Source organism: Schistocerca piceifrons, chromosome 3, assembly GCF_021461385.2.
Source record: "Schistocerca piceifrons isolate TAMUIC-IGC-003096 chromosome 3, iqSchPice1.1, whole genome shotgun sequence".
Taxonomy (NCBI): Eukaryota; Metazoa; Arthropoda; class Insecta; order Orthoptera; family Acrididae; genus Schistocerca; species Schistocerca piceifrons.
This window is the reverse complement of record NC_060140.1, coordinates 112782953-112927131: the sequence shown is the minus strand read 5'-3', so window position 1 is coordinate 112927131 and position 144179 is coordinate 112782953. Positions and strand designations below refer to the sequence as shown.

The following is a 144179-nucleotide window of genomic DNA, read 5'->3' as shown; positions in this document are numbered from 1 at the left end:
ATCAAGAAGGGACGTCGAACAGATGTGCAGAACTATAGACCTACTGTATATCTCTAACGTCGATCGGTCGTAGAATTTTGAAACACGTATTATGTTCGAGTATAATGACTTTTCTGGAGACTAGACATCTACTCTGTGGGAATCAGCATGGGTTTCGAAAAAGACGATCGTGTGACACCCAGCTCGCGCTATTCGTTCACGAGACTCAGATGGCCATAGCCACGGGTTTCCAGGTGGATGCCGTGTTTCTTGACTTCCGAAAGGCGTTTGATACAGTTCCCCACAGTCGTTTAATGAACAAAGTAAGAGCATATGGACTATCAGACCAAATGTGTGATTGGACTGAAGAGATATCCTAGATAACAGAACGCAGCATGTCATTCTCAACGGAGAGAAGTCTTCTGAAGTAAGAGTGATTTCAGGTGTGCCGCACGGGAGTATCGTAGGACCGTTGCTGTTCACAATATACATGAATGACCTTGTGGATGACATCGGAAGTTCACTGAGGCTTTTAGCAGATGATGCTGTAGTATATCTAGAGGTGGTAACAATGGAAAACTGTACTGAAATGCAGGAGGATCTGCAACGAATTGACGCATGCTGCAGGGAATGGCAACTGAATCTGAATGTAGGCAAGTGTAATGTGCTGCGAATACTTAGAAAGAAAGATCCTTTATCTTTTAGCTACAGTATAGCAGGTCAGCAACTGGAAGCAGTTAATTCCATAAATTATCTGGGAGAAGGCATTAGGAGTGATTTAAAATGGAATGACCATATAAAATTAATCGTCGGTAAAGCAGATGCCAGAATGAGATTCATTGGAAGAATCCTAAGGAACTTCTATCCGAAAACAAAGGAAGTAGGTTACAGTACACTTGTTCGCCCACTGCTTGAATACTGCTCACCGGTGTGGGATCCATACCAGATAGGGTTGATAGAAGAAATAGAGAAGATCCAACGAAGAGCAGCGCGCTTCGTTACAGGATCAGTTAGTAATCGCGAAATCGTTACGGAGATGATAGATAAACTCCAGTGGAAGACTCTGCAAGAGAGACGCTCAGTAGCTCGGTATGGGCTTTTTCGAGAACATGCCTTCACCGAGGAGTCAAGCAGTATATTGCTCCCCCCTACGTATATCTCGCAAAGAGACCATGAGGATAAAATCAGAGAGATTGGAGCCCACGCAGGGGCATACTGACCATCTTTCTTTCCACGAACAATACGAGACTGGAATAGAAAGGAGAACCGATAGAGGTAGTCAAGGTACCCTCCGCCACACACCGTCAGGTGGCTTGCGGAGTATAGATGTAGATGTAGATGTATGTAGAGAGGCATCGTCTTCGGCATGAAGACCACAACAACAACTACGACGACAAGGAGAACAACAACAACAGCAACAACAACGAAAATCGCGGACTATGGATCGACTCTTTGTTCGAAAGCCAAACGAAGCCGTGGCTGGAACCAACAATCGATATCACTCTTGTGCCTGCAGTCATCGATGAAGCACTCTCTAGGCTAAATGATCATGGTATCGTGACCACTCGCAGGTGGCGTTCCTAATAGTTTTCAATTTCAGAATGGTAGGAGGTTAGCAAGAAATCAGTGACAATATGCATTATAGTTAAAAGCTTCTGCGGTGATAGGCCGCAACATATTTCTTGTGCACGATCGATGTTTCGACCCCACTGCTGGGACCTTCATCAGGATCTTGTAGTGTCCACTGTTGATTGAACACTGGTCAGAGACCAGCGTCCTCTTCTCTTATAAAGGGGAGTTTTCCAACGCTTGGGCTGGAAAAGAGAGATTATTGCGTAAATTTCTTGTGGCTACCATTGGTGGGCCATCATCATGGGATAGTAAGTAAAGTATTCCTCCGATAATGCCGTAGAGGGGGGTTATTTGCTTATCTGTTGTGGCTATCATTGGTGAGCCATCGTCATTAGTTAGAAAGGGATTTTTGCGCACTTGTGCTGCAGAAAGGTTATTGGTTAAAATTCTTCCTGCCGCTGTTGGTAGACTATCATCGTTGGCTAGAGCAAGAAAGGGGAAATGTTTATCCAGATTATCTATTGTCCGCAGAGGTGGCTTCCAGAACGTCGCTTGTATTGCTCGCACCCCGCGGCCAAGTATTCACTTCATTGATGGCGAGGATCCACAATGCCGGTAATCTACAGCCGATCTCTCTATTGAAATTACATGGGTTCTTAGAGCAATGCGTGCGGCGTTCGAGCAATACAAACGTCTTGGAAGCCACGTCTGCGGACAATAAGATTTTGGATAAACGTTCCCCCTCTCTTGCTCAGCCCGTTTCGCTTCTAGCCAACAATGATGGTCCAGCAGTAGCAGCAAAAAGAGTTTTAACCAATAACCTTTCTCCAACACAAGTGCGCAAAAATCCCTTTCCAACCAATGACGTTGGCTCACCAGTGATAGCCACAACAGATTAGCCAATAACCCCCTTCTTCGACATTAGCGAGGGAATACTTCACATACTATCCAATGACAATGGCCCAACAGTGGTAGCCACAAGAAATTTAGCCAACAACCCCCTTCTTCGGTATCAGCGCGGGAACACTTCACTTACTATCCAGTGACTGTGGCTCATCATTGGTATCCATAAGAATTTTACCCAATAATTCCGCTTCTCCAGTACAAGTACGGGAAAACTCCCCTTTATAAGAGAACGCGACACTCGTCTCTGACAATGTTCTATCAGCAAAGGATACCACAAGATCCTGAAGAAGATCCCAGCAGAGGGGCCGAAACGTTAGTCGGCTATAAGAAATATGACTTGGCCCAACAACCCAGAAGATTTTCAGTTCAGTGACAATGCTCAAGGAAGCCTGCAGACTTTGTATGTGAGTTAAGGTGTCCTTAAGTAACGTACCTGATACTGACGCAGATCAAGAGCTGTAAAATAAAATACTGAAGTTTGATTTGTGATCAATAATTACATCGGTTGGGAAGCAACAAGTTGTGACCCTTAATTCAACATATTACGTAGGCGTCTCTAATTCAGTTACTGCCGAGAATAAGTGAGAAAGAAGTTATTGGAAATGTAAGGACACAGCACAGTACTGAGTTGAAATGGAAACGAAGTTGGGCGTTGGTTGCTCATTGTGGTCTGGATTTCTTGTAGTTGCCACTGCACTTAGCAGCTAGCGTGATAGAACACGACGGAAAGAGGCACTTGCTATAACAAGCATAATTCTCCCATAATGCCGCACCATACATTAACCCGCCAAGGTCGCTGATGCTCCACTCGTCGCAGCCATCGTGGATTTTCCGTTGCCCAATAGTGCATATCATGCCGGTTTACCTTACCGCTGTTGGTGAATGACGCTTCGTCGCTAAATAGGACGCGTGCAAAAAAATCTGTCATCGTCCCGTAATTTCTCTTGTGCCCAGTGGCAGAACTGTACACGACGTTCAAAGTCGTCGCCATGCAATTCCTGGTGCACAGAAATATGGTACGGGTGAAATCGATGTTGATGTAACATTCTCAACACCAACGTTTTTGAGATTCCCGATTCTCGCGCAATTTGTCTACTACTGATGTGCGAAATCAGCTAAAACACCTATTTGGGCATCATCACTTGTTGCAGGTCGTGGTTGACGTTTCACATGTGGCTGAACACTTCCTGTTTCCTTAAATAACGTAACTATCCGGCGAACGATCCGGACACTTGGATGATGTCGTCCAGGATACCGAGCAGCATACACGGCACACGCCCGTTGGGCATTTTGATTACACTAGCCATATATCAACACGAACGACCTTTTCCGCAGTTGGTAAACGGTCCATTTTAACACGGGTAATGTAAACAAATACCATCCGCACTGGTGGAATGTTACGTGATACCACGTACTTATACGTTAGTGACTATTGCAGCACCATCTATCAAAAAGCGAAAAAAGTGGTCTAACTAAAACATTCATATTTCTTTACATACTACACGAATATGTAATAAAAAATGGCGGTTCCTATTTTAAAACAACGCAGTTGATATCCTTTTGACCTATGGCAGTGTCATCTAGCGGGCCAACCATAGCGCCGTCTGGTTTCCCCCTTCAAGCTAGACGAGTTTCGTTCTTTGTAGTTGCTTATTTCGTGAGATTTTGGCCCGGTCACTATCACTGGACCACACTGTATACAGGGTGTCCCAGGAGTGTTGCGACGAACTTCTAGGGGAAGTGGGTCACATCATAAAGCCTGAAAGTTGCAGAGCAACACATGGACGTAAAGGTCGTGGTACGCTGCTAGGTGGTGTTGTTCACGACGGTGCTGGAATGGAACGTGAAGATTTCCTCATTCGAGCGGCAGCCGGCATACGAGGAGCATGGGTCGGTGTACAAACGGAGAGCCTGCAGACATACACTTAGCTGAGTGGAGTGGACGAACCACTGGACGCATTTATCGAGAGTTAGTTAGTTAGTTGGTTGCGTGTTCCATTGATCAATCGCACGGTACGGTAGCCATTATGATGTGGAACGTGTCAAGTGCACAAGAAATGCACATATGAAACAAAAACTTTGAATATATATATATATATATATATATATATATATATATATATATATATATATATATATTACAATACAGAGTTAAAGATTAATATTTCTATTATTTATCCCATTCCCTTAAATGGCACAAAATGCATATACTATATTTATAGGTTTATTTATTCATATTCAAGAATTCATGTATGGTACAGAAGGAGTTGTCAAGGAGATATGATTTCAATTTATTTTTGAAGCTATTACTGCTGCCTGTCAGACACCTTATTTCATCTGGTAATTTGTCAAGAAATTTTATAGCATTATATTTTACCCCTTTCTGTGCCAAAGATAGGTTGAGTAAAGAATAGTGTAAGTCTTTCTTTTTTCTGGTATTATAATCATGAATATCACTGTTGTTTCTAACTGGCCCATGTTGTTGAGAACAAATTTCATTAGTGAGTAGATGTATTGTGAGGCTGTTGTAAGAATTCCCAATCTTTTAAAAAGATGCCTACAAGATGTGCGACTATAGACCCCACACATTATTTTAACCACTTTCTTTTGAGCAGTGAATACTTTTTGTCTAAATGTTGAGTTACCCCAAAATATTATTCCGTATGACATTAGAGAGTGAAAGTATGCAAAGCATGTTGGCTTACTAATTTCTATATCCTCAAAATTGGCAATTATTCTGATCGCAAAAGTTGATGAACCTATTCGCATTACGAGATCCAAAATATGAATTTTCCAATTAAGATTCTCATCTATCTGTACACCCAAAAACTTAGTATGCTCTACCTGTCTACTGACTTCTGTTGATATATTTATTGAAGGAACTGTACTTTTTGCAGCAGAAAATTGGATGTACTGTGTTTTTTCAAAGTTTAAAACAAGCCCATTTGCAGAAAACCAATTAATGACTTTTCCAAAGACCTTATTTGCATCATTTTCAATTGGACTTTCTTTTACTGGATTAATAATGATGCTTGTATCATCAGCAAGCAGTGTCAGTTCAGCTACCTGTTTCAGATAGGAAGGGAGGTCATTCACATATATCAAGAACAGAAGGGGACCAATGACTGAACCCTGTGGAACACCTAATGTAATTTCACCCCAGTTAGATGATGTGGCAAACTTATTTAAATCACTTGACCCATATAAGGAAACTAAGAACGCTTCCCAGACAGACATCAACCATGTCACAGTTTGTTTGCACTTCTGCACCGAAATTTGTGCAAGTGCGGGTCATTAAGAGTTGGCAGGGTTAGTGAGAGGATGTCGCGATCTGAGCGAACAGTCGTCGGGGAAGAAAGTGTGTTGGATGCCGTGGAGACTAATCCAAGCTCCAATATATGTGCTGTTGCCTCGGACTTAGGAATGTCTCTTAGCAGCATACCATTTGTTTTGAACGCCGAGACCTTACACGCCTTTCACCTCCAAAGAGTGCAGCTGTTGGACCCCAGTGACCATCCTGTACGTGTGCATTGTGCATAGTGGTTTCTACAACAAAGTAGCCGAGACGTGCATTTCCCAGCTTATGTGTTGTTCACTGATGAGACCTCATTCACTAGTGATGACGTATTCAGTCATCATAATGAGCATTTATGGGCACCAGAAAGCCCTCATGGTGTGTGGCATCACACGGCACAGCATCGAATCACAGTTAATGTGTGGACAGGTTTGGTCAGCGACTGCTTAGTGCCACGTGCCTTTTACCCTCCCACTTGACCGCCGCGCATTATCAGACCTTTGTGGAACAGGTTCTTCCTGGCTTGCTTGAAGATCTTGCAGTATATGTGGGGTGCAGCATGTGGTTCCAGCATGATGGGTCGCCGGTTCATTTTGAACTGGCAGTCCGTTGGCATTTGGACAGATCATTTCCACTGTGCGGCTGGTCCTGGAGGAGGTTCGAGTCCTCCCTCGGGCATGGGTGTGAGTGTTTGTCCTTAGGATAATTTAGGTTAAGTAGTGTGTAAGCTTAGGGACTGATCACCATAGCAGTTAAGTCCCATAAGATTAATAAAAAAAAAGATCATTTCCGCGTCGATAGACTAGGCGTGGTGGACCGTTTCCCAGCACCCGACGCTCACCGGATTTATCGAGCCATGATTTATTTCATCTACATCTACATCACACTCCGCAAGCCACCTAATGGCGTGTGGCGGAAGGTACTTTCGGTACCACTATCTGATCCCTCCAACCCTGTTCCACGCACGAATAGTGCGTGCGTGGGAAGAATTATTGTCGTTAAGCCTCTGTATTGGCTCTAATTCCCCTAATGGGTAGCCATGAAATCCCTGATGTATCGCCAGCCTGTGAAGTCTGAAATGGATCTCGTCGCAAGAATCATCTGCACCTGCACAGCTGATACAATAGTAGAAACTCCCGGTGTGACCGGGCGTGCCCGGCAATCAATGCTCCCTCGGTGTCAGGCATGCGTGACCTCTGACTGTGCAGACGTCGAGCATCTATGCGACACTAGAGCAGTATTCATGTCGTACACCATGTGTACACATTACGTGCCATAAGCGTTTGAAATGAATCATTCTCTTGTTTCCTATCCTTTCTTCGATCCCCGCTACCACTTACATCTGACCTCTGCGGCCTCGGGTTGCAAAGCAATTCTCAATCATTATGTTGTGCCCCACCTACCTAGACCTTTGTCGTAACGTTTCTGGAAAAATCTAACCATGTTTGATAAGTGTTGGCTGCAGTGGCCTCATTACACCCATGGAAACAGCCTTGTACTAACCTTGGTGTCGTGCAGTTATTTCTAGGCGGGTTCGACTCCCGGACGCGCTACGTCCTTTGACGATCACCTCCTTTGGAAATTTGTGTTAAGGTCTTATGGGACCAAACTGCACAGGTCATCGGTCCCTAAGCTTACGCACTACTTAAACTAATTTAAACTAACTTATGTTAAGGACAACACACACCCACACACCCATGCCCGAGGGAAGACTCGAACCTCCGACGAAAGGAGCCGCGCGGACCGTGACGCCTTTGACCGCGCGGCTCACCGACTTTCAAATGAAGTCGGCTTGTTGTTGTTGTGGTCTTCAGTCCTGAGACTGGTTTGATGCAGCTCTGCACGCTACTCTATCCTGTGCAAGCTTCATCATCTCCCAGTACCTGCTGCAGCCTCCATCCTTCTGAATCTGTTTAGTGTATTCATCTCTTGGTCTCCCTCTACGATTTTTACCCTCCGCGTTGCCCTCCAGTACTAAATTGGTGATCTCTTGATGCCTCAGAAAATGTCCTACCAATCGGTCCCTTCTTCTTGTCAAGTTGTGCCACAAACTCCCCTTCTCCCCAATTCTATTCCATACCTCCTCATTAGTTATGTGATCTACCCATCTAATCTTCAGCATTCTTCTGTAGCACCACATTTCGAAGGCTTCTATTCTCTTCTTGTCTAAACTACTTATCGTCCATGTTTCACTTCCATACATGGCTACACTCCAAATAAATACTTTCAGAAACGACTTCCTGACACTTAAATCTATACTCGATGTTAACAAATTTCTTTTCTTCAGAAACGCTTTCCTTGCCACTGCCAGTCTACATTTTACATCCTCTCTACTTCGACCATCATCAGTTATTTTGCTCCCCAAATAGCAAAACTCCTTCACTACTTTAAGCGTCTCATTTCCTAATCTAATTCCCTCAGTATCACCCGATTTAATTTGGCTACATTCCATTATCCTCGTTTTGCTTTTGTTGATGTTCCTCTTATATCCTTCTTTCAAGACACTGTCCATTTCGTTCAGCTGCTCTTCCAGGTCCTTTGCTGTCTCTTACAGAATTACAATGTCATAGGCGAACCTCAAAGTTTTTATTTTTTGTCCATGGATCTTGATTGCTACTCCAAATTTTTTTTCTTACCTTTACAGCTTGCTCAATATACAGATTGAATAACAATGGGGATAGGCTACAACTCTGTCTCACTCCCTTCCCAACCACTGCTTCCCTTTCCCTGGTTTCTGTACAAATTGTAAATAGCCTTTCGCTCCCTGTATTTTACCCCTGCCACCTTTAGAATTTGAAAGAGTGTATTCCAGTCAACATTGTCAAATGCTAGAAACGTAGGTTTGCCTTTCCTTACTCTATTTTCTAAGATAAGTCGTAGGGTCAGTATTGCCTCACGTTTTCCAACATTTCTACGGAATCCAAACTGGTCTTCCCCGAGGTCGGCTTCTACCAGTTTTTCCATTCGTATGCAAGGAATTCGTGTTAGTATAATTTAAAAGATGTACGGAAATATGTGAGTGACGTTTCGTCTCTGACAAATACAGGACTCTGATTGAGAACAAAAAGAGGAACAGGAAAATAATTATTCCTCCCAGGAATTATAACGAAATCAATTCTCAGCCATTTGATTGAGAGTTTTAAAATATCCTCTAACGTCTCCTAAGAACTGCTCTGGAATGCTCTTGCACGCAACAAACAATTTACCTCGTCTTGCCGCTGCAACTGCGGGATCAGCAACATCCTAAAATATTTCAAAAAGCAATATTGCGATCCATGCAGAGTGCAATGCATGGACTAATTACAACAATTACTGCCATATCTTTATACATCGAAATTGAATCGTCAGGAGGGGTCTGGTCAACTAACCTTAAACGATGCAAAGAAAAATGAAAGAAACCAATAAAAACTTTTAATTTGGTATGTTCAGACAGTTAATGACTTAAATGCTGACGAACTTTACACAGACTTTTAATTATTTCACAATGTCTTTACTCAATAAACACGGTTCTGGCCACAACAAAGATGCGAATATTGCTCTGAGTGTGTGCATACATAAATGTGACAAAACCCCTCCAGTGTGCAAGTAGCCATCAGCTACATGCAACGAAAAGGCAAATTATCAAGAATGCTCAATTAATACCAAAGTCGCCTGCGGCGCTACTAGCAAGATGACGGGAGGCTGCGACCTCTCACGTCGCGCGACTTCTCTCCACCGCAAGCTGCGTCCGACCACTTCTGACTCCCCTCGACAACTTCTCGCTCGCTACTACTCGTGATAATAATATCTCAGAGTTTGTGTACCCACACAGCAGAATCATAGACGTCCAGCTTTCATCCTTCTCAGAGAGCGCACCGAAATTCCGCGGGACGCACATGACGTTAACAGACTGAGTGCCGGACGCCAAGTTTCTGGGACAGCGTAGTTAAGATGTCTATCGAAATAAAGAAGCCGCAAAACTTAATAAACTGGGTCGCAGTGTTCGATTTAAATAAGTCTGATCTCTGTTTCAGTTCTCGATTTCCTAATACCTAGATTAAGTCTGATGGCAGGTATAGAATTTCTGAATATTTTCTTCAGAATAGTATCATTGGCTGAGTAAATGCGTCAATAGCTGCTGGTACATCTTTTACTGTCTGCTCAAACGTATGTGCACACCTTTTGCTAGACATTAACAACGAGCTGTATCCACCCTTCGGCCTAACGACAGCTTCTACTCTGCTGCACACACTTTCAATGAAGTGCCTGAATGTCTGTGGAGGAGTGGTAGCCAATTCCTCCTTAAGGGGGGCAGGACGTCAAACGAGCCGACTTGGAGCAGGATAGGGACCACAGGACATTTTAATTTCCAATGTCTACACATTTACAAATAAATTCATAAAACTTTGTCAGCATGACCAGGAATGATCCAATATTCACACTCACAGCAGTGCAAGCTCAGAAATATAAGAAAATAAATTTTTTTACATGTGTAATTTCATCACCTTTTTTCACTTACTTTTGGCTGCATTTGTTGCTATAGGTAAATTTTTCTTCATAAGTAAGAGAGATTCTACAATGAATTTTGCACAGCATACAATCTATACTTACAGGTGTATGAAACTCTAGAATTTATTTAATTTATGAAAATGGATGAGCTGTTACATTTTAAACTTCAACTTTAGAAAAACCTCAAATTTTATAGTTATTTTCTCAATTTTCACCACAGTTTTTAATAGACGTGGAAAACTCTAGAGTTTGCGTGAAGGAGTTTGTTTTTAATAAGCATACCAAGTTTGAAAGTACTAGGATATTTATTTTGGACGTTACAAGTACCTAAGTGCAGAAATTTGTGTTTTGCAGAAAATGGCCATTAAAGTTTCTGCTTGTGTTTGCCATTCTTCTATAACTGTCCAGCACTATAAGCAGGTTCGTTTTCATTTTCTAAATCAGTTTTCTTCCTTTTGACACTCCTATGATGCATTCTTCTTGAGTTTTATTACCTCCAAAAATGATTTATGTGTTTTTACTAAACGCTCTCTGTCTATCGCATACAAAGCTGTGATGCAGTTCACTCCGGGCTTAATTCCCATTTCATCTAAAACATATTTCCTGCTTTGGACACCATCATTGAAACATGAAACTGCGTCTTAAACACCAATAGCAAGTGGATTTCTTCCCACAAAAAATGGTTTTTGGCAGTCTTTCCAATACACATTGATTCTACATCTACATGGTTACTCCGCAATTTACACTTAAGTGCCTGGTGGAGGGTTTATCGGACCATTTTCATACTACTTCTCTACCATTCCACTCTCGAATGGCGCGTGGGAAAAAGGAACACCTAAATCATTCCGTTAGAGCTCTGATTTCTCTTGTTTTATTATGATGATCATTTCTCCCTACGTAGGTGAGTGTCAACAAAATATTTTCGCATTCGGAAGAGAAAGTTGGTGATTGAAATTTCGTAAATAGATCTCGCCGCAAGAAAACCGTCTTTGTATTGGTGACTGCCACCTCAACTCGCGTATCATATCAGTGACACTCTCATACCTATTCCGCGATAACACGAAACGACTGCCCTTCTGTGCACTTTTTCGATGTCCTCTGTTAATCCTGCCTGGTAAGGATCCCACACGGCGCAGCAATATTCCAGTAGAGGACGGACAAGTGTAATGTAGGCTCTCTTTAGTGGGTTTGTCGAATCTTCTAAGTTTTCTGCCAACAAAGCATAGTCTTTTTTCCGCCTTCCCCACAATATTATCTATGTGGTCTTTCCAATTTAAGTTGCTCGTAATTATAATTCCTAGGTATTTAGTCGAACTGACAGCCCTTAGATTTGTGCGATTTATCGTACGCCCAAAATTTATCTGATTTCTTTTATTACCCATGTGGATGACCTCGCACTTTTCTTTGTTTAGTGCCAATTGCCACTTTTCACACCGTATAGAAATTCTCTCTAGATCATTTTGTAATTGGAACTGATCGTCTGATGATTTTACTAGACGGTAAGTTACAGCGTCATCTGCAAAAAATCTAATCTAAAAATCTCAGATTATCACCTAGGTCATTTATGTAAATCAGTAACAGCGGAGGGCCTATGACACTACCTTGCGGAACGCCAGATACCACTTCTGTTCTACTCGATGATTTACCGTCTATCACTACGAACTGTGACCCCTCTGAGAGGAAATCACGAATCCAGTCACACAACTGAGACGATACTCCATATGGTCACAATTTGATTAATAGTCACTTGTGAGGAACGGTATCAAAAGCCTTCTGGAATTCTAGGCATATGGAATCGATCTGAGATCCCTTGTCGACAGCACTCATTACTTGATGGGGATAAAGAGCTAGCTGTGATGCACAAGAACGATATTTTCTGAATCCGTGTCAGTTATGTATCAATAAGTCATTTTCTTCAAGGTGATTCATAATGTTCGAGTAAAGTATATGCTCCAAAATCCTACTGCAAATTGAAGTCAGTAATATGAGTCTGTAATTCAATGGGTTACTCCTATTTCCTTTCTTGAATATTGGTGTGACCCGTGCTACTTTCCAGTCTTTAGGAACACACCTTTCGTCAAGTGAGCTGTCGTTTATGATTGCTAAGCTTTCATTTGGGTTTTGGGTACCGCCATGAAGACATTTCTTGAATAAGTTATCATTTGCAAGGTCCCTGAATATGAGTTTTATGGCTTCCATTACAGCAGTTGGTAGAGAATTCCTGTGGTGATATTCTTCACCACCAGCAACTGATCTTTGGTAACCACACCATGATTCACTTCCTTTTGGGCACAAATTATGGATAGGGTTATTGTCTGTGGACGTTTTGTGGAAGTATAAGGCCCAGACTGCTTGCCTCATATTTTCCAAGTCCCCTGTGTTCCTTCTTATTGCCAAGCCATAATATAAATCGTTTCGAAATTCACACCACCACACTGCAAGTCTTTCAAAACAGCGAACAAACAAAATCAGAGATCAAAACAATGTATGTCGATTGCAGCAGAGAAAGTATCGATATTAATAGTCCTTTGTTTCACGTATGAAAGTCTCTGGTGCAAATATAAACATTCGAACTCTACAGAGCGAAATAAACTTACGTATGACAGAAGAATGCTGTGCAAATGGGTGCGGCGCTTTATCTTGTTACACTTAAGAACAAATAACGTGCCTTATAATCTCTCAAATATAAACTACTGGCCATTAAAATTGCTACACCATGAAGATGACGTGCTACAGACTCGAAATTTAACCGACAGGAAGAAGATCCTGTGATATGCAAATGATTAGCTTTTCAGAGCATTCACACAACGTTGGCGCCGGGTGCGTCACCTACAACGTGCTGGCATGAGGAAAGTTTCCAACCGATTTCTCATACACAAACAGCAGTTGGCAGGCGTTGCCTGGTGAATCGGTGTCGTGATACCTCGTGTAAGGAGGAGAAATGCGTACCATCACGTTTCCGACTTGGATAAAGGTCGGATTGTAGCCTAACGCGATTGCGGTTTATCGTACCGCGACATTGCTGCTCTCGTTGGTCGAGATCAAATGACTGTTAGCAGAATATGGAATCGGTGGGTTCAGGAGGGTAATACGGAACGCCGTGCTGGATCCCAACGGCCTCGTATCACTAGCAGTCGAGACGACAGGCACCTTATCCGCATGACTGTAACGGATCGTGCAGCCACGTCTCGATCCCTGAGACAACAGACGGGAACGTTTGCAAGACAACAACCATCTGCACGAACATTTAGACGACGTTTGCAGCAGCACGAACTATCAGCTCGGAGACCATGGCTGCTGTTACCCTTGACGCTGCATCACAGATAGGAGCGCCTGCGATAGTGTACTCAACGACTAACCTGGGTGCACGAATGCCAAAATGTCATTTTTTCGGATGAAACCAGGTTCTGTTTATAGCATCATGATGGTCGCATCCGTGTTTGGCGACATCGCGGTGAAAGCACATTGGAAGCGTGTATTCGTCATCGCCATACTGACGTATCACCCGGCGTGATGGTATGGGGTGCCATTGGCTACACGTCTCGGTCACCTCTTGTTCGCATTGACGGCACTTTGAACAGTGGACGTTACATTTCAGATGTGTTACGACCCGTGGCTCTACCCTTCATTCGATCCCTGCGAAACCCTACATTTCAGCAGGATAATGCACGACCGCATGTTTCAGGTCCTGTACTGGCCTTTCTGGATACAGAAAATGTTCGACTGCTGCAATGACCAGATCTCTCACCAATTGAAAACGTCTGGTCAATGGTGGCCGAGGAACTGGTTCGTCACAATATGTCAGTCACTACTCTTGATGAACTGTGGTATCGTGTTGAAGCTGCATGGGCAGCTGTACCTGTACACGCCATCCAAGCTCTGTTTGACTCAATGCCCAGGCGTATCAAGGCCGTTATTACGGCCAGAGGTGGTTGTTCTGGGTACTGATTACTCAGGATCTATGCACCCAAACTGCGTGAAAATGTAATCACATGTCAGTTCTAGTATAATATACTTGTCCAATGAATACCCGTTATCATCTGCATTTCTTCTTGGTTTAGTAATGTTAATGGCCAGTAGTGTATATGTTTTATACATCAAACTAGAAAGATGTGCGGAAAAATCGATATTTTTTTTATAATTTTGACGTCCTGCCCTCTTGAGACACGAAACCAGGGAAGGTACTGATTTCGGACGTTGGGGCTGGAGCCAAGTCGACGCTCTAACTCATACGAAAGATGTTCCATTGGGTTCATGTCGGGACTCTTGCCAGGTCAGTCCATTTCAGAAAAGCTATTGTCGACTAAACCATTGCCTCAGAGACGCTGCTTTATTACAGGGTGCATTGTCATTATCATTCAGACAGTCATCTTCTCCGAACCGTTGCTCTACTGTACGCAGAACACAGTGCTCTAAAATGTCATCACATCCCTTCCACATTTAGCCTTAACTCCCCGTGCACATTGTGCTAGCTGGACTGCTACTAGTACTTTAACTCACGAGTGCTTCCTTCCTTTGATTTCATGCGATTTTGTCGAACCACCGTCTGCAATGCTCGACGGTCGCTGACCTCACAAGGGAACCTCCCCACCGCACCCCCCTCAGATTTAGTTATAAGTTGGCACAGTGGATAGGCCTTGAAAAACTGAACACAGTTCAATCGAGAAAACAGGAAAAAGTTGTGTGGAACTATGAAAAAATGAGCAAAATATACAAACTGAGTAGTCCATGTGCAAGACAGGCAACATCAAGGATAGTATGTGCTCAGTAGCGCCGTGGTCCCGAGGTTAGGGTGAGCACCTGCGGAACGAGAGGTCCTTGATTCAAGTCTTCCCTCGAGTGAAAAGTTTACTTTCTTTATGTTCGCAAAGTTATGATCTGTCCGTTCGTTCATTGACGTCTCTGTTCACTGTAATAAGTTTAGTGTCTGTGTTTTGCGACCGCACCGCAAAAGCGTGCTATTAGCAGACGAAACGACGTGCCTCTCCAATGGGAACCGAAAACATTTGATCGCAAGGTCATAGGTTAACCGATTCCTCCACAGGAAAACACGTCTGATATATTCTACATGACACTGGTGACGTGACGGCATGTGCGTCACATGACAGGAATATGTTGTCGACCCACCTAACTTGTACCATTGGCGAATGGGTAAAAAGATTCTTCTACCTTGCCCGATTTAGGTTTTCTTGTGGACGTGATAATCACTCCCAAAAAAGTGATGAAAACATAAGAGTTTGTCACATAAACTGCAACAAATGAATGCAACAGTTTCACAGTCGTCCAGTTTTCCCTGTGCTCTGTCAAAACATTTGTTTTTAACGTTTTCAGATTTTTCTGTGTGTTGACCGTCAAATCCTGCATATGTCCAAGCAAATCTGAACATGTCCTGGAATTTTGGAGAGCGAAGTTTTTTATATGTGAGTGCCTGAACTTTGATAATTGTCTGAAAATAAAAAAATTAAACCACTCCAGGGAAGACTTCAACCAGAGACCTCTCGTTCCGCAGCTGCTCATGCTAACCACGGGACCACGGCGCTTCTGGGCTCACACTTGTCCTTGATGTTGCCTATCTTCCGCATGGACTACTCAGTTTGTATATTTTGCTTATTTTTTCATAGAACCATACAACTTCTTCCTGTTTTCTCGATTGATCTGTGTTCAGTTTTTCAAGTCCTATCCACTGCGCCAACTTATAACCAAATCTGAGGTGGGTGCAATGAGGAGTTTCCCTTGTCAGTACGTGACGTCTGCATGATCTTAGTTTGGCACTCGTAGTTTCCATTTCACAACCACATCACCAACAGTCAACTTATTCAGCTTTAGAACAACTGAAGTGTCGTGATGGATTTGTTAGATGGCATCCAACGACTAGCTCACGTTCGAGAAGACTGATCTCTCCTGACCGACTCGTTCTACTGTTACTGTTTCTGTGGTGCCAACACAATACTTCCCGCCTCCTTTTGTACTGGCCCATCTATCACGACGACTAGTTTTCAACTGCGCGTTGCATCCAGAGACAAAACGCCAAAGTTCGCAATGGTGCGCAAAGGGATCACCCAGACTAAAAAAAGCTCACATGTCAACGTCAAAAGTGAAATGCATGCTTGTGTGCTTCTTTGATTCCACTTGCTTCACGATAATGCGCCATCCCATACTGCTTTGTCAGTACAGAAATTTTTAACCTCAAAGCAAATTTCAGTACTACCACAGGCACCTTATTCACTAAATATCGCTCCGTGCGACTTTTTTCTCTTTTCAAGAGTCAAAACGGCAGTCAACGAACATATTTTTCAAACAACACAAGATGTCCAAAAAGCTGTGACGAGGGTCTTGGAGGATATTACGGAAGATGAGTTCCAGTAATGTTGCCATCAATGGCAGAAGCGCTGGAAAAATTGTGTGCAATCAGAAGGGAACTACTTTGAAGGAGACAACACTAAACTTGACTAAAACGGTAAGCAACATTTTTTTTTCACATCAGTCTCATTACTTTATTGTCACACCTCGTATAGTACATTGAAAGCGTAGAACAAGGATAACAACTTCATCGATAAATTAGTAGGACTGTCTGACTTTCACTTGCGGGTCGATGCTACGTCTAAATATACATTCTGCAAGGAAATGAAGAGAGCGTGGTTGAGGGTAGTTTGTACCGATATTATCGACTTCCTGTCTTATTCCGTTAGCGTGTTGACCGAGGGGCGAAAATGAACATCCATGCGCCGCAATACACGACCTAACCTCTATGTGTCATGGACTTTGTGACGTACGAGTTTTTTTTTTTTTTTTTTTTTTTTTTAAAGAAAGATCAGCTCTTCACGTTTTATTCAGGCTTAGAACTGGCTGTGCACGTAGAACACTGACATGTCAAAAATATGTATTTACTTTTTTACCTCTTTTATTTCTACGTTACTGGAGCAGATAATTAAATGTCTTGTGTTATTTTATGAATCTTAATTTCTCACTCATTTTTATAACAAAACCAGAGATTTTAAACATCTTGTAAATCCCCTGAGTCGTTATACAGGGTGTCCCAGGATGAACTGTCAATGTTCATGGACGTTACAGGATCGATCATTCAAAGCAAAAAAGTCTGGTAAACATGTACATTTGAAATCTATGAGGACTTCTTCATCTCTGATACTGTGCAACAAAACTCTTCTACTCCAAGCTCTTTGCTTTCCATATTTTGAGAGGTGGTAGTATGGACCGAAACAGGAAAAAAATAACCAGTAAAAATGGACCCTAAAGTGCGTACCTTAAGAGCTGTAAATACCTGTGCTACTGCGCAACACATCTCTTCTACTGAACAAGCGTTCATAGTTCTTAAAGTATGTATTTTAGAGCCCATTTTTACTAGACAATTCTTTCTTGGTTTGGTCCATACCACCTCTTTCCAAAATAAGAAAGCGAAGAACTTGCAGATGAAGATATTTGTTTGACAGTCTCGAATATGAAGTTTCGTAATAGGTAAGGTATGCGTTTTAGAGCTCATCTTCAATAGATTTTTTTTTGCCTCGAATGATCATTCCTGTCATATCCCTCAATACTGATCATTCCTCCTGGAGCACGCTGTATATTCTTAAAATGTCTTTTGACCTCTTGTCAAGATCTGTGTACTTGTTCTTCTTTTTTGAAGAGACAGACCAATGGAATTTTTCTTAACTTCAAATATAACGTTTAATGCTTCCTCCTGCAGCTTAATTATCAGAAAGTTTGCTTTCTACGTTTAGAATGTTTCTGATTTATTGGGGAGTTTAGTTTCTTATGCCAGCCTTTCACATCATCCGTGGTCTTGTGCCACTGGTTAAAAGCATTCCAGATTCTAGCTGTTGTACTAGGATTTCCCATCTGTTGATTGACCATACAGTCTGCGAATTTTATGAGCTTTTCTCCATTCTGCATTTCCTCCATTAGTACCATCCTCGCTTTGTCAACACTGATTGGTGGAAGATATGGCACTGCAGCAGACACGCGTTACAACAGTCGGACCTCTTCTCTATCCCTTTATTCGACCGTTGATTACATTCTTGTATCGTCTTGCACAGCTGTAGGTTGGAGTTAAAATTGCAACCGAGAAGGGATGTTTCTGGAAACACAGGTCTCATAGCTTTAATTGTAGCCATTTCAGAGTGTAGCACTGCAGATTTCGGTAATTATCGAGACATCTTATTTTTCATTCCAGAATAAAAGGTCTTTCCTGTGTATGTGAACTTTTGTCTGAGAAAAAAGCAAACAAAACAGGAAGAACGTTCCTCTCTTCATCTGTGCTTCCGATGTCAACATGTATGGATTACAATTGTTTCAAATGTTTTGAACAACTGTCAGGTACCCCGTCCATAAGAATAGTTCTATTTTCACACAGGATTTTCTCCGCTCCGTCACAATCGAACACCAGGATTCTACTGTTAGGAACAGATCCATCGTCAGTTTTCAAAAAACTGTTACCTTCTGTTAATTTCAAAATGTCTTCGCTAGCTGAATCTCCGATCTAATGCCAGGATTGCGACTCTGGGTCGCCCCAGTAATTTCCGTTCTTACTGTACACAGTACACTCTTAGGGTTCTCATAATCTGACATACTTGCGACGAAATATATATCTTTCAGATCTCGAAATTCCTGTTTAAAAATCTGGAAAACAGGCACTGTCTTTTCATCGTGGGTTTTTTTTCCTGCACTTATGCAATCGTTTCGTAATCTGCACATGTGCTTCGTCGTCAGGTGGTAAGAGTGTTGCTGTTCAACCATGATTCTGCCATTTGAAATGTTTAAACAATCTCAGTACTTTCTCCGTTCGGCATTCACACCCGACAATTCGTATACACTGATAAGCCAAAAATGCACTAATGCCTGTTAAAATTGCTACACCACGAAGATGGCGTGCTACAGACGCGAAATTTAACCGACAGGAAGAAGATCCTGTGATATGCAAATGATTAGCTTTTCAGAGCATTCACACTACGTTGGCGCCGGTGGCGACACCTACAATGTGCTGACATCAGGAAAGTTTCCAACCGATTTCTCATACACAAACAGCAGTTGACCGGCGTTGCCTGGTGAAACGTTGTTGCGATGCCTCGTGTAAGGAGGAGAAATGCGTACCATCACGTTTCAGAATTTGATAAAGTTCGGATTGTAGCCTATAGCGATTGCGGTTTATCGTATCGCGACATTGCTGCTGTCGTTGGTCGAGATCCAATGACTGTTAGCAGAATATGGAATCGGTGGCTTCAGGAAGATAATACGGAACGCCGTGCTGGATCCCAACGGCCTCGTATCACTAGCAGTCGAGATGACAGAGATCATATCCGCATGGCTGTAACGGATCGTGCAGCCACGTCTCGATCCCTAAGTCAACAGATGGGGACGTCTCCTAGACAACAACCATCTGCACCAACAGTTCGACGACGTATACAGCAGCATGGACTATCAACTCGGAGGCCATGACATTGCGGTTACCCTTGACGCTGCATCACAGACAGGAGCGCCTGCGATGGTGTACTCAGCGACAAACCTGGTGCACGAATGGCAAAACGTCATTTTTTCGGATGAATCCAGGTTCTGTTTACAACATCATTATGGTCTCCTCCATGTTTGGCGACATCGCGGTGAACGCACATTGGAAGCGTGTATTCGTCATCGCCATACTGGCGTATCACCCGGCGTGATGGTATGGGGTGCCATTGGTTACACGTCTCGGTCACCTCTTGTGCGCATTGACGGCACTTTGAACAGTGGACGTGACATTTCAGATGTGTTACGACCCGTGGCTCTACGATTCATTCGATCCCTGCGATACCCAACATTTCAGCAGGATAATGCACGACCGTATGTTGCAGGTCCCGTACGGGCCTTTCTTGATACAGAAAATGTTCGACTGCTGCCCTGGCCAGGACATTCTCCAGATCTCTCACCAGCTGAAAACGTCTGGTCAATGGTGGCCGAGCAACTGGCTCGACACAATACGCCAGTCACTACTCTTGATGAACTGCGGTATCGTGTTGAAGCTTCATGGGCAGCTGTACCTGTACGCGCCATCCAAGCTCTATTTGACTCAATGCCCAAGCGTATCAAGGCCGTTATTACGGCCAGAGGTGGTTGTTCTGGGTACTGATTACTCAGGATATATGCACCCAAATTGCGTGAAAATGTAATCACATGTCAGTTCTAGTATAATGTATTTGTCCAATGAATACCCGTTTATCATCTGCATTTCTTCTTGGTATAGCAGTTTTAATGGGCAGTAGTGTATATAATTGGAGCAGACACGGGGGAAGAAATGTGCTGCAAGTAGGGAAATCTATTGACATAAGCAACATTGACAAAGGGCAGATTATTATTACGCAGCGCCTGGAACGAGTATCTAGTAAACGGCGAAGCTGGTCGAATGGTCACGTGCTTCTGTCGTGATCACCTTGGGAAAGAGGTAGAAGGACAGTTAAACTACCACTAGATGCTGTGTGGTTGGACGCCCACGATTCTTCACAGAGCGTGCTCCGTAAAGTAGGAAGATGGTGATCTGTGACATCTCTGCCGAAAGAGCACAATGCTGGTGAACGCACAAGCGTTTCAGAGCACGCCGTTCGTCGTACACTGTTGAACTTGGAGCTCCCCAATAGACTACCCTACATGTTCACCCAACGAAATCGTCAGCTACGATTACAACGGGCGTGGAATCATCCGGATTCGACCGTCGATCAGTGTAAACGTGGCGCCTCTTCAAGTGAATCACATTTTTGGTACACTAGGTTTAGATTAGATTAAATTTACTTTCATTCCAATTGATCCATAGTGATCGATGGTCGTTTCCACAAACGCCGTCATCGAGGTGAACGGCGGCTCGAAACGTGCAGCGCGCCACGGACGCAGGCTGGTGGGCGCAGTATTATGTTATGGGAGGCATTCTCCTGCTCTTGTATGGGACGCTGACGGCTGCGAACCACCTGCATCATTTCAAGTTTGATATTTTCCCCGACGGCGATGTCATCTTTCAGCAGTGTAATTGTCCGTGTCTCGGAACCAGAACCGTGCTACAGTGGTTTGAGGAGCATTACAGCGAACTAACATTGGTGTCTCGACGACTAAATTCGTCTAATGTACATCTTATGGAATCCATCTTGGTCGCTACACGAATCACATGGTCTGTGCGTGGACATATAATGCCACACACCTCCAAAAAGCTATCAGCAAACTGTCGGACCCCCGTTACGCAGAATCAGCGATGCATTTCGTTCCAGAGACGGACAAACAAGCTATTGAGCAGGTGGTCATGAAGTTTTGGCCCATCAGTGTACTCATCAGAGTTTTAGTGCAGCTGTTACCGATGACCATCCTTGAGAACACACGGCTGCCATGTCGTTGTTGTAATTACGAGGGTTGGAACCTTAATAGTGGCAACTGTTTATTTACAGCTCGTACAAAATAGATACGTGTGTCAAAGTTTTACTGACCTTCAGAGTGTCACCAACACTGTGTATAACCCGTTGCCAGCGATGTGGAAGTCGTAGGATGCTCTTAACAGTGCCAGTTGTGTTGACTGTTCGAGCGGCGCGGTCTATTGCCCGACGAGTTCGTAGCAGTTCTGAAGCGAATGCCGTGAAGTGTTTCCTTCAGTTTAGAAACCGAGTTGAACTTACGAGAGCTTAAGTCAGTGGAGTGCAGTAGGTGGTATAGCACGTAGCAGCCCCATCAGTCAAACAAATCAGTAACAGCTTGCACTGAACATGCTTGAGCACTGTCCTGCAAAATGATGGTCAGGTCCTGCAGAAAGTGTCATCACTTCTGTCTCCATGCTGTTCATTTTTCAGAAAGTGTCATCACTTCTGTCTCCATGCTGTTCATTTTTGGAACACAACCTACGACAAGCTTAGAGACAGAAGTGATGACACTTTCTGCAGGACCTGACCATCATTTTGCAGGACAGTGCTCAAGCACGTACAGTGCAAGCTGTTACTGATTTGTTTGACTGATGGGGCTGCTAAGTGCTGTACCACCTACTGCACTCCCCTGACTTAAGCCCTCTAAGTTCAACTCGATTTCTAAACTGAAGGAAACACTTCGCAGCATTTGCTTCAGAACTGCTACAAATTCGTCGGGCAATAGACCGCGCCGCTCGAACTGTCATCACAACTGGCACTGCTAAGAGTATCCTACGACTTCCACACCGCTGGCAACGGGTTATACATAATGTTGGCGGCTACTTTGATGGTCAGTAAAACTTTGAAACACGTATCTATTTTGTACGAGCTGTAAATAAATAGTTGCCACTATCAAAGTTCCAACCCTCCTATTTCCATTAGTCTCAGTGACCAGAATTCAAAACCGTGCAGAAGCGAAGGCCATCGGCGACGGCACTACATGACTGACGGTGACAGCACATCCGCTGTTGAACGACTGGCGTGCATCAGTAGTGGTGGAGACTCTGGTCGGAAAACCCACGGTGAAAAATTGGTTGTTCGGAAGTCCCACGGTACCGCTACCAGAAACGCCACGGTCGGAAAGCCCACGCAGTCGGGGCTCTATCTTCTCTTATGATGGAAACTCACGATGAACGATAGTGGCAGCAGAATGATCACATGCCGGCCGCGGTGACCGTGCGGTTCTAGGCGCTTCAGTCAGGAACAGCGCGACTGCTACGGTCGCAGGTTCGAATCCTGCCTCGGGCATTGATGTGTGTGATGTCCTTAGGTTAGTTAGGTTTAAGTAGTTCTAAGTTGTAGGGGACTGATGACCTCAGATGTTAAGTCCCATAGTGCTCAGAGCCATTTGAACCATTTGAAATGATCACACAATCTTCCTCGAACACAGGTTCTGTAAACGTATCCTACAAGGTTTCGCGAAAGCAGTCGACAGTTTTAGACTTCTGAACCTCAGTCGGAAAAAAAAACCTTATACGATCACTTTGTTGTCCGTCTGTCTGTCTGTCCGACTTTTTTAGGAATTCTTTTCCTCAAAAACGGACAGACGTGTCAAGTTGAAATTCATGACATATACTAAGAAAATACAAGAAAAGTGAAGCTTCTAAGTCAATCCGATCAAAAGTACGGCCATTTATGTCAAATATTTTGATTCTCGGAGACTCACTCATGGAAAACTACAGTGTATCTCCTGTGGACCTACAATCGCGAAATTTGGCAAGAAGCGAGGTTTCACGTTGCAACCCCGGGAAAAAATCGGAAAACTGTTAATTTATAATTACATAAGACGAAAAAAAGTTTTTATCATTTGTTATCAGACTGTCTCTCTGTCCGTCTGTTAAGACCGCTTTTGTCTAGCAAGGGAAACTCCCCATTCCACCCCCTCAGATTTAGTGGCAAGATGGCGCAGTGGATAGCCCGTCAGAAACTCAACACAGATCAAGCATGAAACCTGGAAGAAGATGTACTGAGCTGTGGAAAAAAGAAGCAAAATAGAAACAGAGAACGGTCCAAGCTCAAGACACGCAACATCGAGAGAAGCTGAATAGCAACCGTTTGGTAGTTATGTGGGCAGAGTGTTAGACTATGAATGGGAAGATCTGTGTTCAAATCTACCTCGTGCCCCATGTTGTTTAAGCTTCCTTTAATTTACGTCTATGGTCACAAATTTTTGTTAACAGGTTACCGGTTTCGGTCTTCAATGACCATCATCAGATTTGTTTCATAAATTCATAACAACAGATCTGATGATGTTCATAAAAGACCGAAACCGGTAATCTGTTAACAAATGTTTGTGACAATAGACGTAAATTAAAGGAAACTTATTACATACACGGGTCACTGTTCTCTCGCGACAATGTCGCAGCTTGTGGCCCCATGTTTTTGTTGTTTTTGTTTCTGTTTTTTTTTTTTTTTTTTTTTTTTTTTTTTTTTACACAAAATTATGAACTGTTCGTCCGGTCGTTGAAGCGTCTGTTCTGCATTCAAATTTGTGTGTCGTGGTGTAACGTTTGTTTTGAAAGATTACCGTCAATCCTCCTTGCCTAGGGACGCCAGATGAAAGTTGATATCGTCAAGCCATGAATGTAAATTGCGCAGCGGATAACTGGGGAGGGGAGCTTGAGAGCGCTACCTAGAGAGCGTGTCCTTTCTGTACGATACTAGGCAAGGGGCTGGAGGGCTCACACGCTGATGTGTGGGTCCCTGCATTCTATAGCTTTTATTTTAAATAAATTCTTTAACTTGACTTCTTTGTGACTTTTAGGGTATGTTAAAGATTGATGACAATTGATTACCTATTTATTTTAAACATTATCACTCGATTTTACAGCGATTGCAGCAATTGATGCATTTTACAGATATTACAGTTTTACAACTTATAGCTCGGGTATATTATATACTAATCAGCACGCACATTTCTACGGGCAAGACGGAATTGCGTTGGCCAAATGTATACCACCAATGTCTCCCAATATTTTGCATGGGACATCGACTATATGAGGAGGATAAGGGGCAAACTGGGGACCAGATACATTAGCACAAGGTGGTCAAATTTCCGAAGTTAAACGAGAACATTCATTTCCTTACATAATCCGAAGCTGGAAATAAAAGAATTAATGCAAATATTCAAATAGCCACCTCTCCTCCACGCGTGAAGATCGAGACAGACACACTGAGGGCACGTCTGCTCACTTCCCCTGTTTTTGTAGCACTCCCTGAGTGTCCCGGGCACCCAGAGGTCCTCCTGGGCCCCGGTGGAGGGGATGGTCGAACCACTTGGCTATGTACAATCTCTCCACCCCAAATCTTGTGACACTGGAACGTCTTTGACTTTGCCCTGCCTGTGCTGTCTCTCTGATCCCCTACCCAGGAGTAAGGTTGGCGCTACTGTACTACAGAACTACTTCCCAACTAAGATTTGGCCACGCTTTGTGGAAAGGTGTGAGGAGGATTAGCAAAGTTAATGTGCAGATTCACATTCACGTACAAGAAATGCATAATACACGACACATATAAATACGTATTATGATGCCTGACACATTTCTTTCCACTCGTCCACATGGGTTGAGTTGCACCCGCGGCTGGCCGCGTTGTGCAATAAAATTGGTGGCGGAGCCGCCTACGTTTGTATTTCCCGGAGCGAGCGAGCAGCGAAACCTGCTGCTTATGGAGCGGAAACTACTGTACCGTTTCAGTTTGCAACAGCGAGGTGTAAGGGAGGCACCTCGAGACGTACGTACCTATTTGGTCTACACAGTTACTACATGTTATGACTCTTGCATTCCGATTTGGAAGTTTTGACTCTTGAATTCCTGCGTTGTAACATAGTTCACAACCGTTTATTTGTTGTTTCCATTTCTGTGAGAGGTCTATGCACAATCTCGCCTGTTCTCACCATTCATTACGTTTTCTTGCGACGGTAATATGTTCTAACCATACGAATCACATTACATAACCGATTTATAGTATGACAACTGCCAAGACTACAGAAACAGAACAGACACGTCAGTGACCCGAGGGAAAGTTCATAATGCGGCATCTCGCCTGCTCTCACTATTCATTACATTTTCTTGCAACGGTAATATATTAATACTACACGAATCATATTCTTTAACTGATTTATAGTGTGGCAACTGCCAAGACTACAGAAGGACAACACAAGCGTCAATGACCGGACGGAAAGTCCATAAATTTGTGAAAAAAAATATATAGTACTCGTGCAAGATTTGGATCGGATCTCGCGCTTTGCAATCCAGCACCGTGACCACACAGCAACGACGCTGGGATTCTTACACTCCGCTCAATGTTGCACATCTTTAACTTGGACCGGTCACTGTTTCTATTTTGCTTCCTTTTCATGTTTTCAAGCATGTTCTGCGTTCAGTGCGTACAGTTTTTAACGGGTTATCCACTGGGCCAATTTACCACTCAATCTGAGGGGGGCTGCGATAGGGAGTTTCCTTGTAAGAAACGGGTAGACATATCGAGCTGAAATTTATGTCACATGCTAAGGTCTATAGTCTTTGGTGGTGTAAAACCGGTAATATTCTAAATTAATGCATTCAAAAGATACGCCCATTTATGTCATACCTTCTGATACTCTCAAACTAACGCGTTAAAACATATAGGGTAATTCTCGTTGACGTAGAATCGTAAAATGTCCCAGGAAGAAAGGTTTCACTGCACAAGTAAAAAATCAGGAAGTTGTCAATTTGTAACAACATCACAAGAAAAAAATATTTGTTTTGTTATTTGTGATCCAATTTCATACTTGAAATTAAAACTTTCTCGAAAGTCTTGTAATCTGTGGGACCGACATCTCGCCAGTACCAGTGTCGATAGCAGGCAAAAAGTATCGAGATTCTCGATTCCAGGTACGGGTGAATCGTCTATATACACTATGTGATCGCCTTCCATCTGTAATGCTGGAATTCAATATGGTGTTGGCCCACCCTTAGCCTTCATGACAGCTTCCACTCTCGCAGATGCTAGAAGGTTTCTTGAAGAATGGCAGCCCATTCTGCACGGAGTGCTGCACTGACGAGAGGTATCGATGTTGGTCGGTGAGGCCTGGCACGAAGTTGGCGTTCCAAAACATCCCAAAGGTGCTCTACAGCATTCAGGTCAGGACTCTGTGCAGGCCAGACCATTGCAAGGATTTTATTGTCGTGAAACCACTCCACCACAAACCGTGCATTATGAACAGGTGCTCGGTCGTGTTGAAAGATGCAATCGCCATCCCCGAATTGTTCTTCAACAGTGGGAAGCAAGAAGGTGCTTAAAACATCAATGTAGGCCTGTGCTGTGATAGTGCCACGCAAAACAACAAGGGGTGGAAGCCCCCTCCATGAAAAACACGACCACTCCGTAACACCACCGCCTCCGAATTTTACTGTTGGCACTACACACGCTGGCAGATTACGTTCACCGGGCATTCGCCATACCCACACCCTGCCACTGGTTCGCCACATTGTGTACCGTGATTCGTCACTCCACACAACATTTTTTCCACTGTTCAATCATCCAACGTTTACTCTCCTTACACCAATCGAGGCGTCGTTTGGCATTTACCGGCGTGATGTGTGACTTATGGCCAATCACTCGGCCATGGAATCCAAGATTTCTCACCTCCCGCCTAGCTATCATAGTACTTGCAGTGGATCCCGATGCAGTTTGGAATTCCTGTGTGATTGTCTGGATCGATGTCTGCCTACTACACATTACGACGCTCTTCAACTGTCGGCGGTCTCTGTCAGTCAACAGACGAGGTCGGCCTGTACGCTTTTGTGCTGTACGTGTCCCTTCAAATGTCCACTTCACTATCACATCAGAAACAATGGACCTAGGGATGTTTAGGAGTGTGGAAATCTCGCGTACTCACATATGACACAAGTGACACCCAATCACCTGACCACGTTCGAAGCCCGCAGAGCGTCCCATTCTGCTCTCTCACCATGTCTAATGACTACTGAGGTCGTTGATATGGAGTACCTGTCAGTACGTGGCAGCACACTGCATCTAATATGAAAAATGTATGTTTTTGGGGGTGTACGGATACTTTTGATCACATAGTGTATATTGGATCTAACAGCAATAAAGAAACCTGACGTCTCTGAAAATGTCCAGCTTGAACTGGTATAAGTGACCATAAGGCAACTGTTGCAAACAAAGTACGACGGGCAACGAAAACCAGTTTAAAGATTGACATATACAGTAAACTGGATAAAGAGGCAGTAATGTTACATCTCAAAACGGAATTCAAATAATTTACCTATCGGCAGAAGCACGTAGAATAATTGAGAAATCACTAGATGCATATGTAACTAGCAGAAGGTCCGTGATGGGAGGGACCCTCATGGTATACAGCATATGCAAAGAAGTTTCTAAAGAAGCAGCTACTATCCAAGCGTAAAACGAAGCGTAGGTCTACAGATTGAGAAAGGCTAAGCGAAACAAAACGTGGCTGTCAAAAGGGCAATAAGTGAAGCCTTCAATAACTAATTATCGAAAGATCTCCACAAAATCCAAAGAAATTCTGGTCATTCGTAAATGCTGAGAGTAGCAACAAAGTTAGTATCCAAACACCCTTTGGTGACACAGGAACTGAAGTTGAGGGTACGAAAGCAGAAACAGAAATGCTAAACTACATTTTTAAATGTTCCTTTATCAAGGAAGACACAGAGGTACTGTCTCAGTATACTTATTGCACCACTGTGAAGATCAGTGACATAGATATTAGTGTCAGTGGCGTTGAGAAACAGCTGAAATCGCTAGAACTGAACAAAGCTCTTGGTCCCGATGGAATATATGTTAGAATCTATGCAGCATATGCGGCTGATTTACTGCCTCTTTCAACCTAGCATACCGTACTCTAATGACCTCTATGTCGACGGGACAGTACAAATGGTTCAAATGGCTCTGAGCACTATGGGACTTAACATCTTAGGTCATCAGTCCCCTAGAACTTAGAACTACTTAAACCTAACTAACCTAAGGACATCACACACATCCATGCCCGAGGCAGGATTCGAACCTGCGACCGTAGCAGTCTCGCGGTTCCGGACTGCAGCGCCTAGAACCGCAAGGCCACCGCGGCCGGCACGGGACAGTAAACCCAAATATACCACAGATCCCCACAACAACAACAAAAATGTGCCCAGTTGTTCGAAGAAAACACAGGTGACACACATCTGCACGAAGAGTAGCAGAAGTGATCCACAAAACTACCGTACAATTTCTCTAACATCTATCTTTTGTAGAATTTTACAACTGCATCTGAGCTCAAACGCAACGAGGTATCTTGAGCAGATTTATCTGAACCATGCCGTCCAGCACGGATTGCGAAGAAATATGTCATGCGAAACCAAACTCTACTTTTCTCGCATTACATCCTGGAAGTCACGGATCACGGTAGCTAGATGCATGCATTATTTTATTGACTTCTGTACAGCAGTTGACTCAGTATTTCACAATCACGTGTAACTAAATTACGATAATATGGGGTATCAAACGAAATTTGTGATTAGATTAAAGATTTATAGGCGCGCAAGACGCGGCTGGATATTTTAGGTGCGCAGTCATCGATAGATGCAGAAGTAACTTCAGGCGTACTCCAGGAAAGTGGATTGAGATCCTTCCTATTCAAGTTGGTATATATGAATGTCAAGGAAGATGACATTAATTACAGTGAACATTGAGGCATTTAAACACTCTTTCTTCCCACGCTCCATACGTGAGTGCAACAGGGAAAAGTCCTAGTAACTGGCACAATGGGACATACCCTCTGCCATGCACTTCACAGTGCTTTGTGGGGTATAAAAGTAGATTTAGAAGTAAATTAATAGACTTTTCGCTGATAATGCTGTTATCTATACTGAAGCTGAAATCGGTAGAACTGAACAAAGCTTTGGTTCCGATGGAATCTATGTTAGAATCTATGCAGCATATGCGGCTGATTTAGTGCCTCTTTCAACCTAGCATACCGTACTCTAATGACCTCGATGTCGACGGGACGGTAAACTCAAATATACTATAGATCCCTGCAACAAAAAACTGTGCCCAGTTGTTCGAAGAAAACACAAAACTTTTGCTCTTCACAATGCGAAAAACATAGTATCCTGTGACTACAATATCAATGAGTTACAACTGGAACCAATCAAGTCATCAAATAGCAATACCAAACATAAAAGTTTGTAGGGATACGAAATGGAACGATAATACAGGCTCAGTCGTATGTAAGAGAAGTGGCACACTTCAGTTGTTTGATAGTACGTTCGGTAAATACAGTCCGTCTGCAAAGGAGATTGCTTACAAAACACTCGTGTGACCAACAGTCTTGGAATATCACTCAAGTGTGTGGGAACCGTACCAAACTGGTCTAACAGAGAATATTGAACAAGTCGTACGATGGGCAGCACGAAACATTACAGGTTTGTTTGATCCATTTCAGAACGTCACGAAGATGCAGAGAAACCTGAACTGGCATACGACTTAAAATAGACGCCATATATTCCACGAATACAAAATTTCACAAGTAGTTTTAAGAGATGAATGTAGCAATATGCTACAGCTCCCTGTGTATCTCTCCCATTGTCACCCCGAAGACAACATTATGCCGATTTTAGCGCTAGGCGAGACGTTTAAGCAATCATTTTTCCTGCAATCCATACGCAAAATGGTTCAAATGGCTCTGAGCACTATGGAACTTAACATCTGAGGTCATCAGTCCCCTAGAACTTAGAACTACTTAAACCTAACTAACCTAAGGACATCACACACATCCATGCCCGAGGCAGAATTCGAACCTGCGACCGTAGCGGTCGCGCGGTTCCAGACTAAAGTGCCTAGAACCGCTCGGCCACACAGGCCGGCCCACACGCAAAGGATCGTGAAGAGATGCAATGGAAAGTACCCTTTGCCACGCACTTTACAGCGGTTTACAGGTTACAGATGTACAGGGGATGGACGAAAATACGAAAACACCAAAAACATAACATATTGTCATGCCTAATACGGATGAAGAAAACTGTTGGCATTCAAAACAGCTTACAGTCATTTCGAAATGGATAAATACATATACATCTACATCTATGTGATTGCTCTGTTATTCACAATGAAGTGCCTGGCAGAGGGTTCAATGAGCCACCTTCAAGCTGTCTCTCTGCCGTTCCACTCTCGGACGGCACGCGGGAAAAACGAGCACTTAAATTTTTCTGTGCCAGGCCTGATTTCTCTTATTTTATCGCGATGTTCATTTCTCCCTATGTAGTTGGGTGCCAACAGAATGTTTTGGCAATCGGAGGAGAAAACTGGTAATTGAAATTTCATGAGAGTATCCCGTCGCAACGAAAAACACCTTTGTTTTAATGATTGCCACTCCAATTCACTTATCATGTCTGTGACACTATCTGCCCTATTTCGCGATAATACAAAACGAGTTGCCCTTCTTTGTACTTTTTCTATGTCATCCCTCAGTCCCACCTGATGCGGATCCCACACCGCACAGCAATACTCCAGAATAGGGCGGACAAGCGTGGTGTAAGCAATCTCTTTAGTAGACATGTTGCAGCTTCTAAGTGTTCTGCCAATGAATCGCAGTCTTTGGTTTGCTCCACCCACAATATTATCTATGTGATCGTTCGAATTTAGGTTATTTGTAATTGTAATCCCTAAGTATTTAGTTGAATTTACAGCCTTCAGATTTGTGTGACTTACCGCGTAATCGAAATTTAGCTGATTACTTTTAGTACTCATGCGAATAACTTCACACTTTTCCTTATTCAGGGTCAATTGCCACTTTTCGCACCATACAGATATCTTATCTAAATCATTTTGCAAGTCGTTTTGCTCATCTGATGACTTTACAAGACGGTAAATGACAGCATCATCTGCAAACAATCTAAGACGGCTACTCAGATTGTCTCCTATGTCGTTAATATAGGTCAGGAACAATAGAGCGCCTGTAACACTTCCTTGGGGAACGCCGGATATTACTTCTGTTTTACTCGATGACTTTCCGTTTATTACTACGAACTGTGACCTTTCTGACAGGAAATCACGAATCCAGTCGCACAACTGAGGCGATATTCCGTAGGCATGCAGTTTGATTAGAAGACGCTTGTGAGGAACGGTGTCGAAAGCCACAGATCCTGCGTGGTTTTCAAGAAAATCTTAGCCCATTCTTCCCGCAAAATAGCGAGAAGTTCAGGTAACGGCGGTAGAGGTGGACAGCGGTCGCGTACCCTACGCTCCAAGGGCACCGCGAAGGTTCAATAATTCTGATTTCTGGTATTGTGATGGCCAAGGTTGACCCAAAAATCCATCCTCGTGCTCACAAAACCATTTCTGAACGAAGCGAGTTCTGTGAACGTGGCCTGTTGTCTTGGGAGACAACATCACCACAGGGGAGCAAATAATGTACCATGGGATGGATATGATAGGCCAAAATGATCACATAATCCTTGGCGGCAATGCGATTATTCAGAGTACCGATGGGGCTCATGGAACATCACGACAGCCGGCCGGGGTGGCCGAACGGTTCTAGGCGCTACACTCTGAAGCCGCGCTACCGCTACGGTTGCAGGTTCGAATCCTACCTCGGTCATGGATGTGTGTGATGTCCTAAGGTTAGTTAGGTTTAAATAGTTCTAAGTTCTAGAGGACTGATGACCTCAGAAGTTAGGTCCCATATTGCTCAGAGCCATTTGAACCATGTTTTGAACATCACGACATGGCTGCCAAAACCATCACCGAACCCCCTCCATATTTCGCACTTGGAACGTACATGAGGTATCGAAAGTCATGGGATTCCTCATCATATAGTATCGGACATCCTTTTGCCCGGTTTAATGCAAAAACTCAAAGTGGCATGGATTACACAAGCGCCGGGAAGTCCCCTGCAGAAATATCGAGCAATGCTGCCCTCTATAGCCGTCCATAATTGCGAAAGTGTTGCCTGTGCAGGATTTTATGATCGATCACACCCCTCGATTATGTCTCGTAAAAGACTGATGGTATAAAATGACTTTTATCTTAATAATATGAATATTTATATACACTGCTGGCCATTAAAACTGCTACACCACGAAGATGACGTGCTACAGACGCAAAATTTTAACCGACAGGAAGAAGATGCTGTGATATGGAAATGATTAGCTTTTCAGAGCATTCACACAAGGTTGGGTGGGGGGGGGGGGGGGGAAGATTACTGTTTAACGTCCCGTCGACAACGAGGTCATTAGAGACGGAGCACAAGCTCGGATTAGGGAAGGAAATTGGTCGTTCCCTTTCTAAGGAACCATCCCGGCATTTGCCTGAAGCGATTTAGGGAAATCACGGAAAACCTAAATCAGGATGGCCGGAGCCGGGACTGAACCGTCGTCCTCCCGAATGCGAGTCCAGTGTGCTAACCACTGCGCCACTTCGCTCGGTATCACACAAGGTTGGCGCCGGTGGCAACACCTACAACGTGCTGACGTGGGGTATGTTTCCAACCGATTTCTCATACACAAACAGCAGTTGACCGGCGTTGCCTGGTGAAACGCTGTTGTGATGCCTCGTGTAAGGCGGAGAAATGCGTACCATCATGTTTCCGACTTTGATAAAGTTCGGATTGTAGCCTATAGCGATTGCGGTTTATCGTATCGCGACATTGCTGCTCGCATTAGTCGAGATCCAATGACTGTTGGCAGAATATGGAATCGGTGGGTTCAGGAAGGTAATACGGAACGCCGTGCTGGATCCCAACGGCCTCGTATCACTATCAGCCGAGATAACAGAGATCATATCCGCATGGCTGTAACGGATCGTGCAGCCACGTCTCGATCCCTGAGTCAACAGATGGGGACGTTTGCAAGACAACAACCATCTGCACGAGCAGTTCGACGACATTTGCAGCAACATGGACTATCAGCTCGGAGACCATGGCTGCGGTTACCCTTGACGCGGTATTACAGACAGGAGCGCCTGCGATGGTGTACTCGACGACGAACCTGGGTGCACAAATGGCAAAAAGTCATTTTTTCAGATGAATCCAGGTTCTGTTTACAGCATCATGATGGTCACATCCGTGTTTGGCGACATCGCGGTGAACGCACATTGGAAGCGTGTATTCGTCATCGCCATACTGGCGTATCACCCGGCGTGATGGTATGGGGTGCCATTGGTTACACGTCTCGGTCACCTCTTGTTCGCATTGACGGCACTTTGAACAGTGGACGTTACATTTCAGATGTGTACGACCCGTGGCTCTACCCTTCATTCGATCCCTGCGAAACACTACATTTCAGCAGGATAATGCACGACCGCATGTTGCAGGTCCTGTACTGTCCTTTATGGATACAGAAAATGTTCGACTGCTGCCCTGGCCAGCACATTCTCCTGATCTCTCACCAATTGAAAACGTCTGGTCAATGGTGGCCGAGCAACTGGCTCGTCACAATACGCCAGTCACTACTCTTGATGAACTGTGGTATCGTGTTGAAGCTGCGTGGGCAGCTGTACCTGTACACGCCATCCAAGCTCTGTTTGACTCAATGCCCAGGCGTATCAAGGCCGTTATTACGGCCAGAGGTGGTTGTTCTGGGTACTGATTTCTCAGGATCTATGCACCCAAATTGCGTGAAAATGTAATCACATGTCAGTTCTAGTATAATATATTTGTCCAATGAATACCCGTTTATCATCTGCATTTCTTCTTGGTGTAGCAATTTTAATGGCCAGTAGTGTATGTCTTTGAAGAGATAGAGAGAGATTGATTTTTGATTGATATTTTTACTTTAAGTCGTAACTAGTACCTGAATTTTGTTTGCTGCCTCCTTGTATGATCAGCTTCTGCACCAGTTGGTGACGTATTATAATTTGGAGGAAGTTATTGTTCTTTAAGGTTTAAAATACTACTCTGTTAGTTACTTGGCCGTATTGCGGATAGCTTTGAGTCCAAGTTTTCGTAGCTTTTCATACCTAAGAGACCACTGTTGTAAGTAAATAAGATCAGACTTATTGAGAACACTGCACAGGTGCCTCTCGTGGTCAAATACAACAGCACAACCTGCAGGTTTGGTTAGCATCTGCATTTCTGTTCAAGCATGCATTTCTTGTGTGGTTTCGTTATTTTTGTACAACCCGTGTGTATGTAGAAGCGTGAGGGGATCAAAAAATATAAGTGGACTGCATGTGCCATGTGAACGAGACAGCCGTAGTAAGTGAGACGAAAGAAGACGCGACAAACAACTTGGCAACTTACGAAAGACGGCCAACCAGTAGGATGGGACTCAGGTTCGCTTGCAAAAAGACAATAACACTGAATACCACTTCCGGTTGGAAAACACCAGAATGCACCGTGGAAAAGACGGACAAATTTAAATACTTTGGAGAATGTGTAACAGGAAGAAACAGAAGCAATGAAGGAGAAGTAGAAAGGATGAAGAAAATGTCAGTCTTCTGTATGGCCAGAGATGTATAGGACAAAAATGATTTACCTACAGCACAAAGATCAGACACTACAAGGAAAGATGTGGAACATCACACTACATGGGCTGAAAACGGTATCACTTGCAAAGCAAGGAGCAATACAATTAGAGAAATAAGAGAGAAAATTACTAAGGAAGATACTGGGCTCCAAAAGAGGTTGTGTGAGATGAATGTGAAGACCTACAGAAGAGCTGTACAGTAGTATGAGGACAATCCGAGAAAAATCAGATTGAAATATGCTCGATTTGCAAGGTATGTGATCAGGATAAATATGGATAAAATGTCCAAGAGATTATGGAACACAACAGGTAGGTCCAGAGAAAAGTCAGGAACCAAGTGGATTGTGGAACTCGGAAAGGATTGGTCAGAATTGGTTGTCAACGTAAGACGAAAGGAAAACTGGAGAATCAAGTACGCACCAACCAATATGTCAGAGATCAACGGCGTTGGAGGAAGCAGGGAAAGGATAGAGATTCACCCGTGGGGCAGACGGTGCTGAATTATATCCGAATAAGAGCGGGGAGAAGCAGAGAAAGGATGAAGAAATTCAGGGAGGAGAAGAAGAAGAAAACGCAATTCATGAAGGGACTAGGCGCTACCTGTGGTCCTACAGAGCCCGCACTGTAAGAAGAGGAGGCATGTGTGTCGACGCCTCGTAAGAACTTAAGAGTGACAATTGAAAACCTCTTGGCGTCCATTGTTCCTTGTTTAGCCCTGCACCATTTCCACTTTTGACCGCCCGAGGTGATACGGTGATTAAGATAATGGACTCATACTGAGAAAGTACTGGCTAAAAACACGTCCTTCCACAACCCGAGCTTCTGTTCTAATAATCTCGCCATAGAACAGACGTTAAATCCTTTCAAATCACCGTCAGGCCATCCTTAATCAAGGTTTTCCGATGTTCTCCTAAATCTGTTAAGGTGAACGCCAGGATCGTGTCTCAAAAAAGTCTTGACCAATATTTTGCTCATAATTATCCTTTACGAGCTGGCAAAGAACCTATCGTTGACAGGACGTTAGACCATAACACTCCAACGTTGTATCATGTTTTACCGGAGGTTCTCAAACCATATCGCTGGCTTATAAACTGGAGCTCTCTTGCGTACTTTGCTTACGTAGCATAACTGAACTGCAAAGAAAGAATGGAAATGTCAAACAAAACTGCACGTTTCAAAATGTCTAATCTCAGAGTTTGAGTACCATATGACAATTAATTAAAACTAGGGGATGACCTACGAATCAGTCTGTACACAGCGTGGTTCAGACATCATAGAGTAAGTACCGGTTGCTGTTTTGTTAAGTGCCCTGAACCATTGCGAATTCACGCTGAGTACTTTGTAATTCATCGCTACAGACGAGAGAAAATTTGTTGCAAACGACACAAACAAATCACTTCTCTTCCAGATAATAAGGTTATTAACCTTGCTTCAGATATCCTCTTAATTTACATATGGTTATAAATAATATATTGTACTGTTCTACAGGTGGAAACTGTTAGAGAATTGTTGCTTTCTAAAACAGTACTGCTAACGAAAAATAAATGTTTGTCGTTGCAGTGAGAAGCAGTAGTATTGATAATAAGGTCAGTTTGTGTACACGGTATACATACATATTTTTTATTACTAGACAGTAACTTCTTTATCAGCTTCGTTGGTGTTCTACGCATTTTGCGACAGTTTTCGAGTGAGAAGTTTCACCAGACTGATGGTTTTAACATATGTAGCGTATTTCCAGCTAAAATATAATTATTTCTGCAGGAAACTTTAAAATACGGGAGATGTGCAATTGAGCTAGGAGCGTAATTCGTAAACTGTCAGTTAATCAGAAAAAAAAAACATTTTTTCCCTTTTCTAGCCAATTCTGGACAAACGCTGCCTTTTGCAACGGCAAAGAAAGTAAATTGTGAAAGATCTTCAAATTGTGTGTACAACGCTAGAGAATTGCTAACAAATATATTGTTGTCAATTCCGCATTTCTATCTTGACCTGTAAATTGGCAACAGTCCTTACTGGAATCACGGATGACGCTCCAAAGATCAATAGCTCCCGCGCATGGCCGTCTTGGGGATGACGTCACAGCGCACATTTCCCATCGGCCTGTACGGACGTTGCGGTAGTGTGGTGTGGACTGTTTTCGTTTTAGGAGAATTTTTGCAAGAATCGCTCAGTTGGCAGCGAAGTAGTGGTAGTCGGCAATCGTTGCAAGTTTACCAGATGTGTTGTTTGTTTTATTTTTATAAATTGTAAATATTTTCGGTTTTAATGCGACTGCTTAGCGTAGTTTATACAGTCAGCTGTTCACACAGTGCGGAGGACCGCTGCGTACAGAAAATGGAAGCCATCTTGGGTTAGGTTGTCAATTACTTACATGGAGATTTACAAGTAGTTTTCGGTGTAATTTATGCACGGTTTTAAGTTCCAGCTTTCAAATATAACACTATAAAGTTTTTATCGACGAAAATTCACAATGTCAACCGACCAACGGCCTGAACGTGAAATTGCGGCAGAAGACAGCATAAAAGTCGTCTGCCGATTTAGGCCCTTGAATGATTCAGAGGAGAGAGCTGGATCTAAATTCATTTGCAAATTTCCTTCTGGATCGGAGGATAATTGCATATCGATAGGGGTAAGTACAAATACATATACTTTCTAGTTTTCTAAACCATGTGTGTAATATATGGCTGTTTAGATTGGAAACTGACCGCTTCGTCGTGCATGAGTGAGAAAAAGATTTGCAGTGTGTTGACTGTTTCATGAATAGGTGTGTCGTGTTTGATTGATGTTGGCAGTGCATTGTCTGCTTCATCACTATAGCATTAAGGCACTGAAAGGTGGTGAGTCATCTAGCTGTTGAGTACTGAACGTTTTTGTTTGCGGTTTTGCCGAGTTCGAATTGTCAGTGCGTGACAGGGGTGTGCAGAACTCTTATACATTTTCTAGAATCCTGTCATACGCGACTTTCTGGTTCTTATTTCCAGTACATCAAGAAAATGTTTAATAATTTTGAGCTTTAGATACTCTTTTGCAGCTGTAAGTTTTGATACAATCAGTATTGATTCCGCAGATGCGATTCTTTGGTATTTCATCACAATTAGAGTGTCGAAGGGCGTGAATTTACTGAAACTTGGACAAGTTTTCATCGTAACGCTGTCCTTAAAAAGGTAGCCCGCTAGTTCTGTATTTTAAATGTCTGTAATGTATATCGAGACATTATTTACTGTTTCCTATCGTATTTTAGTACGTACACAGCCAGCACGAGAGTATAGCTTTAGATGCCTAATCTCTGGTCAGTGCTTTCTCCTGCAACTTCCATTGCAACTGACGTTTTGTTGCCGCAATGTGTTATTGTACACAAGGTTTTGTGATAAAAGTATTGTCATGTCCTTTAAACTGATTATGGTCGTCTGGCGACTGCGTAATTTCATTTACATTTCACTCAAGCAATTGCAGATGCTAGTGCTGTAAAATCGTCGAGCAACTAGTGCAGATGAAGACACTAACCGTGAAACTGTATTATAGTCCAATAGTAGTTTTCAATACCTAGTATAATGTATATCTTTATTCTAAGACCAAATTGTTCGCTAAAGCACGTTCTTTATATTCTTCTTTGTGTTATTGGTTGTTTTTATGTGTTTTTGTTGCTTGAATTATCGTTCTAGAATTTTAAAAATCTCCTTTCTTCATTTACATTTGTCTTCATCCTCCTAATCGTTACCACAGGTACTGATTACGTTTGTTTACAAGTGAAGATTAAAAATATTGACTTCAAAGTGGCATACCAGAGTGGGACTGATTTCTGTAACTAGTAAATAGTGTTGATAGGATTTTTAAAGATTTCTGTTGTTCACTTCAGCAATTCATGCAGTGCACTGTAGGACTGAGCTAATCGAGCTTGTGTGTTGGACTGTGTTTCAGCATAGTAGCAACAAACAATTTTAAACCAACCAATAACCCTTTCATTATGGCATGAAAGTTATTTTGGAGAAAATTCAGAAACGTGCTTTTTAGCATATTATGAAGGTTTTTGTTTGTAAAACTTCCATGTTAATCAACAACAACTTTGTTACTCTGTGCTACCATAGCCAATATAACTATTTTTTTATGGGCTGTATAATGCTTGTCAGTTATAATACAGTAAGCTGAGTAGGCCTAGATGCTAATGGGTGAAGATTAACTTCCTCTGTTCATTGAAGCAGTGTGTTATCGTAGTTCGAAGAAAAAAAAAAGTTTTTGTGCGAAGTTATGTAGATCTCAAGAACTACATGAAAACTTCACACTCCATTGACCAGTCTGTGGAATAATAAAGGAAATTATGTTAGGGTTTGATATTCCATTTGTGACAAGATCCTTAGAGAAGGAGCACAAGTATGGATATCATGGTATTGGGATGGAAATTGGTTACTTTTCAAAGGAACAATCATGTTTTTCGCCTTAATCAGTTTAGGAAACCATGAAGAAGTAAAGCTTGATGGCTAAAGGAAAATTGAACGTAGCTCCTCTATAATGGAGTTCCAGAGCTTTAAACCTTTGCCCAACCTAGCTCTGTTTATCCTGTAATGGGAACCACATGGAATCTTATGCTTATATTTGCATTTGCTTCTCATCTGGGCAGTTAAGCAAATTGAAAGTTTATAGAGCAAGATATTTTTATTGGTAATCACGTGGAACAGTAGGGTAAAAGCAGTTGTTCACTAAAGTATTGTTTGTTTGTTTCTGAGAGTGCCTTAATATTTTAATACTGTAATTGTTTTCATGGCCTTTACTATTGAACTAGAATAGTTTAAATCAAATAAGGTCTTGCATGCAGAACTAAATGACTACATTGTCAGAGTGCTGGGCGACAACAGTTGCTCTAGACAAATAGAATTTAAGATTTGATTTGCAGGCAGTATACTGCTGCTAATTGATACCTCTGTCAGGTGGCCACAAGAAGACAGAATACAGTAGAAATCACATTACTGCTTTGGTGAATTAACTTGAATGCAAATTTTCTTCATGAGATGTAGGGCATAATCTCTTACTCTTAGCTGTGCTTTTCTTATGATAACTGGAAACAGTCTTACAGATACCAGCAAAACCACAATGCTTCTTTGCATTTCCATTGTAGAAACCTTTTTGAATGCATTTACTAACACTGAAGTTAACTGAGGAAAGCTTCAACGCCTTATCCTCTGCTAGCAAAGACAAGTAGGAAAATAAACATGCAGTACACTGCTGAAAGTTTCATCTGCTTTAAGATAACAATATTACACCCACACTATAAAAAAAAAATGAACACTGAAACACAGAGAACACTCACATGGCAGTAAACATGTGGCCTTCTATATTCAGCAAAAGTGAGGCGAAATCAGAAAACCCTAAATAACGGTGAACCTCAGCTAAGCAATTCACCACAAAAAAACAAAAAATTGCAGGTTGAAACATCCCACAAAGAAGCTGTTCAGCTAAAACCTGTACTTGTAAAAGAAAAAAAAGCTGAAGATTAACAAAAAGTTAAGACATCACACTGGACACACCTCAGAAACTGGTCCTTCGGTTGTGCTATGCCAGTTCCAGTAATGCTGTCACAAAGTCTGATGACAGGAACAGCTTCTCCTATGTTGTTTGAATCAGTGACATCAGTTTTGCCTGTAAGATTATGTAATTGTATTTGCCACATAGTTCAATACCCTGTAGTACTCACATCTTGTCATCATAACACATTGTTTATTCCTTCGTATGTTTCCAGTCAAAACTAAAGATGAGTGGCATAGTAAACACCAAGATGATATGGTAGTGAAGCTTTCCTGAGTTAACTTCATTGATAGCATACACGTGTGAGAAGTTTTCTACACCAGAAACACAAAGATGCATTGTGACATTGATGGTATATGTAAGATTGTTTCCAGCTATGATAAGAAACATGCAGCTAAGTGTAAGTGACCATGTCCTATCTCTCATGAAGAAAATGTGCATTCCAGTTAAATCACAAAAGTAGTAATGTCATTTTTGCTGCATCCTTTCTTCTCAAAATAAAATACCTTTGTAATTGATGTTTGTCATTTGAGTAATAGGTCCCAGCTGCCAGCCAATAGTAGTTATTTCTTGAATTCCACTTACCCACTGCGGTTGACAGTTGAGTCATGTCTTTGGTAGAGTTGGCAAATTAAGGTCCCTGACAGTGCTGTTGCCAGCAAAATTGCGCAGCGCAGATGCCTGCAGGTAAAACAGTAGTCTTCTCTAGAGCTGCAACAATAATGTGTTGCCATAGAGAAGTATATGAAATCGTGTTACATGATTGGTTGGGGTAGGTGCACAAAGTAGCTGTGCCAAGCCCACTGCAGCTGTTGTGGATCTTCCGTCAGCTCCGTGAGTGTGACTGTTTGCTCCGGCAACACTGCCCCATGCTCTGCAATTTGTCAAAGTTATTTTATTCAAACTATACTCAATTACATTATTAATTGTTGCCTTTCATTTTGTGCTACATATGGAGTAGGAAGAGGGAATGGACGACAGCTGGACTTTATGCCTCAGTATATATACTAATTTCTCCTATCTTGTTCTCTCCATAAAATATGCTGTCAGGATCATTAATTTTCTGCACCTTGTACATGAAATACAGGCATCCAAATTTTCCCAATAGCTTTTGGGAAGAAGGTAGTCTCCTGCTAACAACTATTCTTTAAGTTACCAGAGTGTCTCCATAAAATATTATACACATACCAATCGAACTTTCTGGTTAATTCGGTAGCGGGAAACATCCCAGTTGCTTCAGCCTCTACATTGTTGTTGAACTGAATTAAAGGATACCCTGCAATACTTGCTAGCGTATTTTTGTGTGCGTTTCTGTCGATATTGTTATATTGACTGACACTTATGATGAGTAGCCATCCACTGCTGTACTTCAGCGTTATTAGGTCAGTTGTGCAAGGACTGGTCTATTAATGTTGACTGTGCAGTAACAGTTCTCAAAGGAAACCTATAATGTTCTCTGACTCTTTAGTATTCAAATGTGCAACTTTGTTGGTGAGAATATGCACACAATAGGTTTTTATTAGCTATGACAGAGACTAGTTATGGAACGTATTACGATGTTGGAATTTAATTACAACTCTCTCAGATTGCAAGAGTCATTATTGCTGGATCCATTTTGTCAGATCCACAGTTGTGAAAAAGCATGCATATTGGTTCTAGGAGATATTGTGTGTTGATAGTAATGACTACCTGTGTCCAACTGGAAGAACGTAACATGCTAGCCACAAAAATAGCCAAAAGTGGTTTCCAATCAAGACAGAAGAGCTTTGAAACAAGTTGTACCCAGAAAGAACAAAACAGCAACCCAAATACCATCACAGGTGAATACATATTTACAGGAAGCTATATCCTCCAAAACAGTTGGGGTGAAGTGTATGCAGCAAACATTCGTGGTAGCCTAGCACAGCTGTCTTAAAATCATTCCATTGCATTGGCTTTAAGTAATGCAAATGGTGTCTTGAGCATACAGATGGGACAAACAACAGTGGGTGAATGTCATCTGATCAGATAAAGCATTGTAAATGTGTTTGATATCACATTGCTGAATATTATCACTATTTTGTTTTGCTTTTTTACACTGGAAAGAGCAGGCATTTTTGTACTACATAAGTACTATTTGTTGTGGAGAAGCTCTGGACAAAGTTTAGAAAACAGAACTTGGAAATACTGCATCTACATACACACTGTGCGGACTGTTTGAATTTCCTCCTGTTCCAATCACATATGTAGTTTGGGACTAATGACAAATGCCACTCTGCACACTATAATTATTCTAATCTTGTTTTCATTGTGTCTACAGGAACAGTACGTATTGGGCTGCAGTATATTCCTAGATTCCTCACTTCAGCTACATCTTGAAACTTCGGAAGTTGGCTTCCATGGGATAGTTTGCATCTATCTTAAAGTGTGTGTCGCTTCGGGTTTATCAGCATTTCTGTTAGTGAAACACACTCGAGTTTTTTTAAGCAGCCTATTTTGTGGAATGACGTTTTTCTAGTGTTTTGCCAATGAACTGAAGTCTGGCATCTGCATTACAATCAATTGAGCCGATGTCATTATTCCATTTCATACCCTCACACCCAGTAATTTGTGTCAGGTGACTGATTCCAGTTGCGACTCATTGATATTGTAATCGTATGATATTACTTTTATTTTTCATTTTGTGAATTACACTGTTTTACATTTCTGTACATTGTTGCCAGTCTGCACACCATTTCGATAACTTCATAAGGTCTGACTGGATATATGTGCTACTTTCTTCTCATAGTACTTCATTATAGATAACTGCATCATCTGCAAAAAGCATGTTGTTTCTCGTCTGCCAGGTCAGTATGCAAATTAAACAAGGGTTCCAGTACATTTCACTGGGACATCCTGGAAGCTACTATTACTTCTGTCGAGGACTGTCCATGCTACATAATGTGTATCCTGCCCACCAAGAAATCTTCATACCAGTCACAAAGTCTGTTTGATAACCTATATAAGCATGCTTTTGTTAATAAAAGATGGTCTAGTCCTGAGTCAAATGCTTTTTGGAAGTAAAGAAATATTGTGTTCATACTTGATCCAGAACTTAGAAGATGTCATATGAGAAATGGAAGAGTTGGGTTTATGATATCCTTGCTGGTTGGCATGGATGTGGTCTTGCTGATTGAGATATCTCATTATGTTTGAACCCAGAATATTTTGTAGGATTCTAAAACAGGTGGATGTCAATGAGACTGGGTGGTAGTTTTGTGGATCACTTCTGCTCCCTTTCTTATAGACAAGTGTGACTTGTGCGTACTTCCAACCACTGGGCTTAGCTGTTTCTCAACACCACTGACAATTACTATATCATTCGCCTTTTCAGTGGTGTCGGATTAAACTGTGTGGTACTTCTGTATTTTCCTTATTGAAAGGACCGTCTGAAAATGTTCAGTGTTTCTGCTTTTGCTTGGCTGCTTCAAATTTCGAATCCACTATCACCCAGGAGCGTCTGGACACTAACTTTGGTACAACCGACTGCCTTTACACATGATCAGAATTTCTTTGTATTTTGAGAGAGATTTTTTGATAAGATTCTGCTACAGTGTTCGTTGTTGGCTTCATACATTGTCCTTGAGACAACAAAGTGCTTCTTTTTCATCATCCTTCTGCCATATCTCTCTGCTTCATTTTACACCCATAGTGCAGAAGTCGTTGTTTCTCTAGAAGTGTGCCTGGCATTCTCCTATTGTGAACTGTTCTTTTAAACTTGAGAAAGAGTTCCTCTAGATGGTCCTACCCAGATGTAGATGTTTTGAGTGGCTGATTGTGTTGTATGAAGTGATTCCTTCTTAGTCTATCTTACTGAAGTTGTAAATCTTTGCAGTTTTTAGTGGCCCTTCATACTTTATTTATCATTGTTGCTACAGCTGCCTCAGGGATACTGATAAAAGTTTCAATATCTGTGCCCTTATTGGTTGTCATTAGATCTGATATATCGTGTGTGTGTTTTCGGACAATTTGTTTCAAGTAATTTTCTCAGAAAGTGTTAGTAATATTCTACAGGATATGTTGTCATGCCCAGCACAGCACAGCATTGTAATTTTAACATTACTGTAGGTTTAAATGCTAAGCCATCTTAAAGTTTTGCCGAAACCACCATACAGCTCATTTGGCAGCATCTTACTGAAAGCCTCTTAAAACCATACATTTTTAATATGTTTAGCTCAAATTTTGCACAGGTTAGTTGCTTCCTATTATTATGTTATTGTATTATTATTTTATTGTATTCTGCTTTGATTAAAATTTGACAGAGGTGGGGGGCACGGGCCAATTGTATGTGAAGTTCCCAAAGAAACTGTAATCACACATTCACTTCATTTGAGGGTTTCTTGTCGAATGGAACACTTTACTGTAATTGTGGATAGGCTCATAAAAAGCAAATAAAATAAACCTTCATTGTTATTACATGTCAAGAATATGACATTGATTTTTTTTCGTTATAGCAGTAGGCCTGCTACTTTTCTGAATAATACCAATAGCTCCCTAATGTATGCTGCACATATACAGAGAGAAGGTGGACATTGTGCAGTGTTCAAAGCTAGGATGGTATAGTGGTGAAGATACGGGACTGATGTATGTGAATGGCTCTAAGACTTCTCAAGTAGTAGAACCCAGTTTGTTATCTTCGATGGCGAGTGTTCATCATAACAAGCATATTGATCAGGAGTGTCCCAGGGAAGGAAGTGCTTGAGGACCACCCATGTTCTCTGTATATGTAAATATTTTGACGGATAGGATGAGCAGCAGCCTGTGAGTGCTGATGGCGCTGTAGTGTACGCTCAAATGTCTTTGTTGAGCGATTGTAGCAGGATACAGGAAGACTTCGAGAGAATTTCTGTTTGGTGTAATGGATGACAACTTGCTCTTAAATGTTGAGAAATAACATAGATCATTGTGAAAAACAATCCTGTAATGCAGATCATTGTGAAAAACAATCCTGTAATGCTCGAAAACAGTATTAGTGGTGTGCTGCTTTACAGTCTCGTCAATTAAATATCTAGGCGTAATGTTTGCAAAGTTATATGAAATGGAACGGGCTTGTAAGAATAGTATTAGGGAAAATGAAAGTAACTCTAACATTGAGAAGACATGAAATCTCCTGTATTTTGCGTACAATTGAGGTGTTGATGCCATTGCTCCCATTAGGTGTGTTCGTAGAAGAGAGGCACTTGGGGTGACTAAAAACTTTATTTAAATCTAGAGAGGTTCAAAATAATGTGCATAAGTTTTTCACAGACTCCTGTATTATTTCTGTGCAGCTCTTTGTCATTAGATACTATACCATTGTTGAAATTCCTTGTCAAGATTGTCTGAACGAAATAAGCAACTGAATTATAATATATAGAACAAATATATGAATGTTTTGGGTAAGTATATGTGTTCTACAAAGACTATAGCTAAAAGTAGCTTTATACTTTATTCCTTTCTTTGCCTAAGTTTGGTTTTGTTAGAGGAAAGTGTAAATAGTTTTTCCTTCTGGAATTTAATTTGTGAATTGCTGTATTACTCACAGATAGTAATCTGTTGTTACAACAAAGTTCATCAGTGAATCAATGTTCTGTGAACTATGTTAACAGATGCTAAATCAGATGCTTGCAAGATGTGTATGAACCCAGCATAAAATTCTAGTTACTTTATTGTTTGAATTGAATACTTTTTACCTATGTGTGAGGTATCACCCCACAGTGTCTTCTCAGAAACCAGTGAGTGAAAATACACAAAATGGTTAATTTACTGATATAAAGATCTCCCAAGTTGTCAGTTAATGGGTTTTTCTGAAAGTTTAATTAACTCAGAGACTTAAGTCATCAATAATATATTCTCCTTCACTGTTTACAAAAGTCTGCCAACACTAGGGTAACTTTTTGACTCGGCAACTGCAGAAATCGCACGGTTTTGAGGCACAGAACTAGTCGAGACATGTTCAGAGTGCATTTTCATCCAGAAAGTAAGTTCCTTGAAGATTGTTTGATAGAGAGTGCAGAAAGGTGAAAATCTGAGGGCGCAAGATCAGGCGAACAAGGTGGGTGTGGAATGACTTCCCAGCCCAACTCCTGTATGTTGTTTTTTGTCAGTCTAGCAGAATGCGGTTGGGCATTATTGTGAAGTAGCATAACATGGCACAGTCTTCATGGTCATTGTTGTTAGATTTCATCTGCAAGATGTCTCATTTGTTGGCAATAAATATCAGCAGTGATGGTTATGCCTTGGGGAAGCAATTCATAGTACACTACACAATCATTTTTCCACCAGATGCATAATATTGCCATTTGTGGGTGCACACGGGTCTTTGTGCAGAGTGTATGGCTTTGTTTTGGTTCAACCACTCCTTTCTTCTCCTTATGTTAGCTTAAAGCACCATTTCTCATCACCAATAATAATACAGGATAGGAACAGTCAGTGTTGTTCATGGGCCAGTTGATGAAAAGCTAGCAGAGATGCATGTATGGCCGTCTGTGATTTTTGCTTAGAGCGTGCAGTAACCATACACCCTATTTTTGAACATTCATAGAAATATCACATGTTGGTGGAATGATCACAGTTAATCACATTTGCCAGTTCCTTAGCATGCTGACGTCGATCACTGTGGATGAATGCTTTTAAATGATCTTAATCAAACCCCAAATGTCTTCCTGAACATGAAGAGTCAATAATGCCAAAAATATCCTCCGTAAAATGAGAGAAGCATTTTCTTGCTGTACTCTGTCCAGTGGTGTTATCCCTATACACGGCGCAAATGCTTCTTGCTGCCCCTGCTGCTGTACCCCTCTATTGAATTCAAACAGAAGAATATGTCAGAAATGTTGAGATTTCTCGACTTGGTACTCCATTTCCTAGCATCCACAGCTCCACTCCCTATCCCCAGATGACAATATGTAAACTCAAATAGCAACAGTGAACCGCAAATAAAAAATGACGATTGATAAATAAACCCCTAGGAACCGGAATACCAACTTGCAAAACAAAAATGCTATGAAGTTGTGGACTAATCTAACATTATGCCAAAAGTAGCTGAATGTAAATTTTTCAGCATTAATGGGAGGTGGGATATCCTTTTTTTTCCCATTAGTTAAGACCACTCCAATTGTGTAAAATCAGCTATCTGTAACAAAAATATCATTCACTGTATTCCCTGTTGACACTTTATTGCTTGGCCTGACAATACCTATTTTATCAAATACTAAAAGGACTAATTCTGACTTCTGATTCAAATAAAATAGTGGATCACAACATAGAGCAACAGCAGTAACTAGCCCATAATCAAGCCCTTAAACTGAACTGCTCATTGTGGTTGCTCCTTATGCAGATGTTACATCCTTGTTTGTAATACTTGAAAATCCTGGTGTAACTTTCTACGTCCTGAGTCTAATCAAACTAGACAAGAGATGAACCTTTTATATCTTGAGACTTAATTTCTCTAATACAATATTATGATTGACAGTGTCAAATGGTTTCAAAAAGTCCCAGATTATCACCATTGCCAACATTTTTTCAGTTAAGAATTTGTTTTTTTGCTGGGTGACTGTACCAGTAGCAACCTTAGTAGAGCAACTCTTTTGACATCCAAACTGTATGTGGCCAATTAACCTATTAATAAACAGGTGTAAACTGTAGAGTACTTAACCTTCTCAAAAATTTTGGGAAATAATGTACAGTGAATATGATCAGTACTTATTGACATCTGTGGCAAGAGGATTGCACAGAAAAATGAGATGCAAAAGAGTAGTGAAAGAAGTTGTGTTAATGTGTTTCACATAAGTCAGGTAGGTGTATTTGTTGGATCACCACTTCTCATTCTGTGATAAAAGTAGTTCATTATTTTGTCAGTTACAAAACTACAATATGTAGTGGTTTCTGGATAAAATGTGACAAGGCCGCTCATGTTGGTGTAAATCTTAGGCTCAGCTTAAGTATGTTGTGGTACCCAGTAAACATATTGTGAAGTGGTTGATGACAGACTTCTATAGAAGGTGAGGGTGAGCATTTAGACAACATAGATCTTGTATCTTGGGGCAATTTAAGCCTTGATAGAAAACAGGCTGTGACCAACCAGGAAATGCTGTGATTTCCTTATATTTAATTGTGATGTAATTAAGTTTTGGTCAGATCACTATGATAAAAAGAAGCTTTTAACCACATAGTCATGGGAAGTTCAAGTTATTAGTAGTGAAGTTAGTGAGATGAGTTGTATCAGAGCAATCTGCCTGTCATAAAGCCTTAGGTTACTGAGAAAGGATTTTTACTGATGTAGACGTATTTTGAAATAAACGTCTTGGGGTTAGAAGCTGTTATCTTTCGTATCTTTATCAGTGTTATCCAGTTATACATTAGCTGAATCAGTCCCTTCTTTTATTGTTGAACTCAGTTTTTCCCATTATTCATTAAAATGAGACCACGAAGTCAGAAGTGATCTCCATAATGTTAATTTCCTTCCATTGAAAGTTAAAATAGAAAAGAGGAGATATTTTAAGTGGTATGTGTAATGTAATATGGAGGCTGGACAATGTTAGTGTTGTGTCTATACTTTTCCCTATTTATCATTTCAGCTCCAAGTGTCAAAAAAATGAGAGGCTCAAAAATATAAACTTAAAGTGCACACATTCATTTGTGTTCCTTTTCTTTCACTTAAAAGAATTTGAGTAACATATACAGAATGATTTTTATGTGTGTTGTAGATAAATTGTCATTAAATATTTGTGAGGGAAGTGTAGAGTTCGTTCCACATAGAAAATATAATTTTTATTTCTCTCTTTACAGAGTAAGGTTTTCCTGTTTGACAAGGTATTCAAGCCAAATGCAACACAGGAAAAAGTCTACAATGAAGCTGCAAAATCAATTGTTACAGGTATGTTGGAGGTTGCTTTTACTATCTTTCCATCTGGACTCCCGAAGTATTTGCTTTTTGGTAGCTGCCAAATTTATCTGTCAGACAGTGTAACATTCGTAGATATTGCTGAATGCTGGGTTTCATTTTGCTGATATAGAAATTTTGTAGGAATAGTCATAAAGATAGAACAAACGTTATTGAACTATGGTTATGACAGTTACAGTTAAGTGAAACATTTGCTCAGCCTGTTACTTCTCCTTCCATAGATTATTAGTTTAAAGGATACAGACCAGTCCTGATTGTGAAAACAATGCCATTACCTTGTAGCGAATAGTTGCTGTAACTCGAGAGGGCAGCATTGTCTTGAGAATGCAGCAAGCGGAATCTAATTCAGTCTGGTGTGGTGGCCTTGTAGTAGTGTGTGTTGCTGGAAACTGATAAGTTGTGGGATCAAATCTTGGTTGAGTCACTTTTTTTTACACTGCTCTTAACCTAGCATTTCTTTTCAGAGATGTGAAGATACCTATTTTGACAAATGACGATAGTTTCAGACTGCCAGTTTCTGCTTCCCTCAGATTAGGAATCAAAATTTGCACTTTACATTCACTACAAATTTTTCAAGCAGTGGGCAGTGAGTTGCTCAATTTTGAGTATCACAATAAATATGACTAATAACTAAAAGATAACCACCTCATCAGGCCGCAAAGTAAGACTTTCAGTGTAAAATAATCACATAGTTTTAACCATCAATTTCTCTGCAACTTTATGAGAACAATTGGGTATTGAAACACCCTCAGAATTCAGAATATGTAGTGGTTTATTTTCTTATGTTTCATGTAAAACGTTTTCTGAAAAACTACTTGAGTAACTTTGCTTCCATTACATACAGTACATTCTTTTAGCAGCACAGCAGATGACTTGATCAACTTCCAGCTTTCTTCCTTCCTTGAATAATGCCAAGGTGTTGCAACAGTACTGTTCAAATTTGCTGCTGATAAATGGCTCTGGACAAGAGCAACATGTGGGATAATTGGCTAATATTTGGGAAATGTTAAATGATGATGCAATGTTCACACTGCACTTCTTGCTGTCCAAAAAATGGTGAAGTTAGCCACCATTGCTTCCACCAGAGATAGATTCATGAACCTCCACGTGCATCAGTGTGTTAAATAAAGCAAGGAAAACACTGTTCAAAGGGTTGCCAGTATGTGATTGGACTTCAAATTATTCACTCTGTCATTGTTCAGGGGCCAACCAATGTGTCCATTGCATTAACCCGAAATGAAATTGGTCGCAAGTTTAATAAATATACAGGAAGGAATTTGCAGTGAAATTATGTTCACTTTTCACACTGATTTATATTTTAATAGGCTAAACTGAGATTATTGCAGAAAAAAAACAAGTAAAATATCCTTTCACACTTTTCCCAATAAGATTATTATTAATGTAATATTTGTCAGTGTGAGAACCTAAATAAGTCAACCAGCCAGCATCACAAGTTCACTTAACCTTTCGAAAATCCATGAAAATTAAAGTGCTTCAGCACACTTCTAAGTTGATCTTCTATTATCACGAACTAACGATATTTCAATTGCCATTCACCATCAAAGTTAACTGCAAAACAGTTCATAGAAGTTTAGACTGTTGTCTAACTCAAAATTATTCAGAGTCCTCATGCTAAAAAATGTTTCAAAGTCTTTACAATCAAAATGCTTGAAATATTAGAAGTTTCAAACAGCCAGTTCATGTGACACAAAGTTTTCTAAGTCCATGCCAGCGAAAGATACCTCAGTTCCTTGTGATTGTTGCACACACATTTTTTACAAGTGCATGACCAGATACTTAGAAAATATTCCTGAGAGCACACACATGAGATGACTTCTAGTCACACATACATCCTATCCATTCACGAACTCCACTCCCACTGACTGCCAAGATCTAAGACCATCCTGTGTGAAAATTGGTGCCATTACTTATACCATCGCCCTGACATGAGTCAACCTCTCACATTTCTGACTATCAAGTGTTCATAAAAGTACCTATATCTCTCTCTCTCTCTCTCTCTCTCTCTCTCTCTGTGTGTGTGTGTGTGTGTGTGTGTGTGTGTGTGTTGCTCGCCATATAGTGGAGATGAGTCACAGACAGACACAATAAAAGACTGCTAAACAAGTAATCTTTTGGCCAAAAGACCTCCTTCTGAATTTTGCACACACACACACACACACACACACACACACACACAAATGTGGACATAAATTTCATCAGATTTTCAGTGCTGCTCATAGTTTTCATGTAGCTTTAATGGTTTTCTCGCAGTGTTTTTGTTCATGTGGACGCCGTTTTGCATCGTTGTATCACTAATAGATATTAAACAATGAAACTAATTCCTGTCATACATCTCTAAATACCCTTATTTATTAATGCTACTGCTACTTTCACTATTTCATTTATTACTTACTAGGAGATTCACTTTTTCATGCGTGGAATATACTTTCTAGGCTGTAATTTGAAATATGTAATATTCACAGACAATCTATGAGAACAGTTCGTACATACTGGGACCTATCCATTGACACTACATTCATGTGAATTGCTTAAGGTGATAGTGAGTTATTAAAGTTAGTTTATATTCATAATGTTTAACATTTAATAACTTGTTGTGATGGTACATTTTAAATCACAGACTCTTCTAATTTCTGTCATTAAAGCTGTGTGACAGTCTTCTGTCACTGATTTGGTTTAGTTTTTATTTAGAATTTCTCTTTATTTCATGTTTTCTTTATTCAGTACTAACTGGCCATGGCAGCCACCTTCCTTAGTTTATTCAAACGGTCAGGTTTCTCCCACCACACGGCATATGTCTCTGGCTGTCTGACCTGCAGTCCGGATTTCTCATACTTAAAGCTCTGCCAACCATCATGCATGAAAGGTGTTGGCATGTATTAACATAGCCACAAAGCTTGTTCATTTTGGCACGGTCAGGTGTCAAAACATGCTCTCTTGGCTGTAATAACAATGAGCTGCTAGCATTACAACTGGACACACATGCATGGCTGCATCTGTTTTTGTAGTTGTTTTAGGCATTTCTGGGGTGTACTGTCTCAATACAGGCATGATTTTTTGCATTGCATGCCAGAGAAGTCTGCCATAAAGCGTCCGTAAAAAAGAATTGCAGCAACCAGTCTTAAAAAGTGTACAGAACTTCATTAGAGGAATGCTGTATCACAAGCTAAACATGCGTGATTTTTTTTTGGCCACCTCAACCAGTGTCTGATAGTATGGAACATGAAAAATTCATGCCTCCAGACAGCTTTCCTGCTGTACATTGCTTGCATCCCATAAGTTATGTGGGAGTGATGATATCCAGTTACTTAACATCATTCTGTAAAGTGTATTCATTACTCTATGCAGTGGTCGTCTGGCCACTGGTACTTGCTGCTACACAGGTGAAGTCAGGCTGGGTCACTAGTAGATTTTATAAAAGAACTAAGATTTGTGTTAAACGTGGGTGTTAGTAATACAGAGCTTCGCGCAAGGTGGACTCATCCAAAGCTACATGTTTCTGTAAATCCTAGGGGTTTTTTTGCACTGTGGAAGAATATGTACTACAGCTTGACGTGGTTTCTGCTTCACATTGTGCTGCTCAAGCAATTCTATCATATGTGAGAGAGCCTTAGAAGAAAATTAGAACTTGTTACCTCTAATAGTCCCCCATTCAGATCTTCAGGCGGGGACTATTCAAGAGGACGTTGTTACCAGGAGAAAGGAAACTGGTGTTCTACAGAGCGGAGCATGGAATGTCAGATCCCTTAATCGGGCAGGTAGGTTAGAAAAATTAAAAAGGGAAATGATTAAGTTAAAGTTAGATATAGTGGGAATTAGTGAAGTTCGGTGGCAGGAGGAACAAGACTTCTGGTCAGTTGAATACAGGGTGGTTGTTGTTGTTGTTGTTGTTGTTGTGGTCTTCAGTCCTGAGACTGGTTTGATGCAGCTCTCCATGCTACTCTTTCCTGCACAAGCTCCTTCATCTCCTTCTGAATCTGCTTAGTGTATTCATCTCTTGGTCTCCCTCTACGATTTTTACCCTCCAAGCTGCCCTCCAATGCTAAATTTCTGATCCCTTGATGTCTCAGAACATGTCCTACCAACTGGTCCCTTCTTCTTGTCAAGTTGTGCCACAAACTCCTCCCCAATTCTATTCAATACCTCCTCGTTAGTTATGTGATCTGCCCATCTAACCTTCAGTATTCTTCTGTAGCACCACGTTTTGAAAGCTTCTATTCTCTTCTTGTCCAAACTAGTTATCGTCCATGTTTCACTTCCATACATGGCTACACTCCATACATACACTTTCAGAAATGACTTCCTGCCACTTAAATCTATACTTGATGTTAACAAATTTCTCTTCTTCAGAAATGCTTTCCTTGCCACTGCCAGTCTACATTTTATATCCTCTCTAGTTCCACCATCATCAGTTATTTTGCTCCCCAAATAGCAAAACTCCTTTACTACTTCAAGTGTCTCATTTCCTAATCTACTTCCCTTAGCATCACCTGGTTTAATTCGACTACATACTGTTATCCTTGTTTTGCTTTTGTTGATGTTCATCTTACATCCTCCTTTCAAGACACTGTCCGTTCCGTTCAACTGCTCTTCCAGGTCCTTTGCTGTCTCTGACAGAATTACGTCGTCATCGGCGAACCTCAAAGTTTTTATTTCTTCTCCATGGATTTTAATTCCTACTCCAAACTTTTCTTTTGTTTCCTTTATTGCTTGCTCAATATACAGATTGAATAACATCGGGGATAGGCTACAACCCTGTCTCACTCCCTTCCCAACCACTGCTTCCCTTTCATGCCCCTCGACTCTTATAACTGCCATCTGGTTTCTGTACAAATTGTAAATAGCCTTTCGCTCCCAGTATTTTACCCCTGCCACCTTCAGAATTTGAAAGAGAGTATTCCAGTCAGCATTGTCAAAAGTTTTCTGTAAGTCTACAAATTCTAGAAACTTAGGTTTGCCTTTCCTTAATCTATTTTCTAAGGTAAGTCGTAGGGTCGGTATCGCCTCACGTGTTCCAACATTTCTACGGAATCAAAACTGGTCTTCCCGTGGTCGGCTTCTACCAGTTTTTCCATTCGTCTGTAAAGAATTCCCATTAGTATTTTGCAGCTGTGACTTATTAAACTGATAGTTTGGTAATTTTCACATCTGTCAACACCTGCTTTCTTTGGGATTGGAATTATTACATTCTTCTTGAAATCTGAGGGTATTTCGCCTGTCTCGTACATCTTGCTCACCAGATGGTAGAGTTTTATCATAACTGGCTCTCCCAAGGCCATCAGTAGTTCTAATGGAATGTCGTCTACTCCCGAGGCCTTGTTTCGACTCGGGTCTTTCAGTGCTCTGTCAGACTCTTCACGCAGTATCGTATCTCCCATTTCATCAGTCATCTACATCCTCTTCCATTTCCATAATATTGTTCTCAAGTATATCGCCCTTGTATAGACCTTCTGTATTCTCCTTTCACCTTTCTGCTTTCCCTTCTTTGCTTAGAACTGGGTTTCCATCTGAGCTCTTGATATTCACACAAGTGGTTCTCTTCTCTCCAAAGGTATCTTTAATTTTCCTGTAGGCAGTATCTATCTTACCCCTAGTGAGATAAGCCTCTACATCCTTACATTTGTCCTCTAGCCATTCCTGCTTAGCCATTTTGCACTTCCTGTCGATCTCATTTATCAGGTGTTTGTATTCCTCTTTGCCTGCTTCATTTACTGCATTTTTAATTTTCTCCTTTCATCAATTAAATTCAATATTTCTTCTGTTACCCAAGGATTTCTACTAGCCCTCGTCTTTTTACCTACTTGATCCTCTGCTGCCTTCACTACTTCATCCCTCAAAGCTACCAATTTTCTTCTACTGTATTTCTGTCCCCCATTCCTGTCAATTGTTCCCTTATGCTCTCCCTGAAACTCTCTACAACCTCTGGTTTATTCAGTTTATCCAGGTCCCACCTCCTTAAATTCTCACCTTTTTGCAGTTTCTTCAGTTTTAATCTGCAGTTCATATCCAATAGATTGTGGTCAGAGTCCACATCTGCCCCTGGAAATGTCTTACGATTTAAAACCTGGTTCGTAAATCTCTGTCTTACTATTATATAATCTGTCTGATACCTACTAGTGTCTCCAGAATTCTTCGATGCATACAACCTTCTTTCATGATTCTTGAACGAAGTGTTAGGTATGATTAAGTTGTGCTCTGTGCAAAATTTTACCAGACGGCTTCCTCTTTCATTTCTTACCCCCTAATCCATATTCACCTAAGTACAGGGTTATAAATACAAAGTCAAATATGGTTAATGCAGGAGTAGATTTAATAATGAATAAAAAAAAAATAGGAATGCAGGTAAGCTACTACAAACAGCATTGTGAACACGTTATTGTGGCCAAGACAGATACGAAGCCCACGCCTACGACAGTAGTAAAAGTTTATATGTCGACTATCTCCGCAGATGATGAAGAGATTGATGAAATGTGTGATGAGATAAAAGAAATTATTCAGATAGTGAAGGGAGACGAAAATTTAATAGTCGTGGGTGACTGGAATTCAATATTAGGAAAAGGAAGAGAAGGGAACATAGTAGGTGAACATGGAATGGGAGTAAGGAATGAAGGAGGAAGCCACCTGGTAGAATTTTGCACAGAGCATAACTGGAGATACTAGAAGGTATCAGATAGATTATATAATGGTAAGACAGAGATTTAGGAACCAGGTTTTAAAATGTAATACATTTCCAGGGGCAGATGTGGACTCTGACCACAATCTATTGGTTATGAAACATAAGATTAAAACTGAAGAAATTGCAAAAAGATGGGAATTTAAAGAGATGGGACCTGAATAAACGGACAGAACCAGAGGTTTTAAAGTGCTTCAGGGAGAGCATTAGGGAACGATTGACAAGAACGGGGGAAAGAAATACAGTAGAAGAAGAATGGGTAGCTAAGAGAGATGAAATAGTGAAGGCAGCAGAGGATCAAGTAGGTAAAAAGATGAGGGCTAATAGAAATCCTTGGGTTACAGAAGAGATACTGAATTTAATTGATGAAAGGAGAAAATACAAAAATGCAGTAAATGAAGCAGGCAAAAAGAAATACAAACGTCTCAGAAATGAGATCGACAGGAAGTGCAAAATGGCTAAGCAGGGATGGATAGAGGACAAATGTAAGGATGTTGAGGCTTATCTCACCAGGGGTAAGATAGATACTGCCTACAGGAAAATTAAAGATACCTTTGGAGAAAAGAGAACCACTTGTGTGAATATCAAGAGCTCAGATGGAAACCCAGTTCTAGGCAAAGAAGGGAATGCAAGAAGGTGAAAGGAGTATATAGAGGGTCTATACAAGGGCGATGTTCATGAGGACGATGTTATGGAAATGGAAGAGGATGTAGATGAAGATGGAATGGGAGATATGATACTGCGAGAAGAGTTTGACAGAACACTGAAAGACCTGAGTCGAAACAAGGCCCCAGGAGTAGACAACATTCCATTAGAACTACTTATAGCCTTGGGAGAGCCAGCCCTGACAAAACTGTACCATTTGGTGAGCAAGGTGTATGAGACAGGCGAAATACCCTCAGACATCAAGAAGAATATAATAATTCCAATCCCAAAGAAAGCAGGTGTTGACAGATGTGAAAATTACCAAACTATCAGTTTAATAAGTCACAGCTCCAAAATACTAACGCGAATTCTTTACAGACAAATGGAAAAACTGGTAGAAGCCGACCTCGCAGAAGATCAGTTTGGTTTCCGTAGAAATGTTGGAACACGTGAGGCAATACTGACCTTACGACTTATCTTAGAAGGAAGATTAAGGAAAGGCAAACCTACGTTTATAGCATTTGTAGACTTAGAGAAAGCTTTTGACAATGTTGACTGGAATACTCTCTTTCAAACTCTGAAGGTGACGGGTAAAATACAGGGAGCGAAAGGCTATTTACAATTTGTACAGAAAGCAGATGGCAGTTATAAGAGTCGAGGGGCATGAAAGGGAAGCAGTGGTTGGGAAGGGAGTGAGACAGGGTTGTAGCCTCTCCCCTTAATTGTCCATAGCACATAATAATATGTAACATTTTTGAAACTACGTCTCCTTGCTGCTACAAGGTTTCACCAATTTGTAGACATGGTATTTAGAGTGCTTCTTGGTCTTGTACCTTCACCTGGGTTATCTTGCATTCTGATTCCAGTATTGACTTCATACTTAAGACTTTTTCCTGGTAACAATAAATAAACTCTCTCTGTCAGGGGATTTCACGACTGTGAACAATAAATATTTGTCTCTAGTTTTATATCACATGTGCCAAGTGGGGGTCTTTAATTCTTGTTGTATAATGTAGCAATGTGTAAAGCTGGTTCATCTTGGCACTGTCAGGTGTCGAAACATGCTCTCTTGGCTGTAATAACAATGAGCTGCTAGCGTTACAACTGGACACACATGCATGGCTGCATGTGTTGTTGTAGTCAATACTTTGAATACAGTAAGCAGTATTGTTAAAATTTTATTGAAAATTTGCTTTGTAAGTACAATGTTGCATAAAGGCAAGAATAACGGTGTGAGGGATTTCTTCACTGCCTAAATTTGTCATTGAAAACATTGGTCTGTGATTTGTGTTTGTTTTCTGTTCCTCATCTTAAGATGCTTCCACAGCATCCACTGAAATGTTATGATACATTACAAGTTCAGTATATAATCAGGTAGAGTTAACTCTAGATGTGACTTTCCTGTAATGTATACTACCCTGTGGGGTCTCTGGGACCTGTATGTTTAAACAGAGATTTAAGGCACAAATCATATGAAATTTTTGGTTTAGTTAAATAACATTTAGAATTAGTGAAGTGTTGTTTAAATACTCCATGTTGATCTTGTTGTGATAAATTAAGCCAGCAGGAATTTACTTTTTATCAAACACAATCATCCATGTTGTGCAGTTTTTAAATAGAACACATCAACAAACTGTTTCGGAATTGAATTTTACATTGTGGAAAGGTATACTATGTCTGTCACAAGTAAATTTTCACATAAAACTAAATTCTAGAGTTTAAAGTTGCTCATAAGAACTGTCCTTGGGTCTGCAAAAGTTACATGTAGTGCTGGGATGTAAAATTTTATCACTACAGAGAACACATTTGATTTTAACTAACACTTCAAGTATTTTATTGAAGAAACAGAGATACCTATCACAATTGTCCTGAAGTTGTTCTTTTGAATGACACTCTACTAGCAGAAATGCGATCACTGGCTATTTTAAAGTCAACTTTTCTGGCTCTTTCTTGATCTATATCACTGATATCTTCCTCTGGCCATTGCAAAAAATTTCAACAAACTTAGGATCATTAAAACTGACACATTCCTGTGAGCACATTTTGTGCTATACTGAGTTCATGTGGCACAGTCTGAGGCAACAGCGTATGGCAGTAAGACACGTCAACAACAAACAAAGAAGGTGGCAATTCAGCTGACAAGGGCTAAGTATGTAAGCAACCGGCTTGGTATGTGTTTTCTGTTTCTTTATTCTACTTGGCTCACAATTCATGACCAGTCAAAATAAGTTAAGCCCATGTTCTGTTTTATTACTATGTTTTTAATTGTACATTTACATATTTTCAGTTTAAAGCTGAGTTAAAGATTTTGTGTGTAAAGTTCCATTAAAATTAGTTTTTTAATACAATTTTTTTTAACTTACTCTTTGTATTTAATGTTACAAGATGCAGGGATTTGCTTTTATGTAGTTGGTATTTGAACAGCTAAATTCAGTACAGCTTGCAGTAAATAATATTATTAATTACTTCAAAACTGAGTGTTTTGTGCCCTTAAACTAAACAAACAAATAACTTCAAAACTGTGTGTGTTTATTTGCAGATGTACTCTCTGGCTTCAATGGAACGATATTTGCCTATGGTCAGACTTCTTCTGGCAAAACGCACACGATGGAAGGTGTTATTGGTGACCCGGTGAAGCAGGGTATAATACCTCGAATAGTTAATGATATATTCAATCACATTTACGCTATGGAAGAAAACCTGGAATTCCACATCAAAGTTTCATACTTTGAAATTTACATGGACAAAATAAGGGACCTATTAGATGGTGAGTTTCTATTTTTGCCTGTGGAAAGGTTTCATTTTCATCTTTCTTTTTTGACATTCATTTTTCTGTGCTTGGTACAAGCATCTTATAAAAAGTTCCTTGTATGCTGAGTAATGTATTTACTTTTGTTATCTAGCCATGATAAATGAAACGGCCATTTTTGCTGTACCTTTATTGTTATAGCTACCACAAATTGAAAAATCTAACAGAATACCCCTGTACATTCTAATGTTTCCAACCTTAACAAAGATTGTTATTAGTTTTGAAGAAACTGTGTGTGACATATTTTTGTTAATAAGAAACAGATTGTAGCATCTTGTTAAAACATAATAATTAATTACTTGAACTGCACATTACACTTGCCAAATTAGTTTGAACCATGCGATTGTGATAACTTTATGCGTTCTAAAAATGTTAAAAATATATACAATATTCAGGATGTAATATAGAGACATTGGACATAGGAAAAACAAAGAGGCTCATTCTGTGAAAGAGCAGCACTTCATTATCTGGTGGCTTAAAATCTACGCAGTAATAAAGATGGATTGTCAGTGTGCGGAAGGGCAAGATTCTTTTCCATTAATTAGGTGCAACACAACACAACTGCTAGACAAAAAAATACATGTACTAGACATGTGTACTTGAACAAAATCTGTCATAAGTAGTTAAAATATTTTTAGGCTATTTTTTTGCCTGTTTCTTTAATTTTACCAATGTTCTTTTGTGTTTCACTAACAACAGTTCATGTCAACATCTTATGGACACATGGAATCATTACAGATTGTGTAACTTACGTATTAAAAACAATAAAAGTATGACCTTTTTGTTTCTGCCTGTTAGCTAACAGTGAAATGAATATAAACATTCCAGAATGAAAGTGCGTGATTTTGTTCTAAATGTTTGAATTCGGATACATCGTTAGGGCATAATGTACGATATAAGTGCATTTACAACAGTAATTTCTAAAATGTATACAACTCAAAACTGTTCAGCTGATTGAGTTTGGAAGATATGAGGAGGAACTAATGGCAAGTTGAAGCTTAGGGTGAGTCTGTGGAGCAAACTTAGGCTGTTCAGTTGGTATTGCGGTGCCTGTGAAGGACAGATATCCTGTCTGGAGCCAAGATTCATGAGCCAGTTTTAAGTTACTACTAATGTCAGTTGTTTGCCCCTTCATTGGCTTTGTATCACATTCATAAATGAACTGAGAGTGTTAATTCGATATCTGTGATATATTGGATTTTGTACATTGAAATTTATTTCTTACATCCAGAAGAATGAGATGTAGTTCATCTGTTGCACAATTACTTTGTTTTAGAGCTTACGAATGTGTTAGATCCATTTTGCTTGCTTATTCACTTCACTATTAACTGACTGAATCTTCTTCAATCATTTATGTGAGTCTGTTGTATTAAAGTACATTTTTTCGGATCATTCAAGTTGTTTCTGTTTTGACGTGTTGCAAAATTTAGTGCTGAGAAACCACCATGTTGACACACTGCCCCCAAAGACCTATCATAACTTCCGCTGCGTGGATGGTTGTGAGTAGGCAGATGATAGTGAATAGATTCCGAAGATTGAGTTACTAAGAGAGAGTGTTTTGTCACCTAATTGTTTGTTTTTATCGTGATATTTCATGAGGACATGCCAAACCACTTGATAGTGAAAGTATTTGAAGTAATAGGAGGAGGCAATGATAACAGGCAAATTGTCTTGAAATCATTCACAGTGTGGTGCATTTTCATTATTCATCACTGTAATTGTTTATTGTAATGTCACCTACATATTTCTGATGATGACCACAGAAGGCCAGATGCAATAGTATCATAGTTGGGTAGTATCTGCAGGCTTCTTTTAATCATTTATTAACATCAGATAATTTCTTTAAAACATTCTTGATTGTATTTTTAGGGCTTTTTGTTTGAAGGCTTCAGTAAATTCAACATTTTGTGTTCATTCAACATAAGAAATATAGATAAGTTTCTTGCAACTCAGTTTGTAGTAACTTGCATGATTTTTTTCTGTCATTAGTCTCCAAAGTAAACCTCAGCGTCCACGAAGACAAGAACAGGGTACCATTTGTGAAAGGAGCAACTGAACGATTTGTTTCAAGCCCAGAGGAAGTATTTGAAGTAATAGAAGAAGGCAAAGCTAACAGGCACATTGCAGTCACAAGTAAGTAGTCATAATACTTATTAATTAATGAAATTTGTGTTCTACTAATTACCAAAAGAATATTGTATAGGCAAAACTTAATAAATCACAACTTGTCTTATTGGTATTGTGACGATCATGCAGCACACAGTACTACATATTTAGTTTTCTTAATCATGAACTGTTATAGCTTAATCTGGATAATTTGTTTGTTTAATGAAAGTAATTTTACTGACTTTAATTCAAGGTTACTCCTGTCAGTGCATGATCTGTGAATATTGTGTCCCTAGGAAGACTTGTTTTTTAAATTGCTAGAACTTTAAATTGTGACATATATAATCTCTAAATAAATAGCAAGATCTTTGTGGAAAACACAATAATCCTCGTGGCTTTATAATATACTAATTCTTTCCTGAAGCTTTAGTTTTTCAGATAGTTAGGGACAACAAAGTAAATATCTTATTTACTGTCACACATTTATTGACTAAAGCATATGAACAATTTTTTTGATACATTTGTTATGTGACTTGACTTTTATTTCTTCAAAAACAAGCTGTTGTGAAAGTCATTATCACAACGTAATTGAAGAGTGCCAGGAAATATTGAAATTCAGCTCTAATTAGTTATGGCCTGTCTGGCCAGGAAATAAAATAGTATATGGAAATTTTGTCAGTTGGTGAAAGAAGGTACAGCAGTCAGTTGCAACTTGTGGTTTATTGTAGCAGTCAGGAGTTTAGTTACTAAGTGACCATCTTCAGTTCACCATATCAAGTTAACTCATTTTAGCTGTTATTTGTCATAGTCCTTCCTGGACTATACATGTCAAGGGATTAGAAGAGCTAAGAACTCTGGACATTCATAGTCAAAGAGTAACTATGTCATATAGTGACTGAAATTTAACTTTTATCTGTTGCATTTGAGAATACCAGAGAAGGAAAGTTGCTACTCACCATATAGCGGAGATGCTGAGTCGCGATAGGCACAACAAAAAGAATTGTTTCATTCCATCTTGGATTTTCCGTTGTTGCATTTGAGAATAGTTACTCGGTGACCAAAATGCAGATCTGCTGCAATAAACACAACAGCGGATGATTGCTGGACTTTCGTTCACCAATTGAAATAAATAAAGTTGCTTAGCACTTCATTTCCAGATTGAGTAAAAAAATTGTGTGTTGGGCCCCTGAAAAATTTTTACAGCAATCCAGAAGTATTTAAATGTTTAATTTGTGTGTTTTGTTCGTAGGTCTTTGTATCTATTGGGATGCTCTTCGTATCTATTGGGATTCTTACCAGAACTATGCAGTATTTGTCAGTTTATGCAGCTATTATTTAATTGTGCTATATTTTTGTTATAGATATGAATGAACACAGTTCCCGTTCACACAGTGTATTCCTAATAAATGTGAAACAAGAAAACCTAGAGAACCAAAAGAAACTCTCTGGAAAATTGTACCTGGTAGATCTGGCTGGCAGTGAGAAGGTCTGTAATTCCCTGTTATCTTGTAATAAAAGAATGACACAATGCTTAAGAAAAAGCTTGTAGATCTGTTGTATTTTTAAATTTATTTTTTAACAGGTCAGCAAAACTGGTGCTGAAGGAACAGTTTTAGATGAAGCAAAAAATATAAACAAATCTCTTTCAGCACTTGGTAATGTCATATCTGCACTTGCTGATGGCAACAAAACCCACATTCCATACAGAGATTCCAAACTGACAAGGATTCTACAGGAATCATTAGGTGGCAATGCGAGGACCACCATTATAATATGTTGTTCCCCAGCTTCATTCAATGAAGCAGAAACTAAATCAACACTTGAATTTGGAAAGAGGTAGGTTGGAGTGCCTTTTATGTGAATTCATTAACAATTCTATTTTGCTTACTTCTTTTGAAGATGTCAACATTATGAATTCTATTTTTATAGTCAGATATTTTTTCATGGTGCATTTATATTTTTTAAACTTAAGCTGTCATTCAGTTGTTAATCAGTAAGAGGGAAATGGTTTGTGAAAGGTACAAATCAGTGTAATGGTGTTCCAGTATTACTAATGAGAAAACTGAAAATGTAGTTACATTTAAACAATGAAAGTGAAAGTACTCTAAAAATACGAGATACATTAGGGGTAAGATACCTATCCCATTTGCTACCTTCTTGTTTTCTATAACTGAACCAGATAAACAGTCTAATAGCATATTGATATTTGTATCTGTGCAGTAACTATGAATTACAATTCTAATATTGAAACACAGTAAAAATAGAACAAGTTACAGTGAAAACACCACTTTTACGGATTTGAAGGGATTTAAAAAAAGTGGTGTAATATGCTAGAAAGTGTGAAATGTGGGAAATAACATTTTAAGCAATAAAAGTTACATACATGATCCCCCCTCTGCATTTTTCAGTCTTTATGTACGATATATGTACATAATAGGCATCAAAATACTTGTCAGTGACTTGTTTATTGTCTAATAAAGGTTGATTATCTAATAAAAACTGCTGGTGTAACTGGAACTGGTAACTGACTGGGAAGTAGAAATGTCTGACTTAATTTCATACATCATAATCAATGTTTTTGGACATCCTGCCGCTGTCATTCATTATTTAGATAATGAAACACTGCACAAGTTATGTATTTTTTCATGCTCAGCAAGATGTGTTCAGAGAATTTTTTTCTAGTTGTCAAATGCAAATATTTATGTAATTATTTTTATGTATGGTGTTTGCATATGTGTTGTTGTGCGTCTCTTCCGCTGTCATCATCTTTTTGAGGTTATCATGTACTGTGCCTCCTCAGTCGTGTAAAAACCACACGTATGCAAACTATAACTCACATCATTGGTTTGTGAAATATCTCAAAAAATACGTACATAAATATTGCATTTGGTAGTAAGAATAAATTCTCAAAACATGTCTTGCTAAGCATGAAAAATATGTAACTGGTGCTATGTTTAAACCAAAAACATTTGAGTAATGCAGAATCAGCAAATGTGTCAACTAGTGGCCAAACAACAAAACACGCTAAATGTGGTTCAACAAAAGGTGTTGTGAATATCACAACAGTTGCAAAGCTACACATGTCCAGTAGACACCATTTGGAATTGGTTGTGAATAGTCGCAATATCTTTATTCAAACAAACCTAGTTACTCACATCAGCCACCATGCTGAGTAGAACTTGGCAGCGGCAAAAGATACGACGTGAATTGTTCCAACTTTTAACCGTTTACTGGCTCAGATGTGCTGAATGGAGTGCCCTGGTGTCAAGAAATTTAACCATGTAACGTTTGTAAACATGACTTAATGGCAAACACCATGCTAGTGTCATTTTTTGTCAATTATGCCAGTCTTTTCTCCATGAACATTTTCTCATAAAACATAAATCATGGGAAATTTATAAATATATTAACACGAAATAAGGTGTGAATTAACATTGTCGACATAGAAAATTGGACAGGAGCAATCAAAAATGTCATAAACAGCAGGAAAATGTTAATTCTGGGAGTATAAGAATAGTATAAGAAATGCTGAATGTAGAGACTAAAGTGCACTTCAGCTGGATGGAGTTACCTGAAAGAGCAATGAAAATGTGACTTCATTTCAGAGGATATAGTTGTGTAGCTGATTTACAGACCATTCTTTCATCTTATTCTGGCTCATAGGCTGTTGAAGGATCTGAAATAAGTAATTATTGATTGGTGTACAAATGATGTAGTTTTAATAAACTGAAGTCTTGGGAGAAATATGTTGTGTGGAATAGATTACAAAACTAATGTCGTATGAAGTCTCATTGAGAACATGCTGTTGCGTTACTCTCGTCTAAGTGAGAACTGTTATACACTGGACAGTTAAAGATTATTGGCCCTCACTAGGAACTAGAAAACTCACATGAAAATGAAATTTACAGGAGCTTCGGGGTGGAGGGCTTTGCATATTCAGTCAAGGCTGGCTGGAAGTATAGGAGAGGAATATGGAGCCACATAAAGCTGAGAGTGAAAGGAAGGGAGAACAGTATTCACGTATCAGTACACCCAAGGAAGTTTGATTTGCTGATGCAAATGTTAAAGACAACAGATAAGAAACAATAGTTGGAGGGAGTTTATAGGTATCTCTCGCATTTATTTATAGGTATCTCTCGCATTTAAAAAGTTCAGAAGTGTGTGAGAAATGTGACATATACTGCCTGTACATGTATACAGGAAATGAGGTCAGAATACTGCATAGAAGAAAAGTTTTATTCAGTAAGACTACATAGCATCTTGAGAAACAATAGAAAAACAAAACACACGGTTCAGAAATCTGTGGCATCAGTATTTTGGGAAACAGGCATTATTAAATTCTGAGTCAGATATGAGGCAACCAGGAATTAAAAGTGTAAACAGAACCATCTAATTGTTCTGTAAATAATAGGTAGTGCAGATGAACAAAGTGTGATGTAACTGTAAACTTAATTATATTACTGTGCATTTGGTTGCGTTTTGCAAATTGTGTAGCATTCGACAATTTTTCCCTTTGTTACTTTCATCACAAAAAATGGTGTGGTCCATTGTATTTGAGCAGCATAGCACCATATTCAGGTACCAGTATGTCATTAATGCATTAGTCCAAATAGTATTGACCTCTCAAAGCACAGTGATTTAACTATGTATACTGTAATTTTCTTTGTGTGCCGCATCCGTGTATTTGTTAAGAGACATTTTGAGGTTTTCTGCTTTGTCTGTTTTTCAAGTACGCTAGTTTAAGCCATGTGATGCTACTTAAGTTATGAAGCTATATTGGCTATACGAAGTAGTAGTATCATCTGAACATAAAAAAAAATATTTTAAATTAATTTACATCATCCTGTGTTTTCTGTTTTATGAGAAGAACTATAGCTGATTGTACATAATTAATTACTAGCACACTAGCACATCAATAAAAAAATAAAAATTTCTTTACACTTCTTCATTGGTGAGATGTTTATCATATAATGACTGGAATTGATTGAAGATCATTAGACCGCTAAGTTAGTATATTATGGACACACACATTATTATACATAGTTATTTATTTTGTGTTAGATTTTACGCCATAGTTATTTTTGCTGTTAATAAAATAGGCATTCAGTTGTAGAGAAGTTTCCAGTGGTTTCTCATACTTTTTTCATTCAACAACTTGTTTTCAAGTATTGTTGATAATTTCAATTTTTTGTGTAAAATATTAGAATCAAGCTACAAATGTGTTGTCGGAAGTAAGTATTTGGGTGTGCATAGGAAAATTAGTTTGGAAATGAGGGTGGAGAAATAATTTTGAAAATATACTGTATGAATGAAAAACCATAACGAGGATAAAAGTGTGTAAATGGGCCTCTGTGGAGTGATAGGAAATTAGGGTTAAGGCTCTAAACTACAAGAGCTGTGTTATTGAGAACTAATAGATTGAAAATATGACCTTTTTTAATGAATTTCCCACCATTTCACCATTGGAATGTAAGTTTTTGTTAGTCATTTATTTCACACTATCACAGTCTGAGTTATTGTCATTATCAAGTGCAAAGGTGAAACAGAATGCACAGTGGACACACTTTCATACATGATGCCATGCTAAGGACAGCCAAAATAGTGCTGTGGCAGGCATGGACCTTGCCCCATCACATATGACCACATATATGTTGTAATATTCCAACCATAACTTGTTGTTCAGACATGTCAGAAGCTGTGGTCTCCAATGAAGGGGAAATCATCATGTATTTCACTTTTCTGAATTGTTTCAAACAACTGAAAATAGAGATATAATTTGTTGGGACTACAACTCAGAGGAAAGTATTTTTGCAAAGAAATTCATCTGGCAGTTCCAAGATGCATACGAATGTCACAGAATGATTTTAAATTAAGGTACAACTAAATTACTGATTTTCTTCCATTACTATTTTAGAGCAAAGACTATAAAGAATGTGGTATGTGTGAATGAAGAGTTAACTGCTGAGGAATGGAAACGACGCTATGAGAAGGAGAAGGAGAAAGTGGCACGGCTGAAAGGGAAACTGGAAAAACTAGAATTGGAGCTCAGCAGGTGGCGCTCGGGAGAAACGGTTAACGTAGATGAGCAGGTGAACTTGCAGGTAATGGAGCATTAATGCATAGTGGATTTTTTTCCTTGTGTTTTCTTGTGTGCTGCTTGCAGTGGTTTTATTTAAGTGATTGAGACATCTCCTGTAACTCAGTCTCACGTATTGAAAAGTATGTAAAATTTGTTTTTTATAGTCCTAATAACTGAATTCCAACTCGTCTACCATTGCCACATCAGACTACTTTTATATGGGGTTCAGAAGTGCTTTTATTTCTTTTTCATATTAAATTTTCTCTACTGAGAGTTGGCTCCGTTGTATTCCTGTTTTCTTTGTATTATACCAAAAGGTTACTATAATTTTTCATGGTAGCCATAGAAATACTTCTTATTGAATTTAACACGTCCCTTTGTTTTAAATAGTTATATAAATGCTGTTGTCACATTTTACCTCATCACAGATAACACTTGGACCTTAAACAGACTCTATTTAGTTTCACTAGTTAGGTTGAATAAATTATGTACAGCAACGCAATAGGGGGAAAAGGCTCCTGTCTCTGATAACAGCAACAAATTTATAGCTACTCACAAACATTTATGAAACTTTGAATGGTGGTTTTTGATTCCTGTGTGGCAATAAATAGTACCAGCAGAATAAGAAGCAAAATGATCATTGTGAATATCAGTGGCACTACCCTCTCTCTTTCGTAGTGTGATGAGAAGAAAATGGGTCGTGTGTTACAGTTGTAAGAATGATATCCTTGTTTAGACAAATCAAAGAGAAAAAACATAATTTTTGCTGCTTTACAAAGAAGTGAAATTTTTGTGTAGATGATCAATATTATGAGCTGTATAAGTCAGTTATTTCCACTTGTTCTTTAGTTTTTATATATTAAGAATAGTTCTGATGATCAGACTTGTATAATATGAGTGGTCTGTCTCTGATTGGAAGTATGTAATAATATTGCAGAGTCTGTAGCGCTGTTTTCACACCAACTCACTTAATACTTGGTGATTAATAGGTACATGGAGGGAAGGGGAAAAAAAAGAGATTTGGGAGAGAGATACTAAATTTTTTGTAATATAAATGCCTTTACCTCACTTGGTTCTGTTACTGATACATGGGGAAATATGTCTTTAAAGTAGTATAAATTACTGTAAATTTACAGGAACTGAATAGAGTTTAAACATGCATGCATACATGATAGTTGTTACGTAACTGTTACTGTGTTAGACAGGAAATCATTTATGGTACAGGTTGCAAGCATAGTGAAATAATAAATATTGATGGTGGTGTTTTCTCAATTCATTGCTTTCATTAATACCTAGGCATCAAAGTGCCATTCTCACTCACAAATGTTATGATGATAGTGCCAGTGTTTGACAGCAGCAGAATATCAGGGTATCAGACCTTCTTCATACCCAATTTGCAGAACATGAAGAGATTCGAAGAGGTCAGAGCTACGTATTGCCCCAAAGCTGCTATGAAATTGTTATTGTTATTGAGGAAAATAATATGAAAAGAGTCAGGTGTGAAGCTTTGTCTTAGCAGCAGCTGAGTATTTTGGGGTTCATGATTTGGAGAAGTTATATTTGTTAGCAAAGCAAAACAAATGTTTTCTTAGCAGAGCAAAACGAGGATAATGGAATGTAGTCGAATGAAGTCGGGTGATGCTGAGGGAATTAGATTAGGAAATGAGACACTCAAAGTAGTAAAGGAATTTTGCTATTTGGGGAGCAAAATAACTGATGATGGTCGAAGTAGAGAGGATATAAAAGGTAGACTGGCAATGGCAAGGACAGCGTTTCTGAAGAAGAGAAATTTGTTAACATCGAGTATAGATTTGTCAGGAAGTCATTTCTGAAAGTATTTGTATGGAATGTAGCCATGTATGGAAGTGAAACATGGACGATAAATAGTTTGGACAAGAACAGAATAGAAGCTTTTGAAATGTGGTGCTACAGAAGAATGCTAAAGATTAGATGGGTAGATCATGTAACTAATGAGGAGGTATTGAATAGGTTTGGGGAGAAGAGAAGTTTGTGGCACAACTTGGCTAGAAGAAGGGATCGGTTGGTAGGACATGGGTTGAGGCATCAAGGGCTCACCAATTTAGTATTGGAGGGCAGTGTGGAGGGTAAAAATCGTAGAGGGAGACCAAGAGATGAATACACTAAGCAAATTCAGAAGGATGTAGGTTGCAGTAGGTACTGGGAGATGAAGAAGCTTGCACAGGATAGAGTAGCATGGAGAGCTGCATCAAACCAGTCTCAGGACTGAAGACCACAACAACAACAACATATTTGTTATTGTGGTCTGTCTGAAGTCTGCTTTGATGCTGCTCTATTCTTTGCAAGTGTCTTCATTGACAATTCCATGGTGCTCAGGATCTGTCTTTTCAACTATCTCCTTCTTTTACTCCATTTATGTTATATATTTCTTTTCTCCCCAGGACAAGCACATCTTCATTAATTATCTGTTTACCGATCTAATCTTCAGCATTCTTTTGTAGACCTTCAGTCATTATCAGTTTACAACTTTCAGCATCTATTTTCCAATATAATTTTCTTAACATCACCTGATTCTGTTTGAGTGCATTGAGTTACCCTTGTTTCAGTTTAGTTGATATTTGTATTACCATTTCATTTCAAGACACTACCCATTCCGTTCAAGTAATCTTCCTCATCTTTGGCTCTTCTGATAGACTTTAAATGTCATAGGTAAATCTCAGGGTGTTTGTTTCTTCACCCTGAACTCTTAAGCTCTTTCCCAAATTTCTGTTTGGTTTCCTTTACTTCTTGCTTAATGTACAGATTAAATAACACTCACAGAGCTGTCTCATTCCCTTTTCAACTACATCTTCCGTTTGATGTCATTGTTATAACTGTTGTCTGGTCTCACTACATGTCATACAAAACCCTTCACTGCCTGCATGTTAGTCCTGCCACCTTAAAAATTCCCGTGTGTATTGTGGTCAAAATAAAAAATTTTTTAAAAATCTTTAAATCTAAAATGTAGATTTTTCCTTTCTTCAGTCTATCTTGTAAGATAAGTCGTAGAATCAGATTTCTCTCTCATGTTCCTTCTTTTCTTTCTTTTCTTTGGAGCCTGAACTGAATGTCCTGAGGTCAGCTTGTAGCAGTCCTTTCATCTCCTGTAAATAATTTGTGTCAGTATTTTGCAGTCATTACTTAGTAAACTGGTGATTCTGTTGTGTTCACGCCTGTCAGCATGTGCAATCATTGAAACAGGAATTATCATATTCCTGTTGATGTCAGAGGTTATTACGCTTGTCTCATATATCGGGTGGGATAGTTTTGCCATGTTATGTTCTCCCAAGGATATTAATAATTCCGACAATGTTGCTTACTCCAGATGTCTTTGTTTGACTTAGGTCTTCCAGTGCTCTGTAAGGCACACAGATTTACGCAGCATATATATTTTGCTTTTCAGTTCCAAATGGAGGTTAGGGTTGATATTTCCGTGGGTTGTAATATGGTTGGAGGAGCAGAGTTTCAGTTGAGTGTTATGGTGAACACAGATAACTGACAGTAGATGATTGTTACCTTCTATTAACCCTGTTTCACAATGTGGTGTCCGTCCGTAATACACTTTAAGCATTTGATATAACAAAGAATGCAATTATTTTCATGCAGCATTTGGTTTCAGAACGCATTTTTATTCATATTCAATTGATTCTTCATAATGAAGTTAACTTTAATTTCCTACAATATTTTACTTACATTGTTTTGCTACATTCACATTATTTATATTTAAAACTATAAGGCTCTATTTATATACACGAATTTTGTGGATTATATAAAATTCAGTTGTATTGCATTTATCAAGCTATTGCTTTTGTTTACATACAGTTAAATGGTAGTAAGGGATGATGTATAGAAATGAAAGTACTCTGCATTGGAACATTTAGTATAAAAAATGTCTCTTTCTAGGAACCTCTGGATGCTGCGACACCTATCACTCAGTCAATAGAGGTTAAAAAAGAGGATGTTTTGGGCCCGGTGCCAGCAACTCCAGGTGGAGGTGTGATGATTGGATCCCTGTCAAATGAAGAAAGGCAAAAATTGGAAGAGGAACGTGAGAAACTGTACCAGCAACTTGATGAAAAAGATGAAGAGATCAACCAGCAGAGTCAGCTTGTAGAGAAGTTAAAGGATCAGATGCTTGAACAAGAGGAGGTAACAGTTTCAGTTAATTGCTTTAATGCAATCTTTCTTCAGAATGATTGCAGTCAAAGGGTTACCTGTGGCCAGTGACATTAGCAGTTGAAAGTTTCTCTCATTTTTTGATTGAAATCATACTAGGTCTGCAATTTTCTGTAGTTTCTTTCAGGTCATATATGTTCCAGAATGTGGAGCTTTACTACATAGATTACTTGAGATAAAAGCAAGCATTTTAGTTGCTGTTTGTAAGCCTATTCAGTAAAACGTATGTCCATTGATCTGTTATCACTTCCTTGGCATCCCCCCCCCCCACCCCTTTTTTTGTATCATTATGTCTATTTGAGGAGTGCAGTTGAATCTGTTTAGCTGATGAGTTCATGTTGTTCTACCAAAATCTCCACATTCCGAGGTATCTACAGTTCTTCAAGATATCTGTTGCAGGGTTTATACACCCCTTAACAACCAGGAAATCATGGGAAAACAAGGCAGTTTTTTCATCCATGAAATACCCTGGAATTTTTTTACAATTAAAGAATCTTTCATTGTTTCAGTTTTCAGTTCATTTTTTTAAATTTATCTAGTAAGAACTGATACTCTAACAAAGAATTTTACTTGGCCTACTACTGCAGAATAATACTGCAGCACTAAACCATAAACATGAGAATAACACCAAAATAAAACTTTTTTTTGCATTGAAAATGCACCATTTACAACCACAATACACAATCCAAACACAAGCGTCTGCCAACAGTAAAATGTGTCAGAGGCATTAAGTGCAAAGACTATGCAGTACTGTGTAACAATAAACTGCTTTCAATAAGCATTACGTCAGAACATTTTACATTTGTAACATACCATGGGAAAATATTGTGAATGTTGGTTTAAGAACATTATTTTCAAAGCATATTTCCTTTTATGCTAGATGAATTATGTTTCGTGCGAGAATGTGCAATGAATTTCTTAAATCATAGAGTATTTGACACCCTTTCGAAATCCAACACTTTGTGGGCCAGCCACTCAGAAAAATTTCAGGCCCAGAAAATCACCTGTTTGAGCCATTGTTTAACATTTTCTGGCACATTTGTGTTTGATATATCGTAAATGATAACACATGCTAAAAAAGACCAAACTTTAAGTTTGGTTATTCATATTTATTTCAGTTCTTTCGTATATTACAAATTACGCAGTAGTGATGGCAAAAAGGTATAATTATCCTTCAAAAAAAGGGCAAGGTGAGTTCGTGAGCAGTTTCACATGTAATGGGCTTTTGTATGGAAAAATCAAAGTACTACACAGAACATGTATTCAGCCAGGCAATGCATGAAATGTTTGGTGCACAGCAGTGAAATTATTTATGGTCATGCTTGTCAGAAATATTCAGCTGCTGCACTTTAAGCTAGTTTCTTAGGACCATGCTTAACTACACCTTGGTATATTAATTTAAACCATGAACTTTTCCTGTTTTTGAGTCACATTACTTAACAGTGATGTTGCTTGGCTAATGGCATCACATGTCCTAAGCTTTGAATATCAGCTTGCCATTTGCTGGCAAGACCACATGACATGGGCTACGATTGGTTGACAAAACCTCACTGCGCAGTGCAGTCTCAATCTCAGTTCATCGGAAGCTACCATGCTGTATTTAGCGAAGTTTGTATTTACACTTTCGTAACAAGGAAATACGCAGTGTACGTATTGCCACACATCAGAGATCTTTCAAAAACATGTTTTTTTGCGGGGTTTTGTTTCCTAAAGTGCAGAGAAGTTCTACACTGGTGTATAAAACCTTTACATTCAAAGCATTTGTAAGTTTTACAGATCCGAGATAAATTATGTTGTCACTAAACATGACAAAAAATGTGCTTTCACCTGAGGTATAGTTTATTTTCACCCCAGAAAAGTGTATTTTGAACTCGGAAATTGCGGAATTCTACCCCCTCCCCCCGCCCTGCACCCTCCCACGTAATCACCCTTTGTTGGTCTGCCTGCAAAATGGTGATACTATACTTTCTTGCCATTATTACTCTGAGAGAGGTTTTCCTGTCAGTTGTCATATAAATCAATAAATGTGTTTAATTGTTAAAACACACACACACACACAAGTAATTATTATAGATACTTTAAAAATTTGTATAATTCCCATCATGTCAACATAAATCCCATTTTCAAATGCCCTAGGTTAAAGCAGACTAGCTGCTATTAACATCGCTAACCATTATGCCATTTGAGGAATTGTCAGTATGCAAGTCAAAGAGAAATTACATGGTTGCTGTGGTGGAGAAATTGTTTGTGTAAGTCTTCATCCTGGCTATTGAGGAAATATTCTGCCTGCCACATAATGGTTCCTTCATCTGAGGAAAGAGGAAGATGGTGGCTGGGTGTCATGTCTTGAGAGTCTTGGGGATGAGACAAAATTTGTTAGCTCTGAGAAGCAAAATGTATGTCTGCATCCTGTGCAGAATAAAGTGGGGTATTTTCGTGGAACAAAAGTACTATGTTGGGAGATTGTCATAAGCTCCTCCAACAATTTGCCACCCTTATGAGCACAATCTGTTAGTTCCGCAGTATGATAGCCCCCCAAAAAACATTCATTATCACTTTGTCTGATAATATTGAGGTCTTTCTTCGATGGCGAGTTCACATTTCCACTGCTTGCTTTGCTCCTTTGTCTTGGGATCATAATGGTACTTGAAGCACTTGTATGTGGTACTTATGTGGCTAAAGAAGTTGTCCAGATTAGTCTGGAACAGCTGTAACATTTCAGCTGGTACTTCAGTTTGGTGGGGTTTTTGGATGGATGTGAGGTGATGTGGAACCAGGTAGTCAAATACATTTGTCATGTTTGAAATACCATGTAAAATGTTGAAAACTGATCTGTGACTGGTCTTCACTTCCTTCACTGGGATGATCTGACTCTTTGTTCTTTGTCACTGTAATTGCGTGCAACACTAACCATTAAGTTGTGCTTTTGTAAATATCACTGAAAATAAAACTGTCACCAGGCACACATTTCGAGAACCCCCCAGGGGATCCACATCTCTTTTGTGGATACGTGCGTAGCGAGCACGGGGCCCCGAGCTAATGTGGCCTTCCTTCCTTTCCGGGCTGCATACCTTCCCTTTCCGCATCCTTCCCCATCCCCTGTCTTCACCCCCCCTCACCTCTTGCTCTTTCCTTTACTTTCTCCCCCTCTGGGAGCATGGTTTGCGCCTACGTCCGGAGACGGACGCTTGTAAATGTACCGCCTTCTTCTTCTTCCTTGCTTGTCTGTCTTCTTCCTTCCTTTGTCCTTCTCCTTTCCTTACCTCTTCTCTTTACCCTTTTCTCCGCTGCGGCGTTTGAGACCCCCTCTTCTTTCCTTTCCCTTTCTCTTTCTTCCTCCCTGTGCGTGTCTGAAGGCCGACCCACGCACTTCCATGCGTAGCCGGTGACGGGGTAACGCGTAATTCCCCGCCCCGGGTAGACAGGTAGGACACGTACGTACCCCCTGGTAAAGGCCAGGCCCAGGGAGGGGTGATTACCCGAGCTGATACCTTCCGAAAGTGCCGATTGGTCCCTCCGTCCGTATGTCGGGAGGTGTGACCTGAGGTGTGAACAATCACCTAAGGCGGGTGTGCCCTCGGTGAGGGCCCCCACAAGGGAGGAGCGCGCCATCGGAGACGCCGGTAATCATGGGGGATTCTTCCGCAATGGTTTCCTCACCTTCCACTATGTCTGCTCACAAACGTAAGTTCACTGAGTCTCAGCCACAGACGGTTCTTCCATCGTTGCCACAGTTCCTTGTTGTTTCTCGGTCTGACGAAGGTCACGACTTTTCCACGGTCAACCCTTTCATTATTCAGAAAGGTGTCGACGCAATTGCGGGTCCTGTAAAGTCTTGTTCCAGATTACGGAATGGTACCCTGTTGTTAGAAACACACAGTGCCCTCCAGGCTCAAAAATTGCTGCGTACTTCTCTGCTCCATACCTTCCCTGTCCGGGTGGAACCGCACCGTACCTTAAATTCCTCGCGTGGAGTCGTTTATACACGCTCCCTCGATGGATTGTCTGACGAAGAAATTCAGCACTACCTGTCTGACCAGGGCGTCACCGCTGTTCATCGGGTTATGAAAAGGGTTGACTCGAACATCATTCCAACCCGCACTGTCTTCTTGACTTTTGACAAAGTTCAACTCCCATCAAAAATCAAAGCAGGCTATGAGATAATTTCCGTTCGCCCGTATGTCCCAAACCCTACGCGTTGCTATCGATGTCAGCGGTTCAATCACACCAGCCAGTCCTGTTCCAATCCGGCCAAATGTGTTACGTGTGGCAGGGATGCCCATGAGGGTGCTTGTCCACCTCCATCCCCTCGCTGCATCAACTGTATGGGTGACCACGCTGCTTCCTCTCGAGATTGCCTTGTTTTTAAGGACGAAAAGCTGATCCAGGAAATAAGAGTGAAGGAAAAGGTGTCGACCTTTGCTGCTCGAAAGTTACTCGCCAGTCGACAGCCCACCGTGCCTCAGAAAGGAAAATACAGCGCTGTCCTTGCTTCTCCTCGGCCAACAAAGGAGGCGGCCACGCAGACTTGCGACCTCACATTTAGTACCACGGTCGTCAGATCGGCCAGCGCAAAGATCGCCCGTTCAACCTCACCTCTTTCGCCTGCCCACTCTATGGCTCACCCTTCGTCGGGTTCTGCTAAATCTCGAGCCCAAAAGTCAGACGCCAAGTCTACAAAAAAAGAGCATTCTCGTGAAGAGTTTTTACGTACTGCAACTTCACAACCATCGGTTCCTCCTTCATCTAAACATACCTCCAAGAAGGCTACGAAGAAACACAGTTCCTCTCCTTCTCCGCCAAGGCGTGTCCCATCTACAGCACCACCTGGCGGAAATCGCCCTCGGCCATCTTCCGTGTCGCCGAGGCGCACTGTTGGTGGCCGGTCAACTGGCCGATCGTTGGTGGCAGGAGCTGCTCCTGACCAACCTATGGATCAGGATCTTCTGCCTTCGACTGAATGCCATTCCATGCTGTCGGTCGCAAGCTCTGAGCAGTCGTTGAGTTGACAGCACCCTTGGTGCCGTTCCTCCATTTTCTGTTCACCCTATGTCCATTATCCACTGGAATATCCGCGGCATTCGCGCCAATCGGGAGGAATTGTCGATCCTCTCACGATCCTACTCGCCGGTCATCTTCTGTCTTCAGGAAACAAAGCTGCGTCCCCATGACCGCTTTGTTCTCCCTCATTTTCAGTCCGTCCGATATGACCTCCCCTCAGTTGAAGGCACTCCAGCCCATGGAGGACTCATGATTCTGCTCCATGATACTCTCCATTATCACCCAATCCCCTTAAACACTTCCTTCCAAGCTGTCGCCGTCCGTCTTTCCCTTTCTGGATACACGTTCTCTCTTTGTACGGTATACATTCCATCGTCTACACCAATGGCACGAGCTGATCTCCTTCATCTTCTTGATCAGCTTCCACCCCCCTATTTGCTGGTTGGGGACTTCAATGCCCACCACCCGCTTTGGGGATCTCCACATCCTTGTCCACGTGGCTCACTATTGCTAGACGTCTTCCACCAAGCGGATCTAGTCTGCCTCAACACTGGGGTCCCTACATTTTTGTCTGCCTCCACGGCAAATTTATCCCATTTGGACCTTGCGGTCGGTACTGTTCCGCTAGCTCGGCGCTTCGAATGGTTCGCCCTTGATGATACACACTCGAGTGACCACTTTCCATGTGTTCTTCGACTGCAGCCTCAACTGCCATATATGCGCTCGCGACGCTGGAAGTTTGCCCAAGCCGATTGGACACTTTTTTCGTCTCTAGCGACATTCGATGACCGTCGCTTTCCCAGCGTCGACGATGAGGTCACACATTTTACCGACGTTATTCTCACAGCTGCGGAACGTTCAATACCACGCACCTCCGAATTGCCCCGGCGCCCTCCAGTTCCGTGGTGGAACGAGGCCTGCCGTGACGCAATACGTGAGCGGCGACGTGCTCTTCGCATTTTCCGTCACCATCCAACTTTGTCCAACTGTATCCGATATAAGCAGCTCCGTGCGCGATGCCGTCGCGTCATCCGCGATAGCAAGAAGGCAAGCTGGAAATTCTTTACTAGCTCATTTAACAACTTCACTCCCTCCTCGGAAGTTTGGAGTCGGCTTCGACGGTTCTCAGGCGCGCCTAGTTTCTCCCCGGTCTCTGGGCTCACTGTCGCGCATGATACCTTAGTGGACCCCGTCGCAATTTCTAACTCATTGGGTCAGCACTTTGCTGAGATTTCGAGCTCCTCAAATTACCCGCCAGCGTTTCTCCCGAAGAAACGTGCAGCGGAAGTGCGACCTCTTGCTTTCTCCTCTCAAAATCGCGAAAGCTACAATACTGTTTTCTCCATGCGCGAACTCCAACATGCACTCTCTACTTCTCGCTCCTCCGCCCCAGGACCGGATGGTATCCATGTCCAAATGTTGCTGCATTTATCAACCCATAGCCTGCGTCACCTCCTTCGCCTTTATAATCGAATTTGGACCGACAGTACCTTTCCCAGGCGATGGCGGGAAGCTATTGTCGTTCCCGTTCCGAAACCTGGAAAGGACAAACATCTCCCCTCTAGCTATCGCCCCATTTCTCTCACGAGTAGTGTCTGTAAGGTTTTGGAGCGTATGGTGAATTACCGTTTAGCTTGGTGGCTGGAGTCCCGCAGTCTTTTAACACCAGCCCAATGCGGATTCCGAAAGCATCGTTCTGCTGTTGACCATCTTGTTGCTCTCTCCACTTATATCATGAACAATTTTCTCCGGAAACGCCAAACGGTAGCAATATTTTTTGATCTGGAGAGAGCGTACGATACCTGTTGGAGGACAGGCATCCTCCGCACACTGTTCTCTTGGGGCTTTCGAGGCCGGCTGCCCCTTTTTCTTCGCGAATTTATGGCAGAGCGCACATTTAGGGTGCGGGTGAACACTACTCTCTCCCGTACCTTCTCCCAAGAAAACGGGGTACCCCAGGGCTCCGTGCTGAGTGTTGTACTGTTTGCCATCGCCATTAATCCAATTATGGATTGTCTCCTTCCTGATGTCTCGGGCTCCCTCTTTGTGGACGATTTTGCGATCTACTACAGTTCTCAAAGGACCAGCCTTCTTGAAAGACGTCTTCAAGGATGTCTCGATCGCCTCCACTCGTGGAGCATCGAAACCGGCTTCCGTTTCTCACCCAGTAAGACCGTTTGTGTTAATTTTTGGCGACGTAAGGAGTTTCTTCCGCCCTCCTTACATCTAGGTCCTGTCAACCTTCCGTTTTCCGACGTCGTTAAATTCTTGGGTCTTATGTTTGACAGAAAACTGTGCTGGTCCTCCCACGTTTCCTATCTTTCGGCTCGCTGTCTGCGTTCCCTTAACACCCTCCGTGTCCTGAATGGTACCTCTTGGGGAGCGGACCGGGTGGTCCTTCTCCGCCTCTATCGCGCCTTAGTGCGCTCGAAATTGGATTATGGAAGCATAGTCTACTCCTCTGCTCGGCCGTCTATTCTTCGGCGTCTCGACTCTATCCACCACCGTGGATTACGTTTAGTGTCTGGAGCTTTTTACACCAGCCCTGTGGAAAGCCTTTATGCTGAGACTGCTGAACCTCCGCTGTCCAATCGGCGGGCAGTCCTTCTGAGTCGTTATGCTAGCCATCTGTCTTCCATGCCTGCTAATCCAGCCCATAACCTTTTTTTCGACGCCTCCTTTGATGTCGGGTATGCAGGCCGCTCCTCCTCCCTACTACCCCCGGGAGTCCGCTTCCGTCAACTGCTCCATTCTCTTTCCTTCCGCTTTCCTAAAACCTTCTTGACAACTTGGGGTACAGCACCGCCTTGGCACCGTCCCCGGATCGACTTGCTCAGAGACCTATGTCAATTTCCCAAGGATGGTACCCCTACACTTGTTTACCGTCGGGCATTTGCTGCTCTATGTGCACAAATGACGGAAGCCACATTTATTTACACCGATGGCTCGAAAACATCGTTAGGTGTAGGGAGTGCCTATATTGTTGGCGACACCCCAAATCACTTTCGGCTTCCCGACCAGTGTTCGGTTTATACTGCGGAGCTTTACGCTGTTCTCCAGGCTGTCCACTACATCCGCCGCCATCAGCGGATACAGTACGTAATCTGCTCAGATTCTCTCAGCTCTCTCCTAAGTCTCCAAGCTCTTTACCCTGTGCACCCTCTGGTCCACCGGATTCAGGACTGTCTGCGCTTGCTCCACCTGGGGGGCGTCTCAGTGGCGTTCCTCTGGCTCCCGGGACACGCTGGTATCTGTGGAAATGAGGCGGCCGATATAGCGGCCAAGGCTGCAGTTTCTCTTCCTCGGCCAGCTCTTCAGTCTCTTCCGTTTAGCGATCTACGGAGCGGTTTATGTCGCCAAGTTACTCATTTATGGCATGCGCATTGGTCAACACTTTCCCACAATAAATTGCGGGAAGTGAAAGCCGTTCCTTGCGCTTGGACCTCTTCCTCCCGAACGCGTCGTCGGGAGGAGGTAATTTTAGCTAGACTCCGGATAGGGCACTGTCTTTTTAGTCATCGACATCTTTTAAGCGGTGATCCTCCCCCACTCTGTCCCCACTGCTCTCAGCTGTGGACGGTCAGACACCTTTTAATTGAATGCCCCTATTTTAATCCGTTACGCTCCCGTCTACAGCTATCGCCTGATCTATCGTTGATTTTAGCAGATGACACGCGCTCAGCTGACCGCGTTCTACAGTTTATTAGTGACAGTGAAATGACGTCAGTCATTTGAACCTTTTTTTTTTGGGGACAACCAACCCCTTTCTATAGTGGACTTTTAAGCATTCCTTCTGCCTTTAGTTTCTCAAATTTTCTGACTTTGTTTCCATTGCTGCTGATTTTAAATTTCGTTTTTTTCCTGTTTTCTACGTCACGGGCTGGGCGCTAATGACCATAGAAGTTTTGCGCCCTAAAACCACAAACAAAAAAAAAAAAAAAAAAAAACATTTCGAGAAATAATTTATTTTGCTGTAACTAGTTTTGAGCCTGAGCCCATCGTGAGATGGCAGTGAGGATTTCTTGTACAAACTTCACAGCATTACATTCTTGAGTAAAGGATTTTGTTTATTAATTACAATATAGTATTGTAAGACTGTAAGGCACAAATGAAAACCTTTCCTCATGATCATAACAACGTGAAATTTGTACAAACAACAGATTTTTCAGGGTGGCATAATGACAGTTTCATCACCACATAGCGGAGATGTTGAGCTGCAAGTAGGCCCAGCAAAACGACTACTAAACACGGAAGCTTTTGGCCAGAAGACCTTCTGAAATGGATAAAACGCGCACGCAGATGCAACTCAAACACACATGATCTTGGCAGTCTGAGATGGTGATTTTGGCGTGTGTGTGAGTGTGAGTGTGTTTCGCCAAAAGCTTACATGTTAAGTAGTCTTCTTGCTGTGCCTGTCTGCGACCTGACATCTCTGCTATGTGGTGAGTAGATCTATCCATTTCACCATATAGCAGAGATGCTGAGTCGCAGATAGGCATAGCAACAGCAGCAGCAGCAGCAGGTGGTGTGGAGGTATTGCTGGTGTACCTCCACTTGAATAGCTGCCACCCGTTCCATATCGAGAAGTCCCTTCCACACAGCCTAGCCTCTCGTGGTTGTCTCATCCTCTGCAACGAGCAGTCCCTTTCGAAATATACCGAGGGTCTTGCTGAGGCCTTTACAGACTGTAATTATCCTCCCAACCTCGTCAAAAACAAATCTCTCATGCCTTATCTTTCCAGTCACCCATTACCTCCCAAAGTCTCACTGTCCGGCCATAGAGGACCATTCCTCTCGTAAGCATCTGAATTACATTCTCTGCCAGGATTTTGACCACCTCTCATCATGCTCTGAAATGAAAACTGTCCTGCCCACTATCCTTCCCACCTCTCCCACAGTTGTATTCTGCTGGCCAACGAACCTACACAGTACACTCGTCCATCCTTACACAATCCCTGCTCCCAACCCCTTACCTCATGGCTCGTATCCCTGTAATAGAACCTGATGCAAGACCTGTCCCATACATCCTCCCACACCCACCTACTCCAGTCATGTCACAAACATCACCTATCCCATTAAAGCAGGGCTGCCTGTGCAACCATTTATATGGCATACAAGTTAAGTTGCAGCCACTTTTGACAAAGACCTTATTGGCCTAAAGCTTATTCTGTGACAGTCTGTTATGCCTATCTGTGACTCAGCATTTCTGCTATATGGTGAGTTGCAACTACCGTTTTCATAATATTCTTACATTCCATCCTAGATTTAATATATCCTTTTCTAATTTGCACAAGAATGCCTCGCTACCATCTGATGATGGGCTCATGCCCAAAACTAGTTATGGTAAAATAAATAGTTTCTCAAAAAATACAGCTAGCTGGAATATTTTCTTCAGTGATATTTACTAAAACAGCTGTGGTGTCCTCATTAATCCTGGGTAAAATAATGGGTACAATAATGCGTTGTTACTGTACAGTTCGACGGTCTCAGTATCAATTGTTGCAGCATCTTTCCCCCTCAGATGCAAAAAATGGGGTTACGATACTCCGCTTTATTAAATGGCTGCCCCTCTTGTGTTTTATGTTACTGTGGTGTGGGAATTTCAGTTTGCAAGAGACCTGCAGACTTGTACCCGCAAACAAAAGGAGAATTAACTATATAACTTTTTTCTCTAGATGGTAATTAAAACTTTAACTAATGCCACATATATTATCTTGAAGAACACAAAACATCCAAACTGTAATGTTGCTTAAACAGAACTAAGGAAAGGATTTCATTGGGTGTTCAAAAAAAATTGCATCCGTGCTTACACATCTGTGACGCATTTCCAAAAAATTGCATAACTGCCGTTTTCAGTAGTGTGGAGACTTGCAACAAGATTGGCATGGAGTATCCATGTCATTATAAATCAGCTTAAGTGAATCTACATATGTCCAGTAGATCTGCATTTAGAAATCTCTCAAACATTGGTGACTAACAAATGTATTTTTGTTTTAAATACCATGCTATGTACCACATTCATTTTTAGTGGTGTCATGTAAATAAGGAATATATGTGAAATTTCATTGTTATTGTGTAGAACACTGTTTCACACCATAAGAAACTGAACTAAATTGTTAAATGTTGATTTTGTGGTATTATAAAGAAATCCACCTCCACTACTTTTCTAGTTTGCCACACTTTAAAGAAAGTTAACTGAAGTGTGATGATGATCTTGAGGCAAATATTTGCAGTAATTGTTTGAAATTTGCTCTAAATGAACAAGTAACATTGCATTGTTTGTAATAGCATTGCCATGACAAATATATCTTCATTCATTACAGCTTATTGCATCAACTAGGAGAGATTATGAACTGCTCCAGCAAGAGATGAATCGGATCCAGCAGGAGAATGAGAGTGCAAAGGAAGAAGTCAAAGAAGTCCTTCAAGCTCTGGAAGAATTAGCAGTTAATTATGACCAAAAGTCGCAAGAAGTGGAAACAAAAAACAAGGAATATGAAAGCCTTACAGAAGAACTTATGCAGAAACAGGTAAACTTCACCTCCTTTCCCAAATGCCATTGATTGATATAAAAACGTAGTTGGGATTATCGTTCAAGTACTCTAATCTCTCACTGTTAAAAAGGATGGTTAGAGAGTTGCAGATACTCACGCCAACGATTATTTTGTGGAAAAAGTTAAAGTGCTTTGTCAGTATTAAATTTGGGTATCTTTTTGGATTGCAAACAATCATTCATTATTTATTATTATTATTATTATTATTATTATTATTATTATTACAATGCAGTGCTTCCTACATTGAGGAGTCTGGCATGTTGACATGATCTTATAACTTCGCAAATTGAGATGCATTTGATAAACAATCTATATGGCTAATATTTTTTTTAGAAATTGAAATTCGTTTTTATTGCTACAATCTATATTTACTGTATTTATCCGAGTGTAAGATAATCCTGAATATAAGACCCCCATTTTTGAAGAGGCTCCTTGAGAAAAATTCATTTTTTAACATACTCTGGCTAATCAAAACTACAAACTTTTATTGATGTGCCTAAAACGTTACCATTACACCTATTCTAAACATATGTGATTTATTGTTTGTCTATGTTTTGATAATACAAGGAGAAATAAAATAAACAAAAACAAGTTGTTTACATCAATTCCAAATGCAGGTTTGATTTTTGCCGCATGTTAACTGAGTGAAAGCTGTTTATTCTTCGGAATAAGCTGATATTGTTAACAAGAAACGACGTTATATATATATATATATATATATATATATATATATATATATATAAATGTCTGCTTGTGTCTGTGTATGTGTGGATGGATATGTGTGTGTGTGCGCGAGTGTATACCTGTCCTTTTTCCCCCTAAGGTAAGTCTTTCCGCTCCCGGGATTGGAATGACTCCTTACCGTCTCCCTTAAAACCCATATCCTTTTGTCTTTCCTTCTCCTTCCCTCTTTCCTGACGAGGCAACCATTGGTTGCGAAAGCTAGAATTTTGTGTGTATGTTTGTGTTTGTTTGTGTGTCTATCGACCTGCCAGCGCTTTTGTTTGGTAAGTTTCATCATCTTTCTTTTTAGATATATTTTTCCCACGTGGAATGTTTCCCTCTATTATATTCATATATATATATATATATATATATATATATATATATATCTCTCTCTGTGTGTGTGTGTGTGTGTGTGTGTGTGTGTGTGTGTGTGTGTGTGTGTGTGTGTGTGTTCGTTCACAAGTCTGGCATGTATACCAATGTCAAAATACCCAGACTTTTGAACAGGGCTCAACGAGAGGTTTGCGAAGTTACACTACTTATTTCCCAAACTGCTCGTTTCTAAGCCAAAACTATCCTTTTAGAATGGGAATAGTTACCCCAAAATACAATACCATATGACATAAGTGAATGAAAATAAGTAAAGTAGACTAATTTTTGTGTAGAATGGTCACTTACTTCAGATAGTGTTTGAATAGTTAAAATGGCAGTATTAAGTCTTCGAACAAGATCCTGAACGTGAACGTGGTCTTTCCACAGCAGTTTACTATCTATCTAAACACATAGAAATTTAAACTGTACAGTTTCACTAATCCTATGCCCATTTTGTGAAGTTAAAATGTTGGGTTTTGTTGAATTGCGTGTTAGAAACTGTAAAAAGTGAGTCTTCTTGTGATTTAGCTTTAGTTTATTTTCTACAAGCCATGACCTTAGGTCATAAACTGCACTATTTGAAACTGACCCAATATTGCACGCAACATACTAGTGTCATCAGCAAATAGTAATATTTTGGAGTTACTCGTAATACTAGAGGGTATATCATTTACATAAATAAGGAACAGTAGTGGTTCCAGCACTGATCCCTGGGGCGCCTCTATTTGACTGTACCCCACTCAGACCCCACATCACAGCCATGCTCAACATTGTGAATAATGACCTTTTGCTGTCTGTTGCTCAAGTAAGAGGTTAACCATTTGTGAGCTACTCCCAGTATTCCGTAATGGTCCAACTTCTGGAGCAATATTTTCTGAACAATACAATCAAACTCCTTAGTTAAATCAAAAAATGTGCCTAGCTTTGGAAACTTTTTGTTTAACCTGTCCAATACCTCACAGAGAAGAGGTAATAGCATTTTCAGTTGTTAAACGAGTTCTAAAGGCGAACTGTACGTTTGATGGCAAATTGTGTGATATAAAATGATCAATTATTCTTACAAACACTGATGGCATGGAAATAGGTCTAAAATTGTCTACATTATCCCTCCCTTTTTATAAAGCGGCTTTACTACTGAGTACTTTAATCGTTCAGGAAACTGACCATTCCTAAAGGAGAAATTATAAATATGGCTAAATACAGGGCTAACATGTGCTGCACAGCACTTTAATATTCTGCTATACGCTCCCTCATATACATGGTAGTCCTTAGTCTTCAGTGATTTAGTTTTGACTCTGTCTCCCCCTTGTCTGTATCATAGAGGAGTATTTCAGACAACAATCTCGGAAAGGCATTTGCCAAGAGTGTTATTTGATTCCCTGTAGAAACTAAATTTTTATTTAATTTGCCAGCTATGCTCAGAAAATGATTGTTAAATACTGCACATATATCTGATTTATCAGTAACAGAAATATTTTTACTACGAACTGACTTTATATTGTCGACCTTGTGCTGCTGACCAGACACTTCCTTCGTAACTGACCATGTGGTTTTAATTTTATCCTGTCAGTTAGCTATTCCATTTGTGTACCACATACTCTTTGTCTTCCTAATAACATTTTTAAGCACCTTGCAGTACTGTTTGTAATGGGCACTGTAGCTTGATTGTGACTGCTAACATTTTGATATAATTCCCTCTTTGTTTTATATGATATCCTCATCCCACTAGTCAGCCACCCAAGCTGCTTTTTACTGCTAAAGTGCGCGTCATTTATGTTGGCGGCCGAGTTTAGGTTCGTTCTGCGCATCTGACGTCACAAAACACAGTCAGCCAATGAACAGGGAACGACGTTGCCAGATCTCGACTGCAGTGCATAGCATGGACGAGTGTCTTCATTATTAGAAACATTCAGTCATAAATAAAGTAATAGAACAAAAGCAATGTCTTGATAGCAGACTTTCTTTTATAGAAAGTTTGGAAAAAGCGTTCTTTATACCAATTGCTTCATATTCTATTAATTAATTAAACCAAACAAGCAATAAGACTCCTAATTCAGGCGATAGGAAGGAAAGGTGTTTGTATCAATCTCACGAACCACTTTTTCGCACTAAAGAAGAGCGGTAATTGTTTATTTCCTATTTTACTTCGACGAAGCGTTAGTAATTCATAGTCATACCAAAAGTGTTTGTCAGTATTTTGCGTAACGTGTTAGACTCCTCACTGTGTTCTGTAGGCAGGCGATCTGCATTAGCGTAATGGTTAAGGTGTTGGACTTCTACGTGAAAGGTTATGAGTTCAAACCTTATGCGGTGGTTAATATTTTCATTATTTAAAAACAATATCGAAGTGCCTTACTTCACGAATTATATTGGTTTGAATGCAATTTTTTGAAATTTCTAGTGCTTTGTCTCTTCATTAACCCTTTCGCTGCTGCAGACACGTGCTCCCCGCATTCCGCGCTGTGCTCGATTTTGTCATCACTGCACTGATCGCCTGTGCAGACACATGGTGTTCCCACTGCTTTGACACACTTATCATTCGATTTCACAAAAACTATTTGGCCCAAAAATTTGATTTTTACACGTCTCCTTGACTGATACCTTCCCCCCATAAATGACTTAATTTTGTTTCGATGTTCAACGCAGTTATTATGCAGCATTAACTGTAGTAAACCATTGCACGAAGTTTTGAAGAGTTTGCAGAGGTAGAAGTCCATAGTGTATACTTCCCGTATGGTCGATTTTAGTTGCCACAATGTTGAGAATGAAATGTGGACAAATCTTGATCCTATTCAAACGAAAACACTATTTGCTAAACATTACCCTTCTGAACTCTTCAAAATAAATTTGTACAAAAGCTCTATGGCCAAAACTACATCTGTAAATGTAAGGCGTCTCATGTATTAATCTGTTAAACATTGTAAAAACATTTACCTCAGCAGTAGTAGTCTCGTCTGTAAGTATAAGAAGAAACCTGTGTTTTTCGAATGACGAATTTGGGAAAAAACCTCATCTTATAATCGGGTAAATAGATTATTTGTGTTCTAGACCAAGGGTGTGCAAACTGCGGACCACATGCGGGCCTGCTATTGGTCTGACAGTGGCCCGCCCCTTATCATTCATTCTTGTAATTTTTTTTGTTTTTTACTCATCTTTCATTCTCTCTCAAAATGGAGACTGCAGGCTCTTATAGAACTTTGTTCCTTTGAGCCCAATCCAGCTGGCATTGGGGCAGAGGATCCCAGTTCGGAATAACAACTTACCTCTGGGCACAGTATTTTTGAGCTAGCGGCCTTTATGAAGTCACAGTAAAGGGCCTTCGGTTGTAGCAATTTAGTACACACCTATTGCTGTTGTTGTGATCTTCAGTCCTGAGACTGGTTTGATGCTACTCTATCCTGTGCAAGCTTCATCATCTCCCAGTACGCACTGCAGCCTACATCGTTCTGAATCTGCTTAGTGTATTCATCTCTTGGTCTCCCTCAATGATTTTTACCCTCCACACTGCCCTCCAATACTAAATTGGTGATCCCTTGATGCCTCAGAACATGTCCTACCAACCAATCCCTTCTTCTAGTCAAGTTGTGCCACAGACTCCTCGTCTCCCCAATTCTATTCAATACCTCCTCATTAGTTATGTGATCTGCCCATCTAATCTTCAGCATTCTTCTGTCGCACCACATTTTGAAAGCTTCTATTCTCTTCTTGTCCAAACTATTTATCGTCCATGTTTCACTTTCATACATGGCTACACTCCATACAAATACTTTCAGAAACGACTTCCTGACATTTAAATCTATACGCGATGTTAACAAATTTTTCTTCTTCAGAAACGCTTTCCTTGCCATTGCCAGTCTACATTTTATATTCTCTCTACTTCGACCGTCATCAGTTATTTGGCTCCCCAAATAGCAAAACTCATTTACTACTTTAAGCGTCTCATTTCCTAACCTAATTCCCTCAGCATCACCCGACTTAATTCGACTACATTCCATTATCCTCGTTTTGCTTTTGTTGATGTTCATCTTATACCCTCCTTTCAAGACACTGTCCATTTCGTCCAACTGCTCTTCCAAGTCCTTTGCTGTCTCTGGTAGAATTACAATGTCATCGGCGAACCTCAAAGTTTTTATTTCTTCTCAATAGATTTTAATACCTACTCCGAACTTTTCTTTTGTTTCCTTTACTGCTTGCTCAATATACAGATTTAATAATATTGGGGAGAGGCTACAACCCTGTCTCACTACTTTCCCAACCAGGACTTATTAAACTGATAGTTCAGTAGTTTTTGCAGCTGTCAACACTTACTTTCTTTGGGATTGGAATTATTATATTGTTCTTGAAGTCTGAGGGCATTTTCCCTGTCTCATACATCTTGCTCTCCTGATGGTAGAGTTTTGTTACGGCTGGCTCTCCCAAAGCTGTCAGTAGTCTACTCCCAGGGCCTTGTTTCGACTTGGGTGTTTCAGTGCTCTGTCAAACTCTTTACACAGTATCATATCTCCCATTTCCTCTTCATCTATGTCCTCTTCCATTTTCATAATATTGCCTTCTAGTACATTGCCCTTACTGGTACAGTGACATTAAAAATGCAATAGCAGCAGAACTATAAGAACTACATTTCTTAAGTTTCATCTTAAACCACGAATGTTTAAATTTCATGCAGTCAGATAGATTGATTGTTAATCACTCGTTTATATTATGGTGTACCTCATATGGACTGTAAATAGCTGTTAGATGAATATTTTAATCTTCATCAAATGGTAAAATTCGTTGTACATTCTGACAAAAGATCACGAACATGCAGATATTTCAGGAATAGTTATTCAAAACCATACTTCCGCGCATATACTTTATCCTTAATTATAGTACATAACTGCCTTTGTAGTGTTGTGTATAGCAGAAAAATTCTGTGTTATCTACTACTTACAGCTTTATTTATACACAGAAACAGCAACATTATGATTAGTATGGTGGCTGTTATTTCTGATTCATGGTTAGACATATCGTGGATTACCTTTAAAGTTACTTGAAGCAACAGTCAGAACAAGTCATAATCATTTTTGCAGTGATTGGTTATTGTATTGTATTGGAGCAGGGCCACCTCTGTGTGTGTGTGTGTGTGTGTGTGTGTGTGTGTGTGTGTGTGAGAGAGAGAGAGAGAGAGAGAGAGAGAGATATGCGTATTTTATCATACTTCAATATAATGGAAGGAAACATTCCACGTGGGAAAAATTATATATAAAAACAAAGATGAGGTGACTTACCGAACAAAAGCGCTGGCAGGTCGATAGACACACAAACAAACACAAACATACACACAAAATTCAAGCTTTCACAACAAACTGTTGCCTCATCAGGAAAGAGGGAAGGAGAGGGGAAGACGAAAGGAAGTGGGTTTTAAGGGAGAGGGTAAGGAGTCATTCCAATCCCGGGAGCGGAAAGACTTACCTTAGGGGGAAAAAAGGACACATATACTATGAAATGTACATTGCTCTACCTACAGTAACAAAATACCACTTGCTATTTGAAATAATTTTTTTTTTTTTTTTTCAGTCTGCGCTGAACTCAACATCATCAGAACTTCAGCAACTGAAAGATATGTCCTCTCACCAAAGGAAACGCATAACAGAAATGCTCACCAACCTGTTGAAAGATCTAGGAGAAATTGGTGTTGCTATTGGAGGTGATAATGATATGAAGGTTTGTTTTAAAGTTGGTGAATTTAGTATTATATTGTTAAGCACTTCTAGTTCATGATGTAAAAAGTGAAATTCACTTGAGAAAAATTTTAAACCATGAGGAAACAATTCAGCTAATATTTACCTTTAGGTGTGAGATTGTAATTACTGTCTATTGAGACATACAAATATTTTTTTAAAAAAGTATTGTCTTCTGGAACTATTACGAAAGAGGAATTTGTTAGGGAAGGTTGGAAGTGAGAGGCGGGCCACTTAGACTCAATATTGAGAGGGGTCCCACCAGTACTGAGAACAAGGGGAACTGTAGACAAAGTGGAAGACATCAGAGTAAGAGTCGTGTGAACAGTGCTGCTAAGAAGTACAAGAGAACCAGAAAAGGAGGTTGGGATAAACCACAGAGTGTGAAGTGTACACACAGAGATTAAAAAGAAGAAATGTAACAGTAGATTACTGAGTACCGTATTTACTCGAATTTAAGCCGCACTCGAACCTAAGCTGCACCTGAAAAATGAGACTCGAAATCGAGGAAAAAAAATTTTCCCGAATCTAAGCCGCACCTGAAATCTGAGATTAGAAATTCAAGGGGAGAGAAAAGTTTTAGGCCGCACTTCCAAATCAAAACAAACTTGGTCCATTGTAATATTAGACACAATTTAGGTTGAATGAATGACGATACAGCTGTAGTAGTTTGGTTCGAGTCATAAGCTTAGCAGTTAAGCTTTACCAGGTAGCCGTTGTTATGCGTCAGGCGCTCCGTCCGTATTTAAACGGGTACCCTTCCTTTTTCACGTGCTTCGTCTGGTTTGAATTGATTGCTTATTTTTCTTTGATCTGACAAGTGCAGTTCTCTTTGTTATAGGTGTTTCCGTCACTCAAAGCTGAAAATGCATTACTGTGCTGTGTCATGCATTGTTTGTCGCATTCTGAAAATAGGGTTTACGGCCTGTCGCCGCTCGCGGCATGGCTTGCTTTTGTGCACGCTACCGCCGCTTACAATTAAAAAAAAAAAAAAAAAGAGAGGAATCATCTCATTAGCGAAACAATGGCATGAGACTGCTATTCGTTGCTACTTACATTGCTGGTTTCTTTGATAATGATCAACAAGAATCAAATAATAGACTGCGTATGATAGAAGATGTTCTGAACGAGAATTTAGCGAAAATTTTTTCCGTTTGAAAATCTTTGCAGACGCCTCTTTAGTGCATTACATTGTGCATAGAAATTAGTCATCTTAGATTTAAAAATCTAGTCAATTGCCGTGCTTCATTTTTGACTGTATCACTATTAGGCATAAGAATAATACGAATATAAACATGACATGGTATGTATATTCTCCCACGTCTGCTGTTGTCTCACTCTAGTTTCGTAGTTTATTAGGCTGACAGGATTTAAATGAGATAGCAGCAAACACGAAAGAATACATGGCAAAATGTTTATATTCGTATTATTCTTATGGTGAAGAGAATACTGCATGTGATTCACAATTCATAAAAGTTCCTATTAGCAACCATTTCTTCTCACAGTTAGGAAAAAATTCAGAAAGCAGAGTTGGCCGTATTGACAAATATCCCAAACAGTCTTGCCAGTCGGATTTTCGTAGTACATTGAAATACTGCTACGTTCGAAGAGGAACAATACGGAATTTGTATTTACTTCGTTGGATAATGTATGAAAATGCAGTGGTCGAAACTCGGGGCGGAGAAAAAAAAGCTCGTCTTCCACCTTTTTTTTATTTATTTACTGACGCAGATGTTTTGGTGCCAGTATTTGTCTTTGTGCCAGCGAAGCATGCCTGCGTAGCGCTACATATATTCAACGACAGAAGTTAGTTGTGGCGGCACCTACCAACATTTTTCAGAACTTCCACTTACTTTGCACTCGAATCTAAGCCGCAGGCGGTTTTTTGGACTACAAAAACCGGAAAAAAAGTGCGGCTTAGATTCGAGTAAATACGGTAAATAAGAAAATCAGCCAAAAGGGATGAGGTATGTTGAAGGAGGCATTCAGGAGGGTGGCAGGATGTGAGGTTGTTTGGAAGTTCCAGTCCCAAGAGTTCAAGAAAACTACTTAAGTGTTCAAGAGTTAATGGAAATTACTTAGGTGGGAGGAACTAAACAATCTACTTGGTGCAGCAAGCACTTGGGTCACTTGACTTGTGCTGTAGAGCATGCTGAGGAACTAGGTACTGGGTGTCCCAAAGGAAGACAGTTATTCTCTCAGCCAGTTTAGTGGTATTTATCCATGTATAAAAGGCAGTGCAGTTAACACACATTCAGTGGTTAGTGTGTTTATCAGTAGTACGAGGAAATTCACCTTGTGAAGATAAGTATTGGTCAGTCATTCTGTCTCTGATAACTGGCAGATATTCTTCCAGTACTAAGATGATAAATAATATGGGTTCGAGCATTATTCATGTAAGATTATACGATACATAATTTCGTTACAGAAGTGGATTGGCTGGGTTTTAAAGTTGTTTCTTTATACCAGCTGTTGAAAGGTGAGGTAATATGAAACTGGAGTAGCTAATTTATGTAGCCGGTACATCGAAGCTCAAAAATATTTCACTGGGATATTGTCTCTAAAAAGTAAATAAAAAAAGCAAAGCAAAAAACTTGGGTGGTGCTGATCTTTGGGTGCTACAAGACTTCTCCATATTCTAACATAATTATTCTTGAACTGCTGCAGTTAGAAGTGATTAAAAGTAGCAGTTTGCTGTTTGGAGTATTCTTCTCCATTTTCTTATGTTATTTGATTCCTGTATGACTTGAGATAGTGAAAGTATATTTGCTTTCACCATCTGTCTTCCACATCCATGCTACTTTTTTTTGTAGAATCTACCTGTATTAAGACATCTTAATTAATGTAACGTATGCACCTACATTGACTTGTTTGTTCTGCAAAGAGTATTAAAGTAGCACACCAATGTTGCTTATACACTGCTGGCAATGAAAATTGCAATGCCATGAAGGCTACGTGCAACAAGTGTCAGCTGGGCATGATGTGTACTGAATGCTCGGATATGCAAATGATTAACATTTCAGCACATCTCACAAAGTACATAAGAGTGACAGCATCATTATTCTATATATAAGCAAAGGTTAAGTAGTGAGTTTCTCAATCAAAATTAAAATTTTAATCTTGCGGGATACACTCACCAAGTGGCGGAAGGAGAACACCCCTATGAAAAGGTACTGAAATTTGCAAGCTTTTGGAGCCAGTGGCTCCTTCTTATGGCAGAAGGAAGAGGGCTGAAGAAAAAGGACTTGGTGAAGTTAAGAAATCGGAAAAGTCACGCAGAACTGGACGGTAAGTCTCCCTCAATTTGGGGTTCTTGATGACTTTTCCAAACACTCCCCAAGCATAAACCTTGCCAAGTCCTTTCCCTTCAGCCCTCTTTCTTCTGCCAGGAGGAGGAGCCATTAGCTCCAAAAGCTTGCAAATTTCAATATGTTTTTATATGTGTGTTCTCCTGTCACTCGTCGATGAGTAGATTTTTTTGTCTATCCAATTACATTTTACATTTTCAAAAATTGATCATTTTTGTTGCTGTTGTAGGTTGGTTGTTAGATGTTGTGATAGGCATTACGTAGGAAGGAGAGGAGGCTACAAGCATATGATCAGAATTAGACAGCAGCAGGATTGTGGCCTATCAAGGTGGCGAACTATGATTCTGCGACATTGCTGCTTCCGTTGACGGGGATCCCACAAGTGTTGGGCAGATACGGAATTGATGGATTCTGGATGACTGTACTCAACACTGTGCAGGATCCCAGTGGCCCCATACAGCTAGGTATATGGATTGCTCACCTGTCGAGGATCTTCAGGCCTTTTTATGTACCTTATGTCAGGAAATAGGATTGTTTGCAACAATAGTAGTACTCAAGACAGGCAGTGCCAGAACATATGGACCATCAAGGCTTTGTCAACAAAGTGATCATTGGTGTGGCTTCCCTTGAAGAGGCATCATAGGCAAGACATGAAGCTAGTGGTGCAGTGACAGAACTGGGTACAAGAGTTGCACTGTGCCATGTTTTCAGTCCAGATTGTGTGTAGAGCATTATGATGGATGTATTTATACAGCATTATGATGGACGTATTAGTGTGTAGGGGGCTCAGAGGAGAACAAACGTTGCCAGATTGCATCCATCATCGTAGGCATCCAGGACCTGGCATGATGAGAGGTGGCCCCCTGTGTATACAACACTATCATGTCCAATTTGCATAGCTGGTAATTTGGGGTATGGGCATCACACTTATGACATGTTCCGGCCGGTGGTAGTACTTTTATCATTGAGGCCTCTGTCACTCATATCGAAGTTGTTAAATGGCAGAGGGATACATAAACCAGAACTGTAACATACTAACCCAGTTCGTGGACACTTGCCTTTGTGAGGCTTCACATTGTCCACAGTAATAGCAGTGTTACACAGAAAGAAACCTATATTACAATAGTGAGCTGGCAGGTATAGATGGAATTTAGTTATGTTAAATTTTATTTCTGAGGTCTGATAATTTAGAGTGTGGTTTGGGATATGCAAAAGTGAGAAAAATTGACCAGAAATACATGTGAGGAAAAAACAAGAAGCTTGATGTGACAGAGAAAAATAGGAAAAAACTGAAAAGAAGGGTGATGAGAGGTGGTTAGAAATGAATAATAAAATGAGGTAAACAAAATAGATAATTAGTAATAACAATGGGTTTGAAAAGTGTTGGAAATTGAAAATAATAGAGGAATAAAAAGGAAAAAAACCTTGCGAATAGTAACAATGATTTTTCATGTTTTGTATATGTGATTGATTACTGGTTTACTTTCTGGTATTAAGTTGTTGCAATAAAATGGGAATGACGAGTTGGCTGAGCACCTAAATGCACACCATTAGTTTAATAGACAATAATAAAAACACAGTAAATAATCGTTAAACAGGTTCAAAATATTTAAAAAGGAAATGTAGGAGCCTTTCATAAACCATTTTATTAAATGGCGGATCTAGTTGTTCAAAAATGCCTTTGCTTACACGACTGGATTCAGCCCCTGGCCATTAGCCAGTGATAAATGAGTAAAACAGTTGTGGACAACCTCCATCAGTGGTGGTAAATATATTTGACAGAATAAAGAACACTAGTTCTAAAAACTCACCTTTTTCTTGTTATTTTCCCTCCTTTATTGTATTCAACCCTCACTGCTTGCAGGGACTGAAAAGCTTTTGGGTAGATATTCTTTGAGTACTGTTGTCCACTTAGTGCATTTTGTGCATCAATAAAAGGACAAGGTTAAAATTCCCTGCCAGGCACAGAAAGAACATTGATGCCGTTGTAATTTATTTTTTATAGTTTGTAAGAAGTCTTGTTTCTCAAATGCTACAGTTAACAAATGTACAACCTAAGTCAAATGTGGTTGTAAATTTCTTGAATATGTTCCACACACAGAGCACACCAAACTGTAACAACACTTGAAAACACCGATGAGATACACAATATGGTATTGTGTGAATCACAGTTATAATGTGAGAAATAGCTATCACAATAGGAATATTAAGAGAGAGAGAGTATAGTATACTTTACTTGAAGAATTAATTACAGGAAGGCTTTGGTGGGTGTGGGTGCCACATCTGTGGAATGTAGACTGAAAGCAAATGCAAAAATGAATTTTTCAGCAGTGTTTGGATTGTTACAAATAGCATTCAACAACTCGTGCTGATTTGTTGTTGTGTTTGAGATCTGATTCTATTTCCTCATGCCAGAAGAAATGAAACAGTCTTAACTTCACCTTCCTTTGTTAATTTTGTCTATTGAAAAGTTTATGGTCAGCACGTCATGGGTTGCAAAAGGCGTGCTTCTTGTTGGTTACACACGAAGACTAAAACAGTACTGGATTAGAAAATAAGAGAAAGATAAAAATTCCTCATTTATACAAACAGTGCACCTGCTTACAAACCTATGTTGTAATTGGAAAAACAGGTTTTGAGTATGGGATTTTGGTTCATCTACCTCGCTTTTCAGGTGTGATGTGTTCCTGCTTCCACTTATCCTTTCCTCCAAAGAAATTGTTGCTGGAAAGTGTTTCTGAGTTCAATGAAGAGGTTGTGTCAACTGTAGATGTACTTGACAAGTGCATTGATCTAATATTGATCTGCGTTGCAAAGTAAACTTTCAAACTAGTTGTATACAATATGTTAAGCAGCCAACTGCTTCTTAATTTATTATTAAGTTGTACAAATTTAGGCATGTGTCGTGATCAGAGAAACAAGTAAACTAAGGTCACAAAGGTTCAGGTAGTGAAACCTGTTTTTACTTTTATGAGATGGGCCATTGTTTAAAAGTGTAGAATCATCTTTTCTATCAGTGTTTTATTTAATTTCATATTCACTCTGGTATCTGTTTCAAGTGATTAACTGTGTCATAATATATGTTTTTAGGTGTCTGCAGACAGCAATGGCAAGTTAGAAGAGGAATTTACTGTTGCACGATTGTATATTTCGAAAATGAAATCTGAAGTTAAAAATCTGGTTCAGCGCTGTCAAGGACTAGAAACCTATCAGATGGATTGTAACAAAAAGGTAAGGTATTGCATGATAAAATTATGCTACATCCAAACATCAGATTGGTCTAAGGCTTTTTGCAGGTGACCTGATTTATTCCGTTGAATAGTTTAAACACACAAAATTGCCAGGAAATTTTTGAAATTCAAATTGAAGTTTTTCAGTACTTATGAGCATTATGCAAGAAATGAGGAGAGTATGTGACAGTTGCTTGGTATTTGAGTCAGTATACAATTTTCTCTTAATTAACTTTTTTTTAGCTGTGAAAATTTGTTTTGAGATTGGAACATGTGAATCATCTACCACAATAACAGCGGTTTGGAATGGTAACATTAAACAAAGAAATGAGAGCCAAGCATTCAGTTGTAGTTTTAGCATCAAAAAATGCAGTGGGAACAGACTGGTTATGGGAATTTACTTTAAATTTATTGAGGTTCAGTGAGTGGAATGACAAAAAGAAGTAAATGGAAACTCGTGTAGCACTTGGAAATAGTATTTACTTAACACAAATACAAAAGCTTGACTTGTGAATTGGGTAAAAATATGTGCCAATTGAATTATTACTCTGTTCTTTTATTACAGTCTATTGGTGCATTTGTCTTTACAAAAATGATTTTGTTCATTTCTCAACATCTTGATCCGTTGTAGTGACTAATTAGTGACTTACAGAGATTGTGCACAGCAATAAGATTGATGGGTTGTTTTGCAATTATAGTGGACACTAACATATTCAGATATGAATGAAACCAGTTACCTTTGTAAAGACATAACAGACTGTAATAAAAATATTAGAACTTTGTGTGTGTGTGTGTGTGTGTGTGTGTGTGTGTGTGTGTGTCTCAGAGAGAGGCATCAGTAACAGACGTTGGAAGATGACTAAATTACAAAATCAAAACAGCCAAGAAAGATGATGACGGCGACGACAATGATACCACAAGGGTTGTTGGATAAAGTGAAACTAAAACTTAACAGAGGTAGAAAGACCTGACCGTATTAAATGTAAGCTCAATAGCAGAGCATGGTTGGTTTGTTGTGTGTACTCATAAGTTGCAACAGTATAGAATATTTGTGGATAAAGTGAAGTGTAAAAGTTTCAAATAGTATGTATGTTATGGGGTTAATCTGCATTATTTCTATTCCGCACAACAGATAACAGAATACGAGAAAGACCTGGCAGAATGTCGTCTGCTTATTTCTCAACATGAAGCGAGGATGAAGACACTGCAGGAGTCGATGCAGGAAGCTGAAAATAAGAAGCGCACTCTTGAAGAAGAAGTTGATGCATTGAGAGAGGAATGTGCAAAAATGAAAGCAGCTGGTAAGTTGCTAAAAATTGGACATTTTTAGGCCCCTTGAGTTAAGAAAGAATATTTTCCCTGCCATCATATGTACTTATCTGTCTATGTATTGAATTACAGAGCAAATGCATGCAGTATCGAGCAAGGAGAAGGCAGAAGAAAAAGAACAAGCAAACAAAATGAGGGTTGCACTTGAAGCTCAAATGGACCAACTGCGGGATGCTCACCAGAAGCAGGTTGGAACATTGAGAGACGAGATAATGGAAAAGCAGTCACAAATAAATGAACTCAAGGAGTAAGTGAATACATAAGATCATCATATTTGGCTTATGTTAAATTTGCATAAATGTACTGTAACAATTTGCATAAATGTACTGTAACAAAGAGGGGAAGGGGGAGTCACTGTGTTAAAGGTAAAAGTGGTATCAAAGGTTTCCATAAATGTTACCACAGTACCACTAGTTTTTTACTGCTGTGTGTTATAGAGAGTGCTTTTGTGTTTTCATTGAATGCTAACAAAATTAGTAAATCGTTACAATACTACCAAAGTGCATTTCAAAAAAAATCTGTACCTAATATTATACGATCATCATAATTAATTTTCTTCTTTCCATTTACAGCTTAAACCAAAAGTTCACCTTAGCACACCAGCAGATGCAGCAGGACTACGAGAAACTGAAACAAGAAGAGACTGAAAAGAGCCAAAAGCTGCAGGAACTTATGTACGTATCATTGATTTTCTTTTGATGACTGTATGGGAAATAACACATACAGATCTGTGGGAGTGTGTCACAGATATACTGAAGGAACTTAACTGGCAGATCCTTGAAGAGAGATGTAAACTATCCCGAGAAAGTCTATTGAGAAAGTTTCAAGTACCGGCTTTAAATGATTGCTCCAGGAATATATTCCTTGCATATTGCTCCCATAGGGATCATGAGGATAAGCTTAGAATGATTACTGTATGCACAGAGGCATTCAGTCAATCATCCTTCCCACACTTCATATGTGAATAGAACAGGAAGAAACCCTTATAATTGGTACAGTGAGACATACCCTCTGCCATACACCTCACTAGGGTTTGCAGAGTACAGATGTAGATTAGGTACAGCTGCATCAGTCAAATCAGTAACTGTTGGCTGATGTTGCTTCTGCTTCATTGCGTGGAACATTAAATAATTCTGTTGCATTGTTTTGCTGCTAGTAATATACCCTTGGATGTTTTCTTCATCCATTTATTGTTAATGCTAAATGACCAGTCAGTAGGAAAAACCCTGTGTTTTAAGAAATATGAATATCTCAACTCTTTATGATCAGCTTGTTTTACAGCATTGTACTGGCTCCCTAAAATCTTTTTCTGTATATGTTTTGATTGGTTCCACTGGTGTTGGTGAATTGTCCTTAATCATAATCTGTCTATTGTTCTTTCTCTATGAATATTTGTAGTGAAAATTGTGCTCATCTGATTGGATGTAAATGTGTTTCAAAGATGTGTAAAAATGCTTGACAGGTTTTTGGGGCCACTTTTAGCTTGATGAGTTCTTACAAACCAACAGTTTCCTCAGCATTCTAGGCTATCATTGTTACAACACTGTGACTGAGAACATGTTGTCCTTCCAGGAAGCAATTTTCACTCTGTAGCGGAGTGTGCACTGATATGAAACTTCCTGTTAGATTAAAGTGAAAATTTCATTCTGGGAACACCCCCGCACTGTGGCTATGTCCCCACAATATCCTTTCTTCCAGGAGTGCTAGTCTTGCAAGTTTTGTAGGAGAGCTTCTATGAAGTCTGGAGGGTAGAAGACAAGGTACTGGCAGAAGTAAGGCTGTGAGGACGGGTCATAAGTCGTGCTTGTGTGTAGCTCAACTGGTAGAGCACTTGGCCACAAAAGGAAAAGGTCCCGCGTTTTGAGTTTCAGTCTGGCACACAGTTTTAATGTGCCAGGAAGTTTCATGTTGTTCGTAATTAGCTTGGACACAGTTAATGAATCAGATAACCTGTGTTGAAATCAGTGGGAAGGACAGGGCGGAATAACAGTAATAGTATGAAAAGGATAGGCTCCTACTCACCACATAGAGGAGGCACTGAATTGCAGACATGCACAATGAAAAGACTGCTAAACATTTAAGATTTTGGCCACAAGGCCTTCTTTGGAATTAGCGCGCGTGCACGCACACGCACACAGCCACTGTCTCAGGCTGCTGTGGCCTAAGTGAGAGGAAGGCCGATTTGCTGAAAGCTTAAATGTTTAGTAGTCTTTTTCATTGTGTCTGTGTGTGACTCATTGCCTTCCCTGTGTGGCAAGTAACAATCTGTCCTTTTCATTATCCATGGTTAGGTATTTGAGCAATAGCAGGTAGCATTTAATTATGTGGGAAGCAGTCTCATCATCACAATTATTTGAGAATTAAACTTGTCTTTTTCAGTCTATTAGAACGGTGACTGCAATAGCTTGAAGGTGACAGTCCTAATTCTCAGAAGTGTCATAAAACAGTAAACTGTTAAACAACTTCATGTGTAAATTTCATCTGCTTGTCTGTGGTGCCTTGCAGTAATCTGTTGTATAGCTAATCTTCTTAACAGTTGTTGCAAGTTAAATGATTTTCTCAAATTTACAGTCTTACGAATGAACGGCGAGAGCAGGCTCGAAAAGATCTTAAAGGTCTTGAGGACACTGTAGCGAAGGAACTGCAGACATTGCATAACCTGAGGAAGTTGTTTGTGCAAGATTTGCAGGCTCGCATCAAGAAGGTAAGATTTAGAAGTGTTACCAGATTTTAGATAAATAGATTTTTTGTTGTTTAAAATCAAATATTTCATAGCAAATAATGTTTGTGTGACTGTGGCAATTACCTCTCCCCAATAAATATTGAATAGTAATAGTACTTCAAGCAAACAACCAAACAAAATTTATTTTATGACTTAAGTCATTATTTCACTTTCACCAAAAAGTATGGTTTCTTGACTCAAATTTACTGGATCGTTCACATTTTCTTTATCCTGCTAGAAATAATTTATTCTGATTTACGAGATATGTCCACAAAGTAAGTTCTGTTTGGTTATATAAAACAAACATGTACAGATATAGAAAAGAGATTCATTGTACAAAAATCTACACCTATTAAACTACTTTTCTACAGTGCTTCCGAAATTTTGTAGGCACTTGTCATAGCGTGGCACAAGTTTTTGTATGCCTTCTTCATAGAAGGTTGCCGCCTATGTATTCAACCATGTGGTAACGTGTTCTTTCAGCTCGTTATCATCGTTGAAGTGCTGAACACAAAGGACAGATTTTAGGTGTAAGAAGAGATGAAAGTTGCTAGGAGCGAGGTCCGGGCTGTATGGAGGATGATCAAATGTGTCCCAGTGAAATTCCCATAAGAATTGTTTGGTCACATTCACCATGTGTGGTCGGGCATTATCGTGGAAAAAAACACCACCTTTTGACAGTAATCCTCGGCACTTGTTCTGTATTGTGCAACGCAATTTCTTAATGGTCTCGCAGTAACCATGTGCATTGATTGTTTGGCCTTGTGGCAAGAAATCAATCAGCAAAATGTCTTTTCTGTCACAAAATATAGGTGCGCATGACTTTTCGAGGTGTCAAGATTTTCTTAGGCTTAACCCTTGTTGGGGATGAAGTGTGCATCCATTCCATTGATTGACAGTGTTTTTTCCTCCCCAGGGGTGTTTTACAGCACCCAAGTTTCATCCCCCATGATATCAGAGAAAGAAAACCATTGCCTTCTTCATTGCAGTGTGTCAAAAACTGAAGTACACTGCTCACCTGTTGTTTTTTGTGTTGTTGTGTTGTTCACTAAGAATTTTGAGTACCTAACATGAGCCAAGTTTTCGAAAGTTCAGTTTTGCAGTAACAATTTCATGAATTAATGATCGTGAGATTTGCGGAACTTCCATAGCAAGGGCACTAAGTGTAAACTTATAGTTGTGCTTAATCTTCTCTTCAGTTGTGTGAACCGGTTGGTCAGTAACCACAGATCAGTCTGACCCATCTTCCAACCATTGAATCACTCATAGCGTTTTGTCCATAAACCTCACAGATTTGCTGATGAATTTCCATTGGTTTAACTTTCTTAGCGTTTAGAAAACGAATTGGAGATCTGATTTCACACGCGGCGGCATTTTCAATTACGGCTGACATTATAAAGAAGCACTACAAAGCACACCTAGTCAGCACCGATCTGAAACTTACATACATTTCTTCTCCTTGAGTCAGAGTAACTGCCGCACTTACTCGGAACTGCAATTATAATAGTGTCGCAGATAGAAATAGAAACACAACTTACTTTATGGACAACCCTCATATTTTTGCCAGCCATGTTTTGTTCTGTGCTGTTGTAATTGTCTCCATTTAACATACAGAAGTTTTAATGTGGCGAATGTGAACAGGTTATAAGAAACTTGTGAACTCCCAACATCCTGGAGTAGCTTTAGTCTGCAACTTCTGTTATCAGTAGAATGAAAAACCTGGGCAAATTGCAGATATTTTATTTTTAATACAATGACTAGTGTCTGGTGAAGGCATTTTTAAATCAATGTAACAGTCAAAAATGGCATTTCCAAAGATGTCAGAAAATATGCATCACACATTAGACTTCATTATGTAGATTTAAAAAAGGGTCTTAGCCCGAAACTAGTCATTGAATTAAAAATAAAATCTTTGAAACTTGTAGTGGTTTTTCATTCTATTGAATTTATTAGAAAGACAGTGACACTAACACGCAAAGAATTAAACTCTGTGACCAAGCACAATGATCTGTGATCTACCCTTCTCATAATACTCCAAAAAATTTTAAGATTTTTAACTTAATCAGTCCTGATCCTGTTAGTGATTAAAAATAACCATTCCTGTTCACCAATACAGTATATTAACTTTATGCAACGGCAAGCTGATAGAATAACTCAGCCTAACAAAGATGTATTTTCTGAATTCTGGGATTCTATAAGCTAAGTTTGCTGTTATGTTCTTTGAGAATAAACTACTTGTTCTGTTATAAAGGAATAAAATCTCATAATTATCTTGTAATAGTCTTTCTTACTTACAGATTGATGCTGATAATTCAGAACTATGCGAGGGGTACTGCTCCTTGGGTAGCTTTATACAAACTACTGTGCCCTTTTATTACTCTGTACACCACTGCACCTAAATACTAGCTGAATACACTTTTGTATATTTCTATCACAGTAAGCAATTTTCAAGTATAGAAGAAAGCATAGATTATCGGTTGTGTGCAAAGTATATAATAAATTAGTGTCCTGTAGCATTAACTACATACCATATTGCTAGACTTTCCACATCTTACCTTTAATGGCGTGTGCTTCTCATTGGTGAATTTTTCATTGTCCTGTTTTACTTTTTCACACAGTCCTTTAACCAGATTTTCTGCCAGCCATTGTTAGTGTTATGTCTCCCTCTATAGCAGGGAAAGTGTGTCTGCTGTTCCATGAATTGTCTTTATATGTCTCATGTTTGTGATCACTTGTGGTGCAAATGAAATATTCTATGATTCATCAATTATTCCACAATCACTGCTACTCAAAGCATTACCAAGAACTGTTACTAGCTACAGTATCAGCTATTTTATATTAGTTGTCATCATTTTACAGCAAGCGAAAATACAGTGAAACCCCACTTTTACACTTTGCAAGGGACTTGGGGAAAATGTAGGAAATGTTTTAACCCATAAAAGTTATGTATAAGATAACCCCCTTGCATTTTTGCACCTATGTACATTTATCTAATAAAGGTTTATTTAATGAAAACCATTTATGTAACTGGAACTGATAACTGTCTGGGAAGCAGAAATGTCAGATTTAATTTCATACATGTTAATTGACATTTTGGAAAGCCTGCAGTTGTCATTCATTATTGAAATAATGAAACACAGCACCAGTTATGTACTTTTTCATACTTGAGCATGACGCATTTCGAGAATTTTTTTCTCATTGTCAAGTGCAAATATTTACATAAGTGTTTCGTGTGGTGTATTCATATGTGTTGTTCTGCATCACTTGCACTGTAGTCATCTTTTGAGGCTATCAGGAACTGTGTCCCCTCAGTTATGTAGAAAACCACACACGCAAATTATCACTCACATTGTGTGTGTAAAATCACAAAAAATACATATGTAAATACTGCATTTGACAATGAGGATAGATTCTCTGACGTGTTTTGCTCAGGATGAAAAAATACACAATTGGTGCTGTTTTTAAACCAAAAACGTTTGAGCAGCACAAAGTGAGTGAAGGTGTCAACTAGCGCTACAAATGACTAAACAATGAAACATGCTAAATATGGTTCGATAAAGGTGTCACGAAGATCACAACAATCAAAAAACTGCACTTATGCGGTAGAGACAGTTTGGAAATGGTTGTGATTGGTCACAATATCTTTATTCGACCAAACCTAATTACTCCCATCAGCCTCCACGCCAAGTAGCACTCGCCAGTGGCAGGAGATATGGCATGACTTGTTCCAGCTTTTACAAATTTACCAGTCAAATTCACTGAGTAGAGTGCCCTGGTGTCAAGAAACTTAATCATGTATGTTTGTAAACACTACTTGATGACAAACATCATGCCATTGTCATTTTATGTCAGTTTTTTCTCCACAAGCATTTTTTCATGAAGTGTAAATCGCAGGATGATTTTGAATTTCTTGAAGCAAAATCGGGTGCGCATTAACATTGTGGACATAGGAAATTGCACAGGAGTGATAAAAAAATGTTGTAAACGGCGAGAAAATGTTAATTCCTGGAACGTAAAAGTGGGGTTATACTGTAGAAATCTTTGGGCTCATAGGATAAAAGAGAAGTTCAGGAAGCTTGCAGTTTGAGAATTATCATCACAAGTGAACTCCTGTCAGATTTAAATACCGTTATAGGTGTAAATTGCTTAGGTTTTACAAGCACTGATCAAATTGGGTATGTTTCTGTTTGTAATTGCATATAAGGTTTATGAGTCCATGTTGATCAACAATGCAAAATATCTAGCCCATCTAATTTGTCAGTTCACACACAAATTAAATATATTTGCTCTTCATAAGGCATAGTTTTTGGTGCTGTTAGTTTTTGAGGTACCTGCTGCTGTATAGTGTAAATATCCTAGTTGTTTCATGTCACGGTAACAAAGTACGTATGAGAAAAGCCTATAACAATAGGATTCAGAAAATTAATGTCTAAATTTCAGCTTGTAAGAAAACATGTAATGTCATAGTTATCTAACTATGCACCATTATTTGTTTGATCTAATACTATGTCATTCATCTTTCACAATTCATGTAAGCTTGGGTGTTCCTCTGTCAGTGCAAAAGCTTTATACTCATCCTCCTCTTCTCCCACCAAACAGTTTATCGGAGAATCAAATGAGAGGGAATTTCAAAAATGTTACGTATGGTTGCTCCAAACATTAAATCAGCCATTTTCATATTATAGCTCAAGCAATGGCATTGCGTGCCTAGCAAAGAATCTGCCAAGTTGTACTTAAGAAGGAAATACTTGTGTGTTCTGACAAACAAAAATAGAAAACCAAATACATTCCAAGACAATTTGTATTATCAACTTCAGACAAGGAATAAAAGATAACAGAAAAGGTCCCCAGAACGTACTGCAGAAAAATTAGTTCCAAAATGCACTCGTGTATTTGTAGACACTTTTTCTTTTGATCTCTTTTATTATTATTATTATTATTATTATTATTATTATTATTATCATCATCATCATCATCACATTGAGTGCTGGAACAATGAATAATTAAAAATTCTGTGATCAAATATTGTGTATAAAATTAGAGAGATAGTTTCAAAAATATGTTTGCGTATATACTTACAGCTGTTATGTACATCTGTAAATAAATGGTTAAAAAGTTAGAATATGCTTTTTCATTAAATAATTCAGATTCGTGGTATAGGAATTTGCTTGAAGTTGGCTATCATAGTGACAGGTTTCTTCAAATAATCTTCTGGCATTTTGCTCTATCTTGTAAGTAATTTTGAACCAGGTTATGCGTGCCCCTATGAGGTAATCTGTCTGTGATTTATCATATATTAGTGTTTTGTGACTAATAAATATTGTTCTTTTCTCTGTAGTCTGCAAATGCTGAAGACAATGAAGATGATGGTGGTTCACTTGCACAGAAACAGAAGATCAGTTTCCTTGAAAACAATCTTGATCAACTTACAAAAGTACATAAGCAGCTTGTGAGGGATAATGCTGACCTGCGGTGTGAACTTCCTAAATTGGAAAAGAGGCTACGTGCTACTATGGAAAGAGTTAAGGTACTGTATATTCATCTTAGTATCTTTCGATTAGGTATTGTGGTAGAATGGGTCCCAAGTGTAGCTCCTCTTCAGTTTATTAGTTTCTTCTCAAGTTCACACGACTTTTGTTTCTTCTTTCAGCCAAGTGTAATCTGTGTACAGATATAATGGGCACCTCACAATTTTCTTTGAGAAGAAACTGTAAAATACTGGAAAATTAATTAAAAGGCAGAATGCTGAAGAAAGAAAAAAATCTTTTTAGTTGAATGATAATTTTTATATTGTTTGTTCCTTATGAAGGGAAACTGTTATGTTGAATAAAATTAATGCCAACATTGTGGTTCTGTCATTTAGCTTTAATTCATCTGATAGTCGGCTAGCCACATCATGTTAAGTAGTTCCTTGGAATATTGCGGCTCTTCCTCATATTTACAAAGTAACTGGTCCATTGTCTTCCCTTAAGCTCTATGTAATGGAATAACTTTAAGTAAATACAGTCCTGCAGGTAAATGAAGTTTGTTTTGGAACTTCTTAATTTCAGGTTTTTTTAATTGATTTGAAGAGAAGACTGTTTCATTAGCTTCAGTAATTGAGGTAATTTCTGACCACTTAACTGATATATATTGATAGAGATACAGACCATCAAACATATTAAATAGTTTGTTTTTTTTATTCATTTCAAACCCTCTGACATGACTAAATTTCAGCTAACTTTAAACGAAATATTTTGGTTTCAGAATATATGACACGATAGTGTAACAGTATTATGAAAATGGCTGCAGTTGCGAAAGACTGACCTCTGCTTCTTCTGCTGTTCTTTTAGAAACATTTTATATTTGTGAAATTTAGGACAACAGATCGTCATTTGCAGTAAGAAATTTCATAGATATGTTTCTTTCCAGGGACTGGTATCCTGTCTGTTTTCGTCATCAGCTTTCCGTTTATGGGGTTTGAATGACTGTATACCTAAACAATGTTTTCACAAATTTTATAAATCCATGAGGAAAATTATTTGTTATTAAGTATTGTTGCTCAGTGTACTTTAACGACTATGCAGCCATTGCAGCTTCACTTAGTAGCTGGTGGGAGTAATCTTAATAAATTAATTACTTGCAGGCACTAGAATCTGCACTGAAGGATGCTAAGGAAGGTGCTATGAAGGACCGCAAGAGGTACCAGTACGAGGTTGACCGTATAAAGGAAGCCGTTCGTCAGAAGAACTTGGCAAGACGCGGACCCAGTGCCCAGATTGGTATGTCTCGTTTGAATGTTCATATAACTTGGTTGATGCATAACTGGTGGAAATAAAAATGGAAGCTAAATGATAAATTATGTACATCATAATTGATTTCTTGTGACTGTTTCCATTGGTGTTAGGAACACACATGACAGCTTCACTCACTCGGATTTCTTACTTAATTTTTCATTTGTCGTGTCATTTTATCAGGTCTTATATTTTCACATACTGATGTAGAAAATGCCGCACAGGCTTGTTGGATTGTACGATGCCATCTACTTTCTTTACTCATGGATTGTATCAAGCCTTTCCTTAACTTTGTGTTTAGAAAGTTAATACTCCTTGTTGTGCTGTATGAGCAACTCATTGGAGTGCATTAAAAACAAAGTAAATGGTGTTCAGTGTTTAAGAACGAAAATATGAATATGTTCCACAAAACACAAACACTTGCATCTCCTGTAGTGCGCTGGATGCTTTATGTATTTGTTCATTTTGAGGAATAAATAAAATATTAAGAACATTGTTATATCAACAGACTCACATTAAAGGAATGTGCCTGTAGCAGTATAACTGCTTGTATTTATAAGAAATGTGAGGAAATTTATTTTCAGATTAATTAATCCTGAACAGTGGTTCTTTTGAAAGCATTTAAATTCACTGTAGAACTTATTAATTTTTTTATTCCTGTATGGTAATATAGAATATTTCCATTATTACAGCAAAACCAATTCGTGCTGGTCAGCATCATACACATCTTAGTGGTAACCCAGCTGCTATTCGAGGAGGCGGTGTTGTACAGGGTTCACCACTTACAAGACTCATTAATGACGATGAGATGCGCAAGAAGAAAGCAGTTATGGCTGGTGGCTACAGAGGTGAGTATTTGACATTCTGTTCTTTCCCTCCTTTACCACCCGCCCAATCCTGTCATCATCCCCTTCCCCCTCCCTCTCCCCATCCCTACCACCTTCTCTCTTGTTCAGCAGAGCAGCATCTGTCTGAGGTGGAAACTTCTCTTCACTCAGAAGTCACAGAAACTTTTACTCACTCAGAAGTCCCAGGACATCATTGCTTGATGTGAAACACATTATGTAAACAGCAGACCTGCCTAACAGAGACGAATATATCGATGCAGTTAGACCTTAAAAAACAACTTTGATAACACAAAATCAGATGTTTTAAAGTGGTCAGTAAAATGGTGTGCATCATGTACTTAGTAATCATTGCAGGTTAATACAAAGTGTTAAGGATTTGGATTTTATGCTTACAAACATACTGCAGTAAGTGCATAATATTTGGTGCTCTGGGCCATTGTTAATTTCCTAATGAGACTCTTGAGTGTCACTACATAAAAGCAAAGGTAACAACTCGTCAATTAGTTGAGGTGTTGAGTTCTCGAAAGACAAATAGACAAGACTGAAAATTTAGGATGACCTGAAAACTACCATTTTCAAAGCACACGTGCACACACACACACACACACACACACACACACACACACACACACACACACACACACACACACACACACACACACACACACACACTCTTTACTATATTGTGTTGGCTGAATATACTGTGCTGGCAACACAGTTTTGCCAGAAAGAAAAAAGGAGTCAAGGAGGAGAGAGTGGGTTGAAGAAGGGTGGCTGGGTGGGAGGCAAAAAGTATGAGAGATGGGAATGTGAGTGAGAAAGGCAGTAGATGCTCAGAATTGGAATGCAACATGGGCATCAGTTATGGTAATGACTCCGAGGAGTGAGTTGGGAAGAGGTAACAAAACAGAGGAAGGGGAGACTGCAGGGAAAATGCTGTGGTTGCAGGGGGAGTGAAGTTAATTTCCTTTGGGAGGGTTGAGGTGAGTGTGGAGCAGGGAGCTAGTTGCAACTGGGGCCATGAAGGTTATGGAAACAAAATATGTGTTGCAAGGACAACTCCCAGATACATAGTTAAGTGAAGCTGTTGTTAAGGAGCACCCATATGGCACAGGCTATGAAGCAGTATTGTAATTGAGTATGTTGTATTAAACAGCTTGTTACACCACTCAATGGTCAGCTCTGTGGTCTTGGCCAAGTTCTTGGCAATGGCCATTCACCAGATAGATAGCTGGTAAGAGCACAGCAAGCAATAAAGGAAACAAAAGAAAAGTTTGGAGTAGGTATTAAAATCCATGGAGAAGAAATAAAAACCTTGAAGTTTGCTGATGACATTGTAATTCTACCAGAGACAGCAAAGGACTTGGAAGAGCAGTTGAACGGAATGGACAGTGTATTGAAAGGAGGGTATAAGATGAATATCAACAAAATCAAAACAAGGATAATGGAATGTAGTCGAGTTAAGTCGGGTGATGCTGAGGGAATCAGATTAGGAAATGAGACACTTAAAGTAGTAAAGGAGTTTTGCTATTTGGGGAGCAAAATAACTGATAATGGTCGAAGTAGAGAGGATATAAAATGTAGACTGGCAATGGCAAGGAAAGAGTTTCTGAAGAAGAGAAATTTGTTAACATCGAGTATAGATTTAAATGTCAGGAAGTCGTTTCTGAAAGTATTTGTATGGAGTGTAGCCATGTATGGAAGTGAAACATGTATGATAAATAGTTTGGACAAGAAGAGAATAGAAGCTTTCAAAATGTGGTGCTACAGAAGAATGCTGAAGATTAGATGGGTAGATCACATAACTAATGAGGAGGTATTGAATAGAATTGGGGAAAGAGGAGTTTGTGGCACAACTTGACAAGAAGAAAGGACCGGTTGGTAGGACATCTTCTGAGGCATCAAGGGATCACCAATTTAGTACTGGAGGGCAGCGTGGAGGGTAAAAATTGTAGGAGGAGACCAAGAGATGAATACACTAAGCAGATTCAGAAGGATGTAGGCTGCAGTAGGTACTGGGAGATGAAGCAGCTTGCACAGGATAGAGTAGCATGGAGAGCTGCATCGAACCAATCTCAGGACTGAAGACCACAACAACAAGAGCACAGTTAGAGGTCATAAATCATTTGCACATTAATATGATGGTAACCTGATTTGAAATGCACATAATATAATTTCTTTTGTGTCATACTAATTTTACAGATGTATTGTTAAAAGTATTTATTTGAATGATGAATGAAAATGAATGAGATGTTGCTGTTTCTACATTAAATTATCTTCCATTGCAATATCATGTTGTCTAAAGTGAAACTGTAGTAATGACATATAATTAAACTGTAAATGGCTTGTCAAATTATGCAGAATGATACTGATGTATGCCTTTGGTAGTCATAAGTTTTTAATATTTGCTATCAACAGAAAAGGTTTATTTTTTTGAATAGCCATTTCATGCCAGATATCTTTATGTAATATTTATAAAATTTTGAGAGCCAGTACTTCTCTCCAGGAAACAGAAATTTCAGTGCTGCCATTACACAGCCAGTAGTGTGAGGAACTGCACCTCCTACGTATTTACTATGTGGTACATCTATGTAGGCTTGAATAATGAGAATATTGAAAAGGACAGTTGCTACTCACCTTATAGTGGAGATGCTGAGTCACAGATAGGCACTTCTAGAAGACTGCCAGGACAAAGCTTTTGGCCAAGTAGGCCCTGTGATGCTAGCAGACAATGCCAAAGTGGCTGATCTGCTGATAGGTTTTGCCCGCAAGGGTGGTTGCTATTCATCCCTTCAAGGTAGGGCTTTTTGGTGTCATTGACCGCCTGAGAGGTTGGTGGGGCATCCCGCCCCTGCTGCCCCCCACCCCCTCAAGGACTCTTGGCAGCCCTTGCTTGGTGGCAGAGCCTGGCCTCTACCCTTTCCACCTCTCTACAAGGGTGGTTTGAAACATTCTCGGAATGGCATAAAAAAATAACTTGCATCACTGAAACTTTATTTTCCAATATAGTCTTCTTATAGATTAATGCACTTGGTCCAGCGATGTTCCAGTGCCTTGATCCCATCGTGAAAATGAGTTTCCTCCTGGCCTGTTTCATTTCTAATTCTTCAATTAAACTGTGATATACGCTTTCAGATGACATCTGGCAAGCATGAGCAATTTGACACACTTTTTAATTGGCACTCCTCCGTGACTATTTTGGGCACTTTTGCAATGATTTCTGGAGTAGTGACACATCTTGGCCTACCACTGTGCAGATCATCATCTAAGCTCTCCCAACCATTTGTCATTTGTCCACTTGCCAACAAATGAATATGAAGGAGCAAAGTCCCCCAGTGTATTCTGGAAATTGGCATGAATGTTCTTCGCTTTCATACCTTTCTTTATGAAGCACGTAATCACTAGAGAGAGATTTTCACTCTGCAGTGGAGTATGCGCTGATATGAAACTTCCTGGCAGATTAAAGCTGTGAAGTTTGGAAGGTAGGAGACGAGGTACTGGCAGAATTGAAGCTGTGAGGACGGGTCGTGCTTGGGTAGCTCAGTACGTAGACCACTTGCCCGCGAAAGGCAAAGGTCCCAAATTAGAGTCTCTGTCTGACACACTACTTAATCGCTGCTCAATTCCCCCCTCCCCCCCACCCTCCCCATCTTCGCAAATCACTACACGGGAACAGCAACAGAGCCACATCACTGCCACAGCTCTCTTCCAAGAGGACTGACGTGGTTCTTGGTTTTAATGCCTTGTCATGAATGATCTTTTAATGACTTGTCTGTGCTGTCTTTTTCGGGGTTTTTTCTCTGTTTTTTTATTATTTTAGTTACACTTTCGATTTCCAGGCTTTGTCTTTCGCCTCCTTCCTGCGATAACCACTACTGGTTTGCCACTTAACGGGTGATTGTCGTACAGATGACAAAATGGTAGATATCGAAATAGACGACAGAGGGATAGAGAAACAATTAAAATCACTCAAAAGAGGAAAGGCTGCTGGACCTGATGGGATACCAGTTCGATTTTACACAGAGTACGCGAAGGAACTTGCCCCCTTCTTGCAGCGGTGTACCGTAGGTCTCTAGAAGAGCGTAGCGTTCCAAAGGATTGGAAAAGGGCACAGGTCATCCCCGTTTTCAAGAAGGGTCGTCGAACAGACGTGCAAAACTATAGACCTATATCTCTAACGTCGAACAGTTGTAGAATTTTGGAGCACGTATTATGTTAGTCGAACAGTTGTAGAATTTTGGAGCACGTATTATGTTGGAGTATAATGACTTTTCTGGAGACTAGAAATCTACTCTGTAGGAATCAGCATGGGTTTCAAAAAAGATGGTCGTGTGAAACCCAGCTCGCGCTATTCGTCAACGAGACTCGGAGGGCCATAGACACGGGTTCACAGGTAGATGCCGTGTTTCTTGATTTCCGCAAGGCGTTTGATACAGTTCCCCACAGTCGTTTAATGAACAAAGTAAGAGCATATGGACTATCAGACCAATTGTGTGATTGGATTGAAGAGTTCCTAGATAACAGAACGCAGCATGTCATTCTCAACGGAGAGAAGTCTTCTGAGGTAAGAGTGATTTCAGGTGTGCCGCAGGGGAGTGTCGTAGGACTGTTGCTGTTCACAGTACATATAAATGACCTTGTGGGTAACATCGGAAGTTCACTGTGGTTTTTTTGCGGATGATGCTGTAGTATATCGAGAGGTTGTAGCAAGGGAAAATTGTACTGAAATGCAGGAGGAACTGCAACGAATTGACGCATGGTGCGGGTAATGGCAATTGAATCTGAATGTAGAAAAGTGTAATGTGCTGCGAATAGAAAGAAAGAAAGAAAGATCCTTCATCATTTAGCTACAATATAGCAGGTCAGCAACTGGAAGCAGTTAATTCCATAAATTATCTGGGAGTAGGCATTAGGAGTGATTTAAAATGGAATGACCATATAAAATTAATCGTCGGTAAAGCAGATGCCAGACTGAGATTCATTGGAAGAATCCTAAGGAAATGCACTCCGAAAACGAAGTAGGTTACAGTACTCTTGTTCGCCCACTGCTTCAATACTGCTCAGCAGTGTGGGATCCGTACCAGATAGGGTTGATAAAAGAGATAGAGAAGATCCAACGGAGAGCAGCGCGCTTCGTTACAGGATCATTTAGTAATTGCGAAAGCATTACAGAGATGACAGATAAACTCCAGTGGAAGACTCTGCAGAAGAGATGCTCAGTAGCTCGGTACGGGCTTTTGTTAAAGTTTCGAGAACATACCTTCACCGAAGAGACAAGCAATATATTGCTCCCTCCTACGTATATCTCGCGAAGAGACCATGAGGATAAAATCAGAGAGATTAGAGCCCACACAGAAGCATACTGACAATCCTCCTTTCCACGAACAATACGAGACTGGAATAGAAGGGAGAACCGATAGAGGTACTCAAGGTACCCTGCGCCACACACCGTCAGGTGGCTTGCGGAGTATGGATGTAGATGTAGATGTAGGGACTGATGACCATGCAATTTAGTCACTTTCACTCCAAACCAATGAACCATCATTAGAACAAACACACACACACACACACACACACACACGAGACCATAGTCTCTGACTGACATGGCTGGAGACTGTGTGTGTGTGTGTGTGTGTGTGTGTGTGTGTGTGTGTATGTGAGAGACAGAGAGAGAGAGAGAGAGAGAGAGAGAGAGAGAGAGAGTGTGTGTGTGTTGCATTTTCGCACATGCATGCGTGTGTGTTGTCTATTCTGATGAACGACTATTTGGCCAAAAGCTTTATTTGACAGTCTTTTAGTTGTGCCCATCTGCAACTCAGCATCTGAACTATATGGTGAGTAGTAACTATCCTTTTCAATGTTGTTATTATTCCAACCTGGATTTTCCATTATATGTAGGTTTAAACCTGTTTTAGTGCCTGTGGACAGCACCACATATCTGACAAGAACACTGCACGAGGCCTTTTTAATTGACGAGAGCAGCTACATGCTGCGGCTTTCATGTGCTTTAGGCGTGGTTTGCCATGTATTTATCATCTTCTGTATCAGACACTGCACAATGTTTCTCAAATTCTGTCCATGATGGTTTCCTGCTGGGGTATGTGTACACGTGATGTCCTATGTGCTTAACACCATATTTTGCCAGCAAATGTGAAGATGCCTTGCATAAGGCGAAACACGTCAGTGGGGGATAAATAAAATAAAAATCCAGTTTTGCAACTAAAGCTGTTTGTTCTTTCATACTTTGCTGTGTGTGTATCGGCAGTAGTGAAAATTTGCTTTCTACGGAAGTACTGGCCAGTAGTTCTGTCCCATTCTTTCATGTAATATTCTAGTGTTTTCATATTTTTTGCTGTTTTGTAAGTATTTTCTTTAATTTTTTCCAGAAATGAATGAGAGCTGAACAGCTAATCATTGTGGTGCTGTAGAAGAAAATTAGGATTTAATTAATTCCTGACATGACTCAATAATATTAATGGACAGTATCAATCACCGAAATATGTAACACGCAAATGTTGTAACAAGTAACCAGTACTTCTTTAATTCTTCGGTGCTTATGTAAAAGAAGAGGTCATCAGCATTTTATTTCTTTGTTCACCAGTTTCATTGATGAGCATAAATCAGTTCACGTTGTACATTTGTTTTGTTATTCATGATGCTGCAAGAATCAAAGCAGCAAGTTGGCTGTAAGCAAATCATGAAACACATTGTTCCTGGTGCATAGGTTGCTGGTGTTGTGGTTTCATTGGTGTACAACATGAACTAATGCTGCCTGTGCAGTATAAATGGGAAAGTATTAGCAAAATGACATTCTTTTTTTAAAAAAAAAAATTGGTTGGTTAGTATTCCTGTAATATTTATGCAGTGTCAATTTACAGCTATGCTTTTTTTGTGGCTTTCGTGCAACCAAAGAGTAGGGAAAAGAGCTGTAATGGGGTCGTGTGCAAATTTGAAGTGGGAATGTTTGCACTACAGCTGTAGAAGACTATAAAAATATCTTGCCATGTATATTATGCTGCATTTTATTTAATGCAATATGTCACCCAAGTGATCCATCAATTCTTTCCTTTGTGACGAGGATGTGCCTATAGATTTTATATGCAAACATGTAAATAGTGATATTTTAAATCTCTTGAAGCCACAGTTTTCAGCTGATTGTAAGACGCTTCATGGAGTTTCAAAAACTAATTTAACATTTACACATTCCTCATTATGAAAGCTGTCAGTTTGAAGATAAAGACAAAAGTTCCAAACTAGTCAGTATCCATAAAATTAAAAGTGCATTTAAAATGTGACTTCAGCTTGTTCTTTGTCATAGCTGTAATTATTAAAACTTGTATGATTAACATGGTTTTGTTTTTAATGCAGTGGCCACGCTGTTTGAGATTCTTGGCATTTGTGCATTTGTCGTTAGTGCTGACAGCCCCACTTCATTTTATATTCCTGTACTACCAAGTTCTTTAAGTGTTAGGAGAGGGCAGTTGTGTAATAAAAGATGTTTCCATTTTGTTCCTGGCTTTTTTAAGCAGAAAAAAGCAAATTAATTCATTAACTGTAGGTGTAATGTTAGATCAGTATAGCAGCCACACACAAATACTATTCTCAGTAGATGATGTAGTCATCTGCATTTTTTTTTTTTTTTCAGCTACACAAAAATTTATTATTTTTACTTCTTAGAAAAACATTAAGTATAGGGATGGATTGAAATTCCACAAGCCTCACTTTGGTTCAGCATGGCATTCATAAGAATGTCCAAGTAAGCTGCAGAGAACTGTTTATTAGCTCCCATTTGTGGGTAGCAGGCTACATCTGGAACAGAAGGCTGGCTTAGATGTATGCTAAGCTTTGATAAGCACTTCTGTAAGGGCTAAGTTGTGACTGGGGATAGGTATTGTGGAATGCAATATGTTGTGCAGCTAAAGTTTGTTTGTGTTACTGTGCATCTGTCTCCTGGTTTGGGCCAATAGTACTGTCTTTTTATTATGTCCCTCACAGAAGTGTACCTAAAAGCTTTTGCAGCAGTTTTGGAGATATAAGCCATTCAGTAATTCACCAGTTTGTCATAGATTTGAACTCCAGAAATATTTCCTTTGTATGTACATTCCAACTGTGAGAAAAACATCTTAAGCCAGTTCCACGCGCATAATTTGTAGCACACTATTTGATGAACAAACTTAGATATGTTTGTGAATGCGCACTTCTGTTTCTAGGTCTATCAAAATACCATTGCTGTAAATTTTTGACAAACATAACTTTATTTTATTCAGTACTGTTATAAGATTATACAAAATAGTATTTATTTATGATTTGGTAATATATTTATTTAAAGTGGTTTTTTTTCCTTCAGAGTGTTATTTATCAGACTAATTGTTATTTATTATTCTGAGCAGCTTTGGACTTAATTTCTGACACAATTTCATATATGCAGTTAAAATTTAGAATTAATTTTTTGTTGTATATTTCAGAAAAGTGATCTCAGTAATGGCCAACATTACTATCTTTGAGGTAAACCAGTATACTGTTCTCAAGTATTGTAATGTTATGTTTAAGAAATATATTGGGGTTGTCAAATCACACTGTTGTCGTATCTGCAGAGTCCATGGAATCTATCAAACTTTTCAGACCATTCCCCTTTAATCATCTTTTACAAGGTGTATAACAGATACCATCATCAGACAGTTATCGTCTGAAATTTTCACATTCAGGAATTCAGTTAATACTGTCTAAAATAAGCCATTTCAAGCAACAGGCCATGAGGAAATTGTTTATAGCTCAAATTGTTAATTTTTTGTCATATTTATTTTCATTTGTAGCGATTTCCTCAATGATGGGTTGTTTGAAACTTTTTAACAGAAGGAAAAAAATTTCATGTGTCAGTCAGTTTATATTTGGAATATTTGAGATCACATGTTACTGAAATGCTTAGGATTAAATTTAGTCAGTGAACTAATTTCATTCAGTCAAGAAAGACCTGTTGTTTATTACAGGTCTTGTTAAACGTAATTAATATGCAGATATTCTTAAAAAGGTCTAGTCTTGTGAGCGAACAACTATTAAGGAAATCATCAGCATCTATTTTCATCAATTGTTACAAGCTGCATTGCTGCTGGTACGTTAATAAGGCCCATTGGAGCAGATGATGATATCTTCCCATTTTTAATTAGATGTTTTAATGACCCACTAGTTGGTTGTGCTGTTGGTGTGCATACAGCTATGCAATATTTTGGTTTGTGTTAGTATTTTAGGTAATTACATCAAAGTCTACGTACTATCTTCACAACTGGGTTGTGGGATACATTACATTGCAATACTTTAGCTATGAGGTATTAGTGATTATTGTGCTTTATTTATGTTATTAGTGTAATCTCATATAGTTTGTGATATGTTCTTAATTTATTGTGCAAATAACCTTTCTTGGTTGTCCCGGGGAAGGATTTACTGTATATAAACACTATGATCTTGAAGCTGTATCTTTGTTGAGAACCTTCCGGTGTGCTTTATGCAGAATGTTATGCAATACATTTTTTATTTTCTAAAAAGAAATGTATGGCTGAGTTGTGCTGTAATTTTCTTATGCGTATTTACATGGAATGCGTGATGTATATCTACAAATACATCATTGATTTATATATATTTTGTTTGATCAGGTGTAAAATAAATTGTTTATGCATTGAAGACTTACAGGTGTCTTACTATAAAATGCATGATGAAATTCGAAATTGTTTTATTAATTTATTATTGAGAAGTTGACATATTGCTGCATGTGTGTACCCGTGGAATTATTTATGAGCTGGAATGTGTAAATGGTAAATGTTTAACTGTGCTGTTTGTGTGATTTATTTGTACTGAGAACCTGCAATAAGCTTTACTACTCATGGCATTGTTTATTATTTAGGACGCACATTGTGCTTCCATTACACAAGATACACATGTGCAGGGTTGCCAACAAAATTGTGCACTGTTTTTAATGGAATGTAATGAAGATTTCAATTCAAAAATATTGTTTTTCACTTGAAACTGATAAATTATGTCCATTAAATCTAAAGCTTCACTGTAATGTTATAAGTTAGTGCATTTCAAAAATAAATGTGTAGTGATCAAGAAATGTGCAATTTAAGTTGACTAAATATATGGATTTAGTAAAAATTAATATCTTGTCAGTCTGTGGCTGACTTGCTGACTGTGTTTCAACAGAAACATTATAACTGGCTTAATTGGTACTTAGATTTTTAAAAAGACTCCTGCATTAACTTGTGACTTCTGTTTATTGCTTCCCCTTTTCAAATGATTTGTAATTTTAATAAAATGTATTTTTGCCATTAATTTGTGTAAAAAATGTATCAGTGGAACTTTTTATTAAAAAAAAGGAAATTATGACCATTGCATTGTTGATATATTGTGAACTTCATTTGGGTACTGTAAGTCCTTGAAAAAGAGGTGGGAAAAATATTCATTTAGAGCAACAGATGAAAGCACAATTCATTTCCCTTGTATTTTGCTCTTCTCCCTCAAATTTTGAAATCAAAGGCAATTAACTTGGCTTTAATTGCACAAGATATTGGTTATTCAGGTATTGGCATCACAGGGGTCCATATGAATCTGTTTCCACAGAACAACAGCTATTAAATAAAACAGTATCGTTATTGAAAATTCAGTATCGCATAATTGACTGTGCCGATACTGTATTTTTTAATAAGTGCTGTCATTGGTGTCCATTACTGTGAGCGGGACATTTTCAGTCCAAGGGGGAAATACACCAAAGGAAAGAGGTTACAGTAAACACAACAGTCTAAAGGCAGAAGTGCTATCAAAGTAAATTTTTAATGCTCAGAACACAGCACGCACCCACACCTCTCTGTGTATGTGCCACTAGCATTAGAATTTTTGTCTAAGCTTTCACTGATCTCTACAGAAGATAGGCTTTGTGATTTACCTGAAAATTTTGTTGGTGTTGGGCATTCGTATTATTTACAGAAACACAGATTCTGAACTTCACTCATAGTTTATCCTGGTGACTGTGCGACATTAATTCTGGATTCAACCAAAGTACATTGACTCTCATAGCTCGAGTGCCCTCTGTTGGCTGACATGAGTCTGCCTTGGATTTTGAACATTCACAGTATAAATTATTATTCACTAATAGACCACCTCATGACCACTGTCCTAAGCACTTTCTCAGTTGAGTGTTTTGCATATATCACATTTAATATATCTTAGCAATGTAACACCATGCCACTTTGGCTTCAAGTGCGTGTGGTACTCAAGCTACATCTCACCCAACGGATGCTTGCTAGGGATTCGTCTAGTTTGCTTCATGGTCCATATAATTACTAAAGCAAAAACTCGCACCACTATTGCAATAAAATTAATCAATCAATGGATAGATAAAGAATAAACAAATAAATCTTAGGATGTACTGCAAGCTACAATAATTTTATAAGAGATTTGTTGTTACAAGTGACTGGCAGCAGTTAGAAAATTATTAAATTAATTGTATAATATTCTAGATAACACACAAGGAAAAAATTAAAAGCAGTTTTGTAAGTAAAGGAAAAGTTGTTTCTTTGTTATCTGAGCAACGGACAGGAATAAATGAAAGTACGGAGGGAAATGTTTTTATATGTGCTGGGGATCAAAGAATGTCTGGTTTGATACTGATTGATAATTCCATTAATGGAATGAGCCTCAAGTTGCGGGTGTTTTTTAAATCAGAGTACTCCTCACCTGGTCTTATTCTTGTTGTTCTCTCTTGGTTCTTGTACTATTGTGCATTACCCACCTTTCCCTATACCTTTAAACTATTGTCACAAAAATTTCGAATGTCTTGTATCATTTTTTTCTAAGCTGGCTAATCCTATAAAAGTGACTTGATTTCTGTCTGTTTTATCAAGTTCAACATTATAAGTGCTTCTGTGGCCCCTTACCTTTTTCTGAAGTCAAACTGATGGTCATCTAGCAGAACTCTAGTTTTCATCACCACTCTTACATATAACCCAGTATTTGAATTTAGAAGCTCTTGTGATGATTCAATCCAGTCAGTAACTTCTGGTGTGTCCATGCTTTTTCCATGTATACCACCACCACTTGTGATTAGTGAACAGTATTATTAATTTTTGTTAGGTCACCTTTATTGTAGAACTCACTTCTCCTTTTGTAATAACAAGCTTATATTATTCTCTTCTTTCCCTAACTCTAATGTTACAATCCCCCATGATTATTAGACTTTAATTTTCCTTTAGGTATCGAGTTACTCATTCAGTATCCTTATACTCTACCTCTTTGTCTTCTGGTTGTAATGTCAGCATGTGGGCGTGAACTGTCTTGTATTGGTGTTGGTTTGCTGCCAGTACTGATATGCATTATCCTATTACTGATTGTTCATAGTAATATACTCCGCTGTATCTTCCTATCCATAACAAATTGTGCTCCTGTTATAACATTTTCTGCTGCTGTAGTTAGATATATTCATATGACCAGAATTCCTTATAGTCTTTCTATTGCACTCAATTGATTCACATTATTATCAAAATCAAGCATTTGCATATCTCTTTCCAGATTTAGTGGCTTCCATAACCCAATCAGACCAAACATTCTGTACTCAGACTCGTAGAATGTTACCCATTTGCTAGTTTTTCAGTCTTTTTCTCATGGTCTCCTCCCACTTGGAGGTCCCCTCACAGAGATGTGAACACTGAGACACTCTTTTTACCAATTGAGAGATCTTCATAAGACTTTCAACATTACAAGGCACACTTCTGGTAGATAGAATTTTTCTCTAGTGTGTGTACTAGGGTGTTAATGTCAGACTGATCCCACTGTTTGACAATGTCTTGAAAGCCTGCAGCAAGTAATTCTTGTGACAGCTGTCACATCCACTGAGTGATCTGTCTGACTTAGGTCTCATCATCTTCTAAGTGCCATCTGACGAGATGGCTTTAAAGGAGCCCAAATGATAACGTTCAAAGTGTTTTCAATGAACTGTTTGCAATAACTGCTGCAGGTATCTTATTGTATGAGGGTTGGAATAGTGATCCGGAAAAATCACACGAGAGGCCAGGATGTTTGCAGCAAACTTGGTCCCCAGACATTTCTTGGACAAGACAGGAACAGAAATTGAGGGTAGCAAAGCAAAAGTAGAAATGCTGCACTCATGTTCTCAAATGTTTGTTTACAGAGGATAATCCATGGATATTGTCCCAATTTAATAGTTGCACCACTGCAAAGATGAGTGATGTAGGTATTAGAATCAGTGGCTTTGCAAAACAGCTGAAACTCCTACAAATGAACAAAGCAGGAGACTGATGGAATCCCTGTCATATTTTAAACCAAATTTGCAGCCATGTTAGCTTCTCTTTTAACTACAATCTGTCATAGATACACACACAACCTACCCCCCCCCCCCCCCCTGCCCACCACCACCAAACAAAAAACAATGCCCAGTATTTGGAAAAAAAGTCCAGGTGATATCCATCTACAAGAAGGGTAGCTGCTGTGATATACAAAACTACTGTCCAGTATCCTTGACATCTGTCTTGTAGGATCTTTAGAACTTATTCTGAAATGTAACGATCTCAGAACAGAATGATCTCCTCCATGCAACCGAGCATGGATCCAGAAAACATGGGTCATGTGAAACCCAACTTACATATTTCTCACATGATTTTCTGAAAGCAACAGATCAATCCACTGTGGCAAATGCAGTAATTCTCATTTTCCGAAAAGCATTTCAGTATCGCACCTACGCTTATTATCAAAAGTACAAGCTATGGTGTATGAAGTGAAAGTTGTGACTGGATAAAGGATTTCTTAGTAGAGAGGATGCAGGAATGGAGAGTAATCTACAGATGTAGAAGCAATCATACAATGCAGGCTTTCATGGCCAGTTTTTGAGTTATTGACAATATTTGTTTTATGAGGATAATGCCGTGGTCCAATGCTGGAGACCTCATCAGAGGCAATAATGACGCAGAAAGCACTTAGTCTCCAACAAGCCCAGCGAGCTGAACTGTTTATACGTATCTATGCAGAGGTTGGTTAATGACATCATCAAACTGCTACCTAAGATTGCAGAGGTGTGCCGACGTGTGATAAGGAACTTTTATCAGGGAATAGTTAGCACTGTTTGTTTTATTTAGCACTCAGGTCCTGTAGTTCATCTAATTTCAATCCTTTACTGTTAAAAAGCTCTTAGAATTTCTATATTTCCTCATTTTTGGGCTTACAGGTGCTTATAAAACTCATCAGATCTCTAGGGCAAAAAGTCCACAGCCAAGCCCAAAAGATGAATAATCAAAAACATCAGTGGACCAGACTAAAAGACTCTATGAACCACAGTACTTGGAGGATGGGCATTTAACACTTTGCTGTCTGCACGTCTCATAAAAATTTATTCGCTTGGCGCCGGCAGCACTAATTTGGATTACTTGGCTTGTTGCTGGCCGCTTGTCACCTTTCCGTTGATGACAAGCTTTAAACACATTGACTTCTGTGCGCTTTAATTTTTCCGGAAATCCTCTAATTTGCCGTATCGTTCCACAAACTTGAATTTTCTTTTCAAGTAACTTCTCTGCAAGTTCTACACTGTTATAATAATTATCCATGTAGAGATGATGCCACTTTCCATAAGGTGACAATATTTCCATCACTGTTTTTGCTAAAGGTTGTCCAGTGCTGGAATATATCTTGAATGAGGAAATGAATCCTGTAATCGAATCTCACAACATTCGAATGAGTATGCCATATTTCGTAATTTTCGACGGATTGTAAACGTTAAAATTTAACTGTGCATGCCACGGTATCATTCCTTCATCAATTGAAATGTTTTGACTTAGATTAAATGTTTCTTTAAACTTTTTGGAAAAATAATCTATTACGAATTGCACTTTGAAAAGCCGGTTGGCATAATCTGGTTTATTGTTGATGTCTGAAAAATGTAAAAATTATAGCATTTGTCTGAATCAGTTGCGGAACATCGTTTTGTGAAACATCAGTGTGTCTATCAACATATTCGTTGACCAGTAATCATCGATCCTTTTTTACAATTGCCATAAGGATAGCAAGTCCAAACCATTTTCTAAGTTCGGGTCCTGTAACGTCGACAGATCTGGCATTTCTTTTATCCAGTTTCCTTCTGTTGCAATTTTGATTGTAATACTTGTTGGTTTCGTTGCTAATGTATTCAAATAAATTGTTCCCAATATATAATTCTACGATATCCATGACACTCTGTGTATCTTTGGGAAATATGTGTGGACACAGAGATCCTTCAACTCTCTTATTGGTCCTCACTAAATCATAGTATGTCTTCTTCGTCTGATTCATCCGAATCAGTTGGCAACAGTACCATTCGCCGAATTCTTCTTGGATGTATTTCACTATCTTCCAGCGATTCTGCTTCACTTTCATTTTTTTTATATACAATGTCTTCTTACGAATCGGCCAAGTCGTCCGGAATGTCAGACAAGACATCCGCGCATTCATCATAAATAATCGTATCGTCTCTTTTGTCTGCCATGATGAAAGTGCACAAGTACTTATAAAAACAAAAAAACTTGTTGATGTGTGTAACTTATTGTTAGCTAAACAAAACACCAACAGAATGAAAAAGATACTAAACTGCTGTCACCGGCCACTGCGCGATACTATGCTCATGACACCAGTGTTGTGTCGCCGGCAACTGAGCGATACTGTGCACATGACACCCCTGTGGTGTCGCTGGCCATTGACCGCTATTTCGAGCACGACACCACTGTGGCGTCACTGAACAGCAAAGTGTTTAGAACTACTCGGAAGAAACGGATACTCTAGAAAGAGATAAACAGGGCATTACACTCTAAAAGCCTTGGAGCTTCTAATGAAAAAGAATTAAATAGAGGGAATGTTTGCCTCCAGTTCATAAAAACTGTCACAGATCATATCGGCACAGTGCTCAGAAGACGCTGTATTGACACAGTGTTTAAATTGACACGAAAAGTGTATGAATATTTGAACATTGCTAAGGACCTATGCCTGCTGCTTGCAACAGCAGGAGTATGTAAAATCCCTTGCACACTAACACTTTCGCTGCGGCATCAGTGCGGGCACGCAACTCTCCAGTGCGGCCGGGCAGCGTGCAATTGCGGGCCAGTAACGCTTGAGTGCGGGCCGGTAACACTCCAAAACGGCAGGTACCACTCGTAGCCGACGCTTCTAAGCACACCTGAGCTACAGGCTGATGTCAAGACCTTGTGAGATCTGTAGGATCATGTTCTATACCAACTTAATGATGACACCTTAGTTGCATTACTTCAAATAAGCTTCGACTGTATTGTGGTCATGTTTTAAAGTTGTTTGCTGTCTGACACCTATAGGGGTCACTGGCGTAATTCAAATGTTCGTGATTTCTTGATAATGTAACAGAAAATACAATTCAAACAAGCAACAAATCCACTGCATTCAGGAAAAATTTGAATTCCATGTATACCTTAATGCCGTATTTATTACGTTTGCTTTTTATGTATTGTCTAAATGACAATCTTCCACTCGAAAGAATCATTGATTCATCTATTGATAAATCTCTTCCTGGGTAATACAATTGAGACATTCTCATGTTAAAATAATCCAATACAGGTCATACCTTATATGAACGGTCGTCTGGTTTCGGGTTTCCTGGAAGTGGATTTTTTGCAAAATGCAGAGAGCATAATATGATTAAATACTGGTCGCTGCTTATACTCATTGCTATTCCTCTATTCTCAAACAGCGGTTCTTTCTTCCAGTAGTCTTGTAATCGCGGATATTTAACGTTACCCTTATGTAACGAAACACCCAGGAAAACTGGTAATTTGCCTATACTTAGAAGTTCCCATTTACAGATCCTAGATCCCTCTTTTGTATTTTAGCTCAGCATTATGTTGACTGCATTATCGCTCGTTTCATCAACTACGAGTTGCAACACTTCGTCTGTTACCAATAATCTGAAGAAATCCATAGGAGAATTGCCAGCAGGATGAATTTGCAAAACTTCTTCCTTCGTAAATGGGTGATACTGCATATTATGTGGTTCTTTATGCCAGGACTCACCTGGATCATCTCCGTGTGACAGGTCGGGCTCTTTTTCGTCATCGATTTCCACACAATCATCATGATCTGTATCATCAGATTCAGAACTGTCACGAAACAGATTCGAAGGCTGTGCTTCCATGCTATCATCACTCTGCAATTCTTCTGCAGGCTCTAAATGACAATCTGTGGTATGCCTCGTCCCCAGTGCACAGAAAGTCACTGCCGTCTAGTACACTAAGTAACTGTTCCTCTGTCAATTTAACACTTTTTCTGCTCCTTTTCACATTGGAAGGTCCAGATGTTGGTTCATTAGCCGCCATTACGAACAATATACATTTGATAACTGACCACAGACGAAGTGCTGCAACTCGTAGTTGACGAAACGAACGATAAATACATAAAAAGCAAACGTAATAAATATGGCATTAAGATGTACATGCTCAACAATCCAACCGTTTCATAAATAAGTACACTGTGTGCACGGGAAGTAGTGGAGATATGGGGGGAAAAGGTCATGCTGAAAAGGTTGTTTTGCATTTGATGGCAGAAAACTGCATGTTGGTCATCACATTTACTTGGACAATTATTACAACTTTTCATTTAGCTACAACTCTGTTGAACCTAAAAACACTTTCCACAGGTACTCTGAAATTAAATTGGAAATATAACCCCGAAGACATTGTATCGGCAAAACTTGGGAGAGGAGAGACAATTGCGCGGTATTCTAATGGAGTTATGATTGGAAAATGGAAGGATCGATGAGAGGTTTCCTACATTTTCACAGAACATCTAGGTGTTATGGAGCAAGTGACAGATGCGTGCCAGCAAATAGTCCGAAACCTTTGCCTGTACAGTGCAATGGCCACTGCTCTGCGCAAAAGTAAAAAACAAGCAATTTAGGACAAGATGTCAATAGCTTATGAGAAAGTTCATTGTCAGTATAAAAATAAATGTTTGAATTCTTCACTTATGTCTGGGGCTGATAAATAAGATCAGATGTTATCGTATTATTTATGTGAACGAAAGACTATCTGCTGGCCGAAAAAACTAGTCTTTTGTGTCATTGACATGCTAGTTTTCAATTCTCTATCATCATCATCATCTTGGACAGTTTCCAGCCACTGGCTGGGTCTGTTGGGAACACAAGCCTCTCCATCGTGTTCTGTCTTTCCACCATTCCCCCTCTTCCACCTTCGTCCAGTTCTCTCCTCTTCTCGTCACACATTCCTTCACTCCCTTCACCCATCTATCTCTTGGTCTTCCTCTGGGCCTCTTCCCCTCCAGTTGCAGATCAAACATCCTCTTTGGAATTCTTCCCTCATCCATTCTCTTCATGTGTCCATACCACTGCAGTCTTGATTTTTCTATCCTGTCCTGTACTGGTTCCTCCTTTAGTCTTTCCCTCACATACACATTTCGCAATCTGTCTCGTCTTGTTACACTCAATCTGCTCCTCTGGAACTTCATTTCGCTAGCCTGTATTCTACTTTTGTCACTTTTGTGCATTACCCATGTCTCACTTCCGTATGCCAATATGGGGACAAAGTAGGTTCGGTATATAATTCCCTTGGATTTCTGTGGCACCTCCTTGCTCCAAATAAACCCCCCTTATGCATTTGTAGAACTGCCCTGCTTTTCTGCACCTTTCATTTATTTCCACTGCGTTTCCCCCCTTACTTTCAATCATGCTTCCCAGGTACTTGAAGTTCTCTACCACTTGTAGTTTTTCCCCTCCACAAGTTAGATCCACATTTGGCCTATTCTTCTTCCTTGTTGTGACAATTATTTCACTTTTCTTTGCAGAGAAATGCATTCCATATTGTGCTGCCGTTGCCTCCCATACATCTAACTGCTCTTGCACCTCCTTCTCGCAATTTCCCCATAACATCACGTCATCAGCAAAAAGCACTGCTTTCATTTTATGATCTCCAATTGCATCTGATACTTGCTGTAGGATTTCATCCATAACAATAATAAACAATAAAGGCGAAAGTGCACTTCCCTGTTGCAGCCCATTTTCCAGCTTGAACCATGCAGTACGTTCCCTCCCCACTTTCACACAACTCTCACTTCCCTCATACATTTTTCTGACTTTTCGTGTTATCTCTTCATCTATCCCTTTTGCGTTCAGCACATCCCAGAGCTTGTCCCTACAGATACTGTCATACGCCTTCTCAATATCCAAAAAGGCCATGATTAAGTCCTTCCCGTACTCATAATGCCTTTCCTGCAGTTGCCTTACCGCAAATATGAGGTCCGTTGTTGATCTTCCCGGTCTGAAACCATACTGCTCCTCTTGCAGTCTACTTTCAATACTGCTTCTTATTCTCTTCTCCAGTATCTTTTCATAGATTTTTCCACAGTGGCATAGCAGGGTGATTCCTCTGTAGTTCTCACATCTCCTTTTATCCCCTTTCTTGAAGATCGGGACTATAATTCCTTTCTTCCAATCCTCAGGAATTCTGTTCTCCTTCCACACCACCCTCAGCACTCTGTATAGCCACTTGGGTTCCTACTTCTCCTGCTGCTCGTATCATATCCACTGTTACTTCGTCCCAACCTGGTGCCTTGCCCCCTTTCATCCTCTTTATGGCTTCTTCCACTTCATTCCAAGTTAGATCATCAATTTCCCCACTATTATAATCGTCTGCTGCCTTAGGCTCTCCATCGCTGTTAGTTACCCGCTTGGCGGCATTCAACAGATCTTCAAAGTACTCCTTCCAAATCTTTTTGAGCTCATGCATTTCCTCCACAACTCTTCCATTATTATCCATGATCCTCAGGCACTCGCTTCTGTCGTTCCTCTTATTTCTTACCATGGTGTAAAGTACTTTTTTGTTCCCTTCACTGTCCTCTTCTAACATTCTTGTCCATTTTTCCATCCACTTCTTCTTCTCCGCCCTTACTGTATATCTGTACAAAAATACTCAGGAAATAAAATGAAGTTGTACGATTATAGAATGAACATTAAAAAGGGCTTCCTTCCACCAATGGACGTTCCACAAAATGTGAGCAAGAAACATCACAAAAAAACACACGTTGTGCAAAAGCGGGAAGCTACTGCAGGGAAGAAGCAAGTTATGAGGAAGCAGTGTAAGAAGTGCGCGGAACAAGGCAAGCGCGATTGTACACCATACAAGTGTACAACCTGCCCAGACAAACCTGGATACTGCTGTATAATTTCGCATAAGTAGCAAAAAACGCGATAATATCGGGGAAATTCCGATTATCAAAGACAACTTTTCTTTCTTTTGACATTGCATGGTTTCTTTTTATGACGTGAAAGGTTAGAACTTTTTTTCACGAGTACTCAGAAAATGAGGTTTTCTTTTGTGTTAAGTCGACTTATTTATTGTTGCGTTGTAAAGCGTTCACTTCAGTTTTTTGCGAAAGAATTTGTTGTGCTAAATTTGTTTTAATAGCAACGCAATCGAAGTGATGGGAGACACGAGGGAAGCCTCCACGTAGGGGGTGTTTGGCTTACTAATTTCTACACATCTAGGTGTCCCCTGGGCGTCTACGATAAATGTAGACAGGTAATTCTCTCATACCAGGAGCAAACGTGCTACTAAATTGACGACGTCTATCAAAGTCAATCTTAAAAATGCACATTTGAAGTAAATATAATTTCAAATGAATTCAGTTTCCTTTTTTCCTTCTTAAGAATTTGCGTTTTGGAATGCAAATTTTTCCTGAATGCAGTGGATTTGTTGCTTGTTTGAACTGTATTTTTTGTTATGTTATCAATAAACCAGAGGTTGTACAGAGTTTCAGGGAGGGCAAAGGGAACAATTGACAGGAATGGGGGAAAGAAATACAGTTGAAGAAGAATGGGTAGCTCTGAGGCATGAAGTAGTGAAGGCAGCAGAGGATCAAGTAAGTAAAAAGACGAGCGCTAGTAGAAATCCTTGGGTAACAGAAGAAATATTGAATTTAATTGATGAAAGGAGAAAATATAAAAATGCAGTAAGTGAAACAGGCAAAAAGGAATACAAACGTCTCAAAAATAAGATCGACACGAAGTGCAAAATGGCAAAGAAGTGATGGCTAGAGGACAAATGTAAGGATGTAGAGGCTTATCTCACTAGGGGTAAGATAGATACCGCCTACAGAGCTCAGATGGAAACCCAGTTCTAAGCAACGAAGGGAAAGCAGAAAGGTGGAAGGAGTATATAGAGGGTCTATACAAGGGCAATATACTTGAGGACAATATTATGGAAATGGAAGAGGAGGTAGATAAAGATGAAATGGGAGATATGATACTGCATGAAGAGTTTGACAGAGCACTGAAAGACCTGATTCGAAACAAGGCCCCGGAAGTAGACAACATTCCATTGGAACTACTGACAGCCTTGGGAGAGCCAGTCCTGACAAAACTCTACCATCTGGTGAGCAAGATGTATGAAACAGGCGAAATACCCTCAGACTTCAAGAAGAATATAATAATTCCAATCCCAAAGAAAGCAGGTGTTGACAGATGTGAAAATTACCGAACTATCAGTTTAATAAGTCACAGCTGCGAATTCTTTACAGACGAATGGAAAAACTGGTAGAAGCCGACCTCGGGGGAAGATCAGTTTGGATTCCGTAGAAATGTTGGAACACGTGAGGCAATACTGACCCTACGACTTATCTTAGAAAATAGATTAAGAAAAGGCAAACCTACGTTTCTAGCATTTGTAGACTTAGAAAAAGCTTTTGACAATGTTGACTGGAATATTCTCTTTCAAATTCTAAAGGTGGCGGGGGTAAAATACAGGGAGCAAAAGGCTATTTACAATTTGTACAGAGACCAGATAGCAGTTATAAGAGTCGAGGGGCACGAAAGGGAAGCAGCGGTTGGGAAGGGAGTCAGATAGAGTTGTAGCATCTCCCCGATGTTATTCAATCTGTATATTGAGCAAGCAATAAAGGAAACAAAAGAAAAGTTTGGAGTAGGTATTAAAATCCATGGAGAAGAAATAAAAACTTTGAGGTTCGCCGATGACATTGTAATTCTGTCAGAGACAGCAAAGGACCTGGAAGAGCAATTGAACAGAATGGACAGTGCCTTGAAAGGAAGATATAAGATGAACATCAACAAAAGCCAAATGAGGATAATGGAATGCAGTCGAATTAAGTCATGTGATGCTAAGGGAAGAAGATTAGGAAATGAGACACTTGAAGTAGTAAAGAAGTTTTGCTATTTGGGGAGCAAAATCACTGATGATGGTGGAACTAGAGAGGATATAAAATGTAGACTGGCAATGGCAAGGAAAGCGTTTCTGAAGAAGAGAAATTTGTTAACATCGAGTATAGATTCAAGTGTCAGGAAGTCGTTTCTGAAAGTATTTGTATGGAGTGGCACCATGTATGGAAGTGAAACATGGACGATAAATAGTTTGGACAAGAAGAGAATAGAAGCTTTCAAAAAGTGGTGCTACAAAAGAATGCTGAAGATTAGATGGGTAGATCACATAACTAATGAGGAGGTATTGAATAGAATTGGGGAAAGAGGAGTTTGTGGCACAACTTGACAAGAAGAAGGGACCGGTTGGTAGGACATGTTCTGAGGCATCAAGGGATCACAAATTTAGCATTGGAGGGCAGTGTGGAGGGTAAAAATCTTAGAGGGAGACCAAGAGATGAATACGCTAAGCAGATTCAGAAGGATGTAGGTTGCAGTAAGTACTGGGAGATGAAGAAGGTTGCACAGGATAGAGTAGCATGGAGAGCTGCATCAAACCAGTCTCAGGACTGAAGACCACAACAACAACATCAACAAATCAAGACGTTTGAATGATGCCTGTGACCCCTATAGGTGTCAGACAGCAAAAAGACTTTAAAACATGACCACAATACAGTCAAAGCTTATTTGAAGTAATGCAATTAAGGTGTCATCATTAAGTCGGTATAGAACATGATCCTACAGATCTCTCAAGGTCTTGACGTCAGCCTGCAGCTCAGGCGTGCTTAGGAGCATCGGCTCCGAGCGGCACCTGCCGTTTCAGAGTGTTACTGGCCCGCACTCGCACGTTGCCGAGTCACACTGGAGAGTTGCGCGCCTGCACCAATGCCGCAGCGAAAGTGTTAAACATATATGGAGCCATTTAAAGTCATTCTTCCCATCCTCCAAATGTGACTTAAACAGGAAAAAGCCCTAATAACTGGTACAATGGGAAGTACCCTCTGCTGTGCACCTCACGGTGGTTTGCTGAGTATGGATGCAGCTGTTAAAACCAAGTGGATCTGAGACATTTTATATGATCTAGAATGCAATATTTTCTTTAATGTAAATTGAGAAAAGAATGGAGAAGACTACACAGACATGCAACCAAAAGCTTAGAGAAATTTGCATTTTAAGGGAAGACTGAGTATAAAAGTAAATAACAATCAAACCTGAGCTGTCTGTCAGCTGACATGGCTATTACTACCGAGAAGCAGCTGAAACTGTTAAAACTGAAGGAAGTTCCAGGGCCCTACGGAATCCCTGTCAGATTCTATACTGAATTTTCAGCTGACCTAGCCCCTCTTCTATCGTAGATTCCTCAAACAAAAAACTGTGCCCAGTTCTTGGAAAAAAGCACAGGTCACACTAATGTACAAGAAAGGTAGTAGAAGTGATCCACATAACTACCATCAGATATCCTTGACACCAATTTGTTGTAGAATCGTAGAACATATTCTGAGCTCAAACATAATGAGGTATCCAGAATGAGATTTTCACTCTGCAGCGGAGTGCGCGCTGATATGAAACTTCCTGGCAGATACTGTGTGTCGGACCGAGACTCGAACTCGGGACCTTTGCCTTTCGCGGGCAAGTGCTCTACCAACTGAGCTACCCAAGCATGACTCACTCCCCGCCCTCACAGCTTTACTTCTGCCAATACCTCGTCTCCTACGTGCCAAACTCCGCAATATCCCTTCTTTCAGGTGTGCTAGTTCTGCAAGGTTCGCAGGAGAGCTTCTGTAAAGTTTGGAAGGTAGGAGACGAGGTACTGGCAGAAGTAAAGCTGTGAGGACGGGGCGTGAGTCATGCTTGGGTAGCTCAGTTGGCAGAGCACTTGCCCACAGAAGGCAAAGGTCCTGAGTTCGAATCTCAGTCCGGCACACAGTTTTAATCTGCCAGGAAGTTTCATAATGAGGTATCTTGAACAGAATGACCTTCTCAATGCCAGCCAGCAGGGAGTCCGAAAAAATTGATCATGTGAAGCCTAACTCTTGCTTTTATCATGCGACATACTGAAAGCTTTGGATCAAGGCAATAGGATAGTTGCAGTAAGGATCCTGATGGTACAGGCTGTGAAGCAGACATTAAGATGAAGAACGTCATGTCCAGCAGCGTGCTCAGCAATAGGTGGTCCACTTGTTTTTTGCACACAGTTTGTTGGTGCTCATTCATGCAGACAGACAGCTTGTTGGCAATCATGCCCACGTAGAATGCAGCACAGCACTTTCAGCTTAGCTTGTAGATCACATAACTGATTTCACAGGTAGCCCTGCCTTTGATGAAATAGGTGATGTTTGTGGTGTTGGGAGGATGTATGGGACAGGCCTTACATCTATGTGTATTACACAGATGTGAGCCACAAGACAAGGGATTGGGAACAGGGATTGTGTGTAGGGATGGATGAGGATATTGTGTAGGCTCCCACTAGCAGCACTTCATCATCCTTCGCCCCTGCCCTGCTATCCCTCCCTCCCCCTTTCCACCAGCCTCCTCCTTACCCCTATTCAGTTGCGTCTCCCATCATGTGCTGCTGCTTGTAGTCTGGCTTCAGCTGCCAGAAACTAAGTTTCAAGATCCAGATTTAAATGATGACTCTAGGAATATACTAAAACCCCGTACGTATCGCTCATGTAGGTGAGGATAAGAGAACAAAAATTACTGCACACACAGAGGCATTGTTCTTCCCTTGCTCCATACATGAATGCAACAGGAAGAAACCCTTATAACTAGTACAATGGGACGTGCCCTCTGCCATGCTCCTCTCTGTGGTTTGCAGATTGTAGATGTAGATAACATTCACCATAAATCATCCTCTTTTTATAAGTGGCAAACACAACTGATACCTACTCTTAGATTAGTAACTGTGCTGCAATGGGACTCGAACCTGAAAAGCAAAGATAGTTTCTAGGGCTTAAAAGTACTTTAATTACACATAAGTAATGTTTTTTTTACATATTTATGTCAAAAGGAAAATTCACTGTCATCATCACTTTCAACTTCATCTTTGCTCTCCTATCCTACTTTTTTTTTCATTAGTTCCTGCTCCCCCCTGCCTCCTCCCATCTACTGTTGTTGTAGTTCTTAATTACCCTATTGATTTATTGACTTCATTTCTGTTCCTCCTGACCCATCTTTACTTCTCACTCTATCGTAGTTATCTCTGGAATGAAGCTGCCACAGTGCTGACTTCTTACTTCCTAAGAGACATAAGGCTATTCACACAAGGAGTGATTAATCTAAGTCAACAACTTGTTGCTGACTAGCTGTCAACCCATTCCGCACACAGTGCAACTCTGAAATGAGAAAGTGCAGTTGCTATGTATGAGTGTGGAGGAAATGGAGCATTGTTTGCCACAGTGGAACAATTTTTTGTTTCGTTCCATATGCTGAACACATATTCAAGCTCAAAATAAGATGTAGTTCTCTGTTATTATTACACACCAGTGAGAAAATGAAGAAAACTCCTGACTCAGCAATGTAAACTGCAGGCGATATATAGCAGCCAAGGTGCTGCAACAGACAGATTTGAAATTCATAGCTTTTTACAGAATGCCTAAATAGTACTACAGTGATTTGGCACAGCTGGTTTCTTCTGCAATAATACAGCATTAGTTTTATTTTGAAAGCCCAAATGTCTTGAGATTTATACACACAGAAATGCGATGATGGTGGTTTGTGCTCATTAAATTATTTGTATGTCAACACAACTGTGTTTACACATATCAGAGATTTGTGGCTTCTCTGTCATTTTCACGCTGTTTTCACTGCTCGTTTCCATTGACAATGTAATTTTACAGAAAGACAGAGACTGATAGTCACACAAAAGAATACTCCAGGTATGACACGTATTTTTTCTTATATGTGCTCTCACTAATGTACCAGAAATTTTATTTTAAACAACATATGTACGGTATACTACATACACGATATATCGAATCTTTTCCTATTTCACACCCACAGTTTTTCTGTCAAATACCTCGTGCAATAGCATGGGGTTGAATAAAATGGGGTGTTTTTTTTCCAGTTCCCATACAAAGCTTGTATTTGCAAACTGCTTCTTCCTTTTAAATTAAAGCAAAGTTACCAAAATGTGTTGGCAATGGGTTCCATTTAGGTCGCCCTGTCTGTGGAAAGCCTAACTCTCCATCTTTGCCACCTCTTATGCCCACAACAGGTGGTTTCCTCTCTTGCTGGGGTCTTGAGTAACCTGCCCTTCCTTTTCAATTTTCCCCAAGGAAGGAACTCATAGTTTCAAAAGAAAGGATAGTGTCATGTACATATATAAGGTGCTACCCAAAATATATGAGAATTTCATTGAAAAAATCAGAAAACTATACTTACATCCTAATGTCTTCCATCATCTTCAAAGTAGTCAACTTGGGCATGTATGCAATGATCCCAGGGTCGTTCACATTTTTGGAAGCACTCCTTGAAATCCACAGAGTGAAGGGCATTCAAGACTCGGCACGATTCCACTTCGATGTCTTCGATCAAGTTAAAATGTTGCACTTGCAATGTGATTTTCATCTCCGGGAACAGGTAGAAGTTACTTGGGGCCAGGTCTAGTGAATGGCGTGGGTGCGGGACAGTTGCCATGTTGTCTTTTGCCAGGAATACCTTCACAATGAGTGAGGTGTGCACAGGTGTGTTGTCATAGCACACCAACCAGTCTTTCTTTTTTTACAGCTCTGGTCATTTGAACCAAACATTTTCGCTCAGCTGCCTCAAAACCTCACAGTAAAATGTCCATTGACAGACCGACCAGATGAAACAAACTCCTTATGCACTATTCCTCAAATGTTGGAAAAAATTGACTTCATGTTGCTGTGAAATTGTTGAGCTTTTTCGGCCTTGGATAAGATGGCGTTTTGCATTGTCGTGATTGTTGCTTTGTTTCAGGACCATACACAAAGACCCAAGATCATCCCCTGTTGTGACACAGATAAGAACTTTGGACACTCTAGAACTCTTTGTTGTGGCTCAGTGCACATCAGATCTGAATCCTGAAGTTTTGTTGGAAAATGCCGAGGAGATGAGAGACAAGCTTTGCTGCAATTCATCTCATGTTCAGTTCATTGACTAGAATTCATTGTCATGTACCACACAATAGTCCAAGGCTGTTACAAACATTGTGAATTGTCTGCCTTTGGTCTTCGTGAATCACATGATGCATTTCATAATTGTTTCTGGTGCTGTGCATGTTGACAGTCTACCAGAATGTTTGTCATTTTCCACAAATACTTGATCATCCTTGAAGCACCGCAACAACTCAAATGTTCTTGCTTGACTCAGTGGACTCTCACCAATTGCCTACATCAGGATGTGATGGTTTTCAGCTGCAGTTTTCTTCAACTTGAAACAGAATTTGATACAAATCTTGATCCGTTTCACAGTTCGCAGAAGCACTGAAACACTTCCCGAAATGCACCACTGCAACTCAGAACTACATTTGCCATAGATAACACAACTTTTTGCCGCACAATTACTACAAAAACAATATCAATTTCAAGATGCTAAAGATGGTAGCACAGTACAATAACACAACATCTACTTGTCATTTGTACTACATGTAATATGAGGGCTCAGATGTCACACATTAGCAACAGGTGACAATAATAATGTCCACATTAACGCATGACCTTCACGTCAGAATATATTGGCCTCAGAACAACAAATGCTCAAAGCGACCTCCCTGCATGTCCTAACATAGTGCAACCTGCCAAATCATACAGCTCTGGATGCCTCACAGCAAAGTTGCATCAACAGTAACAAGAGCAGCATGAACATGTGCTACCAATTCTTCCACATTCGTCGGCTCCATCAGGTGTCCCCACAGGAAGAAATCCAGGGGATTTAGGTCAGGTGAACATGGTGGCCATACAACTGGACATCCACATCCGAGCCATTTCCCTGGAAATTTTCTGTCCAAATACTGTCACACATTAATTCTAGTGTGTGGCGTGCACCATCATGTTGGAACATATCCTCTGCTGAACATGTAGTGGAACATCTTCCAGCGAATCAGGCAGATAGTTTGAGAGGAATCCATGATACCTTCATGCAGCCAACCAGTCAGGCAACATGTAGGGGCCCAGACAACCTGTTGCCCAATATTCTGGCCCAGATGTTGATGCCAAAGTGAACTAGAGATCCACAGTCACAGGTGACATCAGAATTAACCTCACACCAATAGTGGGCATTGAGTATATTGAAGACACCCTCACGAGTGAAAGCTGCTTCATCTGACCATATTATGATGTTCAGAAAGTCATCGTTGGCTTCCTGTTGTTGCTGGAACCATTTACAGAATTGCATCCGCTAATGGCGATCTGCAGGAGGCAGGTGTCACGTGAAAGCATAATGATAGGGGTGGAGCTCATGCTTGTGCAGCACGTTAATGATTATGTGTTGTGAGACACGCAGCTACCTTTCTATGCTACATATACTTCAGTGAGGTTCTTGGTGTATGACCTCCAGAATAGTTTCCTCAGTAGTTGGAGTACGGCAAGACCGTGGATGACTTCTGTCACGCGATGGTGGAAGAAGAGAACCTGACTCTCAAAGGTGCAGCTCCAGGCAACAAAACGCATTTTTATGTGGATGGCGTCGACGAGGATAACACCAGCCCAGTTATTAGATGCACCAAAAACCAGAAGCATATCCGTATATTCATCATTTGTGTATGCAATACGTCTGTCACACTGGTTTAGAGCTTTACAATGAGAAAATTCGATACGTGTAAGCATGTACTTTGGAGTCTGTCACAGGCATGTTATTCCAGATGCAACTAGTCCCTGTCTGGTGGACAACGCATACATTATAAACACGCTTTCAATCCTGTGTGCTTTTCACCTAATGCACATTACCAATCTGACAGATATTGTTCTGCATGATTCATCCCGACACTGCAAATTGTGAAATTTGAATTACACTGTCTCACTAATGATAATAGGTGTGATGATAGAATAATAATAATAATGCAATGAGATACATACTAAACAGCATGCGGTTACCAGATTCATTGATGAAAGGCATAATTAGTGGGACCATGGTGATAACACATACAAATAGTAACCGAGTTTGGACATTATTCACAGAGCACATTGCTAGTCCTACTGGTAACGTAAAACCCTAACGAAATGTAATGGACCTGAACAAGGTAAGAATGATAGTGAGTACTAATCTATGGGTCCATTGAAGGAGGGTACAAAGAAAACAGGTTTCACATCTAGTAGGTGAAGTAGTGCAAATAAATGCACATCCCCAATGTGGAAGGGGCTTCTTTCAAAGCTGACCAGTCTTCCATTTCTATGATTGTAGTATGTAAGTGCAAATGTTTCCTAGAGGACCTGCTGCAATCGCTGTTGACAATTAAGATGCCAGATACCGTACCACCTGGACTACATTTACCAAATAAAAAACATATGCCTCAACCTAGGATCGAACCATTGACCTCCTGCATGCTAACTCAAAACTCTATCCAATGCACCAACTGTACACAACTGATATGTGCTAACAGAGGTAGTTACCATACACGTGGCTACAGTGTCGCCAAATTGCCACTCTTTAACGTCCTATTTCTGCTGGATATACTCGCCGGATGAAATTTTGTGACAGACATTTTTTTTATTGCTGGCATGTGAGGAGTCGTGCTGTGATGCCCGAGTGTGCAAATTTCGCTTCACCCTGTATGTAACAAAATATTTATTATATACATGAAAATAACCTATTTTTGAAAATGTAATATAACCGGATGTATAAAAAAAGTCTGCTCACCAAATGGAGGCAAGAGAACACACATATAAGGATACTAAAATTTGCAAGCTTTTGGATGCAGTGGCTCCTTCTTCTGACAGAAGGGCTAAAGGGGAAGGAAGACAGCTGAAGGAAAAGGACTGGTGAGGTATAGGAAATGGGGAGAATTTGGAAGAGTTGCCAAGAATCCCAAGTCAGGGGAGACTTACTGGACTGAATGAGAAGAGAAGACTGGTTGTTGAAGACTGCACTGGATGAGATTTGAAAACCTGAGAGCTTAAAGGTGGATGATAGGGAAATATGCAAGACAGAGATTACTGACGAAACATCAGATGCATGAGTTAGTACATCTACATTTATACTCTGCAAGCCACCCAATGGTGTGTGGCGGAGGGTACTTTACGTGCCACTGTCATTACCTCGCTTTTCTGTTCCAGTCACGTATGGTTCGTGGGAAGAATGACTGCCGGAAAGCCTCTGTGCGTGCTCGAATCTCTCTAATTTTACATTCGTGATCTCCTCAGGAGGTGTAAGTAGGGGGAAGCAATATATTCGATACCTCATCCAGAAACGCACCCTCTCGGAACCTGGACAGCAAGCTACACCACGATGCAGAGCGTGTGGAAAGCTCTGTGTATTGTATGCGGTAGAGGTGAAAGGGAGGGAGGGGGGGGGGGTGCAGAGAAAAATAGCAGTGTCAGAAAATGAAAGATATCCAAAAGTAAAAGGGGGAGAAGAAATGAATAGTTACTGAGAAGAAATGCTGGGGCAGAAGAAATTAATGTAAATCAAGGACAGGTGGGCAGCAAGAACCAAGGACATGTTGTAATGCCAGGTCCCACCTGCAGAGTTTTGAGAAACTGGTGTCTGGGGTAAGAATCCAGATGGCACGTTTGGTGAAGCAGGCACAGAGGTTATGACTGTCATGTTACAGAGCATGTTTTACAACAGGATAGTGTGTGTTGCCGGTATACATCCTCTGCCTATGCCCATTCATCTTCAATGATAACTTGGTGGTAGTCATGCCAACATAAAAGCACAGTGTTTATATAACAGCTGGTATATGACAGGTGTCATTTCACAGGTGGCTTTCCCTTTGATAGTACATGTTTTGTCAGTTACAGGGCTGGTATAGGTGGTGCTAAGAGTGTGCATAGAGCAAGTCTTACAGTGGGGTTGATCACAGGGTTAGGATCCATAGGGTAGGGGAATGGGTGCAGGAGGAGCATAGGGTCCGAAAAGGAGATTGAGAGGGCAACAGGAGACTCTTCTAAATGTGGTGGGAAAAATGTCAAACAGAAAGGACCTCATTTCAGAGCATGATTTTAAAAAGTCATGTCCTTGTCAAAGTAGCTGAATAATAATTTCAAGACCTCGATAATACTGAGTTACTAGAGGTGCACTCCTAATTTGTCTTTGGGGGGATCACTAGTATCAGGATTGGAAGTGATGACCCAGGAAATCTGCTTTTGAGCTAGTATGGTGGAGTACTTATGTTCAGTGAAGGCAATGTGAGAATGGTAGTGTACTGCTGTAAAGAGTCTGCATCTGCACAAATATGTTTGTCTTGAATGCCAAGGCTGTATGGGTGGGAATGTTTGACATGGAAAGGATGGCAACTGTCAAAATGTAAGTACTGTTGTTTCTCAGTAAGTTTAACATAATCAGAACTATGTAGCTGACACTCCGTGAGGATTAGGTCAACATCAAGGAAAGTAGCATGGGATCCAGAATAGAACCATATGACATTGTACATGGGGGATATTGGAATACAGGGTGATTCTTATTAATGATTAAAAACCACAAAGTGACATAGATGATGCCGAGAAAAGTAATTTAGTGTAAGACACATGGGTCTGCAACTGTTGGAAAATACCCCAAAATTGGATGACAAATGTTGAAAATGTGGCATCACCAGATGACACATCTCATCACACATGCAGCTGTTGGGCTTGTCAATCCAACTGTTGCACCACATCGCTCCACTAAGCTATTCTGGTTTTGTAAATGTAAACTGATTCATTATAGTCTTGTATTACCACTACCGAGAGCACTACTGTATCACACTAGATGATGCAAGAACTGAAACAGAGTACCCTTGCAGACTGAAATGTATCACTGCCCCACACCAGTGAAGGTAGGGTCAATAAGCCCAACATGTGGTGACATATGTCATCTGGTGATGTCACATGTTCGACATTTGTCATCCTCTTTTGAGGTATTTCCTGAAATTTGTGGCCCCATGTATCTTACAAAAAAATTAATCATCTCAACATCATCTACATCACTTCAGGGATTTGTTAAACGATAGTAAGAATCACACCCCATAGGGAAATGGCTTCACCAGTGACAAGCGCGGCATGTAGTGGGAGTGGGACAGGCACAGAATTTCAGATGATGGAGGAAGTGGTTGGTGTCTTTAATACAGGAGGGAAGTCTTTGTACTATAGGTTGCCGGTGTTGATCAGCTAAGCAGGGTGTATGTTCAGTGGGTGCTGTGAAGCCAGCAATTATGGGACTGCCAAGATGATTGGGTTTGTGGATCTAAGGAAGAGTGTCAAACATCGAGTTGCATGGTTTGGGTGGGATAAGAAGTTCTATGGACTGAAATGTTAGTCCTTATGAGGGGCCTAAGGTTGTAAGGAGGGTCTGTAGGTCAGTTTGTATCACAGAGATGGGATCTTGATGACAGCTGCTGTGCATAGAGTTGTCAAACAGCTGACATAGACTCTCACTTACATATGCCTGTCAGTCAAGTACTACAGTGGTAGATACCTTATCCACAGGGAGGATAATGATGGGAGTCATTGCTTTTCAGGGAACAAAGTGCCTCAAGCTCTGCAGAGGACAAATTAGTATCTTATTGTATGGACCTGAGGAAGAGTTTTGAAGCAATGATGGATATTGTGAGTTCTTGGAGGGCTTGGAAGATTTGATTTTGAGGTAGCAGTGGCGGGTCAAGTTTGTATCATGGTTGGAACTGTTCAAGGCAGGGTTCAATGTCAGATTTGCTGTTGGAAAGATTTTGGGACTGGATTGCAAAGTGATGCTTGCAGTTGACATTACATGTGAAGGAAAGAAGGTCCTTCGCCAAGGCAACAAGATTAAATACAGGTTTAGTGGTGAAAGTGAGACCCTTGGATAATACAGATAATTCAGGAGGGGAGAGGGCCTTAGATAACATGTAGAGAACACCGTACTGTTGTGACTAGTTCTTGTGATCATGAGTTATCATGCTCCGGGGGGCAGTGGTAGAGGCTGGCCAAGCTTGGTTTGTAGGAGAGGAGTGGTGGTTGATGGTGTGGCTTTCAGGGAACTGGAGAGGGACAGGAAGGGAAACACTACTATTGAGGTAATTCAGGAGAAGGTGGGATAGCTTTATGAGGCCTATTGTTGCAGTCTAAAGTTGGCTTGGCGGATGATATCATCCAAGGAAACATGAGGGGCAGATAACTGCAGGATTTTGTAGAATGAAAGAAGTGTGGCGGAGTGAAAATTGGCAGATGAAGCATATACGGGGTCTGTTCAAAAAATTCCTGAACTTTGTCCACAATTTTTTTCCGTGCTTACCTTTTAATCACTCTCAACATCATTACCTCTTCTGGAAATAGTCTTGGTACGGCTTTTGCTGAATGGCACAAAGGGCCATCTGCGAATTTTCTTTTATTTCATCTATCATTGCAAATCAACTTTGGAAGTAAAAAATAGTTCATAGGGACCAGGTGTGGAGAGTATGGAGGACGAGGCAGCACAATGATTTCGTTTTTTATGCAATGGTTATGCACCAACAGAGATGAATGAGTTGATGTGTTATTGTGATGCAAGAGCAATGTATTGTCTCGCCACATTTCAGGCCGTTTCCTTCTCACATTTTCTCATGGGCATTTCAACACATCCCGATAGTACCATCAATTAAAAATTTAACCCTGTGGTATGAATTCCTGATGAACTACTCCTCCAAAATCAAAGAAAACTGTCAGCATGGCTTTGACATTTGACTGTCTTGATGAGCTTGCTTTGGTCTTGGAGAACCTCCCCTAACACACTGTGAAAACCCATATCGCATGAGCAGTTATGATTCTCTTAAGAAAGATATTCTCATTTGATCAATCCGAAAGCTCTTCACAGAGTATGAGGCTAAGGTCTTTCTGGTTGTGACTCATGAGCCATAGGATGAACTTGGCAGCCACATGATGCATTACAAGATGCTGTGTCAGGATTTCATGACATGATCCAACTGAAATATCACATTCTTCTGCTATCTTTCAGACCATCAGTCTTCGATAGGCACTCACAATTTTGTTTACGTTCCTGGCATGAGCGTCGTTGGTAGACGTCAAAGGGATTCCTGAATGAGGGTCACCTTTAACTTCCTTTCGGCCATTTTTAAATCATATGAACCATTCATAACACCAAGTACAGCTTAGGCACTCATCACTGTAGACTTCCTGTGCCATATAATGTGTCTCTGCAAAGGTTTTCTTAACTTTGCACAAAATTTAATGCAGACACATTGCTTCTCTAACTTCACCATCTCCAAACTCACAAAGTGTGTGACACAATGTTCTACTCAATAAGGCATTGAACAATAAATATGAGACATACAACATTTAAACTTCCAGTAGTTACACATTAAACACAGGTATGTGCAGGGATGCCAATCACATTTCGCTCCAACACACTATTGGTGCGAAATTACAAATGTTCTTGAGTTTTTTGAACAGACCTCGTAGGTCACAGATTAGCTGGGTAAGTGCAAGAGATTGTTATATTTTAAACTGTAGAAGGGGCTGGTATAGAGTAGGATTACATCAATAAACAGGGACTTTCAATGATAGGCCTTTGGGGGTAACTTCTAGGGACAAGCAGGTCTCAAGAAAAAGAATGTGGGACCTTAGTTTTGACAGTGCAAAAGTGTATTTTTGAAAGAATTGAATGTAGTATGTGATAGGATTCATAATGGCAAGAGAGGAAGGTTTAGAATGTTACAAGATGATGGGCATGGCAAAAGAAGCAGAGGTGGACAAGGGATCTACCAACCTGGTACTTGACCAACGGGGATCTATATATGCAAGGGTCTATGCCATCTGGATACAAAGTGACCTGCAATCACTCCCTACAACCTCAGGCCCCTCACAAGGATTAGCATCTCAATTCATAGAACTTCTTACCCCACCCAAATCACACACCCCCACCTTTTACCTTCTTCTTAAGATCCACAAACTCAATCATCATGGCAGTTTCATAGTTGCCATCTCCAAAGCACCTACCAAACATATCTCTGCCTTAGTTAATCAACAACTGCAACTTATAGTACAAAGACTTCCACTTCCTCCATCATCTGTAACCTGTGCGTGCCCCACTCCCACTAAACACTTTGTCACCATTGATGCCACCTCCCCGCCTTCCTCATAACCAACATCCCCATGTATGTGGTCTGCCTGCTGCTGACCATTTCTCAATCAGTGCCCATCTGATTTCAAAACTATAACATCCTTACTGCTCACTTTAATCTAC

At 40.0% G+C, this 144179-nt stretch overlaps 1 protein-coding gene across 1 annotated transcript; it reads left to right on the top strand.

The window, feature by feature from the left end:
• Positions 1–37237: 37237 nt before the first annotated feature.
• On the top strand, positions 37238–119032 carry LOC124787705 (kinesin heavy chain). Its single transcript, XM_047254539.1, has 19 exons — positions 37238–37758; positions 49434–49521; positions 59424–59651; positions 61683–61826; positions 63161–63285; positions 63382–63635; positions 67714–67900; positions 71800–72045; positions 83397–83603; positions 90282–90428; positions 96844–96984; positions 98116–98284; positions 98385–98559; positions 98885–98986; positions 100884–101016; positions 106373–106561; positions 107660–107795; positions 108500–108655; positions 115042–119032. The coding sequence occupies exons 1-19, from the start codon at positions 37600–37602 to the stop codon at positions 115056–115058; spliced, it is 3003 nt and encodes a 1000-aa protein (XP_047110495.1). The 5' UTR covers positions 37238–37599; the 3' UTR covers positions 115059–119032.
• The last annotated feature ends 25147 nt before the right edge of the window (positions 119033–144179 follow it).

Coding starts and splice junctions, on each gene's coding strand:
- LOC124787705 (XM_047254539.1), top strand. CDS start 37,600: ATGTCAACCGACCAACGGCCTGAACGTGAAATTGCGGCAGAAGACAGC. Junction 61,827..63,160: donor CAGGCACATTGCAGTCACAA/GTAAGTAGTCAT, acceptor TTTTTGTTATAG/ATATGAATGAACACAGTTCC. Junction 96,985..98,115: donor AGATGGATTGTAACAAAAAG/GTAAGGTATTGC, acceptor TCCGCACAACAG/ATAACAGAATACGAGAAAGA.